Source organism: Pecten maximus, chromosome 4 (assembly GCF_902652985.1).
Source record: "Pecten maximus chromosome 4, xPecMax1.1, whole genome shotgun sequence".
NCBI classification, from domain to species: Eukaryota; Metazoa; Mollusca; class Bivalvia; order Pectinida; family Pectinidae; genus Pecten; species Pecten maximus.
In genome coordinates this window covers 15,058,848-15,203,026 of record NC_047018.1, presented here as the reverse complement: position 1 = coordinate 15,203,026, position 144,179 = coordinate 15,058,848, and the positions used below count along the sequence as shown (strand labels likewise).

Genomic DNA, 144,179 nt, shown 5'->3' with positions numbered 1-144,179 from the left:
GGATTTTTGGGGTGGAACGACTGGTTCGCCCGTTGTCGGTATGTTGTGACTGGATGGGGTGTCCTGCTGGGTGTCTGGGTGAGGTAGCACTATATATCAATCGACAAAAGTTCCAGACTCTCAGAAGGAGACTTTACACACGAACATACCGCAGCCTCTCTAAGAACACATACGCACTCACCACACGCATGTATGTCTCACGCACGGGAGGCCGTTTTTAAATGACCTTAGCTGTTGATGGGACGTTAAACAAATAAAATCAAACGATAACAAACCAAATTTCCCGCCCACTGTAAGTTTGTGGGTTACTCTCATTCGATTGCTCTTATTTGCAATCAAATCTTTATAATAAACATCATTGATCAGGTAGCAAAAAATTGATTTTGATATAAAGGATTTTGAGAAGTCACTTATACTACCATATAGTAAAATGTTTACTTATGCGAGTATTTTCATGGTAACGATGACGTGTTGAGATGACCCTCACCTTCATTGTCTACAGACGTGTTCATCAAAATGCTAACTTTTCAAACTTAATGAAAGATATAGATCTACAAGACAAAATTCAAATCGTTAATATGTCAATCTAATTAAAATCTAGATGGTTATTCTCACTATGTTACATGAACATCTAACACATCCAATAATCAAACAGAATTTTATAAAAAGGTTTTGTGATGTGGAAACAAATTAATTTCGCTAAATTGTACAATTAATAACATTTGATTTACAGAATCAAATATAAAATAATTCAGTTTTGATATACATTGGAAGAGGCTTTGGTTTGGTTTGGTTTATTTTGATTAACGTCCTATTAACAGCTAAGATCATTCAAGGACGGCCTCCCGTGCGTGCGACATGCATGCGTGTGGCGAGTGCGTATGTGTTTTGGGAGGCTGTGGTATGTTCGTGTTAAGTCTCCTTGTGATAGGCCGGAACTTTTGCCGATTTATAGTGCTACCTCACTGAAGCATACTGCCGAGGACACCCCACCCGGTCACATTATACTGACAACGGGTGAACCAGTCGTTCCAAAACATAATTTGGTATCATAAATAGGCTTCTGCTTTTTAGGGAGGTCTTGTATAGAACCTAATAAACAAAATTGTTTAGGTGTGAATAATGTATTAAATACTCCGTTTAAATATGCCGTTTGTCAGATGATTTGAAATTCTATGTTTTAGATGAATATTCTACATTTACTAGATATTTCAAACATGATTGTTCATGTAACATCCTGGAGGAGATTTGTGCAAAATATTTAACAATATCATTTAACAGAAATTACCATTATTATGATCCGTTTTTTATATCAAATTATGTGTACAAAATACAGAAAAAATCAAATCAAGTGGTTTGATTTGATTTTGTTTGTTTAACGTCCTTTTAATAGGACGTTAAACAAAATAAACCAAACCAAACCAATAACAACTGAAAACATCAGTGTTCATGATTAGAGTAGATATTTAGATCTTGGTGCATTAAACAAAATATTTTAAGACAAATATTAATACTTTATCTCCAATATTATGATACATATGACGTCAGTAGAAATCTTATTTGGAAGGAATTGTTCAATATCTTTATCTTGCATAAAAACAATCAATGAGACATCTATTACCCTATTGGGTCCCACTCCTACAGCCCAGGGGAGCCTCTATTCATACTATGTTAGGTCTTCTTTCCCCAGTTATGTTATAGACCGAGTTTCATCCAAATCTATTCAGGCTTTCAAGGACAAGTAGGTATTTCTAGAAATTACTTCAATTTCCCTATTAGGCCCCGCATCTACAGACCCAGGGGAGCCACACCCTCCGTTTATACAACGTTAGATTTCCTTTAGCCTATTTTGCTCGAGACCAAATTTCATCAAAAATCTATTCAAGCGTTCAGGATAAGTTGAGATTTAAAGGATTTATTTCAATTTTCCATATTGGGCTCGCCCCTCCGATCCCACACTCCGTTATTTAACGTAAGCTTTCCTTTGTCCAATAATGCTCCAGACCAAATTCCATCAAAAAATATTCTGGCGTTCAGGACAAGTAGGGGTTCAAAGGATTAACCTCAACTCCTCCTATTGGTCGCCGCCCCTCCGGCCCCAGCGGAGCCACACCCTCTTTTTATACAACATAAGATTTTATTTGCTAAATAATGCTCCAGAAAGTAATGTATGAATAATCATCACCAAAGATGCATATACGGATCATACCTTAACTAATACTAGTGTCACATAAACAGGTTATGTAAGTCAATAACATTATTACACTTAGTCAATATTCTATCTGGAGTGATCTCGCTACTACCTTTATACTGTAATCTACTGAATTATGTATACTATTTGTGTAACATGAGGGCTAAAGAAAAAAATTGTTACATATATACATATGTATATCAATCTTAAATAGGCGTTGCTTAATGTATCATTCATTTGTCGTATTCACTGATACTAAAAATTGTTGAAATTGATTGCTCCAGACCAAATTTCATCAACATCCATTCAGGCGTTCAGTATTAGCAGGGACTTAAAGCAAGTGTTGACGGACGCTGGACGCTGTGCTTTACAATGAGCTAATTATAACCGGCCCTCGGGCCGGTGAGCTAAAAATTAGGGTTTTAATTAATGTTCAGGGTATCATTTCACAAAGCTTCGTAACTTACGAACTTTGCGTAAGTCACATTTACGAATTACTAAGCGTTTCACAAAAACTTCGTAACTTACGAACGTTCGAAAGTTACGCAAAAACCTTGCGTAACTTTACGCCATATCAACACTGTCGTAACTTACGAAAACAATTTAAAATAGTGCGCAGGTATGCCCTTTCGAACAGAAAATGACGTCGTACTAATTTACAAATTAGCATAAGAGAACGACTATGCCTTGTGAGCGATTGTTTCGAGATTGAAACCGGGTTTTGAAAGTCGAGGAGGGTGCCGGAACTAATTTTACGCATATTCGCAGACTGTGCCAACATATGGTCTATTTTAAGAACATTATATATGTCTTTGGGCATTGAGCAAAATCTGTGAAAATTGCGTTGTTACTGTTTGTTTTAACGCATGATAAACAATAAGAATTGGAATTTTATAGAAAAAATGATCTATCAATAATACGGTTGTTTTGATAGAACACAATAAAGTTCATAGTCTGTGTACGTGACCCGGGAATAGGACCGGCGTACAATTTTCAGTATTTGGTTATACCAGTGTATCTAACAATCTGTCTGGATATATGACAAGCTGTCTTTTAACCTACAAATTCATCACTCACTACTTGTTCACTTATTTGACTAGGACTATATAAGACACCGCATGTTGTTACTTATTACTTAATTGTCGGTGTTCCTAGGATTATACTTTTTGTAACATGAAATGTAAATGAAGTAGTATTTGATCATGCATTTACGGAATAAATAATATGGTGACTGGTTTGAGTCTGAATGAAATAATACAGACCTTATAGAATCGCATAGGCTTCCTAGCTTCGTTCGTCGTAGATTGATACTCCCCGATGGTGTGTAGTATATACACAGTGATAGCCCTACCAAACTTGTATGTGTGTAATTCATAATTCGTATGCGTATGTATTTAAACAGAATTTCGGGGTAATAAAACTCCATTTCAGTTTGTAAAGATGATTGAATCTGTTCAGAGTGATCGTACACTACAGAACATGCGAGGAGCGTGACGCTATTTGTTTATAATGGAAGACAACTAAAAGTGAAAAGCTACACCTGGACTAACCATGACCCTTCACCCGGTCACATTATTTTAAATATCCCTCGGCTTCCTGACGGACAATCCTTATCTTATGTATTCTGACTTCCTCTCTTTTCTACAGAGCCTTAGCTATATATAGAAAGTTGACAATTAATGAGTTGGTATTTATTAATATCATGTATGTCACATTTGATAAATTTATCGGACTATTTGATTGCAACGGAACTAAATTACAATCAAGCGTACCGTTGGTGTCCTTGTTACGGGGAACGGCGGTGGTTCTTACATTCTTATTTGCTCAAGCCAAGCGTAATGATCAGCTTCAGTGCATGTTGTGCTACAAACCATTTACGATATAACGCGTTTTATTCGACTTCATTGATATACAACCACTGCCCTGCAGGTAGGAAGAATTGTACTTGCTGTTCCTAATTGCAATATTGTAAGACCAAGACCTGACTAAAGGGGAGGCCGTCCATAAGGCTGCCTTCAACCCAAAGCTCTCGTGTAAGGTTTGGGTTATTCAAAGTAACGCCAAACGCGACATACCAGAGTCTTTAAAAATGGTAGTTGCTACTCCTGCTTAGCGCTCAGCATATTTGGAGTGGGGCGACTGGTTCGCCCGTATGTCTCGGCTAGGGGACAGAACCCAAAGCCTTCCCCACAGCGGCGAACGCTCAACTAAAGGCCAAAAGTGAGACATTGTCAAGGGAGACATTAGGGAGAAGTTGTTAAGAAAGAAGAGAAAAGATAAGATCCCAAATTTAGTCGCCTCTTACGATCATGCAATGGGGGCAGCAGGTAAAATTCTTACGCCCTACCTGCAGGGATGTGACCGGGTGGGGTGTCCTGCTGGGTGTCTACGGCAGTATTCTTCAGTGAGAAAGCACTATAAATCGGCAAAAGTTCCGGCCTATCGCAAGGAGACTTAACACGAACATACCGCAGCCTCCCAAAACATACATACGCACTCACCACACGCATGCATGTCGCACGCACGTGAGACCGCCCTTAAATGACCTTAGCTGTTAATAGGACGTTAAACAAATAAAACACAAACCTAATTATAAAAATAGCGGACTGTACCACATCAAATAAATGTTCATGACATAGAAGTAAGTCTTATATTCATATCACTATGTATCAATTACATTTTATAAACTATTCAGGTAAAGAGATTTGTATCTGACGTAACATTGAACCGTCTCTAACATAATTTTGTTTGTGGTAAGATTGTGTGTTTAAGATCTGTGCAAGAAAATCTGGATAGCTAGCGGAATAGTGCTATCTAGTTCAGACGTTATAATTTCCCTTTCTTACTGGCATGTAGCAATTTGTAAACATCGTTAAAAAAAGCACATAAAGCGATATGTTCGTTTGAATGAACACTGCGATGTATTGCGTAATATTGTAACGCTCTGCTGGGTTCACTTCGCTAATATGAAGAAACATAGTCACATCCGATAATCAATACTTTAGACCGACAGACTAATTACCATGGTATTATAAATGACCGGAAAGAAACAACAAAGACAGCCTTTCAAAGTATAAATGTTATATTAAGATTCCAATTATCAACAATTTACATAATCATAATTCAACTATTCCATACTCTCTGTCATTCAACCATTAATCATTCGAAATATCTCGTAAAATACTTAAATACACAGTAACAAGTTATAACAAGATATTACATCAACCAAAATAACCTCTTGATAACAGAACAAGCTAATATATTAAATATAAAGTAAGTGTACAGCTCTGACAACTCCTCAGTTAGTTATTCTATTATGAAAATCCACCTGTAATCTGTAATAGATCTCTATATGTAAATATATAGCTAAACCACTACAAAAGCCATCTACTGAGGCCGGATTGGCGGGGCCCCATACGAAAAAAAGGACATAAATCCTTGAAAATGCTACTGGTCTTTAACGACAGAATGAATTTTGATGAAATTTAGTCTGGAGTATTATTGGGCAAAGAAGTTCTAAGGTATAAAAGGAGGATATGGTTCCCAGGGGGCCGGACGGGCGGGACCCAATAGGTGAAATCAAGGTAAATCATTTAAATCCCTACTTGTTCGGAATGGATTTTGATGAAATTTGGTCTCAAGAATTATTGAGCAAAGAAGATCTAATGCCATATAAATGGAGGATGTGACTTCCTTGAGGCCGAGAGGTAACTCGTTTAAATCGCTGCTTGTCATTAAAAACTGAATGGATTTTGGTGAATTTTGTATGGAGCATTATTGGCCAAATGAGATATCATTTTTTATAAACAAGTGATGTGACACTCTTCGGGCGGGAGAAAGGTGAATCGATAGTGGAAATATAAGATTTCTTTTTCTTATTTCAATAATGACAGGCAAGAAAATATTCGAATTAAAAGCTTTTTGCCAGAAATACTGAAATATCTTGTCGAGCGACGCTGTACAGTATTGTATTACTTCTCTCATTATCCGTCATCATGATACTCATTTTCATTTAACAAATAACTTTGGGGTCCGTCTTTGAATTCAAAATATATGGTAAAATATATCTAACAAGCAAAATAGGCAGTGTTCTAAATAATAATTTCATTTCAACAAATTTTATTGACATGATGTTAATATCAATTGGATCGAATAACAGGCAAGCCTATATAAATTCTTTCCATGGTGGATTGAGTGATCGAATATAATTATAATCTTTTAAATTAATTGGTCTAAATATTTTGAAATGAAATACATAATATAAACAAAGGAATTAAGGGAAGTAACTATTTTTCAACACAAGATAAACACAGAATATATTACATAAAGCACTTGCACACACACATACACACTTTAATATCAATATAAACAAATATAACAGTGATTCAGTTCCGAAGGAAATAAATAAACAATTGTAGACATCAAAGTTAATTAATATAGAGACAGTAACAGGTGGCTAGACCAAAAGTCCATGTGCCTATATTGCACAGGTCATCACCACCTGAGCTGTATAGGAATTTTCTATGCATATAATTTATGTAATTTTAATAATACTGTAGTTAATGACTTTATTCACACACTGATTTAATATATAGAAAACAGGAACTAAACTCAATGCAAGTATATTTTAATACATAAATAAATATCAGCTATGTTCAACTGGGTTCATATATATATATATATATATATGATATTTAACTTACATTAAAAATTATTAATTTCATTAAGAAGTAGTATTTTTTAAGATGAACAGTATGATGGCTTTCTAGATCTTATATAAGTTAAAACGATGAGATTTTCCTATAAAATTTTGGACATCATTAAGTATTACTCTGTTAATATTTCCATCACAACTAGGACATCCATTTAAAATAATGTTAATACAAATATGGTTATGGTCAATATTAAAATTATTGAGGGAAGTAAACAAATTTATCCGCAAGTCATTATGTAGAGGACAATCTAGAAAAAAATGAGAAACTGTTTCATGGTCATCTGAACAATTACATAAAGGATTGTCTGTTAAATGGTCCTGGTTTAAATCAAAATTTAGATCACTGCAATAATTTCTAAGCTGAGTTAAAATTATGTTCGCCCTTCTGTTTCCTTCAGTTTTAAAGATTTTAACAGATTCAATTTCCAATGTGTTATTATTATTTAGTTTATGTTTAAAGCTTGCAAGTGAGGGATAATCAGAGTAGTTAATATCTGTGTTGTTAGCTGTGCGGCACATAGACGGGAAGAAACTATCAAAGTAGCTATTAGTTCTGCATAAAGGTGGGTTAAAAAGTCTGATGTGTCGGAGAGGATAAATATTATCGTTAGGATTGTTAGTAAATGGAATCAATATATCTTGTAAATATTGCGGTGCGAGTCCATGCATAAGTTTATACATCATAATATGTTTATGTTTCATTCTTCTGGCAGCCAGAGTTTCCCAACCAAGTTCCGTATACAGTTTAATATGTGAAGTGCCAGAGCGAAGGCCAGTGATGATTCTTGCTGCTTCTAATTGTATTGATTCCAGAAGATCGGCAGATTGTTGTGTGCAGTTATCCCAAACAATGTCAGCGTATTCTAATATTGGCCTAATAAAAGCAGTGTAAATTTTAATTAATGTTTTTCGATTGACTTTTGTTTTTATGTATCGAAGAATGTTAAGTCTGCTGTATGCTTTTTCATATATGTTCTGAATATGTTGTCTCCATGATGCATCATCTTTAAGGGTAAGCCCTAGGTGTGTATGTGATGTAGTGTCAGTAATCTGGCTGTTTTGAAAAGTTAATGTTGGGTGATTTGTGTCTTGTTTCCTTGAAAATATGACTGATTTAGTTTTATTGGGGTTAAATTTGATGTCCCATATGTTTGCCCATTCACTAATATTAGTAAGGTCAGAGGTTAGTGCTTGTGCAGCTTGAGCGGGGTTTTCATCAATAATTATGTAAAGGGAAGTGTCATCTGCAAAAAGCTTAATATTAGTATTAACATTTTCTGTGATATCATTTATGTAAAGAAGAAAGAGAAGTGGGCCAAGAACAGATCCCTGAGGAACCCCTGCATTAATAACCTTGAATTGAGAGAAATAACCTTCAGTGCTAACTCTTTGTAATCTATCTGTAAGATAACTTTGAATCCAGTCAAGTAAATTACCATCAATTCCATAATTTTTTCAGTTTTTGAAGAAGACCTTGGTGCCAAACTCGGTCAAAGGCTTTACTGATGTCACAAAATACAAACCTTAACTCCTTTCCCTGATCCATATTACTAACAATTTCATTATATATGAATAATAACTGATTGACTGTAGAGTCGCCTGGTGTAAATCCAGACTGATGCTTAGTTATAATAGAGTTTTCAACAAGGTAATTATGAAGATATTTAAAAACAACTTTTTCCAACAATTTACTAAAACAAGAAGTTATTGATATAGGTCTGTAATTTAGGACATCATTAGTAGAACCATTTCCTTTGTAAATAGCATTAATATTTGCTTGTTTCCAACTGTTAGGTACAGTCCCTGATTCTAAAGATTTATTAAATAATAGTGTAAGTGGTAGTTTTAGAGAAGAGTTCAGTTTTTTAACAATTTTTGGAATAACGCCATCAGGGCCTGGTGGCTTATTAGCATTAAGAATGTTAATTTGATCAGAGACATCTTGTTCAGTGACTTGAATATGTGTTAGTAAAATTGGGATAAAGTTTTGTGCAGTTTGGGGGAGTTCAAGGTTAGGTGTTGAAGTAGAGATATTAGTGAAGTGATTGTTCAGGACTTCAGCTTTATCAATTGGGTGATGAATGACCTGGTTATTTAATTCAAGAGGGGGGATAGAGGAGGATTTATTAGAGAAGTTAGTGATAGATTTTGCTATCTTCCACCATTTGTCTGGGGAGACCAAGTTATCGTTCAGAGAGTTTTCAATTTTTTTTATGTAATTTGCCTTTGCTTCACGGATCAGGTCAATAGTTTCATTTCTAAGAGTGCGAAATCTTTGCCAATAGTGAGGATTATTATTTATTTTAGCCTTTTTGTGTATTCTGTTTCTCTGCCTCATCTTAAGCCTAATGTTGTTATTTATCCATGGTTTATCATTCGGTCGTACTGTTATCTCTTTGGTTGGGATAAAATTATTGACCTGTTCCGTTAAACAATTTATTATGGTGGCATTAAAAGACTCAGTATCCTGAATTAATGATAAATTTAACCAGTCATAATTAGAAATGGCATTATTCATACTATCAAAATCAGCTTCATCATATATCAGAATAGTTTTTTTATAGCTCATATGTTTAAATGTGTTAAAGGAAATTTGGGCATGGACGGATGAATGGTCACTACAGAATGGTGGAGATACATGGGTGCTTCTAATTATGTTACTGTTATTGGTAAATATAATATCAATGGATGTTGCACTGACAGGCGTTACTCGTGTAGGTTCAAGAATAAGACTAGATAGATTATGTTTAATAAGGAGTCTTGATAAATGATCATTTAGTGGCACATTTAGCATATTAACATTAATATCACCTGTAAGTACAACATCCATAGAAGTATCAGTGGCTCTAGTTAAAGTGTCATCAAGTTTGTTCCAGTATTCGATATTACTGTCAGGTCTATATAAACAACCAAGAAGAAATTTATGATTATTAATCAAAACCTCGGACCAAAGCAGTTCTACATCGTCCCTTTCAAGATCAGCTCTTCTTTTTACAATAACAGTGTTTTTATAATATATTATGACCCCACCCCCTGGGCCTGTAGTTCTATCTTTCCTGTGTGGAGAAGAAGTGAAGGAATGCATTTGAATGTCTCTGCTATTTATCAGTGGATTTAAATGTGTTTCTGTCAGGCATACAATATCGTTACTTTCAAATTCGGTTTCAAGTAAGGAAGTTTTGTTTCTAATAGATCTAACATTTAGATGAACCATGTTCAGATTATAAAACGGACCAGGATTACTTTCAACATCATTGCATAACAGCAGAATAATAGGTTGTGAAAATAGTATGAATGATAGATTATCAAAACATAGAGATGATAAATAATTAAGAATTACAGAGAAATATAAGCCATCATAAAGTATCTTGAAATCAATTGTAAGTATATTTAAAAATAACCACCGGCGATCTACCCAAATTAGGATACCCGCAGAAGAGTTACCCATTCTCATACTGGAAACGTTTGACGATATGGTAGGATCCGTCGATCGTCCGGCAGCTCATGATCAGGACAACATTCAATGATGCATATGAAAACCAGTTAAACATAGCTGTGAAATACAAGAAACGACACAAAGATACAACAATCAAACACATACACACACATATATACGTAAATAGAAAAGCGGAAGTGACTCTGACTCATCAGAGTGCTTGGAACGTTTGAAGACACAGGTCCTTGTATGACAAAACTATTTTTACTGCATATGGAATATTATATAACAGGGCAACAACTAAAGTGGAGTTTAATTAACGAACATTATAAAGAAAAGAAAAAAAAAAAAATGTTAACATTAAAAAAATAGGTACCAACGATTTGTGCATTAGTTAATAAAGTTAAAAAAAAAAATATATATATATATATATATGAAAAGACTTGTTTTAACTAACCCCTATGATTGGGGTCACGTATTGGATCGATTATGCAGAACTCCAAATAAAAAATGACCATGTGATAGTTTAGACAACGTGTTTATAATGTGCACATTCACGTGGAAGGCAATTTGTTACTGGCAAGACGATCTAAATAATAATAATAATATCAAAAGCAGAACACTAGTTAGAATTAAGTAAAAAGTCAGGGATTACTTAATTACTAGGTTGACTGATGAATTTACATTAAACGTGTATATGAAGGCCTATATTACCTCTGATCTGCAAATGATTAGGTATTTCCCTCCATTTACCATGATTTCAATTTTGTTTACGAACGAGTGTTTGCCACCGTAAGTCACTTGGACTCGCGTGCTAAAAAGATTCTCAAAGAAAAAAGTGATCTCTATTTATACTGCAGACTTTTTTTAATGGAAAAGATATATAGATAAAGGGTTTGTAGTAATTTTATGAGGCCATAATGCGTTCTTGATTGGCCGCTGGGTTTCTACTTCAGTAAATATAGGAACCACGGAACCAAATGATTTCCCATAGAAGATAATGTTAACGTTTACCACTGTCCTGCTTAAATGGAGTTTTCAACACTGGTCCACTATCCATAGTTTTGAAGAATGTCATCTCGGAAACCTGTAAATAGAATTATTAAAAATTCTACCAATTTGAACTTTTTTTATATTCGGGCCACCATCTTGTATTGAATTCAGCACCAAGAATTCATCTAAATTTACAACAAATTACACATGGAATTAACTCCCCCTGACAAAGACAGGCTAGGAAAAAAAATAACTTTTTTTCAATATATTTTACATCTACATGTATTGCCCAGCCCACACATAGAACTTTGGAAACTTCTCTCACCTAAATATCCAATCAGTAGGCCCCGATGCATTCACCTTCCTATTAAATCTTCTGCCCAAACGGGGAAAACCCACAATCTATTTTTGATTTGGTTCTGTGGTCGCTATATATAACATAATGTTAAGTTTTCCCGAAAAGAATTTTGATTCGACTATTTTTGTTAAGGTTCTACATTTTTAGCTCACCTGGTCCAAAGGGATGGTGGATAATTCATATGCTTATAATCCAAAACAAGATGCGTATCACACTGTCGATATCTTAAATGTTATTCTATCTCACATAATTCACTCTTTGTCTATGTTTTGCATCAGTTACAAGCCTGAGAAGCTGGTCATTCCGCGTCCATTTTAAACGTAACATTCTGTAGCTTTGGTTTGGTTTATTTTTAGGTTAACGTCCTATTAACATCTAAGGTCATTTAAGGACGGCCTCCCGTGCGTGCGACATGCATGTGTGTGGTGAGTGCGTATGTGTGTTTTGGGAGGCTGCGGTATATTCGTGTAAAGTCTCCTTGTGATAGGCCGGAACTTTTGCCGATTTAAAGTGCTACCTCACTGAAGCATACTGCCGAAGACACCCAGCAGCACACCCCACCCGGTCACATTATACTGACAACGGGCAAACCAGTCGTCCCACTCCAAATATGCTGGAGTAGCAACTACCATTTTTAAAGACTCTGGTATGTCTCGGCTATGGGACAGAACCCAAAGCCTTCCTCACAGGGGCGAACGCTCAACTAAAGGCCAAAAGTGAGGCAGTGTCGAGGGAGACTTTAGGATAAAGAAAGTTTTTAAGGACGAAGAGAAAAGATAAGATCCCAAATTTAGTCGCCTCTTACGATCATGCAATGGGGGCAGCAGGTACAATTCTTACGCCCTACCTGCAGTTTTACCTCTAATTGCTGCAAATTAGAATTTGCTATTTAGAAAATAATACTGTGGATTGTAAAACACATTATGTACAGCGTAAATGTACATACGTGATACAATACACTTGTACATACCTTTTGAACACCTTAGTTAAGCAGCACCTGTTAATAAGAATTTTAAAACATACACAGGTGATACCTGATAAAGAATTAACTGAATGTTGTTTCCACAGTTAAGATCTCGCCTGTGCTACTAGAAGCCCTTAAAGTTATGACTTAACATATATTAGAAAAAAGTACGTTATTTCCTCACTTCGTATATCATTTATTGAAACTTTTGGTTGGAACATGGACTATATATCTGTACCTGTCACTACAGTAGGAATGCTGTTTCGCTTTAAGACTGGTAGACTGATATAAGTTGCAAAAAATTACAAATATACATTTTTTGTTTGATCTTATTTGTAATGAGAAATAGCAGCGACATATTCTCCCGTGCGTGAGACATGCATGCATGTGGTGAGTGCGTATGCGTGTTTTTGGAGGCTGCGGTATGTTCGTGTTAAGTCTCCTTATGATAGGCCGGAACTTTTGCCGATTTATAGTGCTACCTCACTGAACTAGTGAAGCATACTGCCGAAGAGCCCCAGCAGCACACCCCACCTGTCAATCAAAGGGTACAACAGAATCACAGTGATTTGAGAGTGAACAGCACACAGTGATAATCTTGTCAATCGTTGGAACACAGTCACTTCTACAATGAAGATAGTCTACCGGGATTGTACTTTGTATTTCGGGAAATAATACAGGACATTGTGGACGAACATGGCGGTAAAGAGTTGAAATTTCATGTAAATGATGCTTCATTTAGGAGACAGTTAAATTTCAAAATAATTATTCCTGAATTATGCAGAGCAAGGGAGAATCATCAGCATCGACGATGTCAAAGAGACTATTCATGTATCAAGGTCTCATGTTGTTTTAAAAGACACTCCATACAAAAAGATATGTACATTGTATTTGGGTTGTAATTGCATTCTATTGGAATAGGGGGGAAATCTGCAAATCAGTTTTGAAACATTGTTCTCTTTGTGTACGGTTTCTTTATGCTATAAACATTTCTTATATAGCGACACTTACACCGACTGAGACAGTGGTCGTCTCAAAATACATGGATATTATTATGCGGTCACGCACGCCCGCACATGCATTATGTACGGTACCTGATTAAAAAAAAGTCAAAATAAAAACATCATAATAAATGTATGATAATCTCAGAAAAATCCTATTATTTATCACTTTCCAAATCATTGCAAATAACTTAAATGGAAAATAGACAATATGGCTATAACTGTTTGACAACCGAACTTAAGAAATATCACAATGACCTAATGTCCATTTTCTGTATGGGCCTACAGGCTTGACCTCCAAGCGAAGCGCTTTCCACATATTTTACAGTGGTCGCACATCAAGGGTCCTTAATTGTAGTCCTGTTTCTGTATTATGCTGTGCATCACCACTGGAGGACTTACATGGAGTGCTAGATCTAGGCCCTGAAGGACTCTCGTGTTTCCTCTTCATATGAGCGTTGAAGTTGTTCTTGTAGACAGTAGTAAAGTTGAATAAATCACACCTGTGTTTTGACTCAAATACTTCTACAGCAGAAATGTAAAGGGATAAATCAATTTGAAAGTGAAATATAAAAAGTTGCAAGTTTGGTAATAAGGATACAAAATACGAAACGCCAACCTTAAAGCAGTATATTGGTATTGTTTATCTCTAAATTCACACTTGGAAATTGCGTGTTTTTCATTTTCATGGCATTATATTATATGGTGTTGTGAGAGAAAAAGGTGGTTATATTTTTAGGTCACCTGAGACGAAGTCTCAGTTGACCTATTGCAATCGCCTTTTGTCCGGCGTCGTGCGTCGTCCGTCATGCATCGTCCGTCGTGCGTCGTAAAACAATTTACATTTTCAACTTCTTAAAAACTGCTGAACCAAATTCAATGAAATTTTACAGGAAGCTTCCATGGCTGAGAGTGAACCAAACTTGTGAATTATATGGTCCCCACCCCCCAGGGGCCCGAGGGGCGGGGCCAAAAAGGGTCAAATTGACTAAAACTTCAAAAACTTCTTCTCTACTCTCAGATAAGGTGGAATCAAACACTCTTCATAGATGAAAGGGTCTTAAGGTGCTTTACCAAAATTGTGAATTTCATGACCCTGGGGTCTCACGTTTGCCCCTGGGGAGGGGGTAAACTTTGCTATAGTTTATATAGGGAAATCACATTTTTGACTATTATTTGTTGGATTTGTATTGGAATTCATTCCAACTTGTATCAAATTATCAGCATGGGAAGACACTTTGATGGTATGTACATGTTGGCCCTAGTTGACCCCCAGGGGCTGGTGGGCGGGGCCAAAAAGGGTCAAATTGACAAAAATTTCAAAAATCTTCTTCTCTACTCTCAGATATGGTAGAATCAAATACTCTACATAGATGGAAGGGTCTTAAGGTGCTTTACCAAAATTGTGAATTTCATGACCCTGGGGTCTCACGTTTGCCCCTGGGGAGGGGGTAAACTTTACTATAGTTTATATAGGGAAATCACATTTTTGACTATTATTTGTTGGATTTGTATTGGAATTAATTCTAACTTGGTTCAAATTATCAGCATGAGATGACAGTTTGATGGTATGTACATGTTGGCCCTAGTTGACCTCCAGGGGCTGGTGGGCGGGGCCAAAAAGGGTCAAATTGACAAAAATTCCAAAAATCTTCTCTACTCTCAGATATGGTAGAATCAAATACTCTACATAGATGGAAGGGTCTTAAGGTGCTTTACCACAATTGTGAATTTCATGACCCTGGGGTCTCACGTTTGCCCCTGGGGAGGGGGTAAACTTTACTATAGTTTATACAGGGAAATCACATTTTTGACTATTATTTGTTGGATTTGTATTGGAATTCATTCTAACTTGTATCAAATTATCAGCATGGGATGACAGTTTGATGGTATGTACATGTTGGCCCTAGTTGACCCCCAGGGGCTGGTGGGCGGGGCCAAAAAGGGTCAAATTGACAAAAATTCCAAAAATCTTCTTCTCTACTCTCAGATATGGTAGAATCAAATAATCTACATAGATGGAAGGATCTTAGGGTGCTTTACCAAAATTGTGAATTTCATGACCCTGGGGTCTCACGTTTGCCCCTGGGGAGGGGGTAAACTTTACTATAGTTTATATAGGGAAATCACATTTTTGACTATTATTTGTTGGATTTGTATTGGAATTAATTCTAACTTGGTTCAAATTATCAGCATGAGATGACAGTTTGATGGTATGTACATGTTGGCCCTAGTTGACCCCCAGGGGCTGGTGGGCGGGGCCAAAAAGGGTAAAATTAACAGAAATTTTAAAAATCTTCTTCTTACAGCCCATTTAAGGTAGAATTAAATACTCTTCACAGATCGAAGGGTCTTAAGGTGCTTTACCATAATTGTGAATTTCCTAGCCCTGGGGTCTCGCGTTTGCCCCATGGGAGGGGGTAAACTTTACTATAGTTATAGGGAAATCACATTTTTGACTATCATTTGTTTTATTTGTTTTTAAATTCATTCTTTCATTCAAATTTACTGAAATATTTCAAAAATCAGGTGATCGTTAAGGCCCATGGGCCTCTTGTTGTTTTAAGGATTGAATCTTGATTTGGTGGATTTCATGGGGTCATGAATTGAGTTGCTCTTGAGACCAATTTAATGTCTCAAGAGCAACTCAATTCATGACCCCATGAAATCCACCAAATCAAGATTCAATCCTTATATTTCAATTGTTTTGGGTTTTTTTCGAATAAAAAAGTCGGTCTAGATATTAATGTCTCGAAGCTTGTGCAAGTCCAAATGGGGGAAAGCCCGAGGAGTTCCGGATTGTGCATGTCTAGTCGGTCGAGTAAAATAGTCCGCCATTTTAGGATTAAAAAACAGCATTATTTTGTCACAATAGAAGTATTTAGCATAACTGGTCTTTCATAAAATACAAGAATACATTATAAAATAATTTTAATAATTATTCCATGTTTGTAACAACATTGTAGAAAAAGTGAAATCGTTCTGCGGAAGGATTTTAACAATCTATTCATACGCACTGATCAAAGTGAAATCGTTCCGCGGAAGGATTTTAACCATCTATTCATACGCACTGATCAGTGTTAATCAGGTCAAAATCATAAGCAAATAAAACATATTAAGTTTTGTAGTTTTATTGAGTCCAACTTGAGTAGAAATTGAAATATTGATTAAAGAACCTAGCAATATGGCGTATACCCAAACTGCAGTAGGCCGTACACCAATTTACTGTCAGTGAGGCAATATGCCTTTGAGATAGTTGTATTTCACTCTCGGGGCGAATTGTCAATTTGTCGATGTCGTCGAAGCAAAACATTTCGTCACAGCATGCATCGGAAGAAAACTATTTCGGCACGTATAGAGCTTTATGCTTTATGGGACGAAATGACTTGAACCAAATTGACAGATTATGCAAGCTATGCATTCTAGTCTTGCTAATTCGGACATATAAAATTCACTTCCAAGATTCTGAAAGTAGTCCTTTAATTCACGGTAGGACATCACGTGACATAAGTGGTGAATCCACGATATTTCAAGATGGAGTCGCCGAACGCTTCAAGGCGGTAAAGCACAGAACACGCAAGTGAAACAAGAAAAGAAAACAGCCTTTCAAAACTAGACATAGCCCATGTCTTCCGGTCACTATTTGTTTCTTCTGATGCACAAATTATTATAAAACTCCCCGTAGTTATCCCCAACACTTCAACACAATCGACGGTTATTGTCGATATTTCCATGTGATTTGTTGTGGTATTTCCCCAGACAAAACTTGATTTAGCGTTAAGACCGATATTCCTGCCATCGTACAGCTTTAACGGATAGGTATGTATTTATTGCAATCATTTATCACTTGATGAATAAAAAAAATGGCAAAAGTGGAATAACAAAAACGATTTATGTTGATTTTTTCAACATGATTAGTTCCCACGCGTACTTTTGCGAAACACGAAAGTGATGACTGACCACGAAAGAATCATTGAGTACATGCGTTTAGAATAATGCAATACTTCAAAGTGACGTTTCTGTTTCAATGTTTTAGCGTTTGGCTGATTAAACAGTTGCTGATTACCTTTGATTTCAGATTTACGAATGTGTGCGATATGTGGGAAGCGTTTCAAAAGCCAATCTGTGATTTGTGTATTGCTGTATTATTGATTTAGCTGTTTGTAATTCAGTATCGTTTCTTTTGTGATTCCTGTATGCTACATGTATATCTTAACTAGATAATATTGCATTTCTTAGTACTATGTTTATACTTGTTATTTTATCTTATGTTTGTCGCAAGAATGCGACGTTAAATAAAAATTATTGTATCTTGGACTGTACAGCTATAACAGCTGCCCACAGAGATACGGCAGCTTACAATTGTTGCGGCAAGCTGTATTTTAGTAGGGCTAACCTTTAACGCCATTCGGTAATATGTATATAAACATTTGATACGTTTTGGGGTTTTTCATAATATTTCATAACTTCATATATAAATGACTTTTTTACTTGTATATCAGGCCAGGTAAATCTGGATTATCTGAGCGCTTTCTTTATAAGGGATGTTTCAAGCATTATAATGACTATGTTTAGTGACCAACCAGCTTAAAAAGCAGGTCTAGGGTGTCACCTTTGAAGACACATTATATTTTATTTTAAATGTTACAACACCATCACTGGAAAAGTGTGGTTATATCTTTTGGCAATAGTTTATTAAACATTTGATTCAATTCTATATGGTCATATTGGGCTTGATGAGAAATATAAGAGTGGTTGTGCGTAAGCTCTATAAATGTGGACTGGACGTACGTACAGGTCTATTCATATCACAACACATATGTATGTAGAGTATTCAAATGTTGTATACGTGCAGCTAGTATACTACAAAAACTCGTTAACGACATCTGAAATCAACGCAATTAATTCCTCCTTTTGAATGTCCCTGTTGGGCATTTCCCCAACTTCTGGTGCGTCTTCTGTGGATTTATCTCCATTGATATCATCATGTAAAAGTTTAATGTCTTCAAATTCTTCATCGTTTTCATCTTGTGATGCAAATAGGACACGCAGGGAAGTAGGACTTCTAACCAAAACCTCACCCTGATGTGACCTCCTATGGGATGTTGTTATATGTTCATGTAACGTAGTGAGAATGACCCTCTTGATTTTAATTAGATTGAATTATTGTTTTCATGAATTCTTCGATTTGATATGAAAGAGAAGGAAACCGAGATTAATTAAGGACTTATGCCAATAATGGAGAACTGAAAGGAAAGGGAGGATCAAAAGGCACATCAAATTATGTACATGGATGCCATCAATAAATTTTGAGGTCATAAACAATATTTTAGCGGTTTTCATTCTGATTAACCAATGATACCACTAATTACCATTTATTTGCATCAGTTGCCACTGCTATGCCAGTTGGTTTAAATATAATTTGATTGAGGAATCTTTGTTGTGATATGACATGTGTGGACGATTGTATATACACGTATGCATCATATTGTCAATTGTGCTTAACCTGTAACTGTCAATTGCAATTAATCGTCAAATGAAACGATGAATTGTTCGTGCCCTCATTGTTGAAGTGATTTCACGTTAAAATGTTCTTATTTTTACTGGGATTAAAACATCATATCATCGCTAATGTATATAATCCGAATAAGAAGGTATATTAATATTTAAAGACTACTTAATCGACAATCATATGTGATTACGATACGGTGTTTTGTTATTGAACGATTATGAGCAGACGATAGGTTTACCGCCATGTGTTGTCTTATATATTACGGTTGAAACATAGTTTTACTCATAAAATTGTTCAGCATCAAGGGATAATATCATACCTGACACGTGTATTCCATTTAATCTATCGTACATAGGTTTTATCCGCCGCTACAGGCTTTAGTTTATCTCAGTAAACACGGTTCGTCTCTACCGACAGCCATCATTGTTTATCTTTTCGGAACCTCTTTAGAGTTATCTGCTTGGTGTCTACTAGGCTCTCTCGGATCTTATCATTTAATGTATAGCGGCGCGGGAGATCTCTCGTGCTTAAATTCTTAAAGTTATTTCAATGGTTCGCACTCCCTATATATTGCGCGCCGGGAAATATGAAGTTCAGTGAAGGTTTGACCTCACTCACGTAAGCTGATCAGCTCTACTTTAGCAGCAGTATGGAGAAATCAGAGGTAGCAGAAGTTGCAGCTAAGGATAAGGTACGAGAAGCCACTAGCAGATATTAGGAGTAAATATGAATTATTTAAAAGAGTAGGAGTCACTATGAGAAATAAGGAGTTACTAGGATTATTTAGGAGTTACTAGGAGCATTTAGGAATTACAAGGAGAAATTAGGAGTCAAGTATGGAGAATCAGTTTTATGTAAGAAATTAATAGTTTAGTAGTGAATTAGAGTCACTAACATATACATGTATTAGGAGTTACTAGGAGTAAATAGGAATTATTTCAAGAGAGTAGAAGTTACTAGGGGAAATGATGAGTTACAAGGAGAAATTAGGAGCAACTAGGCGAAAGTTATTGATAATGTACTAGGAAACAACCAACCAATTGTTTTCCCATAGACTTTAGTGTTAACGTTTTGGAGTATTTCCTTCAAATTCTTGAATTCAATATGACAATTATGGTTTATAACAAAAGTGTAGGGTCTGATATATCACATAATCGAAAAAAAAAAGTTGGGTCCTTCAGCTCAAATTTTCTCCAGGGTAGCCATTTTGAAAATGGGTGAATTTCGCAGTAAAAAATCTCAAAAACCTTAAATGTTTACCTGTTAATTATTATTACCTGAACTTTTGGGAAAAAAATCAATCGGACTTACGAAATTTATATCAACATTTTTTATTGATAGTTACCTATCAGGCTACATATCTATTTTCTCAATTCATAACATACTGGCCAATCAGTGGCTGCCAGACATTTTATCCTTGGCTCAACTTTTTTATACATAGGTGCTGTTTCAAAAATATATTTTTTCAATTGGTTGGTTGTTCCCTACTAGTAATATTTTTCAATTATTTTTGACCACCCGATCATTTATTGTCTGTTCACATCAACATTTGTAAAGGGAGACAATTCATCGCATGGCTACATAACTGAATAAATTTCCACATTGTCTTTATAAATTTGTGGAGTTTTTCTTGAGAAGTTTGCCACAAGCCACCACCAGACGGATCTGTAAATTTCTATACAATGCATCGCCAGGAAAGATACTCGGTCACACGACAGACTGTTTAAAGTCTTTAGAGTACCTGACGGTCCGGGCATTGCATTGGCGTCGTCGGCAGGATTAAAAAGATATGAGGATTTAAGATTTATTCTTCATAGTCTAAACGTCAGATACAACACATCTGATTTGCTGAGATGCTGGTAGCAGTTGCAGAAATGTTGGTTGCTGAGATGCTGGTAGGTGATGCAGAATTGTTGCTTGCTGAGAAGCTGGCTTTGCTGTAGTCAGTTGTTGTGTCTGAAAAAGACAAGATAAGACCTCATATTAAAAGCTGGTGTTGGTGGTAAATTTTTCAAGAATTACTTAATACTAAATTACTAAGTATATAAACTAAAATGGATGATTCAAATATTGTGACATTAACACAAAATGAACATGTGATTAACAATGAAAGTGAGGCTGTAGCTGATGAAACTGGTTCACTTATAGTTGTGATAGAGAATATATGGAAGTAGCTGAGGAGCAGGCATATAATGATGAACATAGGGCAGAGAACAACATCCAAGACCATCTTGTTAGGGTCATGGAGAGAATAGAAAACAATATGGCTGGATTGAGGGGTGAAATGAAACATAACATAAGGGATTTGAGAGGTGAACTTAGAAAAAACGTTGGAGAATTGAGGAAAGACGTTGATAATATAAGGGAAAAATTTAGTCAACCTAATCAGAATCAAAATAGAAACTAGGGTCTGGGTGAGGACAGAATCTATTACAGAGACGAGGGGTGTAATATCCGACCCAGAGCTAGTTCTCCTTATATTAATTCCCCCAGAAGGATAAATGTTGAAAGACCAAGAAGCAATGGAGTAAAGATGAAACCTTTACCGTACAGTAGCAAAGATGATTGGGAAGATTACATATCTCAGTTTGAACAGCTGAACAACTGGACTTACTATGAGAAATCCCTATACCTAGCTGGAAGCTTGACCGGTGTTGCTGCAGCTGTGCTAAATGGGTTAAAAGAGTTCCACAAGAGATTTTGAGTGTAGTGGCAGCATTAAGTAGGAAGTTTGGATCAGCAAATAACGCATAAATATTTAGATCCCAAGTTCAGACCAGAATCAGAGGGAAAGATTAATATATTGCTGATTTGGCACAGTCCATTAAAAGAATGACCCGCAAAGCTTACCCAGAGATGGCAACAAAATCAACGGATGTCTTAGCATTGGATTTCTTTATCCAGGCCTTACCTGATTACGAAATGAGACAACATATAAGAAATACGAGTCCTAAAGATATCGATGAAGCTTAAAAATTTGGCTGTTCGCTTTGAGACTCATTGATTGGCAGACAAGCAGAGGGGCAGACAAGTCAGAAATATTGGTCTTGACAAAGACAACAAAAATGTCCAAGATGAGCAGACAGAAACAGTGAGGAAATTATAACAGAAAGTTAAGGAACTAACTGATTGGAAAGAAAAAGAGGAGACAAGAAAAAAAAAAAAAATAATTGCAATAATCAGGGATTTCAGAACAGGAATTCTCACCGAGGACATCAGAGTAACCAGTACCGAGGGCAATCTAACCCAGGGACAATAAATCTGGATATGGTAATAACTCGAATAATGAGTGTCCAAGGAATCAATACAACTGGCAGAGCAGGGGAGATAACCACAGACAGCAGAACCAGGGAAACGGAGTTGGTCCGAGTTCAGTGGCCACAACTAGACCATGTGAGGAAAGTGAATGTACTTACTATAGAATGACAGAAAAGACATGATAGGACATGGACCAGGGAGGGGGCGAGAGTTGTAGGAAAGTTTGAACTTTTGAAACTCAGACACCTATTAGTGGAGAATTCCCAAAAGATATTTACAATAAAAATATTGATTTAGTGCAATACCTTATGAGGATTGTACTTGCTGAGTTATTATGTGGTGGCGTCACAGGAAAACGTTCCTATGTTACCAGTAGTGTTAAAGCTGTGAAAGCAGACACTTGTATTATTGCTGAAGGAGTTGAAAATAAGGTTAAAAATTTACTGGTGCTGCAGTATTATGTAAGGATCCCCCTGAAATGTTGGAGATGATGTACCCCAAAACTCGGCAGGTTAAGCTTAAGCAGGTGCAGTCAAATATGGATTCCTCAAACAGGTCGAGTGATGAAATTCACAGTGGAGCCTCAAAGGTGAAGATGAAGCCGGACCAGCCAGAGTTAGCAGATTGGACAATGACCTTGGACATATCGAGTGATGAGACTTACAAGGGAGCACCGAAGGTGAAGATAAAGCAGGTCCAGTCAGTCTTGTCACAGACAGATCAATCAAAATCTAAAAATAAAGAGCATGAGTTGAACAAGTTACCTTCACTACTACATTTAGCAATGACAGATATAGTAATAGGAGATGTAGACAGAGAACAGTTCAAGAAACTACAAAGGGCAGAAGAAGTTCTAGATTTAATTATACATTGTGAAATATCAGGTACCAAGCCTGAATGGGCTGTCGTAGCAAAATATGGAGAAGTAGTTAAGTACTACTGGTACCGTTGGAGTTTGAGTTACATGATGGAATACTGTTCAGCAGAAGAATAAGTGATAACGGAAAGGATAGTCGTTTACTTACAGTTATACCTGCATCACTAAGGAAATTAGTCCTAGAGCAGTAACATGATAGTCCCACTGGTGGACATCTTGATGTTAAAAAGACCTTAGCCAAGGTCAAGGACAGATTATTTTGGCCACATGCATGTATGTCAAAGTACGTAGAAAACTGGTGTTCAACCTGTGACATTTGTGCTTTGAGAAAAATACCTACAAAACGGCCTCGGGCACCTATGAAGGAGTATAATGTGGGTGTGCCAATGGAACGTATTGCAGTTGACAGGGAGGGGAAATGTCGATCTAATGGTTGTAGGTGATTATTTTTCACAAGGGATTGAATCATATCCCATTCGGAATCAGGAGGCAGAAACAGTAGCTAGCAAACTTGTGAAACGTTTTATATCAGTATTTGGTGTTCCATTACTTATCCATACTGACTAGGGTTCTAACTAAGTTGTTTCAAGAGACTTGTAAACTTTTAGGAATGGAGGAAACTCGAACAACCGCTATGAGGCTCCAGTCCGATGGAATGGTGGAGAGTAGTGGTGTGCCGATTAATCGATTTCGTCGACGATTGATCGTTTGTTGTTTTCAATCAACTGATCTATCACAAATAGCATGATCGATTTTCAAGAGAAAAACTGCGGTTTTTGAGAACAAGATTAAAATCTAAAAACATATCACCTGACATACGAAACTGAGACAATCTAACCTTATTTTAATGAAATACTCCCTAGTTCAGATGCCGATTGAAACACAAAAAAGCTAACTTTCACTTCGCCATGGGCCGCTTCGCCATTACGCCGTCGCTTATAACTTTAAAAATAAGGTTTTTATGTGTAAAGGGGGATAACTCTAATACTTTAATTCTCAAATGACACAAGATGGCGAAAAATGTCGCTGTCCCACTGTATCCCCCGAAGCAAGCAAGGTCGTATGTTTGGAAACATTTTGGCTTTCCTAAGATAGATGTAAACCTACTCAATATTTGGCTTATTTGCCGTCCATTTTGTTTTGTTTGTTTCATTTTTTCTTCTGTTACTGTTGTTTCCAAGGAGGAAATAAAATATGTTATTTGTTAATCTTTTCTCATCTTTCTTGATAACTTTCTTTTCCTAATGTCTCCCTTGACAATGCCTCACTTTTGGCCTTTAGTTGAGCGTTCGCCGCTGTGAGGAAGGTTTTGGGTTCTGTCCCCTAGCCGAGACATACCAGAGTCTTTAAAAATGGTAGTTGCTACTCCTGCTTAGCGCTCAGCATATTTGGAGTGGGATGACTGGTTCGCCCGTTGTCAGTATAATGTGACCGGGTGAGGTGTGCTGCTGGGTGTCTTCGGCAGTATGCTTCAGTGAGATAGCACTTTAAATCGGCAAAAGTTCCGGCCTATCACAAGGAGACTTAACACGAAGATACCGCAGCCTCCCAAAACACACATACATGTACGCATTAACCACACTCGTACATGTCGCACGCACGGGGGGCCGTCCTTAAATGACCTTAGATGTTAATAGGACGTTAAACAAAATCAACCAAACCAAACCAAACCATTGTTATGAACTGACGGATTGCTGAGTTTTATTTCAAGAATCAAGACAGTACAATGTTAGATAAAAAAAACAAAAGATACACCATAAATTCGTGCAAAACTGTTACCAACATATGATCGATTATTAATCAATGATTGATCGCTTTACTGAAACCAATGATCGATTATGAAATATAAACCAATTCCCAACACTAGTGGAGAGAGCTAACAGAACCATTGCTACAATGATCTCATCTTTTGTCTCGAGTCATCAGAGGGATTGGGATGAATATGTACCTCTTGATGTCATACATCCACTGGAGTCTCACCATCTAGAATGATGTTTGGTCGAGAAGTCAAACTTCCAATAGACATCATGTTGGGAAGACCCGAAAAACATGAAAAACAGAAACTGAATATGTATATAACCTGGAGCAAACATTGCTTGATGGTTTGGTTTGGTTTATTTTGTTTAACGTCCTATTAACAGCTAAGGTCATTTAAGGACGGCCTCCCATGCGTGCGACATGCATGCGTGTGGTGAGTGCGTATGTGTGTTTTGGGAGGCTGCGGTATGTTCGTGTTAAGTCTCCTTGTGATAGGCCGGATTTTTTGCCGATTTATAGTGCTACCTCACTGAAGCATACTGCCGAAGACACCCAGCAGCACACCCCACCCGGTCACATACTGACAACGGGCGAACCAGTCGTCCCACTCCAAGTATGCTGAGCGCTAAGCAGGACTGCTTAATATCCATGATTTGGCGCAATATTTTGGTTTGGTTTATTTTGTTTAACGTCCCATTAACAGCTAAGGTCATTTAAGGACGGCCTCCCGTGCGTGCGACATGCATGCGTGTGGTTAGTGCGTATGTGTGTTTTGGGAGGCTGCGGTATGTTCGTGTTAAGTCTTCCTGTGATAGGCTGGAAATTTTGCCGATTTATAGTGCTACCTCACTGAAGCATACTGCCGAAGACACCCAGCAGGACACCCCACCCGGTCACATTATACTGACAACGGACTAACCAGTCGTCCAACTCCATGTATACCGAGCGCTAAGCAGCAGTAGCAACTACCATTTTTAAAGACTCTGGTATGTCTCGGCCAGGGGACAGAAACCAAAGCCTTCCTCACAGGGGCGGACGCTCAACTTAAGGCCAAAATGAGGCATTGTCAAGGGAGACATTAGGAAGAAGAAAGTTGTTCAGAAAGAAGAGAAAAGATAAGATCCCAAATTTAGTCGCCTCTTACGATCAATGGAATGGGGGCAGCAGGTACAATTCTTACGCCCTACCTGCAGGGCAGTTAAGTTAGTTAGTTAAAATGCTTAACGGCCCATCAACACTATAAAGGTCATGAGAGCTAAAACAAGTGATTAAAAATACGAGCAAAAAGGGCAAGAGACAAAATGACATAAAACAACGAAACATGTAAAAATATGTAGATATATATTGGTACACTTACGATAAGTTTAAAATCAAAATGTGGCTATGGTTAGTCAAATTTTGTGATAAAGACCAATAACTTTCAGATAGTTCAAAATTTTGTATATACTAACAGACTCGAACAGAGTCTTCAGACTTGCCATGCTGTTGTAAAAACTCGCTCTTGCAAGTTGTAGATAAATGCAATCCAATAGAAAGTGTTTGACGGTAAATGGTTCATTGCACACAATGCACTGGGGCTGGTCCTCAAGCTTCAATACAAGTTAAGTACAATTGACAGTATGATGAATGCGTGTATATACAATCGTCCACACATGTCATATTACATCAAAGATTCCTCAATCAAATTATATTTAAACGAACCGGCATAGCATTGCCCCCTCCTACAAAAATTGTTTGAACCCCAAACATCAGGATCACTGACAAGAAGGTTGGTATAAAAATATATTTAAATCAATTTACAATCATATTGTTTCAAAGTTTTCAAAAAGTAATTTTTAAATTCAAAAAATATTAACAGTGTAACTTCAGATGTCAAGCAGAATAAATAATTTCTAAATAATTCATTATGTGAAGATAAACTGTAACATAGATAACACAACACAAAGATATAATATTTCAAAAGTTATTTATAGGCCTAGCTTATATAAAAATATTGGCTAACAATAATTTCACTAAATGTACTTTTCCTCTACTTTAAGTTTAAAATACAACAGTCAACAGAACACATTAACATTGCACTAGATGTTGACAGTGATTAACTGATTAACACATTTTTATTTCAGTTAAAAACAAATCATCAGGACACTAGGTGTTCCTATCCATATGTACAAGTATTTCCTCAGTGATAATAAGGTGAGTATACTACAACCTCAAATTACAATTCCTCATGATATTCTGCCATAATTCACTTAGCAAATAAAAATTAGAATCTGTAGATTGTTAAAATGTATTATTATGATAAGTTCATAACTACAATGAAGTTTTCATTCTCCATTATAATAGTTAAAAGATATATAGATGGTGACTCTGAGTAAATTTAAAATTTCATTTAAAAAATATATATATTTATATACTACTCAATAGTTAGTCCATAATATAATTTGTACCAACATTTAACATTTTACTTTTTGTCCAGACAAATTGCATTACTTGATCAAACACTAGAGTACATATAATCTACATGTGTAATTGTCTTTTCATTTATGTAACAAGTTCAAAAAGATCTATGACAATTGACAAAGAACTTTTCCTGTACGACATATTCTGTAACCATGAATTACATGTTACATATAGTTAAAACACTACTTATATATATACACTGAAACACTACAGCACGGCACAGGAACACTGGAACAGTACAGCAGAGGAACAATAATTCACTCCAAAGAGGCCAGCACTTCCAGACGGGTCTTCACTGCCTTAATGAGGGCTTCAATCTGGAAATATCTTGCCTCCAGAAGAATTTCGTGGAGATACCTTGTGTCCTTGGGCAGGGTCCTTGTATTGATATCACTGCCATTTCTAAGGAAATTTAAAATGAATCGGAAGTGATGGCTGTCTCTATCTAAAAAATATTTTGTTATTTTTATCTGGAATAACTGGAGAGCCCTGTGACAGCATCCTTGCCAGCTTGCAGTTAGGGTCTTTTACTAATGTGGCTCTGCAGGTCCTGAAATCTATACCGCCAACATTCAGAATAATTTGGGTTTCCTGGGCAACCTGCATCTCGAACAAATCTATGTCAGGTGCCTTGACATCTTTCATCATCACAGACAAGATCGGTACAACCTCCTTCGACTGTGCCAAAACCTGCCCTTTGGAAGATGGTACATCAGTTGAATTTACGACAGTATGGTCACTGATGGTCTCAATGGTGACAGTCCGTACAGGTGAAGGGGACCTATTCGTGGATGAGTCAGAGTCTGATGATGATGATGATGATGATGATGATGAAGAGGAGGAAGAAGATATTACATTAGTCTTATATTTCCTGATGACAGTTCTCCTAGGTGTCACTGGAGACCTACTCCTAGATCTACTCCTGGAGGACCCATCCCTAAGTGTCAACTTAGAAGACGGAGGAAGAGGGGAGGGTGTTCCGACGTGGAGATTCCAGCTTGACCTTCTGGTGAGGGGGCGAATCTTTCCTTGAGGGACGCTGCTTCCTCTGAACCTTCGCCACTACTGGAACAGCTTTCCAAAAGCCTGGCAGGGCCATTTGCCACCAGTGATCCAACTGGATCCGTGCAGCGCTACCTCTGCTGCCAGCATCTGGTGACACGCACACAAAAAAAGAACTCTTACACACTTTTCCATCTGCGTCATTATGAGCCCCGCTGGCCTGGCGAGGAAATAGTTTTGTACACTGCTGGCACTCCCAGCGGAAGCCCGAGTGCTTTTCTTCCAGATGGCGCACCACTCCATACCTGTTGCTAAACTTTACATCACCGCACAGCAAGCATCGATACTCCATCTGGAGTGAAACATAAACAAAAGGTTAAGTATAAGAGACCACTCTCTGCTCAGCATCCAATTTCTTTAAGTTATGACTAGTATAATGACTGTTTCAAAGATTATTAAAGATAGTTAACAGCTAACCTGTACTGGAACAACATCCAAGTTATATTCAAATGTGTATCAAACTCAGCATTAACGCCTCCTATACTTCTTTAATCTATTATGATGAACAAGTATCATTCTTGCCCGAGTCCCAGGTTTAATTCGATACAAGATATCGCCAACGCCGTCTTAGATTGGAAATGGACCCACCCAGGATCGTTTAATTTTAGGTTTGCTGCCTGGTTGCTTTGGTTTGAAGTACCAAACTAGCTCTCCTATCTCAAAATGGTTATGTACTATATGATTATCATAGTTCTTTTTCATAACACCACTGGCCAGTGTAAGCTTCTTTCTTGCCCTGCAGGTAGGGCGTAAGAATTGTACCTGCTGCCCCCATTGCATGATCGTAAGAGGCGACTAAATTTGGGATCTTATGTTTTCTCTTCTTTCTGAACAACTTTCTTCTTCCTGTCTCCCTTAACAATGACTCACTTTTGGCCTTTAGTTGAGCGTTCGCCGCTGTGAAGAAGGCTTTGGGTTCTGTTCCCTAGTCGAGACATACCAGTCATTAAAAATGGTAGTTGCTGCTCCTGCTTAGCGCTCAGCATAGGAGTGGGACGACTGGTTCGCCCGTTGTCAGTATAATGTGACCGGGTGGGGTGTGCTGCTGGGTATCTTCGGCAGTATGCTTCAGTGAGGTAACACTATAAATCGGCAAAAGTTCCGGCCTATCACAAGGAGACTTAACACGAACATACCGCAGCCTCCCAAAACACACATACCCACTCACCACACGCATGCATGTCGCACGCACGGGAGGCCGTCCTTAAATGACCTTAGCTGTTAATAGGACGTTAAACAAGATAAACCAAACCAAACCAAATCCAACACAGAAAGTTACAACAAGCCTTTCGATCTCCCGGAGTTGCTTGAATCACTAAAAAGATCAAACGATTCAGCAGCTGGGCCAGATGAAATTCCGTACCAATTCCTGAAACATTTACCAGAATCATCATTACGATGTCTATTTTTAATCAAGTAAACGCTTCAGGTAAGATCCCCGAGTCTTGGAAGGAATCTACAATTATTCCAGTTCCAAAACCTGGTAAGGACGCCAATGAACCAAATAAGTATCGCTCTATCTCTCTAAAAAGCTGCATCTGTAAAACACTTGAACGGATGATAAACACTAGACTAGTTTGGTTCCTTGAATCGAATAATATTTTGAATCCACTCCAAAGCGGATTCAGAAACCGCAGAGGAACGGTAGACCATCTGGTCAGATTAGAAACCTTCATTCGAGAAGCTTTCGCAAAGAAGGAACATCTTGTTGCTGTGTTCTTTGATGTGGAGAAAGCATACGATACTACATGGCAATATGGTATTATGAAAGACCTGCATGAAATTGGTGTACGTGGGAATCTCCCAAAATTCATTTCAAATTACATATCTGACAGACATTTTAAAGTTCGCGTTGGTTCAACTTATTCCGAAACAGCCAAACAGGAAATAGGAGTCCCTCAGGGTGGGATCCTTTCCGTAACTCTTTTCGGTCTGTAAATCAACAGTATAACTAAATGTCTCGGTAAGTCAACTGAAGGGTCTCTATTCGTTGATGACTTCTTGATCTGCTATAGGTCGAAGAACATGCACACGATAGAACGACAGCTACAACAATGTTTAGGCAAACTACAAACATGGGCAGATGAAAACGGCTTCAAATTTTCCAGATCAAAAACTGTCTGCATGCACTTCTGCCAAAAACGAAAACCACATAATGATCCAGATCTAACATTAAATGGTAGCAAAATTCCAGTTGTCGAGCAGACCAAATTCCTCGGACTAATTTTCGATTCGAAACTCTCCTTTTTCCACATATTAAACACCTAAATGATAAGTGCTCAAAGGCAATGAACATTTTACGTGAACTATCGATACTGACTGGGGTGCGGACCGTGAAATGCTCTTGCGCCTTTACAGGGCACATATTCGATCAAAACTCGACTATGGGTCCATCGTGTATGGATCGGCACGGAATTCTTATCTGCAAATGTTGGATCCTATCCATAACCAAGGATTACGTCTAGCACTTGGTGCTTTCCGAACAACACCAGTGCAGAGCCTTTATGTATAGGCAAATGAACCACCTTTAAATGACCGAAGGAAAAAACTTGCTCTTCAATATGCCGCCCAATTGAAATCCAACCCGAAAAACCCGGCTTTGGATCTTGTTGTCAATCCGCAATACCGAAACATATTCACCCAAAACCAAAAACTCTTACCAACATTTGGCATTAGAATTTCGAATTTTCTTCATGAACTTAACATAAGCTTAGACAACATAGGCGAGTTCACCGTATCGGATGTACCGCCATGGCTTGTCGAAACACCAGATATTAACCTTACTCTACACGAGAGGGCAAAATCGAGTGCATTACCCGAAGAACACAAATCCTCCTTTCGGGAGTTCATTACAGATTTTCCCGATCACGTTCAGATCTACACTGATGGCTCAAAAGATGGAGAAAAGGTCTCCGCAGCATGCTACACCGATCACCATTGCTCTTCAATCCGCTTACCAGACGGTGCCTCTATTTTCTCTGCGGAAGCATGTGCCATCGATTTGGCCCTCGACCATATCGATGAACAACGCATTAGAAAGGCAATCATTTGTTCCGACTCTCTATCTGTCCTTCAAAGTTTACAATTACGAGATCCAAAAAATATACTCATACAAAATCTTGTTTTTCGAATATCTCGTATCTTAAAAAATGCAAAATAACATTACACTGGATTCCGAGCCATGTCGGAATTAAATCATCGAACTCGTTGACCGACAAGCAAAACATGCTCTAAATCTGCAACAAATAAATATCAAAATACCACATACAGATTTCAAACCTGTAATTAGTTGTGCCATCCAGGGTAAATGGCAGCAACGCTGGTCTCGAGACGAGAAACAAACTTTTTAAAGTACAACCGAAACTTAAAACATCAACACCAAGTGGGAAGGATCGTAGAGAGGAAATAGTCCTCTCTCGGCTCCGTACCGGGCACACATATCCTACTCATTCGTTCCTTTTAAAACGAGAAGATCCACCAACATGTTATGCATGTGATGCTCAATTCACAGTGGAGCATTTTTTAATAGAATGTTCCGATTTCAAGCACATTCGTGATAAGTACTTTCGAGTCCCGGATATGAAAACCCTTTTCAGTTCCGTGGATTCGAAAACAATATTTAGCTATTTGAAAGAAATCGATCTATTCTTTATACTTTGATGTATTTTACGTTACTCTCTTTGACGTTCTATATATTTACATTCTGTGTTGCATTTGCCTATATGTCGTTAGTAAACCAAATTGTATTCATGAGACTATACTACAATTTACAGTGATTCAGTCAGAGTAGGTATATAGCCCCAGGTGTTGCTGGTCAAAACAATGACCGCCAGTTACTTTCGGCCTGGAGAGATTTCGAATGCTATCATTTATAATCCACAACACAAAAAATAAAGCAACTTCACAAGTTATGAAAGTAATATTTTATAATTAAAACAAAATGTAGTCAACACAAAATAACTATTAGCGCCGTTCTTGATCTAGGAATTATCAAATTGTCAATGTCTTCACACTCACAGGGGCTCGTTTCCGAATTTTCAGAACTGTAAGACACGACAACATTAAAAGTCCAGTATTAATAAAAAAAAAATCTTGTGAAAAATCGGGAGCATCGACATGGTTTCCGGTTGTGTATGTATATTAACGGGCGACATTCTATTTATCTGTCACCCAAATTGTATTCATATCGACTGTATACTACCATTTGGTAACAGTTCAATGCTTAAATATATCACAACGTTCACATAATCTATTCGTACATATACATATTTTACCATTTTTAACCAATTGTTGTTATCATAATGATCTAAATATACAATACGAATGCTTTTAAAAAGGACTAATTTTATCTGATTTTAACGTTAAAAATTAAAACGATAGTATATTGTTTGGCCCTAAATGACCCTAGTTGTCGATGGGCCGTAAAACATAAACAAACAAACAATTATGCAGTGCTGTATTCTGAGTTCAACCCCTGCTGGATCCATCATCTTCAGTGCATGCATGACAGTATTTCTGTAATTTAGTAAAATTAATCATTGGTTTTCAAAGAAACCGTAAACGTTTCAACATAAAATGGTTCCAATTTTGATTATTAAAATGTCCTTTTTCATGTTAATACAGATATTATCATCACTGAAATCACAGTAATCAACTTAATTTAAGGGGTACGAATGCTTATTTTTAGGTATACGTAGTTTCGAAAAGTGTCCGTTCTTTACCATTCCCTGATTTATGTTCAGAGGCTTCAGAAATTAGAAAAATGTCATTAGTACATTATATATTGATATACGACATTATTTTAACCTTTAGTTCATGAATTAAGTTGCACAAAATTGACCTACAAGGACTACCATGTATATTTGAATGTACACAACTTTAAGGTTCAAAATTAATTTTGTGCTCGACTCTTTTATTCTGAATGAGAATAATACTGTTTAGAACAGGAACAAAATGTAATCGTTCACCACAATGAAATACATATAGCTTTCAAACATTCAGAAATGTTACTTTTCTATCTATGATATGATCCTTAATTAAAAATATTAATTTACTTGCATGTATAGTAATAACGATCATATATTATATCTAAAACACTGACTTAGTCGCGTGACGCCACCAGAAAGTTGGAAAACAATCATTTCAGAATAACACCACCTATATAAGTATATATATCCCCTGCAACTATAACGAATTATCGATTATGTAGTGTAAGGTACCTTCCAGCAGCTATGCCATGTTTTGACAATAGTCTTCTTGCTAAGCTCCGGCATCCCAAAACCTGTCCACTCCCTTCGATTTCCTCCTTTTTACGGAAGCCAGTTAGGGTCACAGCGAAAAAATATATTATGTCGTAATAACGACTTAGTATCTCGTAATAACGACTTAGCTATGTCTAGTATCTCGTAATAACGACTTAGCTATGTCTTAACTTGGAGCAAGTCATCTGTGTAGTAGTATTGCGTGCACAAATATACAACAGATCAACAACGACGGGGGTTAATTTCGCTTAACGATTTCAAAATGTGCATTTTTACTTTGTTCACTTTGGTTAATCCATTATGTATTCGTAATTTGCTTCAATTAACCGATTTTTATCACTAATTTCTTTATATGATACGTCACTCATTTTTTGTAGCACGAATTCAAACTTAACTAGATTTGATCGAGATCAAAACGCGGGATTCCCATCTAGGAAAAGATCGCAGACATGTTTTCATTCTGACGGACGATTTTGTACGTTTTACCTACGTTTTCTCTTCGTTTTCTCTTCGCTTCCATTCTTTAACCGATCATTTGACTTTTAACCGTGTCTGTGACCTTAAACTTCGAAGGTCAAGGACACAGATTTGTATACCTTTTGTAGCCAGTCAGTCATGAAATATATATGCCAATTATCAAGTCTACATGTAGGTTTCGGAAGTATTCAGAAGGTCAAGGTCAATGAAAAGTAATCTGCTTTGTAGGCGCTCATTCATGCTATCGACGTGCCAAATATCAAATTTGTATGTGTAAAGATAAACGAGTAGAATGGAATAAAGCGCTTTTGGGGGATTTTTGAATTTTGGCAGGAAAATGAACATTTTTCGAAGCGTGATTTCTGCGATATTTTTCATCGCACGACCATACAACTTGCATGTTTCGTTTCGGTGAATCATGCTCTTTGATATGCAATGAAAAAAATATCTCATTTCGAATTTTTAATTTTTGACCTTGATTTGACCTCGTGCTTAGACCTTGACCTTGACATATTTTCTGATAGCATGTAACAGCGAAAAGACCTACAAGATACACTGAACGTGCAAGGAATGAAACGAACGGACAAAGAACCTGATTCAAAAAGAATGTTTTTATTTTTTTTTATTGTTTGACCTTGAATGAAGGTCAAGATCAATGAAAAGTAATAAGCTATGTAGCCACTCGTTTATATTGTTGTTGTACTAAAATTCAAGTCTGTAGGTGTATAGATGACGGAGAAGAAGGTTTTGCCTGGTTTTTTTAAATGTTGGCGGGAAAAACTTTGAAATTTTCAAAGTGCCATATCTCCGTCAATTTTATCCAATTATCACAAAATTGGCACACTCCGTCTAAGTGGTTTATGTTCTTCCATACGCGATGAAAAAAATATTTAGTTTCAGAAATTGTTTCCGACATTTTGTTTACCCCATAGCGAGGTCGTGAATTTGACATTCTCTAATAACATGGCAAGGAGAAAAGTTAGCCCTGACCATGATTTACAAGACGCGCTGGGTTCGAACGGAATCGAACAAACTTTCATGAAGTTATGGTCGTTCTTAAATTGTTTTTTTTTTAATCTATTTCTAGGCCTGTGACCTTGACCTTTGAACTTATGATCACCAAAACGCTAGTGTAATGATCGGCTTGAAGAAGAAGGAGGAGGAGGAGGAGGAGGAGGAGAAGAAGAAGAACAATGGCCACGAAATCCTAATGCAATGGTAATTAAACATAAGACGAGTTTAAAAACAAAAACGTAGCTTACTCGGGCGACTGTGTTGAATAAGTAACATACTTAACCGAAATTCATGCACGTTATATATCATTTTGACCTTTTCTGACTTCGCCTCTCAGACTCCCGGGTGGTGGGGACCACATAGTTCACAATTTTGGTTGAACATTCATCGCATTTCGTCGCAGGTAAATTGTTTACAAACACACGAAGGAAAACGACGGACAAAAGACACGTAGAACACGTTACTTTAGACTTTGACCAAGGTGACCTAAAATCATGTCTGAAAGTGGCACTGTGACAAAGAGCTTCACCTTTACCTCTCACCAATTATGATCGTCTAAGTTTTTCCTTGCCAAAATGCCAACAACTTATATAATATTTAGATACTAAATGACTGACTAAGCCATATTTTACACTGCGTTCCACTATTCCAAGATGAACCTTTAATGTATGCATATAATGTACCAAACTTATAGAGTCCAGTTGAACATTACCAGTTTTTGTGTACACTCAAAATCTGAGATGGCCACTTGGAGGCGATATTGTGATTCTGGTTAGTCCCAAACAGTAAAATGCAAAAGGACTACTAAATTGGAATATACAACTAAATTAAAATGGGATTTGAAAAAAAAGTATGTACAATATTTTCTGATAATAAGCAATCAAAAACTGAAACTAATTAATCCAATGAAGTCACATGACATCCCAACAGATGACTTGCTCCAAGTTAAGACATAGCTAAGTTGTTATTACGAGATACTAAGTCGTTATTACGACATAGCTAAGTCGTTATTACGAGATATTAAGTCGTTATTACGACATAGCTAAGTCGTTATTACGACATAATATATTTTTTCACTGTGACCCTAACAGGCTTCCGTAGAAACGCATAACCATTATAACAAAAACAAATCGGAGATCTTCTGATTGATATTTTCCCCACGTGTTGCCGTTTTTTAGACTGAGCGTGCGTAAAATAGATATCTCCATCAAACTTCCGAACTCGAAGGAGTGTTTTCGCCCCTTCGCCATCTTATGTTCGCTCCTTCGCCATCGTGTTTTCGCTCCTTCACTCCTTAGCGTTTAGATCGAAGGAGTGAAGGAGCGATATTTGAAATTTGGCCCTAACGGAACACCATACATTCCGCTACAAAATAGACTGTGAAATGAGAAATATTGGATTTATCAATACATATAGGGATGATATCTATCAATAAATATAGAGATGTTATTTATCAATATTAGCATCTCTCCTTTCTTCAGCTAAGTGAACTCTGACTGCGAATAAATGAGCGTATACGCAGTGAAAAAAAAGGCTCAGCGGGAATTGGTAACATTATCATGACGTCGTCTCTTTGTGACGTTACTGGAACGTAAACAAGACGGCGCCATTTTGAAAGGACTGATCAACACAATTTTAGCATTTTCTTCTGTTACCCATTGATCTCTACACAAAAAGCTAACGTCAAGTGGGTATTTTGTCAAAACCTAAACTGAATATTGCGGAAATGGGTGCATATTTAACTTCTCCACGAGGTAAGCTTACAACAAATGGCTGAAGCGTACAGTTCCTAGAGAACATTTGACCAAGTCACTACTAAATCTGTGTCAATACACGCTGTTCTTGACAACCATAGTTAATCTGAGACGGAACTTGTGGATCGTGAATATATCAATTAATTGCAAACGTAAAAGGTATTAAACAGAAATGTTGAGTAGTTTTTTTTATTGTTGTTGGTTTTTTTTCTGTTTTGTTTGTTAACAATACTGGTGTCTTTACGTAGATTCACTTGAACTATACTATCTTAGCAACCACGGCTGCCGTAATTACCAACGTCGCAACACACCTTTATTTATTTGTTCTTCGTACTGTATTTAAACGATTTGTTTGATGTAAATATAAATATTGTACCAATGTAGGGATGTTATCTATCCATAAATGTAGGATGTTTGTAATCAATAAATGTATTGATGTTGTTTATCAATATATGTACGGATGTTATCTATCAATAAATGTACGTGTGGTTTTTATATCAATAAATGTACGGAGTTATCTATCAATAAATGTACGGACGTTATCTATCAATAAATGTACGGATGTTATCTTATCAATAAATATACGGACGTTATCTTATCAATAAATGTACGGACGTTATCTTATCAATAAATATACGGATGTTATCTATCAATAAATGTACGGACGTTATCTTATCAATAAATATACGGATGTTATCTTATCAATAAATGTACGGACGTTATCTTATCAATAAATATACGGACGTTATCTATCAATATATGTACGGATGTTATCTATCAATAAATGTACGGATGTTATCTTATCAATAAATGTACGGACGTTATCTTATCAATAAATGTACGGATGTTATATTATCAATAAATATACGGATGTTATCTTATCAATAAATGTACGGACGTTATCTATCAATAAATATACGGATGTTATCTATCAATAAATATACGGACGTTATCTATCAATAAATGTACGGACGTTATCTTATCAATAAATGTACGGACGTTATCTTATCAATAAATGTACGGACGTTATCTTATCAATAAATGTACGGACGTTATCTTACAATAAATGTACGTGTGGTTTTTATATCAATAAATGTACGGATGTTATCTATCAATAAATGTACGTGTGGTTTTTATATCAATAGATGTACGGATGTTATCTTATCAATAAATGTACGGACGTTATCTTATCAATAAATGTACGGATGTTATCTTATCAATAAATGTACGGATGTTGTCATATCAATAACTATACGGATGTTATCTTACAATTAATGTACGGACGTTATCTTATCAATAAATGTACGGATGTTATCTTATCAATAAATGTACGGACGTTATCTTATCAATAAATGTACGGATGTTATTTATCAATAAATGTACGGATGTTATCTTATCAATAAATGTACGGATGTTATCTTATCAATAAATATACGGATGTTATCTTACAATTAATGTACGTATGTTATCTATCAATAAATGCAGTTATTCCATTATTGTCATACCGATAATCGGATAGGTATATCTTTGTATAACTTATTGTACCTATAGCTGTAGTTATTGCTTCGTTTTATACTATTCATAATACGCCTCAGTATCATTCAAAATAACATGTACATGGTTAGGTACTACCTTTCGTCTACAGTAGATATAATAACGATCTTTAAAAAACATTAATAATTCGTGCAACATGCATTCACATGTATCATTCATATGGCGAACATATTAATGCAGCACGTACTACTATAATGAATTCGGTTAAGTTGTACACCGGCATGTGCACGTGGAGATGTTATATATGTGTGTATGGGGAGAAGGAGGGGGGGGGGGGGGGGGGGGGGGAGGCGGAGAGAGCATGCGAAGTTAACAATAAAAGGTTCACTCCCGCCACTCTCGCCGTCTACATAATGGTTTACGATTCAGAGATAGCGACTGTATTCCATCTCGGACGGGATCGGATTGCAACAAGCGAGTCAAGCCGGTGCCTTTCCATACATAAAAGGCGAAAGCATTCGAACAGAAGCTCATGCCGGGTCCCTCTTGTCTGTCTGCGTTTTACGTGTACATTTAATGTGAAGGAGGAAGTCGATGATAGGGCGAATTTTATCTTAAAATATGGATTTCTCGAAAAAAAATCATGGTATTTAAATGATGGTGTTTCCTGCGGATCGTTAGCTGTTCACTAAAGGTGAGTGTTTTCACTTGTTTTTTAATAATAAATTAAACAAAATAAAATATAGTACTGATCTGTACGTCTTAACTAACTGTAACTTTTGCTTCCATAAAGTCAGTTTCAATTAGAGTACGTAGTTCTTTTCTCCGTCCTGACACACTATAACGGTTTAACTGTATATTAATTAAAACTACTGTATATAAATTATATGAAATTGTTATTCTTTAAATTTTTGAATCACATAGTTTATCGGTGAATTTAGAATTTGTTTTCAGTATTTAGAAACAATGTAGACATACATATTACAAACACCATTATATAACACCAGAATAACATAGTCGGAAATTAAAACGAGGATTTGATGTAACCGGCATGCGATAACGGTGTTTGAGGAGGAGAGGTCGCTGGTAAAGTAGCGGTTAATATCCCTTACTCTACACAACCCACTACTTAACCTGGCACGTTATCAATAACTTGGAGTATCTCGTATAAATAACTAACGACGGCTGGTACCACACGTCGTGTATTATCTTATAAATTCTTATGTCATGTAATTAAGCCTTTATATTAAGTATGCATTACAGTATTTGCGACGCTGTTCTTAGGGCTGAGAGGTATTGACACTCTATACGCGCTGTGAAGTATTGACACTCTATACGCGCTGTGAAGAATTGACACTATACGCGCTGTGGAGTATTGACACTCTATACGCGCTGTGGAGTATTGACACTCTATACGCGCTGTGAAGTATTGACACTCTATACGCGCTGTGGAGTATTGACACTCTATACGCGCTGTGGAGTATTGACACTCTATACGCGCTGTGAAGTATTGACACTCTATACGCGCTGAGAGGTATTGACACTCTATACGCGCTGTAGAGTATTGACACTATACGCGGTGTGGAGTATTGACACTCTATACGCGGTGTGAAGTATTGACACTCTATACGCGCTGTGAAGAATTGACACTATACGCGCTGTGGAGTATTGACACTCTATACGCGCTGTGGAGTATTGACACTCTATACGCGCTGTGAAGTATTGACACTCTATACGCGCCGTGGAGTATTGACACTCTATACGCGCTGTGGAGTATTGACACTCTATACGCGCTGTGAAGTATTGACACTCTATACGCGCTGAGAGGTATTGACACTCTATACGCGCTGTAGAGTATTGACACTATACGCGGTGTGGAGTATTGACACTCTATACGCGGTGTGAAGTATTGACACTCTATACGCGGTGTGAAGTATTGACACTCTATACGCGCTGTGAAGTATTGACACTCTAAACGCGCTGTGAAGTATTGACACTCTATACGCGCTGTGAAGTATTGACACTCTATACGCGCTGTGGAATTTCATTGACACTGTGGTCGCTGTGGAGTATTGACACTACGCGCTGTGGAGTATTGACACTGCGCGCTGTGGAGTATTGACACTACGCGCTGTGGAGTATTGACACTACGCGCTGTGGAGTATTGACACTACGCGCTGTGGAGTATTGACACTCTATACGCGCTGTGGAGTATTGACACTTTTTACGCGCTGTGAAGTATTGACACTCTATACGCGCTGTGGAGTATTGACACTCTATACGCGCTGTGGAGTATTGACACTCTATACGCGCTGTGGAATATTGACACTGTACGCGCTGTGAAGTATTGACACTCTATATTCGCTGTGGAGTATTGACACTCTATACGCGCTGTGGAATAGTGACACTGCTCGCTGTTAAGTATTGACACTATACGCGCGGTGGATTATTGACACTTCGCTCGTTGTGGAGTATTGACACCCTAAACGCGCTGTGGAATATTAACACTTCACTCGTTGTGGAATATTGACACTTCACTCGTTGTGGAGTATTGACACTTCACTCGTTGTGGAGTATTGACGCTTCACCCGTTGTGGACTATTGGCAGTGTACTCATTGTGGACTATAGACACTCGGTGGACTACTGACATTTCACTTTGGTGTGATTTCCCCTATATCCTTATTTTTGAACGAAGAGGTTGTATGTCATTTCATTTTAGAAGTTTTTGCCAAACACGTTATTAGAATTTAAAAGCAGTGTATTATCACACAATATATATATATTATCATAGAATGTATGCACAATATGAAATAGGCAGATAGGTGCCAATATGTAGTAGACAAGTAAGCGTCAATATGTAATAGACAGGCAGGTGTCAATAAGAAGTAGACAGGTGGCAATACAAAGTTGACAGGTAGGTTTCAATACGAAGTAGACATATATTAGTATGAAATAGATAGGTGTTAATATGAAATAGACAGGTAGGTGTCGATATGATGTAAACAGGTGTCAATACAAAGTTGACAGGTAGGTGTCAATTTGTAATAGACAGGTAGGTGTCAATTTGTAATAGACAGGTAGGTGTCGATATGATGTAAACAGGTAGGTGTCAATTTGAAGAAGCAGTATTACAGCCCCTCCTGTGTAGGCATAGGATGTTTTGTCTATGTGTACATTTCTCATCGCCTGTATTAAATATTTCTTTTTGATCAATTGAAACATTACTACATATTATGTAGACCTGTTTCATAATTGAACTATTGCCTTAATCCCTAAACAAGTGTTTGCATACTTTCTTCCAAAACGATTTTACTATTCGTCACCACTATTTGATAGACATCAGAATTAATGCACACACATACAGATGGTTATATATCAACTTATAAAATGACAAACTGTCTATTTCTATTCGTAAATTATTTGTTTAAACATATAAACTGTATATATCAATGTATAATTACATAACCGACTCAAAGTACAAATATTAACATGCAAGCAGACAAAGCATGATCGATGGAGTTGACATACAAACAGGAAGGATTTCTAACCCACGGTCCAGACATCTCTAATACATACGTGTATATATGGCCAGTACGTTGGAATATTGTGTCAGGTCCGTGTGATCCGACTTGTGTGTACATTCGATCGACATCTGCTTGGGGCCGCCTCGCCACTCCGCATGATATTAAAATTACCGTCCCTCATGTTTACCTACACATAACAGTAAATGCTCGTCTATCCCCATCTCTGTGTCTTCATCAGCGGGATACGCGCTATATAAGTGGAAGGTCACGTGCACGTACCGCCCACATTACTATGTCAAACGCTGTAATACCCCTACCACGCTTTGGGAACATAAATGAAATATTGAGAGAGTCACTGGTAATTTTCTACAGATATGTATGCGTATAATCAGAGACACGGACCCTTTGAGAACTCAGTTATTCCACGGATATTTATGTGTATATAATAACAGTACCAATATACATGTGCTAACGTAACCATCGCCGAGAATAATTAAAATAAAAAAAACATATAAGCATTTATCTCAAAATTATTCATCACAGCCAAGTGTGTTTCTAAATGTCACCAAATGTAAATAAATGAGTCTCGGTGTGAAATGTCCATTAACTGACATACTTGTCGGAGTAATGGTGATGTAGATATGTATCACTACAATGTTTTTGTTATTGTTTAATATCTTCAGTAAGGTTATTACAAATGTCTCTGTAACCCGAATTCCACCCTTCCCTTTCCCATTCCCTCACTCCTTTGTTTTATACTATTACAGTAAATGTAACACTTTAATTAGAATTGCCTGCCATCTGATAGTTACTGTATTATGGCATCATGAGATCATTAAATAAATATTAGTAAACCTATTTCGTTAATATGATTTGATTTCAACTTACATTTCATTTTAAAACAATAAAAACAAGAGGCCCAGAGGGCCTGTATCGCTCACCTGGTTTATTTGAGCAAACATCAAAATAATTATGTTCCATTTGTTGATTGTTTTATTTCTTGATGTCTAACAATGCTATAGTACAATCTATATATGATTATGGAATTGGGATCTCAACTGCTTCAGAGATAACCCAGAAACGAATATTTAACATGGTTGTGTTTAAAGAAACTATCAGTCCCTAGGGTGGGGAAAGACCCCTGGGTCTATTTTACATCAGAAATGTGTTCATCTCTTGATGCCCAGCAATGCTTTATATAGTTTTAGGGTTGGGATCTGAATGGTTTCAAAGATTTTGCCATTGAAATATCAATGTCATACATTTACGTTCCTTAGCTCATGGGGGGTCAGTCCCACCATTTGTACAATTTTGAATCTTATGAATGCTACCAGTCAAATATGAGCGATATATATTGCTTAGTTTCAGAAAAGAGGTTGTTTATATCAATTAGCCAAATTGACTCCTTTGAGCCCGCTCCTTAGGCCCCCAGGGGGTCACCCCACCATTTGTACAATTTTAAATCCCCACTCATTGTGATGCTACCAGGCAAATATGAGCGATATCCATTGCTCGGTTTCAGAGAAGTCGTTTACATCAATATAGCCAAAATTGACCCCCTTTGGCCCCGCTTCCTAGGCCCCTGGGGTGTCAGCCCCACCATTTGTACAATTTTGAGTCCACACCCCATAAGCATGCTTTTGACCAAATTTGTTGACGGATTGACGACGGACGCCATGGTATGGCATAAGCTCACATTGGTCCTTCGGTGAGCTAAAATGAAATAGTAATATGATTACAGAAGAATAGGAAATAACGACAGGCACATATCGATAAAACCCTGATAGAAAACCTCCGACCAGGAACTATTTATTAAGTTTGATTTTACCGGTTTTAAATCCATTTTTATTTTTGTTTCAGTAAGCCCGATTTGAGTATGCCTGGGAGTATAGTTCTTTGTGTGTGTGGAGGGGGCAGTGGAGCCCATGCCTTGGCCGGACTGGCCACACAGAAAGGGGTAGAAGTTCGCATTCTCACGCTCTTCGAGGACGAGGCAAAGAAATGGAACCGAGTACTTCAGAAGGAGGAGTTAACAGTCGTTATAAATGAAAATAATCGACCTCCTCGAGAGGTCACATCTAAACCCAAAATGGTCACTAAAGATCCAGAGGAAGCTATTCCGGAGAGTGACGTCATTATATTTACTGTGCCAGCGTCTGTTCATGAAATCTACTTCAAAGCAATTGCCGAACACGTTGGTAAACGGACTCTGATCGTTGGACTTCCAGGTCAAGCGGGTTTCGAATTCCAGTGTCGGGATCTTCTTGGTGAGAAGGCTTCATTGATTTCTATGATGTCTTTTGAATCCTTACCCTGGGAATGTCGAGTTAAGGAATTCGGAAAACGAGTGGAAATATTTGGAACAAAAATGTACCTGAGCGGTTCATTAATACGAGGGAAATCCGTGACGAAACCACCGCTGATGACCTTGCAAAAGTTTCTTGGTTTTCAACCTATCCTGAGACAGTCCAAACATTTCCTCGAGACAATCATCATGAGCTACTCATTTGTTCATCCCGTGATATTTTATGGTAAGTGGAAAGACTGGGACGGAAAAGCAGTAGCAGAAGCCCCTCTATTTTACCACGGAATTGACGAGGCCACGGCGGAGCTGTTACAGAAATGTAGCGACGAATGTACGGCAGTAGCTAGTGCTATACTCGAGGCCGCGCCAACCAAAGCCAACATGAGTGACGTCAAGGATATCCATCACTGGTACATGGAGAACTACAAAAACGAAATAGCAGAAACTGGTGACCTCTTCCATTCCATCACCACGAACAAGGCGTATGAAGGTCTGACACATCCCATGACGGAATCAAGCGGTGGGATGAAGCCAGATTTCAATACACGATATCTAACCGAAGACATTCCCATGGGAATGGTCGTGTTCCGAGGTCTGGCCGATGTCTTAGGAGTTCCAGTTCCCATCACTGACATGATAATTGAGTGGGGCCAGGAAAAAATGGGGAAAGAGTATCTCGTCGGCGGAAAACTCAACGGAAAAGACATTGAGTTCACTCGCTGTCCACAAAAATATGGATTCTCAACACTAGACGCAATTCTAACAGGAGAGAAATCAACTTAAAAATCTAACTACTGCAAACCTTGTTTAATCTTAGCAATCTCCAGAATCTATTTAAATGGCAAATACCTATAGATAATTCGAAAGGTAGCGCTATTTGAAAGATCGCAGAAGGAACGTAATATTGTTTAGCGTATTTTGACGCCCTACGTGCTGTGTTATTTACATGACGTGTTATTTATATGGCGTGTTGTGTTAGTTACATGACGTGTTGTGTATTTACATGACGTGTTGTTTATTTACATGACGTGTTGTGTATTTACATGACGTGTTGTTTATTTACATGACGTGTTGTGTATTTATATGACGTGTTGTGTTCTTTACATGACGTGTTGTGTTATTTAAATGACGTGTTTTGTATTTACATGACGTGTTGTTATTTACATGACGTGTTATTTATGACGTGTTGTGTATTTACATGACGTGTTGTGTTATTTACATGACGTGTTATTTACATGAGTGTTGTGTTATTTACATGTCGTGTTGTTATTTATATGACGTATTGTTTATTTACATGACGTGTTATTTATGACGTGTTGTGTATTTACATGACGTGTTGTGTTATTTACATGACGTGTTATTTACATGATGTGTTGTGTTATTTACATGTCGTGTTGTTATTTATATGACGTATTGTTTATTTACATGCCGTGTTGTGTTTGTTACATGACGTGTTGTGTTAGTTACATGACGTGTTGTGTTAGTTACATGACGTGTTGTGTTAGTTACATGACGTGTTGTGTTACTTACGTGACGTGTTGTGTTAGTTACATGACGTGTTGTGTTAGTTACATGACGTGTTGTTACTGACGTGACGTGTTGTTAGTTACATTACCTGTTGTGTTATTTACTGTTGTGTATTTACATGACGTGTTATGTTATTTACATGACGTGTTGTGTATTTACATGAGGTGTTATGTATTTACATGACGTTGTTTATTTGCATGACGTGTGGTGTATTTATATGACGTGTTGTGTATTTACATGACGTGTTATTTACATGAAGTGTTGTGTTATTTACATGACGTGTTGTGTATTTACATGACGTGTTATGTATTTTCATGACGTGTTGTGTTACTTACGTGACATGTTGTGTTAGTTACATGACGTGTTATTTACATGACGTGTTGTGTATTTACATGACGTGTTGTGTTACTTACGTGACGTTTTGTGTTATTTACATGACGTGTTGTGTATTTACATGACGTGTTGTGTTACTTACATGACGTGTTATTTACATGACGTGTTATGTATTTACATGACGTTTTGTGTTATTTACATGACGTGTTGTGTACTTACATGATGTATTGTGTTATTTACATGACGTGTTGTGTTATTTACATGACTTGTTATTTACATGAGGTATTGTGTTACTTACGTGAGGTATTGTGTATTTACATGTTTTACATGACGTATTGTGTATTTACAAGTTATGCGCTGTTATTCATGTGACGTTTTGTGTTACTTACGTAACGTGTGTGTTACTTACATGACGTGTTGCGTTATTTACATGTTGTGTTGTGTATCCATATGGCGGATTGTGTATCCACATGACGTATTGTGTTACTTACATGGCGTGTTTAGTTATTTTTATGACGCGTTAATGTTAGTTACATGACGTGTTGTGTTAGTTACATGACGTCTTGTGTTAGTTACATGACGTGATGTGTTACTTACATGACGTGTTGTGTTACTTACATGACTTGTTTGACGCCATACATATTGTGAAATATCCATACCATGTTGTGTTATTATATGACGTGTTGTGTTATTATATGACGTGTTGTGTTATTATATGACGTGTTGTTATTTACATGACGTGTTGTGTTATTAAGATGACAGGCATGCGCGGGTCCAGGATTTTCGAAAGGGGGAGGGGTCCAGTAATTTAGTGATAATGCGAGCGCCGTAGGCGCGTGCCGAATTCGTTTTGGCGAGGGGTCTGGGGAGGTTTTTTTCCATTTTTAAGGCTATGCAAAATGTGTTCTTCCTCCGAAAAGAAAGGGGGGAGGGGCTGACCCCCGCGGACTCCCCCCCCCCCCCCTTGGATCCGCTAGTACATGACGTGCTTTGTTACTTATGTGACGTGTTTGACGCGATACATATTGTGTTTTATACCCGACATGTTGCGTTATTTAATACCAGTGAATCAAACAATGTTGAGAGAAAAGACGACGACAATCGATACATTTTTCTAATGGACCGAAAAGGCATAAACAAATGAGGTGAAGAAACAGACTGTGGAGCCGATTAAACAAAGGAGTACAATTCTGAACAGGATTTCATAGGAGATTTTACATTTTCGTTACACTCGTAAACAAACATTATTGCACAGTGTGTCCTTTTTTCGCCTCGTGTCAATTCTTTTAGTTTTTTACCTTTTAGTATTTGACGACCAAGTTTCGATTTTAACCATGAATGTAATTAGTTTTACTTAGGACTTGAAATGCTTCTGAGTGTGACCTCAGCATGTGACCAAGTTTGTATCATTAATCGATATCACTCACAATCAATCACCAATCAATACTTTCTTTAAAGTGTTTGTAAATATTCTGAATTATGAAATGTACCAAATAATTGGTTCTTTTGTACCAAATTTTGACATTTCTTTCGGCCCATTGCGAGTTTTAATCGCCCCCTATAGTCATAAGCATCACTGCCTAGTCCTAGAGAGTAGTTTGGGCTTATCTAACTCTCAGTCAGTATTGTGAGGTGCCAACAGTTTGTGTATGTTGTACAATCCTATATACATACCAGCGTCCGCCACTAATTAAGTTTAAAATGACTTGTTTTCCAAATCATTGTCTTTCTGTCACGTGACTAGTTCCTGTAGCTTAACACGGGTTAATAAGTGGTGTAAATAAGCCACAATTATCCATGGTCAATTACACACAATCAACCGATCTACAAATCACGCTTCCTACATAAAGTTAGAAATATTTTTATAAATGTTTCGAGATTTACATATGTCCACTTTGCCACGACATAGGATATGCTTTTTCTCCCGACTTGCAGGCCAATGCTTTAATATGTATCCTTTTAGAGGACAGTGATAACCAGTCTCGGTAATTATAAAAAGTATACCCGTCAAAAGTTTTCAATAAAGACTTGACAATGTTTTGTTGGTCATTTTAGTCACGACTCTTTCTGGATTATTGAAAAGAAAACGTAGGTGACTATTTGATAGTTTTTATAATTGTAGTGAGTTTTGCCGGACTTTCGGGGCATTTAAGTTATAATTTTGGACATTTAAATGTGTTTTTTTACACCGGTACGCGCGTAAAATCGAGTTATTTATATATGAAGTGCAATATTGAATTTCGAAATATATTCACATTTAAAATTGCCTCTCATTCAGTTATGGGGTAGATTGTCGACCAATAAATCAAATACGAGAATCGACCATCTGATTTAAAACTTAATATTTAGAAACCACATTCATGCATATTTAGTGCAGACAGTATTACAATGTATATATATGATGTGGTACTGTCGATGTTATATATACTGTGGTGTTAGACTTCAGCATTCCCTAACGCTTAACTGTATTGTAACAAGTATACGTGTATTTTGGAGATAATTTTAATGTTTTATTAAAGAAAACAGTGTGATATTTTATTATGTGTATGAGTTGTGTTTTAAATCTACATATTGGACAGGTATTTACATCCAATCAGGTGAGAACAGTTTATTTTTGATTTGGATCATGCATAGAAACCAATATAAAGGATTATACTAATACCAATACCATTTAGGAAATGATAGATCGGTTTAGAATGGGTATGATGCTGATTTTTTACTCATTTGAAAACAAGAGGAACCTACACAATAAATCTGAGAAAGATCCACCGAGAAATCTCTGAGAAATAGGAATAACAAACTTCAACTACAAATGTAATACAAGAAGAATTTAAACGATACTCATTTTAATACAAGAGGAACCTACATAATACATCTCAGAAAGATCCATCTAGAAAATCTCTGAGAAATGGGATAACAAACTTAACTAACAAGAGGCCCAAGGGCCTTAACGGTCATCTGATTCTAAATTAAACACCCTTATACTATTGTAATATGCATTCTCTGTAGCAAGTATAGTGGTGCTGTTTGCCATGGTGGCCATGGTGGCCATCTTTGATTTTGGATCGGTCCGAGAAATAACAACACTTGGTCAAGATCATCTAAGGATCATTTCAGGCAAGTTTCAGCTCAATAGCACTAATGGAACTTGAGAAGAAGTTTAAAATATGTTTTCAAGATGGCGGCTATGGCGGCCATCTTGGATTTCGGACGGACCCGAAAAATAACAACACTTGGTCAGGATCATCTCAGGATCATTTCTGGCAAGTTTCAGCTCAATCCCACTGGTTGAACACTGGTTAAAGAAGAAGTTTAAAATCTGAAAAGTTTACAAACGGCGCACGGCGCACGACGACGGACGAAGCACGATGGATATAGGGTCATCCTGACCTAATAAAAAGAAATTTAAACGAAATTCAAGAAATATCCATGAATAGCTCGAAATGGAACAAGTACAATTAGATACTAAGGGAAACTTACAGGTAAAATTTGAAAAAGATCCATGAAGAACTTTCTTGGGAGTAGCGATCACAAACTTCAACCGTCAAAATTCAAAATGGCCTCCTGTCGCCCATATTGTTTTCGCATTAGTGTCAAAACGGTAAATGTACAACTACGGTCCACGAGGAACATACAAGTGAAATTTGAGAAAGATACACACAGAACGTTCAGGGAAATAGGATAAGTTATAAACTTTAGCTGTCAAAATTCAAAATGGCTGCCAGTCGGCCATCTTATTTTCTATCAGTGTCAAAATTTAAAATGCACAAAAAGAGATCAAGTAAAACCTACAAATAAAATTTATAAAAAAAATCCTAGAACTGTTTATAGATTGAAGGAGGTGCGACAGGTGCCAGACGAAGAGCGATTTACACTGCCCTCAAAAGTTCTGTTACAATTATTACAGTGAAGTTAATCACAAAGTCTTTATTATAATTTGTTAGGATGTTTTTGTTCATTATTTCAAATGTTCACCAGTGCATATGTTTTGTTACAATGGAAATCCTCAAAATGAAACATTATGGTAATTTCCCTCCTTGTTTAATATAAATTTCATAAATGCATTTCTTACATTTTGTTTACTGTTAATCAGTTAAACACTTACTTTTACTTGTGTCAGTAAAAAAAAACCATGCTTTTATTCATTTTTGAACATTATGGAAAATAGGACCCTCCATTCCCTCTCCCTACAACTTCAAAGAAGTGAGGTATTTTTCAAATAATTTGCAATCGTCACTTAAAAATGGACTATCTTACGGATATTACAACACTTTTTCTCAAATTTTGTTGTCTAGCTAGTTGATTCAAATCTTCCAAGTGTAACAGAACTTTTGGAGGGCAGTGTAATTGATAGTGGCTAATAAATAACAACAACAGAAGCTTCTTTAATTGAGCTTTGAGTTTATTTTTCATTTTTGTTTTTTAATTTGTTGATAAAGCCTTTACCACTTTGATCACATAACCCAGAAGTTATAAAAACAAAATTAACATCTTGTTGCTTGTCATATCTTCAAGTCAGACATGGGAGCCTATCTCAGCCGTTTATTTACCCAACACAATAACGAGAGGCCCAGAGGGCCTGTATTGCTCACCTGGTTTCATGAGATATGAAACAACAATGATGCTTAAATATATTTGTCGCTGGTATTGCTGTCGCTGGTATTGCTATGTCAATATATCATAGCATTTTATATGGGTACAGGTACATTGGTTTTATTGTAATTTTTAAAATTCGAGATTTTCATGCCAAAAAGTGCATTAATCCATGAAATGGAATTGACTTTTGGCGCAACCCCATAGGAATGCTACCACACAAATGTGAGTGATATCCATTGCTTAGTTTCAGAAAAGAGGTTGTTTAAACCAATTGACCCCTTTTGCCCTGCCCTCTGCCCCACCGAGAGGTCAGCTCCTTCCTTTATACAATTTTGAATCCTTACCCTAAAAGGATGCTACCAGTCAAATATGGGCTATAGCCATTGCTAAGTTTCAGAGAAATGTATTTGTTTTTTTTTTTTTAACGTCTTATTAACAGCCAGGGTCATTTAAGGTCGTGCCAGGTTTTGGAGGTGGAGGAAAGCCGGAGTACCTGGAGAAAAACCACTAGCCTAGGGTCAGTACCTGGCAACTGCCCCACTTATGTTTTGAACTCGCAACCCAGAGGTGGAGGGCTAGTGATAAAGTGTCGGGACACCTTAACCACTCGGCCACCGCGGCCCCCTTTCAGAGAAGAAGTTGTTTATATCAATTTAGCCAAATTTACCCCATTTGGCCACACCCCTCAGCCCTCTGGGGGGCCAACCCCAACTTTGTGCAATTTTGAATCCCCACCCCATAACCATGCTACCATACAAATAAATGTGAGTGATATCCATTGCTTAGTTTCAGAGAAGTTGTTTAAACAAATTGGCCACTTTTGGCCCTGCCCCTCATGACCCTGGGGAGGTCAATTCCACCATTTGTTCAATTTTGAATCCTGACCCCAAAGTGATGTTCACAGTTAAATATGAGCAATATCCATTGCTTGGTTTCAGAGAAGTTGTTTATATCAATTAAGCCAAAATTACCCCTTTTGACCCCGCCCTTAAGACCCCCACCATTTGTACAATTTTGAGTCCTCACCCCATAAGGATGCTTCTGACCAAATTTGGTCAAATTCTGATCTGTGGTTATGAAGAAGAAGTCAATTGTTGCAGACAGACAACAGACCAGGTGAGCTACATTGTAAAAACAACACAGTGTCTTGAATGAAGTATTGTGACAAAACAAAAAGAATGTATTACTGATAAATAACATTCCGAGGCTTACCAGGAATTGTCTGATGTTAGCTACATGTGTAGATTGTAACAGCCTTGTTAATATTTACACAATAGTATATTCCCATCATCATTAAACTGTGAAATAATAGCAAATGCTATCACCTTGGAACTCCATTGTGATTTATTACATTATAATATAAAGATGTATTTAAACTTCTGACTTGCTATCATTCTACCCATTTTCAACCTCTTTTCCATCTTATAAAAGAAATTAAAACTTAGTACATCAACAATATTTTGATCGTGGTTGTTCTGGATTTTCTACATCACTCTAATAATAAACAATTCGCTAGTAAAACAATTCAATAACCAATTACTGTACCAACAAATATACACTGTACATGATTTATATAAACGATAAGACTTGCCCCATAAAATAGAATAAAGACTCTAATTAATTAATTATGTTTAAAATCACAATCTGGCATATCAAACAAAAACAGTATTATACAGAAATTAAATCTATCAGACATACACAAAGATTTACCAGTTGAGCACCAATATATCAACAATCCCTACAATACCCCTCATTAAGTGCGACAAACACGGGACAAAGTCATAATTAGTCATAACAATCAAATTTTCGAAATAAAGTAATTGATTAATAATGCACAGTGATAAAGAACACATACCAGTAAATGTTTGATATCTAAATTCTGTAAAGAACATAAAAATAAATCTTTAACGGAATGTAAAAAACTTTACTTACGGATTTAATATGGAAAAATGTCATTTCTATCAACATGTATGTTTTTGTTAATGAGGATTTTGCCAGTAAGTCAAACAGTAGCTCTATAAATCAGACCATAACCATATCTGATAAAAATAGCCCTGAGCAAATAAAATGATCTAGACTAAATAAGTTAATGTGTCTACATTAAAACGTTAACATCCAGTATATTAATATTCAGTACTATTATAATATCTCGATGACCAATATTTACCTAAATACCTAGTACATAGTATATATATATACTGAAGGGGAAGATTTTCCACCGCCAAAATGTGCTATCATTGAGATTTTATACAGATTAACATTTGATATCCACCTGATGATGCAATAAGAAGTTTGTAAACTTAAACATTTCACCACACACTTTAGAATTGAAATTTTCCAATCCGTGAGCCATTGACCTGGTCAGATAAAATCACTAATGTTTTCATCACATCTAATCTCTTCTCCATCGCTTTTAATGCATTTGATTGAAGGTTTAAGGCAAACTCATTGACATAATTGTTCAAATCCGAAAGCATTCAAGCATATACGCCATGCTTATGCCAGTTTTATCAGGGCAAACATTTCACAATGACTTGACTGCAGAGATATACCCCAGTTGAAACATAAACAAACATCAGGAGATTGAGAGGTAAACATCTCAATTGTGCAATGTTTTACAGCAACTTACAGTAATGTAAATGTAAATGAATTCATCTTATTAGACAAAATACAAGAGACCCAATTTACCTGTATCGCTCACCTGCTTATAATGCAACTTTGAAGTTGATCTTGGTCATATCTGTGAATGCATTGTGGGCTATGTGACGTGTGTTTGTCAGAAAAGTCATTGTACAAGTTGTAAATAAGTCTTGTATATAAAGTGAAGCCTGACTTCTTTAGTTATCAATTATTACTCAGTTTAAATTACACCCAAGTTATTGGAAGATTTTAGCATATTTGACCCTTGTGACCTTGAATGCAGGTGAAGGTCATTAATTTGGACAAAATAGGTAGTTTTTCACTCCAGCAAAATGACAAATATCAGGTCTCTGGGCTACTTGGTTACTGAGAAGAAGTTATTTAAATTGAAAAGTTGATGCTGGACAGACAGAAGGACGACAGGACACTGCCCTATGGCGTAAATTCTCTTTGGTCAGATAAGCTAATAACATAGTTGTAATAATTGTTTTTTATGTGTCTCTTTCCCCTTACAGTATATACCACAGTAAACCATAGATTGGTCATGCAATATTTTTCAACATTTTGTTGGCACAATTTAGATTTGGATACACCAATATTTTAAATCTAATACTGCCGCATTATTTGTCAAGAAATATGAAAATATTTTGGCCATATATGTACAATCCACAATAAATAGTGTAACCAAAAGGTGCCGAGTATCAGCTCTATCAAAACAGGGTTTGTCAGCTCTGCCAGGTACGAGGTTTGTGAGGTATAAACCTATCTAATAAAGCCATGAAGATATTGCCAGGCAGTCTCTGATTCTGGCGTATCATCAAATAAATGGCATTCTCCACCTGAAGTGAAAATATTTTATAATCACACCAAAGTCTTCTCAAATGAAGTTTTGTTTAAAGTGATATATCCAACCCAAGGTTGCATACAGACAGAATTCATTAGATTTAAGATAATTTATATTTTACAGAATATTAGCCCTTGATATAGATAAATGATCAGGAACATGTGATGGATTCTTCTAGTATTCTTGTAGTATTATGTACTAGTACACATTTAGATTTTGAGAGTTTTTTTTTTCTCTATGAAAAATCTAACCTTAGCATAAAGCATGATTTTCTTACCCTTCGTTTGAATTGGTCCACACTTTGACCTTGGTCTGGATATATAGGGTCTCCAACAAAGGTTCTGGAGAGGAGACAACAAAGTTTTACATTATAATGTGTACTTGTATCGTGCAACCAATAGCAACACTGAGCATGTAATCATTTTTATTTGAGGCAGAATGCTTTAAATACATGTAGTATATAAACACAAATCTGTACCTCACAAAATCACAATTTCTGTTACTTTTTTAAATAACATGTTTATCTGAAAACTTTCTAGTAGTATTTTAACACGAAGACAGCCGATCTGTGATAGTTAGATTCCTACCTCATTTTTACAGGAAAAAATCCATATATAAGTGAAATAGGTAATCTCGTTTTTTCATACAACTTGAGTAACAAATCTGCAAAACATAAACAAAGAATGTAAGGAGAGAAACAGTATATCTGTGGTAATTATCGAGAAATAAGAATGATTTAAATAAGATACAAGCAGTGTATGTTACTGGAAAGTTCCTAAATAATGAACACCTACAAATTTATAAAATTAAGTCTTGTGATCGCCATGACAACTTGCACATTACTGGTTATAAAGGCTCAATAAGATTCTATCAGTTATAGGATAGCATAAAAGAAATATGAACAAATGTCTTTACATACTTGATAATGAAGCTATCAATTAAAGCAGGTCAAGTTTTATAATTGATATAATTCTAAAGCAAATCATAGGTGTAATGCAAAGCATGTAATCTTTTAAAATCAAAATGTCACTTTCTACATTCAGACTATAATCAGTTTTGAGAAATGCTGTATAATTACCATGTACTATTGTTAATTTCACAGAAAAAAAAACTCGTTAAAATTGAAAAAACTCAACTCACTTTTCCCTAACATTGGTGTCCGAAATGCTTCCCTCACATTCTGTGTAAATAATGGAATCACAGGCTGAAAGTTAGACAGAACATAATGAATGTACTTGGTTCGGTAAAATTGAAAAGAACTTGACAAAAAGAAGCTATACAGGTCTATTTATTACATATTACATTATAATTAAAGCCAACAACTAGAGATGACCTCCAACGGATTCAGACTGATTTAAACACCTGAGTGGATATCACTTAAGGATTGAATCTTGATTTGGTCGATTTCATGGGGTCATGAATTGAGTTGCTCTTGAGACAAATTTAATGAACTGCGAAGCAGTTCATGTTGAATTTGTCTCAAGAGCAACTCAATTCATGATCCCATGAAATCGACCAAATCAAGATTCAATCCTTATATTTCAATTGGTTTTTTTTTTCGAATAAAAAAGTCGGTCTAGATATTAATGTCTGGAAGCTTGTGCAAGTCCAATTGCGGAAAAGCCCGAGGAGTTCCGGATTGTGCATGTCTAGTCGGTCGAGTAAAATAGTCCGCAATATCAGGATTAAAAACAGCATTAATTTGTCAAAATAGAAGTATTTAGCATATCTGGTCTTTAATAAAACACAAGAATGCATTATAAATTTGATAATTTTAATAATTATTCCATGTTTATAACAACAATGTAGAAAAAGTGAAATCGTTTCGCGGAAGGATTTTAACCATGTATTCATACGCACTGATCAGTGTTAATCTGGTCAAATTCATGAGCAAATGAAACAGATTAAGTTTGGTAGTTTCATTGAGTCCAACTTAAGTAGAAATTGAAATATTTAGTTATAATATAGCCTTTTATAATGATAAATAAATTTCTTTAACTGAATTTGTAGATTATTTTATTTTCTTATCATATTTTATCAAAAGAGTGAGAGAGGTCACTGCAAGCAATGATAAACTACCTGTACTACATATATCTTCCATTATGTACCTTTTGAATTTTAATGAAAAAACTATTTACCGGAACTGAAAACAATCGAGAAGAAAAAATTAATGATAATGTTTATGATTCCCCTCCAATGAATATACAATCCATTATATGAAAAGACTTCGTACAGGATAGGTTTTAATGCAGAAGGATAGCTTTCTATTGGTTGAAATGATTAACCAGGCTGTCACAATAGCCAAGCACCATCTAGGTGTAGCTAAAGTGTAAGGCCATTCAAACAGAAATCATCACCATGGTACAATAATTTTAATTAGTATGGATTCAATTTTCTGTGATTAAAAGTTTTAAACCTGAAGTCCATTATCATTATACTTTACCACATTGGCCTGCAGGGCAACTTTAGCAAATCCGTCACGTCTTCCCCACATTAACTGGTAATGTTCATCACCAAACAGGGCTTCTCGCACACCTCCTAATTCAGGGATATACATTACAGTTTCAAATAAAAGTTGATTCAGATTACAAATTAAACAAGATCAATTACCCTTTAAACATCAATGGTATAAAAAGTCATGAAATATTATGGACATAAAAAATATACGACTGTCTCCATGCCTCCTCTGTATACTGTACCTGGAGCTATACCTAAAGGTGTCCCTCCCTCAATACACTGACACATCTCTGTATACTGTACATGGAGCTATACCTAAAGGTGTCCCTCCCTCAATACACTGACACAGACTAAGACACAACTCTGTATACTGTACCTGGAGCTATACCTAAAGGAGTCCCTCCCTCAATATACTGACACACCTCTGTATACTGTACCTGGAGCTATACCTAAAGGTGTCCCTCCCTAAGTACACCAACACACCTCTGTATACTGTACCTGGAGCTAAACCTAAGGTGTCCCTCCCTCAATACACCGACACACCTCTGTATACTAACCAAGAGCTATCCCTAACAGGTGTCCCTCCCTTTGTATATTTACACATCTCTGTATACTGTACCTGGAGCTAAACCTAAAGGTGTCCCTCCCTCAATACACTGACACATCTCTGTATACTGTACCTGGAGCTAACCTAAGGTGTCCCTCCCTCAATACACTGACACATCTCTGTATACTGTACCTGGAGCTAACCTAAAGGTGTCCCTCCCTCAATACACTGACACACCTCTGTATACTGTACCTGGAGCTAAACCTAAAGGTGTCCCTCCCTAAGTATACTGACACATCTCTGTATACTGTACCTGGAGCTAAACCTAAAGGTGTCCCTCCCTCAATACACTGACACATCTCTGTATACTGTACCTGGAACTAAACCTAAAGGTGTCCCTCCCTCAATACACTGACACATCTCTGGTATACTGTACCTGGAGCTAAACCTAAAGGTGTCCCTCCCTCAATACACTGACACATCTCTGTATACTGTACCTGGAGCTAAACCTAAAGGTGTCCCTCCCTCAATACACTGACACATCTCTGTATACTGTACCTGGAGCTAAACCTAAAGGTGTCCCTCCCTCAATACACTGACACATCTCTGTATACTGTACCTGGAACTAAACCTAAAGGTGTCCCTCCCTCAATACACTGACACACCTCTGTATACTGTACCTGGAGCTAAACCTAAAGGTGTCCCTCCCTAAGTATACTGACACATCTCTGTATACTGTACCTGGAGCTAAACCTAAAGGTGTCCCTCCCTCAATACACTGACACACCTCTGTATACTGTACCTCGAGCTAAACCTAAAGGTGTCCCTCCCTCAATACACTGACACATCTCTGTATACTGTACCTGGAGCTAAACCTAAGGTGTCCCTCCCTCAATACACCGACACACCTCTGTATACTAACCAAGAGCTATCCCTAACAGGTGTCCCTCCCTTTGTATATTTACACATCTCTGTATACTGTACCTGGAGCTAAACCTAAAGGTGTCCCTCCCTCAATACACTGACACATCTCTGTATACTGTACCTGGAGCTAAACCTAAAGGTGTCCCTCCCTCAATACACTGACACATCTCTGTATACTGTACCTGGAGCTAAACCTAAAGGTGTCCCTCCCTCAATACACTGACACATCTCTGTATACTGTACCTGGAACTAAACCTAAAGGTGTCCCTCCCTCAATACACTGACACACCTCTGTATACTGTACCTGGAGCTAAACCTAAAGGTGTCCCTCCCTAAGTATACTGACACATCTCTGTATACTGTACCTGGAGCTAAACCTAAAGGTGTCCCTCCCTCAATACACTGACACACCTCTGTATACTGTACCTTGAGCTAAACCTAAAGGTGTCCCTCCCTCAATACACTGACACATCTCTGTATACTGTACCTGGAACTAAACCTAAAGGTGTCCCTCCCTCAATACACTGACACATCTCTGTATACTGTACCTGGAGCTAAACCTAAAGGTGTCCCTCCCTCAATACACTGACACATCTCTGTATACTGTACCTGGAGCTAAACCTAAAGGTGTCCCTCCCTCAATACACTGACACATCTCTGTATACTGTACCTGGAACTAAACCTAAAGGTGTCCCTCCCTCAATACACTGACACACCTCTGTATACTGTACCTGGAGCTAAACCTAAAGGTGTCCCTCCCTAAGTATACTGACACATCTCTGTATACTGTACCTGGAGCTAAACCTAAAGGTGTCCCTCCCTCAATACACTGACACACCTCTGTATACTGTACCTCGAGCTAAACCTAAAGGTGTCCCTCCCTCAATACACTGACACATCTCTGTATACTGTACCTGGAACTAAACCTAAAGGTGTCCCTCCCTCAATACACTGACACACCTCTGTATACTGTACCTGGAGCTAAACCTAAAGGTGTCCCTCCCTCAATACACCGACACACCTCTGTATACTAATCAAGAGCTATCCCTAACAGGTGTCCCTCCCTTTGTATATTTACACATCTCTGTATACTGTACCTGGAGCTATCCCTAACAGGTGTCCCTCCCTCAGTACATTAACACATCTCTGTATACTGTACCTGGAACTAAACCTAAAGGTGTCCCTCCCTCAATACACTGACACACCTCTGTATACTGTACCTGGAGCTAAACCTAAAGGTGTCCCTCCCTCAATACACCGACACATCTCTGTATACTGTACCTGGAGCTAAACCTAAATGTGTCCCTCCCTCAATACACTGACACATCTCTGTATACTGTACCTGGAGATATCCCTAACAGGTGTCCCTCCCTCAGTAAATTAACACAGCTCTGTATACTGTACCTGGAGATATCCCTAACAGGTGTCCCTCCCTCAGTACATTAACACAGCTCTGTATACTGTACCTGGAGCTAAACCTGAAGGTGTCCCTCCCTCAATACACTGACACATCTCTGTATACTGTACCTGGAACTAAACCTAAAGGTGTCCCTCCCTCAATACACTGACACACCTCTGTATACTGTACCTGGAGCTAAACCTAAAGGTGTCCCTCCCTAAGTATACTGACACATCTCTGTATACTGTACCTGGAGCTAAACCTAAAGGTGTCCCTCCCTCAATACACTGACACACCTCTGTATACTGTACCTCGAGCTAAACCTAAAGGTGTCCCTCCCTCAATACACTGACACATCTCTGTATACTGTACCTGGAACTAAACCTAAAGGTGTCCCTCCCTCAATACACTGACACATCTCTGTATACTGTACCTGGAGCTAAACCTAAAGGTGTCCCTCCCTCAATACACTGACACATCTCTGTATACTGTACCTGGAGCTAAACCTAAAGGTGTCCCTCCCTCAATACACTGACACATCTCTGTATACTGTACCTGGAACTAAACCTAAAGGTGTCCCTCCCTCAATACACTGACACACCTCTGTATACTGTACCTGGAGCTAAACCTAAAGGTGTCCCTCCCTAAGTATACTGACACATCTCTGTATACTGTACCTGGAGCTAAACCTAAAGGTGTCCCTCCCTCAATACACTGACACATCTCTGTATACTGTACCTGGAACTAAACCTAAAGGTGTCCCTCCCTCAATACACTGACACATCTCTGTATACTGTACCTGGAACTAAACCCAAAGGTGTCCCTCCCTCAATACACTGACACACCTCTGTATACTGTACCTGGAGCTAAACCTAAAGGTGTCCCTCCCTAAGTATACTGACACATCTCTGTATACTGTACCTGGAGCTAAACCTAAAGGTGTCCCTCCCTCAATACACTGACACACCTCTGTATACTGTACCTCGAGCTAAACCTAAAGGTGTCCCTCCCTCAATACACTGACACATCTCTGTATACTGTACCTGGAACTAAACCTAAAGGTGTCCTTCCCTCAATACACTGACACACCTCTGTATACTGTACCTGGAGCTAAACCTAAAGGTGTCCCTCCCTCAATACACCGACACACCTCTGTATACTAATCAAGAGCTATCCCTAACAGGTGTCCCTCCCTTTGTATATTTACACATCTCTGTATACTGTACCTGGAGCTATCCCTAACAGGTGTCCCTCCCTCAGTACATTAACACAGCTCTGTATACTGTACCTGGAGCTAAACCTAAAGGTGTCCCTCCCTCAATACACCGACACATCTCTGTATACTGTACCTGGAGCTAAACCTAAATGTGTCCCTCCCTCAATACACTGACACATCTCTGTATACTGTACCTGGAGATATCCCTAACAGGTGTCCCTCCCTCAGTACATTAACACAGCTCTGTATACTGTACCTGGAGCTAAACCTGAAGGTGTCCCTCCCTCAATACACTGACACATCTCTGTATACTGTACCTGGAACTAAACCTAAAGGTGTCCCTCCCTCAATACACTGACACACCTCTGTATACTGTACCTGGAGCTATCCCTAACAGGTGTCCCTCCCTCAGTACATTAACACAGCTCTGTATACTGTACCTGAAGATGTCCCTAACAGGTGTCCCTCCCTCAATACACCGACACATCTCTGTATACTGTACCTGGAGCTATCCCTAACAGGTGTCCCTCCCTCAGTACATTAACACAGCTCTGTATACTGTACCTGAAGCTATCCCTAACAGGTGTCCCTCCCTCAATACACCGACACATCTCTGTATACTGTACCTGGAGATATCCCTAACAGGTGTCCCTCCCTCAGTACATTAACACAGCTCTGCACAGTGCCTGGTGTGACCCTCATCACTTCCATCATGAGACGCCAGCCTGTTACACATAGAAAATTCAAGCAAAAGACAGGAAGATCGTTAAACAAAGCCATATTAAGAATTTCAATTTCATGTACAACATCTACAAATTACAATGTATAGGACATGAAGCCACAGAGCCATACCATTCATACATAATGAAGGAGACATTTGAATGGCCAGATAAATTGAGTTTTATTGACATCTTAGGGAACTCTTAAGACTTGGATTAGATCTAGAGAGATATCTTATTATTAATTATAAAACATGTGTTTAGGTTTTCTGCTAATTACAAAACGAATAACTTTCAAGCTCAAACAACTGTAAATTATGCTTGTGCAACTGAACAGTGATGATAATGTGTTAATTCCTCTTCTACAGAGTAAATACCACTTACCAGGAATGTGGAATAAAAACCGGTCTCCCACAGCCCTGATATGTCTATTCTTGTCCAGCAATGTTTTAGCTATGACATAATAGAAGTCTATAGGAATGGTTCCATGATAGTAGATAAGCAAAGCTGGCCCCTCTCGAGGAATGTTGTCAAATCCAACAATCTCATACCCTGTGTCATAAAAAAATATCATAAAGTTCATTAAAATTAAGTTTTAAGATGTGAAAATATTGTCAGTCAGTCCTAAATGGTCTTAACAAACTAGTTTTCTGCAAGATTTCAGCTGTTTTCTGGAATTGTGATAATGTACTAGAATCATTATACATTTACAATGTATATGATAATTTACATGTACCACATTTATAAATACTATTTCATATACAGTATTCTGTAATGTGACTATTACTAGTAACATATCTTGTGTAACTGAACACAGAACATTAGACATTCCCTCGACTACCAGAGAGTTTAAAATTCCATAATCAATCTTTCTCGTTAAATTTGAATATTCATTTATGAGCCTGTATGATTTTATCTACTTTCTGAACTGATAACCAAAATCCAATATATATATCTATAGAACTTTATTTTCAATGTAACCTAAAGCTGACGTTTTTGTTGAAAAACTATATATGTTAAACATGTTTTAATTCCCTTATATCATGTTAATTGCAATTAACTGTCAATAAGGATCCAGAAAAAGACCCAAGTTTATTATTGGACTCACAGAAGACAAACTCCTTTTTGATTTGTGTACTTTTGGTATATACATAATAAATATCCTTTCAGTGTTTTAACCATGAAATCCTCACCATGCCATATCCTTGCTTGTCCATCCCATAAAGCTGCCAAAGTTTTTCTGGCTCCGTCCCAGAAATCTCTGCCATAAGCTTCCCGGAGGCGATGTCTATAGTTGTATACATTGAGAAACAGTGCTGATCCATAAAGAAACAAGAGAATGAATAGAGGAAGCAGGAAGGATATAATTATGGGGTATACCACCCACAAAACCCATTTCCAATAGTTAATATCCAGGGTATCAACAAGTTCCCAGGCATACTGTAATGTGTCACTTATCTGGTAAGTAATGTTGTAAAATAACATCCCAAACGGTTTTTAAGCAGGAATCACACCACAAAATCAACTGCTGTTGGCTAGTTATCAACATCCTTTTACTTGATGTCCAAGACAATTAGATGTCCCATGTTGGTTCATCAATCTGTGTTCATTAGTAGATGACATGCCGGACAGTCTATACAGAAGATAAAGATTAATACATGTACACATAAAACTAGATAATTTAGATTTAAAGTAAGAAAAAAAGGTGAAGTCAGGTTGGAAAAAACCACCAACTTGTGTAGTATACACAATTTTTTCTATTATATGGGTATATAGATTTGTTACTAAAAAGAGCCAGAATCACTTAGTCATGAAACATTATGCAAAAGAAAAAATATGATATATTTACAAATGGGAAAGTATCAAATATTGATGCAATACTTCTACTGTAGTAGAGTAATATCAAGTTTTCCAACACAAGTGATCAGGTACAATTCCAGTTATAATCTAGTGTAGCGTTGCTATTCAACACCATGATTTAATTAACACCATCATGACAATGTTTTATCGCATTGCCACGACACGTCAATATAGCCGAACAGTCAAGATCATAATTATAACATGCAAAAATGGTTGACGATGTCAGAGACCTATATACTATATAGCCTATAGGTCTCTGACGATGTATTGTATACAATACAGTATACCAGTACATGTACATTCGTCTTCCTGGAGATAAACAGTTGTACATTTTCTTGGATCTATATAAATAGTATGTAATGTACTAGACATATCTGCGACTTACGTAACATGTTGCAATGCCAGCAGCGGGACACAAATCACACGAGTAGTGCAATGTGCAGCAAAAGCTTACAAGTGGCACACCGTCGCTGGTTACATCCCACAACAGCTGAACCGGAAGTTTTTCTCTGTTGACATAGCCTTTGCTTCCGGTTAACTGTAAAATTAAAACCGGATATCATATTATCCGGACAAGTAAGGGAATTTTATTTAGTGACAGTCCAGTATGGATCACGCGGAAATATAGAGCAGCAACAATCTCATACACATTTAAATGATATCAACAGAGCAAGAGTAAAATTGACATAATAAAACACTAACATAGTACAAACTAAAAAACGTACTGATCGTACGGAGCATGACAGGGGAACAATAAAAAGACTTGCTATAAAAATGAGGAAAGAAGAAATGAATTAATTGGTTGAATTGATTCACATTCTCTACCTGTGTATATGTAACCTTCATGCTTAAGAAGAAACAGATTTATCGATTAAATTGTTCGGTCCAGAATCCGTAATTACAAGCCGTGAGTGTTTGACAGAGACTCAATGAACGTCGTGAACAGGGACCAAAAGAAGAAATCGTATTATTTATTCGATTTACTTATTGAAGTTGCGTGTCTTATGGCATCACATGACACATATCCGTTGGAGTCCACGAACAGTATAAGATGTGTGAAATACAAGCTGGAGCACGAGGCAATATTTCCTCCCTTCGCATTCTTTGTCGAGTTCATTCGCAAAGAGAGAGCCATGTTTAATGGCCCCAGTTTCATATGTGGTTCAAATGGATGGAAAGGCATGACAACGAAGGGAGATTCAGTAGTTAAACCTGTACGCCACATTTCAAAACCATGGTGCTTCAACAACGTATATACATCATGTATATCACTCAGAGTCGTGTAGTTCTCAACGGCGGTTAGCCCGAGTTTCCTCTGGCCCTGACACCATGTCTGGTGTACGACTACACCATGATGTCAGGGCCAGAATATACGGTGACCAGTCCTTCGATGAGCAACTCAGTTGTATGCGCTCATACATGACCGATCGAAGTAACCGTTCGTTGGCGGCGCTTGAGTGTATTTGACAATTTCAGAGAATTCTGTACCTTTGAAATTGTACATTAACTTAACGCCATGTGCCGGTGTGGTGAAAAAACACCCGAGTTGGATGCATGTGCATCGCGAGTTGTGTGTATTTTGGAAGGCTGCAGTATATTAATGTTTGTCTCCTTGTCAAAGCTCAGAGCTGATGCCGATATTATAGTGCAACCTCACTGAAGTGTACTGCTGAAGAGTGGTATATATGACTCGACCAGGGGACAGAACATAAGACCTTCCTCACAGGGGCGAACGCTCATGGTCAACTAAAGGCCAAACGTGAGGAAGTGTCAGTCTGAGACGTCAGGAAGAACAAAGTTGTTCAGAAAAAAAAGAGAGAAAATAACAGGGTCCAGAATTTAGTCGCCTATTATAACGCATCGTGCAATGGGAGCAAAATGTTCCTTAACTTTCACGTCCTACATAGAGTGGAAAAATCAAATGTTTTCATACGAACATCGACTACATATCATATACTTTAAAAGAAAAGAAGCATCATTTGTTTTATTACATATGACATATATACAAAAAAAACTGTACATGTACATGTATATGAATTGTTTTAGTATTCGATATACAGTCGATGTTGAGGTGATACTCTCATTGTTTATGAGTTATTTTTAAAATGATGAAATACTTTCTCGTATAAACCATAAGATCGCATTGTCCCCTTAATAAATATATAATTAACTTGTTCGCCTATTGGGACATCCATACTTTGAGGACATAGTATTGTAGCATGTGACACGGTGGTTTCTTCCCACGGGCTGTATCATGTCTTACAGTTAAGAATTTACGTATTTACCTGAGTTAAACTTGTGGTGATACAATGTACCCGGTGCATTCCCCCTTTTTATTTATTTTTCAGTATGTCGACCTATAGACCAGCGACGTCTACCAATTAATATTAATCTGATTCACATTTACCATAATTTAACCGCATGGGTACACAAGGAGTACCTCTACTGTTTATGAAAAAGCTAGTAATGTATAGGGTGGAGTAGTATTGGATGCCTGATCTTCACTGGTGACTGGCTTACATTTATCGAACTTATAGTGAATGAATTCATTATATATATCGTGCTTCACAAATTATCAGTGCCCTCCGCCGAGTCGTGTATGAATTGATAACCGATAAAAGGAAGCTATTACCATACACAGTATAGATCCCGACTAATTCTTATTGCAAAAGTGATACTAGTGATAATATACATAGATGATCTGCTCAACGAAATCAAGTATTGACACGACAAACAAACGGGAAAAAAGCATATACGTGTAGATAAATATATATTGTTACTGTACAAACACCTAGCTATTCCCCAATGTTTTCTTTCCTTTTGTCATTTCTCAAAAGACATCCGTACTGCAATTACTTGATTTATCCCGGTGAAATGTTTGTCATGATTTCGTTGAAATCGTCACTATCTTCTAAAATAGAGGTACATGTACTGCATACACAATTAGAACAAATATCCCCAATCAGTGTGTGAAATCAGTTATACCACGGAACTACGGGTATTAAAACAGTAATTAAATCATGAACATTTATATTTTTGATATACATGTATTTTCATGTTTTATAGTGAAGTTCCCCTGAACAGTAAATTGGTACACCATGGGTATTCATGGTTTTATGTGAGAAATTAAATCATCACTCGTTATGGCAAACACCCTGTCTTTCTACATCCGTTTGTACTATACAAAAAGTCGGCCTTTCTTTATCCGCCAGGTTGGCAATGTGTTACTGCCCCAAAACCTAGTAACTTAGTACATTCTGAACGCAGAATTCAGATCGTTTAGGTCCATATAATATTTTAACGAAGATGTATTAATGTGTATGTTGTGACGTTACTCCAAAATTTGCCCAGGCGGTTTTCGAAACTGATTAAATTTGGGGCGTGAACTACATTTTCCAGTAAAAAGTTCCATTATTATGTTCATTCTTCAGTTACAAAATGGACCAATCCATGAGAAGGTAATGGAGAATGTGGCCGATTTTGTCAACGATGGTTATGAGGATCGTAAAGCGGTCAAGATGGCACTTACAAAGAATAGTCATGTTTTAGAAGAGCTGTGGGACGATGAATCTGAATCTGAAGAATCAGAAGATGACTCTAAAGATGATGAATCGGACGATGACTCCGAAGCAGATGCAAACTGATATATAAAGAGTATCTCGTTCAGAGCTTCATTGCAACGTGTGGCACTCGACGAGGAAAGATGCCTTCCTGGGAGGATTATCTAAGAGATATTTATTATGACCCTGCAAATGCGGGGAGTTTCTCGGAACCCGACAAATTGTATAGATATGTACGGAAAGATGGAAAATACGTCATCAGCAAATATGAAATAAGAAAATGGTTACAGCGTCAAGAGCCATACAGCTTTCAGAGATCCCTCCGACGTCCATTCAAGCGAAACAAATCATAGTGACGGGTATCGAGGACCAATTGTCGGCTGATCTAATGGACATGGTTAAATTAAAGAGTGAAAACAATGGTTATTCCTACGTACTCGTTGTCATAGATGTCTTCTCCAAGTATTTGTAGATGAGACCTCTAAAAGACAAGAAAGGTGCGTCTGTAGCAAAAGCACTACAGGACATTTTATACGAGGGGAGACAGCCGGGCCGAATACGTATCGATAAGGGCCAAGAATTTAAATCGAAAGAGGTGAATGCACTACTGGATGGATATGACATACAGCATTTATATGCCCAAAACGAAACAAAAGCCGCCGTAGCCGAGCGTGTAATCAAGACCATAAAATCCATACTCTACAGATATTTCACGCACAGAAGAAACTACGAATACGTTAAGAAATTACAAAAAGTTTCCCAACAGCTATAATCAAACGTATCATCGGACGATCGGTATGCCCCCCACAAATGTGTCTAAAGATAATGAGACGTCTATCTGGTTGAAAATGTATTGGCCGAAAAAAACAACCAGTCTTACCAAAAACGAAGAAGGTTCGTAAACCTTTCAAGTTCAAAGTTGGAGATAAAGTAAGGCTGTCTCATTTGAGAAACCTTTTCTCCCGAGAATATGACCAAAAATGGACTGGAGATATTCATCATTGCTCAAAAGATACTTCGTGGAGGCTTACCAGTGTATAGAGTCAAAGACTATAACGGAGACGAGATCAAAGTAACCTTCTACCAGTCTGAGCTACAGAAAATAGATGTTAGGGACAATGATATGAGGAAGGTGGAGACCATTTTGAAAACCATAGGAAAAGGTCAAAACAAACAATACTACGTGAAATGGCTTCACTGGCCGAAGAAATTCAAGTCCTGGAACCACGCGTCTGATGTAACCGATTCGTAGGAGAGTGAACTATCCTAGAAAGGTCTAATGCCAAGACCCCTTGTTATGGGGAAGAGCGTACATATACACAGATCGCTCAAGTACTATAGCATGGGTGGTAGAGGGCTCTCATTTAGTTGTAAATATTAATTTGTCCATGATACTAAAGTCTTATACAAACGACTTAGCTTCTCATCTAGTTATTGGAGCGGTGGATCATGGTAAAGGCAAAACGTGCACGTTTTATTTGTTTTCAAACAAGTGAAATTCGAATTCTTCATTTGTCCATTGTATTGACCTCCTGTTCAGACTTCATCCATATTCCATTTTCAATGATTGTTTTCCTATGTATATAGCACTACGAAGTCGGCATCAGTTTGGGACACAAACCACAGGTGCCCGACTCGTTTTATAAAATAATAACACATTAGAGTACATACATTTATATGTACTCTAACGACTTATATGTTATTATTTTATAAAACGAGTCGGGCACATGTGCACAAACACATGTATATGCGCGTTCGTATCATTCTACACACATGCATCACGCACACCAGAAAGGCCGTCCTAAAATGACCATAGCTAATTCAAGATTATTGATAGGATGTTGAACAAACCAAACCAAATTCAGATGTAAAAACCGAAAACATAACTTATATAATTTTGTCCATTATTGGTTCTAAGATCGAAAATGACAACATACCTGCATGTCTGAAGTGATCCGAAACAGGCCCATAATGTCAAGCCTAATATTTTTGTGTGCATGCTGATATGAAGGAGGTCAAGAATAATAGAAATAATTCTGGAACGGACAGCGAAATATGTTGATTTTCCCAATGCGTTAGGATGTCAACAATTCTTCAAAGGACAAATGGCTGTACAATACATTTTAAAATAATTATTCTGCATACACTTTTTAATTTAATGTAGTATCTACTAATGTAGTAATTCTTCATCAATGGATATTCCGGAACATTCTTCATACTTTGTCTTTTGTAGCTTTTTGTGTTTAAGGAGATAAACTGATAAAGTTTAATTTCTTTACTCCCTCCTCTCTGACAACATAACAACACTGAAATATGCATTTTTTCATCCTGATTTATTAAAGTAACAGTAACCAACACATTAAAAATAATATACACCAGTAAAAAGGTCCAAGACCTGTGTAGATGGTTTAATGATAACATCGACTGTAGATAAACTCCAATGGAAATATTAAAATCACATGTAAGAACAATTGTACAAGAGGAAGTCAATAAACAAGTTTTAATGCATTTAAGTGTTGGTGATAATGTGTTTACCGTGCTTAAATTAAGATTTTACTCTTGTGTACCAACAATATCAAATTATGTTATAATTATATAAGAACATGTGTGTTATTTGGATCAACATGTATGTCTCTGATGGGAACCAAGTGGGGGATATTTCTGATGTACAGTGTAGCATATGTATAGAATACAGACAAGCACTGAGGCTAATGACTGACAGATATCTTGATTTAATTCCATTCCTTACTTTGAAAAATACCGTTTCATTTGTGAAAGAAACATCCCCAGCATTGTAACTTTATTGCTATCAAAGTTAATCATAAATTAAAATGGGCACAAAATAATGACAAAATTGTGGTTCTGGTATAGTCACCAGACATATATTTGGAGATGACACTGGACCATTTTGTATTACGAAGACAACCAAATCATCTGGATATACCACGTACAAGCCCCTACCCCGCACCAGGGTAAAGTAATGAACAGACTAAATAACCCCTCCAAAACACTACATGAAATGTACATGTACTGGTAATGGACCTTTGACTTTGTCAAACTGAGGATAACAGTGTATATATGATTTGTAGAATTCGAGTTTTCGGTAATAGACAGGATACACTATTGTTTACAACCTCTGCTATAACCAGACAAACCAAATAAACTAATTCAATACATTGTGTCTAACACAGATTGGAAGATATTTCATATTTCCATGTAACAAAGTAAACAAGAGGCCCAGAGAGCCTGTATCACCCACCTGGGTATTGCGGCAATTATTGCAGATTATCTACTGAAACGGAAGGGCTTCAAAGAAAATTCTATATTGCCACTCAGGCCCATGGGGGACCCTAGCTACCCTTGAGATCCCTATGGGGTCAGATGCACTGTTTATACAAAATTGGTTCCCTGATTCAGACCAAATCCTTTAATTTCATCAGAGGTTTTAATTGCTATATCACCCATATTTGGTGCTGCCCCTCAGGCCCCGGAGGGTCAACTGTACATTTCCACTTCACCCAAGGATGCTTCACGCCAAAATTGGTCAAAATCCATGGACTTGTCCAGGACTATCAGAGATTTTTAGGAGAAGTTAACAGACAAGCGACAGACGTAGCGCCATACCATAAGTAATTATAACAGCCCTTCAGGTGAGCTAAAAATGAACTGGTGCATTAAAACTAGAATAAAAACAACGTATGCTAATGCTATCAAAGTTCAATTTACGTAAAATGTTGCATAATGAAATTGATAAGAAAATTTACTAAAGAAAAGTAAACAATAAAACAATACAATTGGTCGAAGTTTGGTTTTTAAACAGTTAAATGAAATCATAATCACCCTCTCACACAAACAGTAACAAGTCAGCATGCATTTAATAACATACTAATTTTTTTATCACAAAGAAAAGTGAAACAATAATTTAAAGCAGGTTTGAAACTCAACATTGACTACAATGCCACACTGATTAAAAAAAATCCAAACACTTTCATATTTACATAAGATATACACAGGAATTATGTTATAATCAACTTAACTTGACATGTTTCTAACAACCAAACGAATGTTTTCATTACTAAATGAAGCCATATGTTAATATTACTTTACAACTCTCTCAATCCAGTCAGGAAGTTAAATGTGGTTATATATTAAATGTAAATCTGACAAAAAAGTCTTCTTCAAACAAAACAAATTGAGGTGTAAAACATCCAACAAATTACAATGTAACACAATCTTCAAACATAAATAACACAAAGTAGATATCAACACGCCTTCCTTCAAAGACAATCTGGGGCCATTTAAAATCACTATCAGCCCCATCTGACTTATGGCTATAATTCTCCACATTAAGTGATATAGTTATTTCCCAGAACCAAAGGCATTTTGCTGTTCTCATAAATATCAGCAATGCATTAGTAAATATGTTGGAATACAAAATTTGCAAAACTATAAATATTAATATTATATGCTAGCTAGTTAACAATTAAAAACTTAGCATTTGAAAACACTTTGTCCTATTATACTAAACTTGACGCGTCTGCCACAAGATGGAGTTTTTTTTAATGCATATCACCACAAAAAGCGACATGTTCAAAACTTTAAATCTGTTTGCTTTTGAGACAAAATGAAACATAATCATGTCAATAATACTTTTAAAAAAAATGTGAATATCTAATCAATTCACCTAACAGTGTATATCAAAACAAACAACACTGAATCTACCATCAATTAAAATGCATCTTTTGATGCAGTGGAATCTTGAACGATAAAATATGAAATAAGGTGCAAGCATAAACTATACAAGAAAATATCTGTAGTGTGTGCTACATAACGTTAACACTATGGTAAAAGGGTCATATTGTTGAGTCTGTAAAAGCAAAAAAGAGCTGATATGTTCCTTACATTTATCTATTTAATATTTATTTATGATATGTACATTGTACCTTATATTTATTTGTATGTCTGATATGACAACCTAATGGTGTTCAACTGACAAGGCTGCGTCACAGATGTGGATCTGATACATAAGCATGTTCGGTGGTTATACAAGACTAGCCAGGTTAGGATAATCACAAGTCTTATTTCTGTAGGGATTTAATTAAATGAATTGCCTGACATTAATTTTTACATCTGAACATAAATACCTATGCCTTTTTGAAAGGCTACCAAAAAAAATGGGGAATGATTGTCACAAATAGATTACATGTAATAATGCCATCACTAAATTCAATCAAACATCAATTTTTGGCGGGGTCATACATATACACACAGCAGTATTAACAGGTGTACTTTTTTCTTGGAGACAAATAAGGTATACACTGGATATGTAAACTCCTGTCAATCATAAAATTGATAACTGCTATAAATAGCATGGACATTAGACACAAGACAACAACTAACATGTAGAAAAACAATGCTGATTTTACTGAGGAACCTTCATTGTCATCTGGATGTGACGGGTGACTAGAATCAAACAAATATCCTAATAAAGCAAACACCAGCTCTCAGTATGAGGATGTTGAGGTGGGGAAGAGTTAATGATCACATGTAATACCAAACTCATATCTACAGTTAATACCAAAATAATCCAAACAAGAACAGTCCAAGTATAACTAATGTCTGTCATGTGATTCATACCAAGGGTAATTAACAATAACTTGTAATTTTAAGAATGTTTTTAAAATGATCTAGGTGTGATGAAAAACGGAGCCGCTACTCATTTGAGTAAAATTAGGATGGGGCATTTGGACACTAATGTAGAGGTATATTCATAAATCAAGCAATCATTTCTTTCAAGCGAGTTAATTATCTTAATCTAGATAAATAACAATAAATGCAAATGTATAAATAGTCCTTAAAATTCATATCATATTAGATATTATTGTTTAAAATCAGTATTGATGTGAAAAATTCAATGTCAGATAAAACTTAAAGGGGAATAACTCTCTGAGAGAGAAACTCGCTTTTAGTAGAAATACATGATTTTAGCAGGATTCAATTTTGATTATGGATACATTTTAGTTAAACTATGACTAGTATGAATGTATGTATACATGTTTATGCCATTATTGATATAACACTAGCAAAGTACATGTACATTCATTTCTGATTGCCACCAATATAACAAAAAATATCACTTAAACATTGAGAACTTATTAATAAACATTCAATTGATTATTCAAGTTCATCTAGATATTAAGCAGTAGGCCCTGTACTTAAGAATATATAAAAAAAAAATATATATATTATTTCTGAGAATTTACAGTTGAATGGCCAGAACTGTGGTTGAATAATGTTGAGTATCCTATCATGAAAGAAGTAAATATCCTGAAATCATAAATAAAACAATACACCATCTTAAAACTGTTAACATGTTAATTATCAAGCCCTATTTAAGTTATTAGAATGATGTTTCTTTATCTTCAAAACATTAACTATAAGTAACGAGAGGCCCTTAATGGTCACCTGAGTTTTGAAATATTTCTGTCAAATGGACCTCGCCCATCAGCCCCTGGGGATCAGTTGGGCCAACATTTGCAAACTGCCTTCAAAAATTAATAAAAAAAACCAAAACAAGTTAGAATAAATTCCAAAAGAAACCCAGCAAACGATACTCAAAAATGTGATTTCCCTTTATAAAGTATAGTAAAGTTTACCTCCTCCCCAGAGGCAAACATGAGACTCAAGGGTCATGAAATTCACATTTTTGGTAAAGCACCTTAAGACCCTTCCATCTATGAAGAGTATTTGATTCTACCTTATTTGTGTTTTCAGACGAAGACTATAATTGAAATTTCAGTTAATCTGACCCTTTTTGACCCTGCAAATCAGCCCTTGGAGGCAGTTGGGCCAACAGGTGCATACCATCAAAATGTCATCTCGTCTAGCTAATTTGAATCAAGTTTGGAAGTATTGCAACCGAAATTCAATAATGATAGTCAAATTAAACTGTGATTTCCCTAATATGTAAATTATAGTAAACTTTACCCCTCCCAGGGGCAAATGTTGAGACCCCAGGGTCATGAAATTCAAATTTTGTGCGAAGCACATGAATAACCTTCTATCTATGAAAAGTATTTGATTCTACCTTACTTGGGTCTTGATTTTTTTTTTTTTTTTTTTTTTAATTTCAATTGATTTGACCCTTCTGGCCCCACACATGTACCATCAAACTGTTATCCCATGCTGATAATGGAAACCAAGTTAGAATGATCATGAATTCCAATAGAAATAAAACAAATGATGTGATTTCCCTATGTAGACTATGGTAAAGTTGCCGCCTCTCCAGCGGGGAAAAATAGACCCAAAGATAATGAAATTCACTATTTTGTTAAAGCACCTCAAGACTCTTCTTCCTATGAAGAGTACTTGTTTTTCTTCCTTATTTGGGTCTTGTAATGAAGATTTTTGAAATTTGTGACCATGTTTGGCCCCGCCCCTTAAGCCCAGGGGGTCAGTCAGTACCAATATGCGCATGCTATTCAACTGACATCCAATACTGATAACTTCCTTTGGTAATAGGAACAAATACTCAAAAATGTGTTTCCCCAATATAGACCATAGTAAACTTTACCCCATCCCAAGGGCGAAATGTGAGACCTCGGGGCCATGAAATTCACAATATTGATAAAGGACCTTCAGAATTTCCAATCTGTGAAGAGTATGTACAATGTACTTGATTCTATCATATCTTGGAGTGGAGAGGAAGATTTTTGAAATTTGTAGTCAATTTGACCCTTTTGTCCCCTTCTCTCAGGACCCTGGGGCTGAGGACCATATAATTCACAAGTTGAGGTTTCCTGCCAAATTTGAATTTGGTTCAGTGGTAACGGAGAAGTTGAAAATGTCAATTGTTTATGTACGGAAGAAAAGAGACAAAAGGTGATAAGAATATGTCACTTGAGACTTCATCTCAGGTGGCCTAAAATTGCTTAACGTCCTCTTTAACATCAGGTTTAACTGGATACAGGTCCATAATGTAAGGTTGATCAGTGATCAGTCTTACACATATTGTCTATGGAATAATTACTGCCAAAATAAAGCAAATTACAGGCTGTATTCGCATGAACAGTTGGCCGATACACCAAAAATAATCTAATAAATTTCAGTTTATATTCTCACAAACAGCTGGCAAATACACCTAAAATAACCTGGTAAATTACAGGTTTTAATCTCATGAACAGCTGGCCAACGCACCAAAAATAATCCGGTAAATAACAGCTTATTTTGGTGTGAACAGCTTGCAAATACGTTTTACACAAAAAATAATCTGGTATATTACAGCTTATTTTCTTGTGAACAGCTGGACAATACACCAAAAATAATCTAGTAAATTACAGGTTTTACTCTCATGAACAGCTGTCAAACATATTAACAAAATATTATCACAGTCATACATTAAAGTTTTTCTGTTGAAAAGCAGTCAGAATATTATAAGATTAATTAAAATCTGCTATTCATTCTGATGGTATTTATATAATCGGTGGATGGAGAAATGAGGATATTTTAAGTTTTACATTGATAAGCCCACAACGTTTAAACACTGATAAAAGTCAACAGAATCCATTAAAAGGGTAAGGATTTCCTAATACACTGGAATCAGCTGAGTAAAGAATCTACAGCTACAAATCATAAGGACTGTATATAGCTAGCCAACAATAAAGACGATAGATATGCTTAATTGACAACACTTCACAGCAATCATGATGCAAATCAGAGAGAAATAAAGTGAAGTACTACACCACTAGGATTTCATCACTACCATTAAATCACAGACACATAAAGAGAAGTACTACACCACTAGGATTTCATCACCACCATTAAATCACAGACACATAAAGAGAAGTACTACACCACTAGGATTTCATTACCACCATTAAATCACAGAGCGTGAAGAGAAGTACTACACCACTAGGATTTCATCACCACCATATGAAATTACAGAGACAAAAAGGGAAATACAAATGTACACCACTAGGATTTCATTACTACCACTAGAACAAGGAGAGAAGTAACAGACTAGATCTACATCACCGGGACATGAAGAGAATCAACAGACTAAGATCTCATCAGCACAATTTAGTCACAGGGACTTGAAGAGAATCAACAGACTAAGATATCATAACTACAATTTAATCACAGGGACATGAAGAGAATCAACAGATTAAGATAGCACCACTACAATTTAGTCACAGGGACATGAAGAGAATCAACAGACTAAGATACCATCAGTACAATTTAATCATAGGGACATGAAGAGAATTAACAGATTAAGATACCACCACTACAATTTAGTCACAGGGACATGAAGAGAATCAACAGACTAAGATACCATCAGTACAATTTAATCACAGGGACATGAAGAGAATGAACAGACTAAGATACCATCACTACAATTTAGTCACAGGGACATGAAGAGAATCAACAGACTAAGGATATCATAACTACAATTTAATCACAGGGACATGAAGAGAATCAACAGACTAATATAGCATCACTACAATTTAATCACAGGGACATGAAGAGAATGAACAGACTAAGATACCATCACTACAATTTAATCACAGGGACATGAAGAGAATCAACAGACTAAGGATATCATAACTACAATTTAATCACAGGGACATGAAGAGAATCAACAGACTAATATAGCATCACTACAATTTAATCACAGGGACGTGAAGAGAAGAATGTAAACTACTGACTGGAATGTTAATCATGTCATATGTACAATGAAACTAATGAGCTATTTCAGGGGGAGTAACTCTAGTGATAGCATTTCTTGTTTCATATCCCATTAAGCAGGTATTGGGGTACTGCTGTGGTAGGTAAGCTGGCCAAATAGACATGTAGGCTGTATTGCAAGGTGGAATTATATATATATATATATATATATAAAAGGGTAAATAAAATACATACACAGGAACACTGCAATATTAAAGTGGTCATTTACATCCTTATCTTGTAAAAGAATTATTAAGTTTATACTGGGTGAATATATCAAATGTATCCTACTTCAAAATCATTTACCATAAAAGCAAAGTGTTTATCAAAACTCCAGAAAAAATGGCTGTGTATCAGATAAGTGTGTATTTTCATAACATTATTAAAATATAAATTATTAAAGGTTGATGAATTCATCTAAAATAACACAGTTCCAGGAAAAATGTTTCCAAAATGTTTGATAAAAACCTTTTAAGTGATACGTTGAATTTTCATCAACAGGTTTAACTTGCAAAGTGGGGATTAGACTGATGTATGCAGTTATATCCAGCAAAGTGTACTGAGTCCTCACTGTCACCAACAGGTGTAATCCCATTGTGACAGATTACATCATTCACTTTTCAGGGGTTAATTACCACATCACAGACAAAACAATCTGCAGCCAACATATTAATTTCATCACAAGACAAATAGGACCCATGACATCATACACAGAGTCATTATTGTACACTTTAATTAAGTTTTCTAAATTCAAATAAAAGGGACTTATATTAGGTTTCATTGATACATGATTTCAGTTGAATTAAAGTGATAAAAAGTTTTGAGGCATACTGTCACTTACAATGTAAATATAAACAAAAAATACTTTGCTGTGTACTGATGTTATACACTCAAAACAATTAATAAATAACAAGATATCCAAGAGGGATCTTGGTACCCATCATCAAATGACATATTGGATCTCTGTAAGACTGATCTTTTCTCTGATTTTCTCTTCTTCCTCTTATTCATTTCAAAACAAGAGGAAACTACATATCAAATATACATCAAGATCGGTCTAATAGATAGAACATGCACAATGACAGACCGAGAGGAACTTACAGGTGAAATTTGAAAAAGAATTTTCTGAGCAATAGCAATAACAAACTTCAACGGTCATATATTTCAAAATGGCAGCCTGTTAGTCATACTGGAATTGTCATATTTCGAAATGGCAGCCTGTTAGTCATACTGGAATTCTGATAAGTTTTATAATTAATCATGCACAACTAGGGACCAGTGGGAAACTACATACTATGAAATTTGATAATGATTGAGCGCTTCTACAGAAATAGTGATACCAATAATTGGTAAGGGACAGTTGGATGGCCAGATGCCAGACGAAGAGCGATTTAATAAACACACCATCTGATGATAGTATGTAGACTAAAATTCCTATTCCATAATTGTTATATCCGAAATTGAGGTTTTAAACTAGATTTTCACACAACCAATCCATAGAGAACAAAATATTGGGTACTTCTCCATACAGTGTACCAAATATTGAATATAATCTTTACCGTGTAAACAGTACAGAATATTGGCTACCCAACACATGACAAACATAACTTGTCAACCAATTTTTAGAGTGCATTTGCATTGACATATTGATGATAACAATTAAAAGCACCTTTGCTGAAAACAAAATATCATCCCATGAAGGAGAATGTAACAAAATCAACTAATCAAAAGTTAGGAAAGACCAACGTTGTATCTTCTTCATTGCTGTTTCTCGCTCTTTTGCGCTTTGCTGACTTCATTTTTATTTTTGTCAAACTTAGCCAGTACTACTTTGTGTGCACCTTTCAGCATGCGTATACTCCACTTAATATTTAGAATGTCTAGCACTAGACAGCTGATTATCATCACTTTTGCTATTATTCCTAAAATTGCAAAATCTTCCGACCCAATATAAATATAGATAGTATACCAAAACTTGGGCATGGACAACACCCGAGCAGAGACAAAGATGAAGGTCATCACACAGCCATTCACGATGAATAATGTACTGGTTTTGTCTACATTAACTTTATCGAAAAACCATCTGAAACAAAACCAAATTCATATTTAATAATTTATCAAATATTCAACTTATCAACATCTGTTACATATATTGTATTTTCTTATCTAAAAAAATTCATGATTTTTCACTGGTCATTGTAATAATCGGTCATGGCCATTAAGTAAATGCTGCCACATCATGATTCCATAAATAGTCATTAAAACACCACGAACATGGAAAACCCAGTCATGTATAACAAGAGGCCCATCGGCCTTAACGGTCACCTGAGTTTTGATATCTTTCAGCACATTTGGCCCATGATCTTGAATAATGGTCAAGGTCATCCATTTATACAAACTTGGTAGCCCTTCATCCCAGCATGCTACAGACCTAATATTGGGTTTCTTGGCCTATTGATTATCAGGAAGTTGTTTAAAGATTTTAGCATATTTGACCCCTGTGACCTTGAATAAAGGTCAAGGTCATCCATTTGAACAAACTTGGCAGCCCTTCTTCTCAGCATGCTATAGACCCAATATCAAGTCTCTGGGCCTTGAGAAGAAGTTGAAAATGTAAATTGTTTACAACGCACGACGGCGGACAAAAGGCGATCGCAATAGGTCAACTGAGACTAAAACTGGAAAATCATGGCCATACTTTTTAAACATCAAAATTCAATGGTCACTCTATCCACATCTTCACTAGCCAAGGCTTCTGATTACGTTACACTCCACGAACCCTTGGCGGATATAGTCGTGTTCAAACCACCGCGCCCTGGAATCCCAGGGCACCCAATCAAATCCCGTTTTACATTCTGGCTTGGTTTCGCAGTAAACAAAAAATGCGGCACCCAGTACAGAGCTACATTGCCGACTATGTCATGGCATTTTACCTAAATACAAAAATCACAATCTTTGGGGGAACATTCGCAGTGTTTGATCAATTCATATAAGTCATTGATCACATAGCTCATCGAAATGACACCAAACCTCGATGTGTGTTTGTAAACATCACCGATGAAGTAAATCGGTAACGCTTGTTTTGATTGGTCGAAAATTTCATGCGTGAAGGGTGGAAATTTTGAATCACCGCTAGAGGGCCAGAACTGACGCCTATATCCGCCAAGGGTTCGTGGAGTGTTACGTAATCAGAAGCCTTGGCTAGCGAAGATGCTCTATCCAGTACATCAATGACACATTTCCCCACTATATTTGGATATTAACAGATTCAAATGACAACTTAATCAAAATTTAGTGATTTATTTGTTTTTAACAATTTTCATTGTTCAAAAAAGAAAGAATAATCAATTTCTTTTTATAGACACTTTGCAGCTTGTTACATTACCTGAGATTAACAAATACAGTTGAAAATTCTGCCATAATTCTGTAGTTGGCAAAGTAGGACAGAACACCATAACTCTGTAATGATAAAAAAATGGCATCATAGCTCAATGTCTCAAACAACATCCTCAAATGTCTTGATCACATCTCAAACATCCTCACAGCTCAATGTCTCAAACATCCTTAAATGCCCTCAAAACTAAATGTCCCAAACAAAATCCTCAAATGTCCTGATCACATCTCAAACATCCTCACAGCTCAATGTCTCAAACAACATCCTCAAATGTCCTCACCGCTCAATGTCTCAATCAACATTCTCAAATGTCCTCACAGCTGAATGTCTCAATCAACATCCTCAAAGTTCAGTTAAGCAATTACAGATAAGCACATACAATTTTAGAAACAAGAGATCCAAGAGGGATATTGATGCCAAACATAACAATGTATGAGTAAAAGATCTGTATCAGATCTATCAAAAGTCTGATCTATTCTCTTTTTCCTTCTTTCTCTTCTTCCTCTAAATCTTTAAATCATTTCATAACATGTGGAACCTACATATGTAGTCTAAGAAAGAACTAAGAACGTTGAAAGGGATCAATAACAAATAATAACTGTCATATCCATGATGGCTTCTTGTCCCAAATTTTGTTTTCACGATCAGAATAAAAATTAAATAGGCACAAAAAGGGACTAATGGGAACCTAAATGTAAAGTTTGAGGAAGATCCCTCCAATTATTTTCAAGAAATAGTGAAAACAAACATCAGCTGTCAAAATCCAAAGATGGCTGCCTGTTGGTCATTTTCTTTTCATTATCAGACTAAAAAAAAATTTAATTGGCACAATAAGGAACAAAGGAGGACCCTACAAGTTAAGTTTGGGGAGGATCCCTCCTATTCTTTTCAAGAAATAGTGATAATAACTTCAACTGTCAAAATCCAAGATGGTCGCATATCGGCCATTTCATTTTCACAATCAGACTCAAAATTCAATGGGCACAGTGAACTAGCTAGGGACCAAGGGTAACCTACATGTAATGAGGCATATCCCTCCAGCACTTTTCAAGAAATAGTGATAACTAGAATTGTTTATGGATGGACAACGGATGTTACGGGCAACTTGAATAGCCCATCATCTACCGTGGTAGGCTAAAAATAGATGTCAGAAGTCAACATCATGATTTCCTTCATCAGGCCTAAGGCTATTCTGTAAAATATCCACCAAACAGGAGGACTAGTGTTTGTCAAACAGAAACCATCAACAGAAGTGATTTAATTCAAACCGTACCATATAATAAGACACAAATATCGATAACAAAACTTCCAATTCTCAAAATCAGTGATGGCATCCTATTGGCCATTTTGTTTTTCTTATCAAAAATCTAAATTGAATAGGTGCAACTAGGGACCAAGGGGATATTTACACAAGAACTGTTTATGGACAGACAGACATCATTGGATTGTGAGCTAAAATAAGACATTATGGACAGACATCATCAGATTGTGGGCTAAAATAAGAATTATGGACAGACAGACATCATTAGATTGTGAGCTAAAATAAGGAAATATATACTTACAAAGACATAATAGTAGGCATAAGCTGCAGACCCATGATGACAATAGTACATGATGGTTTCCATATTCTGTGGTGAATCTATCATCATTTGAATGGAGTCTGTAGAAAAGGATCAAATTATAAATACATATATGGTAAGACTTTGATGTCAGTGTAAAACATTGTTAAAGATCGACTGTTTCATCACTAGCTTATATGAAAAATGACTAATTTTTGTCCTTTGTTTTAGAAAATCAATCTTTTTGCATCTAAACATTTAAACTGCTTACTTTAAAAATCAGAAAAACTGTTATATTTATTATGTATCAATAAGCACTTGCATGAGTTACTTTATGTATAGATATGTTAGATATACTATGTATAGATAGGCACTCCCATCAGAGTTACTATATATAGACAGGCACCCCTGTCTGAGTTACTATATATAGAAAGCAAGGCACCCCCTCGTCAGAGTTACTACATATAAAAAGGCACCCCTGTCGGAGTTAATATATAAAGATAGGCACCCCTATCTGAGTTACTATATATAGAAATGCACCCCTTGTCAGAAATACTACATATAAACATATAGACACACCTGTCTGAGTTACTATATATAGAAAGGCACCCCCTGTCAGAGTTACTATATATATAGAAATGCACTCCCTGTCAGAGTAATTTTTAAAAGTACATCAATGCTCACTTGTTCCTTGTACTACAAGATTTTTACCTTTGTTAAAGCCACATACTCCTGAAGAAACATATATCAACGTTTACATTTTGAGCTTTTTACATTTTTCGGACTTGATACATACCTAACAGATTATCGTGAATCAGAAACTGAAAGAAAATGTGTATTCATGAAAGTATATGGGGAATTCCAAATATAATAACTGTGACTGCTAGACCAAGTTTCTCTGAAAATTAGTCCCACAATGCAACGGCAGGTTTTACAGTCCATACAAGATGGTGGAACGCAGAAAGCTTGGACCTGTGAAAATGCAGACAGATTTTGCCAAAAAAAGACGCAGAAGTGAGTGGAATCGGCAAAATTCAAGTATTTCCTAAGGAAAAGAAATGATTCGTTGGAACTTAGTGAGAAAGAAGAGGGAAAATAGATTCGAATTACGATTTTGCCGGACGTCTATTGGATTGCTGGTTAGCTTTTGAACATTGTCAACTTCACGGATCTAAAATTTTATCGATGTTTTGTTGTATGCATATTGTTTGTTTATTTTGTTCAGTTATTACGCAAATATTCTGTTAATATGTTTAAATGAAAGCATTATTAGGCAAAGTTCATATATGCTCGATATGTAAACAACGGTCAAGCGTCCAGGGCAGTGGTCATTTTAATGTTAGGAGTGCGTGAATGAGCATCTTGGATTGCCATTTATACATGTGTGCAACTAGAATTTTAGGTTGTTTGGGAGTATGTGGCTTTAATATGTGTCGCTCCAGATTTCCCCCAAGAATCTAAGACTAAAACAACACCCCTCAAGCCTGGACCCCTCCTATCCTCTCCAAGCTAAAACAGCACCCCTCAAGCCCGGACCCTTCCTATCCTCTCCAAGCTAAAACAGCACCCCTCAAGCCCGGACCCCTCCTATCCTCTCCAAGCTAAAACAGCACCCCTCAAGCCCGGACCCCTCCTATCCTCTCCAAGCTAAAACAGCACCCCTCAAGCCTGGACCCTTCCTATCCTCTCCAAACTAAAACAGAGCACCCGTCCAGCCAGAAATTCTCCTTTCCTCTTCAATTAAGTCATTTTACATTACAATCATGAATTTCTTGATCAGAAGACTTTTCACTTAAAGATACTTGTGATAGTTTAAATCTCCATCTTCCCTTTAGTTCTTCGATGATACATGTTTGTATTACATTAAACTTACCTGCTATCACAAATCCTGTTAGAATGGCACAATTTATTCTTATCAATGGGCGATCACACCTTCAAAATATAATTAATATTTATTTCAGATAAAGCACACTAACAGTGCCATGATGTGTATATAAATATATTATAACTGTTCAATATAAACAATGTAAAACTATTTAAAAAGAAGAAATTTGAAACAAAATTATAGGTATTTTTCTAGTCAGTGATATGATTTGATGCCATAAATCACAGTTTTAGTCCAAGACACATCAATATCTCCTCCTTAGGTTACAACTATAAAACATAAGCATATCAGTATACAAATATATCATGGGCGTCTATGCAGTACTCCAGAATATTTGACACAAGGTACTGGTAATCGACTATTGCACGATGCAGGTGATATTCAAGGTTGGCAATATCGCAGGTGTCTGCTTCTGGTTAGTATTTATAGAAAAAAAAAATTAGCCCCTACTCCTACTATATCAACAAGGTGTAATATAACACTTCAAGATCAGACCATGCATCCACGGTGGAAAGGAATCTTTAAATCATTGTCATAACAAAAGAATATAATACATGCATTGATATTTAAGGATTCTAAACCAATTAAGGTAAGTAATTGAAGCCTGTGTGCATTGATATTTTAGTCGGATTGAACTTAAATTTAAAGTGAATAAAAGTTCATCCCCCACTTCCGACTTTTTGAGTGTCATAACTTGTTGATATACAGTAATAAGAGTAGCTACAGGGGCTGATTTTTTTCCTATAAATACTAAGCAGAAGCAGACGCCTGTGGCAATATCAGTGTATATAGAGGATATCTAACAGTGTTTTCAGTAATACCAAATATATTTCACGAGTGGGGCTAATATTTTGATATTTTTTACGAGTGCGCAGCACGAGTGAAAAATATCAAAATATTAGCCACACGAGTGAAATATATTTGGTATTACTGAAGACACTGTTAGATATTCTGTTTATTACATTTTTTTATCAACGAAAAACCTATCCCGTATGCTAACTAGGCCTACAGCGATAATTTGTAAACAAAAAAGGTAGTTCCCCCTGTCCAGGTGCTGACAAATATGTCGAGCTTTCTGATTGGTCAATTATTGTGGTATTTTCTAATCATTAATTTGATTGGTCAAATCAGCAAAAGTGATATTTTCACTAGTGAAAAATATGATATTCTTCACTAGTGAAAAATATCACTTTTATAGAATGAATAATTTTTGATATTTCACTGGTAAAAATGTAATAAATTGCTATATTTCCATATGCTCTGCACTGTCACTATATAATCTTGCCAAAATAAATAGAAAGCTATCAGATTATCATATAACTCCCATTGGTGTAGTGATATGAAGAACAATGTTTGTGATGTCACTACTTTGAGTGTGGTTTTGACGTCCCAAAAATGTTTTCTACCGGATTAACTTGCAACAATTTAACATGTAGTAATGCTTCACTGATAGTGAAACAAGAAACCCAGAGGGCATGTATCGATCACCTGGATATTTCAGAAAGTATGGCAAAATCCTCTAAATTTCAAATATTTTTCCACTTTTGAACTGACTTCCCAAACGATGGTTCAAAATACAGGTTGACTAAATACTGTCATTCTTGAAAATAAAAATAAAAAGTATTTTAAAGTTTTTGTTTTGTTTTGCTTTATTTCCCTTATGTGGCTCCCTTTCTTCCGCCCCAAGGGTGTCAAATCATTGATTTATGCAACATACAACGTTAACATTGCCAAATAATTCTCCAGAACAAATTTCATCAAAATCCATTTAGTTTTTCAGGACTAGTAGTGTTTTTAAAAGATTTCCCCTTTTGGTCAGGTGAGCTGAAATATTGTAATAATAATATTATTGCAAAGGGCAATATTGAACTGACAGTTACAGTTATTCCCATTTCGCATTCAAGATCTCAATACATGTATATGGCTACATGCAAAGTTTCATCAAACTTTGTTGATATTTACTCCAGTCATTATGATCACAAGATCCAATAACAATATTATTACAAAGGGCAATAACTCTGTAAGTTTCTATATCAAATAATTTCCATTTTCGAACTTGTCTGATCATGAGCTTGTCAATATATATGGCTACATACAAAGTTTTATCAAATTTGGTTGATATTTACTTGAGTTATCGTGTTCACAAATTAAAGTCCAATAACAATATTATTACAAAGGGCAATTACTCTGTAAGTTACTGTTGAATAATTTCCATTTTTGAACTCGTTCCAGATCTTGTCGATATATGGCCATGGCCACATACAAAATTTCATCAAATTTGGTTGATATGTTATCGTGTTCACAAGGTACCGGTAATTGTTGACAGATGGACGCCGGGGTATGGCATAAAAGGGATAGCCATATTTGTACTAATCATCACTCGCTGATTCCTGCAGCAGCTGTACTATTATTACCATATAGGATCGTTGTAGACCTCCTCATCATACAGTAGAGTATATATACATATTACACTGACAACAGTAGCGTGGAAGGATGACATCATTCTGAAAGTAATAACAAAAACATTATTGAATATTTATTTAAATAATACTGTCAAGGTTTTAAAGAAAAAACTTAACTACCAGTCTATCATTTAAAATATCTGTTTATACTATAATTAGTTAACTTAATCCTGTCACATATATATGTCCCCTGTGACAATAACTTACCTAGCATTCCATTCATTCTGATCTTCTATAGAAAGAGTTGTGTAGGACTTGGACAGCTTTGGAGATATCAATGGAAAGACCTTTTTGTACAGGTATACAACCACACAAAAGGTCAGGATGACCACAGGGTAATAGGTCAACTCAAAGACCAATTCAGTGTTCATTCTACCCATGGCTGTACTCCACACACTTTATATAGAAAAGGTGGTTATTCCTTCACAACCTGAAAAAATAATCAATCGTTCAATTTGATAAAAACAGCAGAATTTCAAATTACTAATTTGTGAGCTGGTTACCTATAAAATTTCATATAGTACCTATAAACTACATGTGAAGAGTTTGAATTGAATAACATCAACAGATCGATACACATCCCAGTTCTGACCTTACACTTAACCTTGACCTAGCGGTAAAAAGCACACTTAATTAATTATAATTCATTTGAACACATTCTGCAGGTGATTTACTGATGTTTTTATTTATTTATTTCAGTTTCTAAAACTAGAACGTCTCGGAGAGATTCTCAAAGAACCAATTCCAATGAAATGCTAAATTCATTTGTGTTGTGGTTCACCTACCAGGCTTCAGACATACCAAGTTTGCCTATTACAGACATATATGCAATTGCCAGTCAGCTAATCATCAGACTCTGCCCAATAAATTGTATGTACAGTACTTTTAACCAGACGTGCCCAATGACTTAAGAAACTATCTCCTACATATTCATCTTTATACATTCTTGAAATTTCGTATAAATTATTTTCTCATATTTTAGACCAAGCACAATTGATCCTCTATAACTCCTTAGATTACATGCAACACCATATAATATAAGCTGTAGGTCGGGTACATGGCACAGTGGTAACACACTTGAATTTCACCTAGGCAGATTTCCTCCCACAGAAAGACGAGGGGTCTTGCTGTGGTGCCATGTACCCGTGCTTCCATCCAGGCCAACAAGTGTGCTTAATATATATATAAGTTGATATAACTTGTTCTGCAATTGTTGTAAAATAAAATAAATGATGGAAATTGACAAATAAAACACAGTTTAAACTAAATGAAGTTTACATTTTTAACATAAGCAGTACCCTGATGGCAGTCTGCCTAAGGCTAACAGGTCAGTAAATAACCAGCTGGTTTTAGAAGAAGAAATTAGAATACCTGGCTTCAGAAGTTCCTCCTTTCTTTTTCATTAGTTTTCGGATATATATAACACGCTGTCCACATTGTACCAACAATATGAATTGATTTGATTGGTTCAATATTGAATGCATATGCATGCATATATATGGAGATCATACGAAATTTAAGACCACAAATGATTTAAGATTACAATCATTTGACAGCGTGGAACAATAATAATGCCCATCAAATGTCATGTTATATAATCTTGCATTGAAATGTTAGATTTGTATGACAAGTTATCAGAGATTATAGTCGCCATCTCACTAAATACAAATTAGGATAGGATTACAAAGCCTACCATGAATTTTCATAGAAATCAGTAGAAAAATTTAGATCTCTGGACAAAAAATCTAAAACTGAATGAAGGCTAGCTGAATATAAATTCCTTTCAGTAAAACTATTTTTTTTAAATTGATTCCCTATGCATCAGCATATAGGATTATATACACATCATGCATACCAAGTTTCAAAGAGTGTAGCTATAGGAAGAGGTCTTAGGACAAACAATAGTTTTTGTGGGACAGCTGGATGAGGGAAGATGTTGACACCATATCATGCTCACTGTCATAGTGATGGGTATAAAAAGCAACTGACGTATCCTGGCATTAATTATCATATAATATAACCCCCCACTGAAAAATTTTGTGGGATCCTGCTGACATTTTCAGTGTGGCCTGTGTAATAAACCTGGTGCTGACACAACTTTGACATAAAACCTGGAATGGTCCAATTCAAAGCTGGACGACGAAATTACATTTTAAGCATTTTTACCTTATAACTGCAATAATATTGGTACTTGGCTTATTACCAGACATTGGTTTTTATAAATATGGCAAGTACTGCACTGACAAACACATGAGTGAGTGATGTGCTTGTCAAAATCTCCATACAATGTACATGTGTGACAGATGTTCACTGCTAGCTATAGGGCCTCCAATAATAAAAGAAAAAACATTTAAAAAAACCATTTATACAATATTTCCATCTGAAAAGATAGCAAATGAGAAAAATCTAGTAAAAAAGAAACAAATTAATATTCCTTACTGACTGTATGATTATGATTTCATGGGATATATTGTCAGACAGAAGACTTAAGGGAGCTGATCTACTGTAATGCTATATAGCTACAGACCTAAAACAATGTGGAGCTCTACTTCCCAAACTTGCCTGTGTGGGCAGAATGAAATCAATAGACTATGTTATCATATAGCTTAGCTGTAACAGCATCACAGTATCAACTGGTCTAGCTGTAGGAGATTGGCTAAGGAATGCCAGGTAGGGACAAAATGAAATATTAAAGGGAATATAAAGCAGATACAAGTATTGACTTTACCCTATCTCATGTTAGTATTGTATGGTATATCGGGCCATGTGGTAATGTTCTACCGATATATATAACATGTATCTAAAGGTCAATACACCAATACAGCTGTGTGTAGATTCCATGGTAAACGTAATGTCAAAGTTTTTGTCAAGAACCATAAAAAATATGTACATGTATTAGGTTTGTTAGAATGCATTATAACAGATCTTAAAACATACATTTATGATTGTCTATATTGTTGATCAGAAGCATCCAATTAACAAATTTCAATTATATAAATATTGTAACTTCTTAATCTAAACAAAAAACATAAAGTTTGTCTACTGAATTATAGCTAATATGCTACAGATTGATTCAATTAAAATGTCTACAGTGAGAAATATCTAACAAAACAATATCTCACTGACTGCTTACAAATACAGGTGAGACAATGGCTGAAGTGGACCGTGACTGATGAGGACTGCCATCATCTATATGATCCAGTGTAATGTATTAACAGTATATTTACCTCAAAGTGACAATGTGCAGCATGTACTTTCAATCGTTGACTTGTGACTGAATGAGCGATAAATTATTACACCAGTACACATATGTACATATAAATATTGACCTACAGAGATTGACCTTCCAAGTCTGGTCAGTTGATCAGATACACCCACAACTTTACAGATATGTGATTAGAATGCACTATCTATCTCACTATCCACATAATATATAATTTTACACATAATACAATCATGATTATACAACTATATGTGGTACACATATACATTTATCATTTATTGCCTTGAAGGATTACCTGTCAGACAGTAATGTATAGTCCTCTAGCTATATATATAGTGATTATATGTAAATACAGGCATCACCTTGTTGAAAGAATTCATAGAAATTGCCTCAAAAAATCAAAACTTTGTAAAAATAATCGTAATCATTACGTATACCCCAATACACAGTGCTACAGAGTGTAAATTAAATACAACAATGACTGGCCATGGTGTATGTTTAATAATCATAATGGCTTATAAAGGTTTGAAAAATAAATTCATTTCCTACTATGCGTGCATGTGTGGTACATAAAGATAATAACAACTTCAATTACAAGTTAAATCACTCTATACTTTCACATTTAATTCTATCAATATCAGCCGGCAAAATGATTACATCTCCTTGCAGAGCAAAGTTTTTTCATTTCTCTTTGTACCACATATACAGCCCGTAAAGATAGAATGCAGTTGCAGAAAAACAACCAAAAAAACCCACTTGATAACATGGAAGCACTTTCGTATATATACATTAAAGACATGTGTAAATATATTGATACCTTATATAATTACAAATTGAAAATCAAATTTTGCAAAATCACCTATTCTCAAAATTCACTAATTATTGATGTGGACAATGATGAGCTATTTAGCGCTAGTACATCATTTTTACCCTAAAAACCACTCTTTCTGAAAGTTACAGAAGAAAATACATCAAGTTTTTTTTATAGAATTCATTCCAATTTGGCTATAAACTACTGGTAATATGTGAATCAATTGTAGAAGCAAAAAGATAATTCATCAATTTCTCAAAATCTACCAAACTAAACCCCCATTTCATTTCTACTTCAGCTTGCATACACATGAAATCAGGTACCTATTAATTGATCAGTTAATTATCCTTATTGGCTTTTCATTTTGAACATCAGTTAATTTAGTTTCAATGCAATTTTTTAGATTAAAATTGATAACTAGCCCCATTCCTATATAATAATGCTTATTATAACAAAGACATTATTCTGTTTTTAAAAGTTACCTGCTCTACAGGTTTATCAATCCACTACCTCAAATGATTTTATCATCCTCTGATAGACTTTGACATGTAATGCATACATGAGTGAATCTTTAAATGATCAGAAACCATCTAGACTATTTAAAACATTATCCAGCTGATTAGGTAGAAATAGTACCAGACATGTTGATAACCTGAGATTGATTTTAATGCTGTTATCTACGTACATTGACACATAATATATAACATATAGTTTATCACTATGACAAAGTTAGTGTACATCAATGATTAATATCTAATGGTCAATATATACAACAATAGTGCCAAAATTGAAAACTTAATACAAAGGCAACCCATCACATGCATGTCAGTTGTAAAATTCACATAACACAACGATAATCAGAAACTAATACAATGTATAGGCCGCCAAAAAAGGGGAAAAGCTGACACATAAATGAGATCCAAGAGAAATCTTTGTGCCATCCATTGAATGATCTTTACATGTATTAATTGGTTCTGTCAGACTGATGTAAGACTGATCTTTTCTCTCTTATTTAATGATCTGATAACAATTAAGGAGAAACTATAGATGAAAGTTAAGGGAGATCAAGGAAAACTTTCTGTGAATCTATAATAGAGATAGCAATTCTAAACTTCAACTGTGCCAGCCATTTTGTTTTCTGAAACGGAATCGGACTCAAATCCAAATGGGTACACCTGTATATATACCGGTATATATAAACCCCTGAGAACCTATATAGCTACATAATTATGAATCTCGAGAATAATGCTTTCATTACATCTCAAGAATGGCAACAACAAACTTCAACATTCAAACTTGGCACCCACATCTTTATTAGACTAAAGAGATTGATATTTTGACTCTACATAATTCTATTCTTTTTCCCTCGTCCTCTTACAATCATTTGATAGCATGGGGAACTTTCAAAATAGTTGTAATTGATAAAGATTATATTTACAATCTAGTAGTATAAGATTACATTCAAATATGAAATGATTCACTGCTAAAAAAAACAAGAGGTCCCTGGGCCTTAATGGTGGCCATTTATGATCAACCAAAAAAAGTAGAACTGTTATCCTGGAGCAACTCATACCCTCCTGCCACCAATGAGGTTATTTGTAGAATAATGAAATAATGATAAAATAAAATTTTTAGTCTTGTAACACATGCAGGGTCACGGTCAATTAAGCTTTCCTAGACAGGGAGGTAAATTAAATTCTACCGCTACAATGTATAATGATTATTTGGTTTGTTCTTGGTTTGTTTTTGTTTAACGTCCTATTAACAGCCAGGGTCATTTAGGGATGTGCCAGGTTTTGGAGGTGGAGGAAAGCTGGAGTACCCAAGAAAAAAAGCCGGCCTACAGTCAGTACCTGGCAACTGCCCCATGTAGGTTTCGAACTCACAACCCAGAGGTGGAGGGCTGGTGTTAAAGTGTCGGGACACCTTAACCACTCGGCCACCGCGGCCCCTGTATAATAATTATTGCTGGTAATATAAATATAGTTGGAATCTAATTGCATTTATATGAAAGTACTAATTGTAATGGAAAACCATTTCAAAAGTGTCCCAAACGTCTCCCATATTCTGGAGATGCAAATGTGCATGATGGTCTCTATGGCAACGGAACAAGTAACAACCCCTATAAACCAATTTTTAAATTTAGGTTGCAAAATTGAACAGTGTTCCATGTTGAAGAGATATACCAAATTTCACCAAAAATAAACACTGCCTTTGTTTGTGCAGTACCATACTACACCAACATATATAAATTTCATCGAAATCAGAAGTCATCTCTTTGGCAGCCAATTTGTTTTTAATTTCAATTCTTATTTTTATATACAAAATTAATGTTCATCTTGTAATCATCAAGGTGAAGGCCATATTGGATTTCGGACCCACACACAAAAAAATTTTACTTGGTCAGGACCATCAAGATCATTTTAGGTAACATTAGAGTGGCGTTGTTCAGGAAATCCACGATAGTGTAATCATGTTACAAAATGGCTGCCATGACTGCCATGTCAAAGTTTTCACCAGGCTGAACAATAACGACACTTTGTCAACTTCCTTTCCTTAACATCCTCATGCACCAAGTTTTAGCGCAATGGCACCATGCCCAGTAGTAGTTGAGAAGTTTAAAATGTGTTTTTCAAGAAAGTCGCCAGCTTGGATTTCAGACCGGACCGAACCGAAAAATAAGAATAAGTCATGATCAGGACCATCTCAGGATCATTTCAAGCAAGCTTTTGTTGAATCCCACTTGGTGAAACTTGACAAGTTTGAAATATGAAAAGATTATGCATGGCGCATGACAGAGAGGAAAAAAACATAATTGCTATTGGTTATACTGACCCAGTCTGATGACTTGGTATACATTATTTGTATATGAGATCCCAGAGGGATCTTTGCACCCACCATTGGTTCTATGTCAGACTGATCGCTCTACTTTTCCCTTCTTTTTTTACACCTTTTATTCATACATATAAAGTTTGAGAAACATTCCTCAGTACTTTTCAAGAAATTAAAATTAACAAATTTCAGTTCTCAAAATCAAAGATGGCCTTCTGTCAGCCATTTTGTTTTTCTGATAAAAAAAATCAAGGGGAACCTACAAATTAAGGTTGAGGAATATCCCTCCAGTACATTTCAAGAAATAACAATAAAAAAACATCATCACTCAAAATTCAAAATGGCTGCCTGTCGGCCATTTTGTTTTTCTGATCGAAAATTTGAATTCAAATGGCACAACTAGAGACCAAAGGGAAACTAAAGATGAAGTTTAATGAATATCTGTTCAACATTTTTCAAGAAATAGCGATAACACTTTTCAATTCTCAAAATTCAAGATGGCTGTTTATACGCCATTTTTTTCTGATCAAAACTCTAAATTCAAATGGCACAACTAGGGACCAAGGGGAACCTAAACATGAAGTTTGAGGTAAATCCCTCTACTACTCTCAAGAAATGATGATAACAAGGATTGTTTGCAGGTGGACAGATGACTAACGGACAATGGACAATAGAAGCAGGGTGATTTGAATAGCCAATTGCAACCATCTAATGATTGTGGGCTAAAAATCAGATTATAGCAAATACAATGATGGCTCCTACCTTGGGTGTTTAGAATTATGTCCTTATAAACAAGAATGTGTAAACATGCAAATAATTGTTTTTATGACTGTCATACTTACCAGTTTACCAGTGTAAGTTCTAGCTTTACATGCATGATGGCACACACCAAATCTGACCCTTGACTGTCCTTTTTTCTTATCTATTGTGTGTTATATTTGCCACTAACTGTCCGTATGTGTGTTCAGGAAGTTTTAATCTATGAACACAATTGGGAATTTTAATTTCTTTTTGGGAAAAATAAGGCTAAAATGCATTAGTAATGGGGTCGTTTTGTGCACCCAGTTACATGTACATTCCTGTATATAGGCAGAAAAGACACGGAAATATCAGGAAATTGCTGATACTATAGAGCCAGGACTTAAACACTGTGCAGATCATATAACAAACACTAGTATATATATACTGCAGGGGCTATAGCTATATGATTAATGAACAAGAGCACATGTGCTCTTACATATTTTGTATTGTTATAATTCTTATCCCATATATATCATGAGAAAACATATATACAACTCGAGCAAATACAAAAATATGTCATATATGATAGTGACATACGCAGACCCCTGTGGTTATACTACATTTTCAAGCACTTCGTTCACTGAAAGCATGTAGCCACGATATGCACATATGTAGAAAAATGCATGATCTTTTTTTTGATCTTTACATTATTTGCCCTTTATCATGGGTGCAAATTTTATTTTGAGAGGAATTGGAGGTTAGATGAGAGGTATGTATACTGACCATCTTCACTACTCTATCACGACCTCAGGTAATTTACAGTGCGTTGATTTGTTATTCACGATCAATCAGGCCAGGCTGTGTAGAATACTTATTGCAAGTGTTTGTGTGGATGGTCATGATCAGTGATGGAGTGTAAAACAAGTGTGACAATTTCATGGGCTTTTATTCATCTCCAAGCAGAGCAAATATACCAGCACTTCCTCAGCCATGACTGAAGAAACATACTGCTATAGAGGATATCTCAGAAACAATTTCTGAATATGCTGAAACTGTAGTTTTTTTTATCATCTCAATTGGAAGCTTTTTAATTTTATATTGATGTATTTTAAAGCTTAATTAATGGGTTGATAATTAATCATACAGACAAACATTGCAGGCCTGAACTGGAAATGGGATGGAGGGGCCTGACAGGACAGGAAATGAAATATTACAAAAAATCATATTAGCTGTAAGATAATAACACAGCTAAATTCCTGTTCAGGTCCTGTTCAGGTCTGCCATGCATATACCGTATTTGACCTAATAAGGGCGCCTGCCCTAATAAGGGCGCCCCTACCTTTTTTCAAGGAAATAAATCTTTGACCGAGTGTCAAAATGGTGTCAAAATGGTGTTCAAAAGTAATAATTCATGTGAAATATTTTGCTACTTTATGTGTTCAATTTTCTTCAGCAAATTAAGTAACTGGAACACATGTTTTCGCCACATTTTGCGTATTCCTACAGGCTACAGATGACATGTCAGTGCAAAGAGCACCCAAAACTAAACACACATACAAATAATAACTTACCATCTTTATTTGAAGATAAAGTAAAGACTTCATTATTGTTGATAAATAACTTTTGTTCAAAACAGAAAGCTAGTAAAAGACATTGTAAATCAATTATTAGGTCAAAGAAAACGATGTCTGATATGATCTGGGAAATCACCTGTTTCTATAAATAGAACACAAAAGAGTTCCATTTGAACATAAATGGTGGAACACGCGTTCTCTGGTCTAAAGATCAGCTGGCATGGTTTACAAGTTTACAGGAGTATTCAAGTGATGTTTAAGCTTAATATATGATAATGAATAGATATCTTCATCTGGAATATTTTTATGACTGAATATTTTACCGTTTCCACAACCTTGGGTAGTCTGCTATAAGGTATAGTCTGTTTCATAAAACTTCAGAATAACTAATCTTAATAAGGGCGCCCCCACTGTCAATTACCCGCGCCCTGCGCCCTTATTAGGTCAAATACGGTATATATTTGTCGATATGATTAGCCATCCATTTATGAAGCTTTAAAATACATAATTGTATTTTTTTTTATATTAAAAATGATATTTAAATAAGTAATAACATCCATGAAACACTGATAAATTACACATTTATAAGCGATAAACACTTTTAAAACATGTTTTGGTCCAGATTCAGGTCCTTTCAGGTGCATTCATGTCTTTAGGAGAACCCCTTAAACAGTAAATTTTGCAATATATTATCAAAAGGTGCATTAATTTACGCAAGATGTTCACTGAAAACTCGGGGTGCGGCCCTTGATTAAGTGATCCTCGCTTATGTAAGCTAGTAGTATCTTTCAGATGAACGAGAATCGGCCAAGAGTTGCTTCCCCTTACCCGAAGCAGATATTCTCTTTGCTTTGACGTATGTAAAAAATGAAAGGCCCTTGTTCATTTGAATGATAATCTTCCACTTCTAGTTGCATATATATATATATATATATATAGCAGGGTGAGGTCTAGCCCGAGTTTCCTCTGGCCGGCCCTGACACCATAATTATGTCTGGTGTAGGGCCAGAGCGAACTTATATATGAAAAGTGAAATTCTCCAACACCATTTGGTGTTGCAAAGATTTTGGTGCAGATACAATAAAATCGGGTGTGACATAACATGTACCTTACATATATGGATAAATGAAATATTCATTTACCCAAAAACACCCTTTTAGTTCCATATAGGTATTCTAATCCGTTTGTACAGACCCTCGCTTAAATGGTAGTGCTGTGTATCGGCAGCAATCTCATGATACGATAGGTATTGCGATACAGAGGTCTCGATACGATACGTATTGAGTATACTTGAATAATTGAAACAAAGCGGGCAATTCTTAACATTTTATTGACACACATTGAACAAATTTATTACAAAAACTATCAAATCAAAAAGATCTAAATAGTAGATATTTAACATATAAAAAGGGTTTGTGACAAAAAAAAGATACTATATAATATAAAATATAAGATAATAATTAATAGACTGTATGACTAGACATTAGACAAAGTATATATTTAGTACTACCTGTGCCTGGTGAGTTTTTGGGGTAAAACTGGCGAGAAACATCATAAAACCATGTTCATTTCCATGTCCACAATATATCCAAAACAGTTGCTGAGGTGACTAGGCTTTGTATACACTGAGTCATTACTACCTGTCAATAGGTGGCTTCTGAGCTATATGAAGGTGCGCTCATGCATGCATGCACATGCTGTCGGTATTTCATTCATACACAGAAAGCCTAATGTTACCTCAGGTACATTTTGAATATTGTGGTCATGAAAACGTATTGTATTTACCACTTTGATATGGTCAGGTTACAAACGTTGTACTGGCCTGTTTGGGCATGTCCGATTTGCTGTACCAAACGTGTCGCAGAGCCACAGTCGCACCGGCAGTGTTTCGATACAGAGATTAGTGTAACGATGTATCGTATTGCAGCACAAAACGAACGTGTATCAATACATATAGATGTATCGTTACAGCACTACTAAATGCCCCGGTGCTTTGGAGTGAATAAATATTTCATTTATTTATATATGTAAGGAAGGTGTTATGTCACATCCGGTTTTATTGCATTTGCACCAAAATGGTGTCGAAAATTATACGTTTTCATATGGTAGTGCGCTACACCAGACATGGTGTCATGATCATGCAGGGCCAGAGGAAACTTGGGCTAGGTGAGGTCGTACTTTAAAATGACGGTAACATTTGATGCTGGATCAAGGATATACCTCCACACAGTATATGCACGGAGAAATTTTTGTGACTGTGCCATGCTGTCTGATTTTCTGATTTATTCTAATTGTGGGTATTGTGTGTGTTTACAAAAAAAAAAAACACCGCCGGGCATGGCAGGTTCACAAGAGAAATTAGACCCTGATATTTAAAGTGGTTTTTTTTTTCAAATGCCTACATAAAATCCAAAATTCCTGCATTCAAACATTTGATACACATCTTCTTTATACATTAAACATGTAATAGGAGTGGAATAATGCATGGCCAGACCGGGGTTCGAACCCGGGACCTCCGAACACTAGCCGGATGCTCTACCGATTGAGCTACCTGGTCGCCGATGATCGACCCGGTCCAGTTCCGCTACAAACAAATAAAATTTTGCAGACAGCAAGTTTTACTTTCCTCAAAATGGCAAGTTTGCATATTTTACAAAAGTTGATGGTTCCCCAGACCATAGGTTCCTTAATTATGCATAAGATAGGAAAATAACATGTAATACATCTCTTAAGACTCTATGTATAACTGTATTGACATAGTTCTATTATATATATAAATTATTTTCCTATCTCATATACTGGCTACGTATACTGAAATATCAGGGGGTTCCCACTGATTATTGAAACTTCAGGGTGCAAAACTATATTGTCCCTGATGATGTATATGTTATGGCCTATACTTCTCCGCGTTGGTCCTTAATTATCAAAAATAGTGTATCTTGCACAGTACGTACTGCATCTCCGCTACTGACAGTACTGTCACTCACTGATCAGTTGTCGTTGAGTATTCGATATTAAATATAAGCTATCTTAAAAGTGCCGTTCCTGTATAGTTCATAATAAAATAAGCTGGCCGAGAAACCTACAAATAACTCACATTTTGCGTTAGCATCATATCCGTGATGTTTCCCTTGTATGACGGCCGATCATGAGTGCAGATGGAGTAACAACAATCGACGTCACATCATGGCGCCAAACATTAAGCAGTTCACTAAAACGTTTGTAATGCACGCGAAAATTCTAACCGGAAGTTGCACAAACTTCTGACAGGGAGATGGGATGGGATTCGGAATATTACACATGTGTAAAAGTAGAGGCTTGTGAAACTGACATTGCCTGGCAGTACATTTTGTTCTAGAGGTACAGCATAATCCGATAAACTACACTGAAGATGTTTCAGAAACCATTTAGAGTAAAAACACAAACAGCAATCAAAGGTTCCGACAGGTAAATAATACAGTGGTGGCGTTACCAGTTTTGACGGATGAAACTTGATTAGATATTACTTGTTTAGGTTTTATAGATTGGATTTTATATCACATCGTTCAAATGCCAATCTTAAGGAATTTAAATGTCTACTCACTACTCAGTCTCCAGTTTTGACTTATATATATATGTCAAATGAATAGATCTATCCTTTTTACAGCATACTTTTAAGATATAAACTACAATTATCACGATAACTATATATATGATACAGTAAATTAATTAAAGTAAATACTTGTTTAATACAAACTAACACTAGCTATAGGCCTATAGAATTTTGTTTTTAATTTAAAAATATGTGTTCAAACTGACAGTATATATTTAATTATATATTTATCACAATACGCTGTGTTATTCCATTCTCAAGCCATTGTATAAATGTGCCGACTGTTATATATGATACCCACTAGTGGAACATATAACCTTCCGGTCTTTTGATTGGTCAAGAATTCAAACTTTGACCCGAGCTGCAATTCCTATTGACGTCATCAATAATCAAATGATGGCACATCACCAGGTCCCTTGCATACAGGAAATAAGACTATGCCTTGTTTCCTTTGATTCAGTCCGACATTATTGTGGTAAAAACAGGTCACATAACTCGTTATTGTTAGATATGGAATTTATTTTGGAATAACTTAATAGAGTGAAATAAATTCCATATCCAACAACCACTCGTTGTGTAACCTCTATATATTGACTGTACTAAAGTTGGTACATGTTTGACAGCTGCTTGTCATACACTTAACAGATTAGTGTATGTACATCTTCATACATAGTAATGACCATCTTCATCTATTTGAAGATCATGTCATGTGATAGTGGGTGCTAGGCCAAGAGAAAAGAAGGTAAATTCAAGCAATAGGAAGAGGTAATGGAGGTTATATCTTCAAAGGTAGGTAATTCTAGTCTACTATAGTATGAGGGAAAGGTTGTTGGTATACTAGGCTAGGAAGAGGAGTTGGCACAGCTTTCAGTAGATGAATGTAAGCTTGCTTTCATAGGTAAATTTTCCACCTGGCTATTTTTTGATGGATGATGAGCTTTGTCCCGTCAATTATGACAATGCCATGGTCACCGTTGTAGTGTCTTATACCTATCCAAGATGGCTGTTTGGGGAGTTGTAAATATGCATACATATAAATACAAGGTCTTATGAATATTCTCTTCATGTCAATTTGTTTACAATTTGCTACTATTAGATGTGCAGGCCTGCTGTTAATTGTAGGTATTGGCTACTGGTTGGCAAGGGTACCTGGCTGCTTCTGATAGCGTTGTTGTTGTAGTCAACATTGGTTAGGTTAATGCCACCCCAGCTACATGCATGAACACAGTTCTTGTGGGTTAAATTGCTCTTAGCTCAGTTATAGTTCTAATCTATTTAAGCCGGAGACAGCATCAGTATACTTTTGGCCATCATCTGTTGGATGTTCTATGGAGGCTTCAGATGATGACTGACCTCTTCAGTCTAAGTTGATACTACCTTTCAGCAGCTCAACATCCTTGCTGGTATGAATGTGTATGAGACCAAGATGGGACATACCATTCAGTATTCTTCCATGAAAGTCAACTAGCTTATCTGGTCCTGCTGAAGAACATCAAAATGTGACTCAGAAGAGAAAATTTCACTCATGCCAATCTCATCATTTATCAAATTTTTGTTCTAACTATTATGTCAGGCAATGAGGAATCTGTGAGAACCTGCAACTCTAACCTCTTGTTCAGAGCACTCTTAAAGGTAATGATGAGGATTGGGACTGTTCCCTTAGGGGTGTTTGTTGTTTGGGGATGGCCAAGCCTTACATGGATGATGCTGCTAAAGGGGTTACAGCCACAATGGAGTCGCAAATGCCTATGTTTGAATGAGTTGAGGCATTGTTATGAAACAGTCCCTGTCAGTGTGTTACAATCATTATATGCTTACACTGTCTGGCCCCTATACAGGCCAGGTATACCCCCCCCCCCCCCCCCCCCCCCCCCCCCCTTTGGTATTTTTGGAGACAGGGTCCAGGATTTGTTTTCATCCCTCCTATTACTAAAAGAATGGCTAGGTATAGATTTGGATGAATCTGTTCATTAGGATGGACTCTGTCATCTTGCACCTTGACAGTGATCTCTCCTGTAAATGCAGGGCAGGGGGCATTTTTCATGTTCACAGATGAAATGGTGTCATTGTGTTTTAATTCCACAAACAGCAAATGTATCAGGGGAACATTGTTTATGTTGAATCGGAAGCTTGTATTACTGGAAGTGATGTTGATTACTAGTACTCCTCATAGCAAAAGACAATGTTGAAAGAAAACTAAAAATGTCAGTATTTTCACAATTAGATATCAAACTAATTATTGTTGTTGGTGTCCTAAGAATATTCCTATTTGTGAAGAAGACTTGCCTGTTGTAGCTAGATTTTACAGTAAGCTTAATTGACTGAACTGATGGAGAAGTGATCTGTCAACATTGGCATGCACACTTTCCCTCGATCTTTATACCTATTTCGTTAGTAATGCACTACATTTAGACTATATATATGTATAGACCTGTACTCAATAAAATAAAACAAAGAAAAAAGATCAAAGTGTGTTGGAGTTGAATTAACTCAATGACTGAATTAAGATATTGTTGTTATCAATGGACAGATCAGGCTAGTGCCTTATAAAGTGTGTGACTTTTAATTGACTTTGATTAGTAATTGTCCACATTTATTTAATCTTCACATTTTCAAGGTAATTGATATTTATCAACATCTCATTTCTAATCTTCACATTTTCAAAAAATTGATAAATGTGTGCTTAGATTTGAGTAAGACACAATGCGGAAAGTGAGAATTTTCCAATAATTCTTATAATTCCTTATTTTTGTTCTTGAACTGATGATACGATGAATGTATTGGTGATATAATTATAGATTACTACAATTTAATTTTTTTGTCAGTTTGTATAAATACTGCATTGTTGTTTACAGGAAAAAGTTGCGAGCTTCTGTAGGATCAAGCTTTCCTAACTTAACAGCAGATGACTTGACACAAGTTGTTCCAGCTAAAGAAGAGATGACAGTTACAAAGATCTACACCCATTCTGGTGACACTGGTGTAATCTACAGCATCACTAAGAATCCTGTATTTTTGGAACTTGATCGACAACTTTACCCCACAGTGTATACGCTATGGAAATTTCCTCACATGATATTTAGTTTAACAACATGGCCGCAGCTACATAAAAAATTTCTTGGGGGAGCAGGTAAAAATGTTATCAAATGTGTTTTAGCAGATTTTACTTTAATTTTAAAATCATAAAGTTAAATGAATTTACAACATAATCATCATTGGTGTTTAGTTATCATGATTAAAATCTTTCACCTAAACAAGCCAAAAAAATATCATACCAAACCTAAAAGTAACACATTACTGCTGTCTTTTTCAGATCTCATGTTGCCAGGAGTAATTATTCAAGGGGAGATTACTCCATCAACTTTCAAGCATATCAAAAAGGGGGACACCTGTGCAGTAAGGCTGAATGGAAACCTGTAAATATTTCATTTTATAGAAATCATTATTAAAAACCAAGTAAAGTCATGTTTATTCCAAAGGAAACTCATTTGATGTACACATTTGACAATAAAAGACCGTCCTGGACAAGATACATGTACAGTTACCTTACCATATAGAGTACTAAACGTCTGCAGGTCTTTTGATTTGTATATGAAATGGTATTTCATTTTGTTCTCATATTGCATGAGTTTATGCCATTGTGCAATGTCCACTTTCTACGACCATTCTGTCTGCTGTTATATATACCAGGGCTGATTGATAAGTTATGAGCCTCATATTGAAGGAGATACTCAAGGATGTTCTCTTTAAGTCCTACTATGCTGTGAATATATAGGGCCGTGTACTCAAGGACTGGTCTCATTTAGTTAGTTTATATCAACGAGGTACATGTAGCACTCTAAACTAAACAAGACAAGCGGCTTTTGCAAAATGGACCAAATCGGTTAGGGTGAAAGAGTCTGTCATTGCCATAGCTGCCATTCACGATCATTGTGGCTTTAAATTGATTGAGCATCCGCCTTATTCACCTGATCTTGCTCCATCAGACTTTCATCTATTTCCAAAACTGAAAACAGCTATATCAGGCTCGCTAATCCTAACCCTAACATGCAGTGGATGACTTTATTGGCATTGGCATTGAGGCCCTTAAACACTGCTGGCAAAAGTGTATAGATACTGAAGGGGATTATGTTGAAAAAGTAACTCAATATGTCTGGCAAAATTTAAATCCTTCAATATAAGGCACACAACTTATCAATCAGCCCTCGTAAAACAGTCTGGTAAATACACGGTGGACCAGAACAGCAGATAAGACTTGGTGCAGAACATCAGAATCTAATTAAATGAAAATGATGTGTGTAAATTCTGGCCCATGTCAGTCTAAGGTATATTGTCATATTCCCACAGTTGAAATTGGACTATGCTATGCTATAGTTATCATCTGTGGATCAACTCAGTGTAAAATCCTTGTTTTGATGGAGGCTGTTTGATTGGCTCCATCACATTTTCCTATCAGAATTCTAACCAATCAGATTGCAGGTAACATATGCTTTATAGAAGTAGCATTTCAACAACAGCGGTGATGAGTGATCTTGAAAATGTGTTTTAGAAATTTTTATATCCACAGGTTTAAAACATTTCAGCAGAATACCATTGATGCCCTTTTGTCTGACAATAAATCAAAACCAGCCTATCTGAAGGAAAAGCCTGTTATCAGGCATTCCAGCTTTAGTGAATACCACCAAGTCGTTCAATTTTGATACTCTGCATGTATCTAGCTGTTGAAATAAAATAACATGCTATATATGCAAACCTGTGCTGTTCCTTACATCCCTTTAAAAATGTTGGACTATGTTTATACTTATTTTAAACACTTAAAGACTTGTAGGACTATTTGTCCACTATATGTTTTTCACAGAATCTGCACAGCCTTCATGGGTGCAGCCATATTGTTACATGTACTTTTTGATATGTTCCCCTCTAAACTAAAAAGTTCTGCTAGCTAGATCTTATTCTGAAAGAGTTATGTTGATGGATTTCTATTTATGGAAATGAAGATTCACTGTGAGTTGACCCATGGGTGAAAGGTGTAGGGTTGTAAAATGCAATCAGCCATGGGTATCTGACGATGCCTTGGGTAGTGACAATAGATATTATGTAACTATATATTTATAGATCTTGTCATTTCTTTCAGAGCACCAGTGGCTGTAGGAAAGATGGCCTTGTCTGGGCCGGACATGTTTGACTCAGGGATGCGAGGAAAGGGAGTTCAGTTCATACACATCCTTGGGGATGAACTCTGGTAAGAATTCTTCAGTTCTTCATTCAATTATATCCAAAGATTAGTGTTAATAAATTTTGGAACATGCAAGATAATGATGATCTATCAATTTTCTTAAAACATTTCAAATCAAGACACTGTAGACTGTAGATGTTTACCTTGAAGTCAACAATTATAATGATAAGAATTAAGCATTATGGTGTTTGCATATTTTTGAAACATTGAAATTCAAATTTCAATAGGATTTAAATCAATCTTGTTGAAATCAAATTATCTTTTACAAGTGGAAAAATGTTAATTAACATTTGTTAAAACAATATCCATATGACAGGGCTTATGGAGACCAATCTCAGCCTCCACTCATCCCAGATGCAGATGCTGTAGATGATGAAGACTTGAATGCTGAAGCAGTTGGTGGAGAAGGGAAGGATTGTATCTTAGGGGCATCAGATGACTCTACAAGGGTCGGGGAGATGAGTGAGAATATGAGATCTATGTGTGTAGAGGATAATGTGAGTACGAGTATGTTACCTAACAACCAAAAAGAGGCAGCTGAAGCACAGCCTTCTGTCAACCATGGTGATGGCACTGAGGCTGCAACAGGGTATAATCATGGCGATGATCCTGAAGATTCAACAGCTCTGTCTGCTGGTAAGTCATCGCCCTGCCAATATATTGATTGTCTCTTAATTGGTACGTCACTGTGCTGTCCAGATGTTTATCTGTCTGTTAATAAGTAATTAGTCATGGTGCTACCCAGATGTTTCTCTGTTTGTTGGTAAGTCACAGTGCATCTCTGGATGTAAGATTGACTAGCACAGCTGGTAATAATCATGCTATATTTACATTTGGCACTACAGTCTCCAATTACCTCATTGTTAATCTGAGCTGCATCTAAGAGCACAAGATTAGGACCGATATAGGTGTATCAGTTACACCACAGTCTGAAGGTTAGGACAGACAGGTGTATCAGCTACACCACAGTCTGAAGGTTAGGACAGACAGGTGTATCAGTTACACCACAGTCTGAAGGTTAGGACAGACAGGTGTATCAGCTACACCACAGTCTGAAGGTTAGGACAGACAGGTGTATCAGCTACACCACAGTCTGAAGGTTAGGACAGATATAGGTGTATCAGTTACACTACAGTCTGAAGGTTAGGACAGACAGGTGTATCAGCTACATCACAGTCTAAAGGCTAGGACAGGTGTATCAGTTACACCACAGTCTGAAGGTTAGGACAGATATAGGTGTATCAGCTACACCACAGTCTGAAGGTTAGGACAGACAGGTGTATCAGCTACACCACAGTCTGAAGGTTAGGACAGACAGGTGTATCAGCTACACCACAGTCTGAAGGTTAGGACAGATACAGGTGTATCAGCTACACCACAGTCTGAAGGTTAGGACAGATATAGGTGTATCAGCTACACCACAATCTGAAGGTTACGACAGACAGGTGTATCAGCTACACCACAGTCTGAAGGTTAGGACAGATATAGGTGTATCAGCTTCACCACAGTCGGAAGGTTAGGACAGACAGGTGTATCAGTTACAACACAGTCTGAAGGTTAGGACAGATAAAGGTGTATCCGCTACACCACAGTCTGAAGGTTAGGACAGATATAGGTGTATCAGCTTCACCACAGTCGGAAGGTTAGGACAGACAGGTGTATCAGTTACAACACAGTCGGAAGGTTAGGACAGACAGGTGTATCAGCTACACCACAGTCTGAAGGTTAGGACAGACATAGGTGTATCAGCTACACCACAGTCTGAAGGTTAGGACAGATATAGGTGTATCAGCTACACCACAGTCTGAAGGTTAGGACAGACAGGTGTATCAGTTACACCACAGTCTGAAGGTTAGGACAGACAGGTGTATCAGTTACACCACAGTCTGAAGGTTAGGACAGATAAAGGTGTATCCGCTACACCACAGTCTGAAGGTTAGGACAGATATAGGTGTATCAGCTACACCACAGTCTGAAGGTTAGGACAGACAGGTGTATCAGCTACACCACAGTCTGAAGGTTAGGACAGACAGGTGTATCAGCTACACCACAGTCTGAAGGTTAGGACATACAGGTGTATCAGCTACACCACAGTCTGAAGGTTAGGACAGACAGGTGTATCAGCTACACCGCAGTCTGAAGGTTAGGACAGACATAGGTGTATCAGCTACACCACAGTCGGAAGGTAAGGACAGACAGGTGTATCAGTTACACCACAGTCTGAAGGTTAGGACAGACAGGTGTATCAGCTACACCACAGTCTGAAGGTTAGGACAGACAGGTGTATCAGCTACACCACAGTCTGAAGGTTAGGACAGACATAGGTGTATCAGCTACACCACAGTCTGAAGGTTAGGACAGACAGGTGTATCAGTTACACCACAGTCTGAAGGTTAGGACAGACAGGTGTATCAGCTACACCACAGTCTGAAGGTTAGGACAGACATAGGTGTATCAGCTACACCACAGTCTGAAGGTTAGGACAGATAAAGGTGTATCAGCTACACCACAGTCTGAAGGTTAGGACAGACAGGTGTATCAGCTACACCACAGTCTGAAGGTTAGGACAGATAAAGGTGTATCAGCTACACCGCAGTCTGAAGGTTAGGACAGACATAGGTGTATCAGCTACACCACAGTCGGAAGGTTAGGACAGACAGGTGTATCAGTTACACCACAGTCTGAAGGTTAGGACAGACAGGTGTATCAGCTACACCACAGTCTGAAGGTTAGGACAGACAGGTGTATCAGCTACACCACAGTCTGAAGGTTAGGACAGATACAGGTGTATCAGCTACACCACAGTCTGAAGGTTAGGACAGATATAGGTGTATCAGCTACACCACAATCTGAAGGTTACGACAGACAGGTGTATCAGCTACACCACAGTCTGAAGGTTAGGACAGATATAGGTGTATCAGCTTCACCACAGTCGGAAGGTTAGGACAGACAGGTGTATCAGTTACAACACAGTCTGAAGGTTAGGACAGATAAAGGTGTATCCGCTACACCACAGTCTGAAGGTTAGGACAGATATAGGTGTATCAGCTTCACCACAGTCGGAAGGTTAGGACAGACAGGTGTATCAGTTACAACACAGTCGGAAGGTTAGGACAGACAGGTGTATCAGCTACACCACAGTCTGAAGGTTAGGACAGACATAGGTGTATCAGCTACACCACAGTCTGAAGGTTAGGACAGATATAGGTGTATCAGCTACACCACAGTCTGAAGGTTAGGACAGACAGGAGTATCAGTTACACCACAGTCTGAAGGTTAGGACAGACAGGTGTATCAGTTACAACACAGTCTGAAGGTTAGGACAGATAAAGGTGTATCCGCTACACCACAGTCTGAAGGTTAGGACAGATATAGGTGTATCAGCTACACCACAGTCTGAAGGTTAGGACAGACAGGTGTATCAGCTACACCACAGTCTGAAGGTTAGGACAGATATAGGTGTATCAGCTTCACCACAGTCGGAAGGTTAGGACAGACAGGTGTATCAGTTACAACACAGTCGGAAGGTTAGGACAGACAGGTGTATCAGCTACACCACAGTCTGAAGGTTAGGACAGACATAGGTGTATCAGCTACACCACAGTCTGAAGGTTAGGACAGATATAGGTGTATCAGCTACACCACAGTCTGAAGGTTAGGACAGACAGGTGTATCAGTTACACCACAGTCTGAAGGTTAGGACAGACAGGTGTATCAGTTACAACACAGTCTGAAGGTTAGGACAGATAAAGGTGTATCCGCTACACCACAGTCTGAAGGTTAGGACAGATATAGGTGTATCAGCTACACCACAGTCTGAAGGTTAGGACAGACAGGTGTATCAGCTACACCACAGTCTGAAGGTTAGGACAGACAGGTGTATCAGCTACACCACAGTCTGAAGGTTAGGACAGACAGGTGTATCAGCTACACCACAGTCTGAAGGTTAGGACAGACAGGTGTATCAGCTACACCGCAGTCTGAAGGTTAGGACAGACATAGGTGTATCAGCTACACCACAGTCGGAAGGTAAGGACAGACAGGTGTATCAGTTACACCACAGTCTGAAGGTTAGGACAGACAGGTGTATCAGCTACACCACAGTCTGAAGGTTAGGACAGACAGGTGTATCAGCTACACCACAGTCTGAAGGTTAGGACAGACATAGGTGTATCAGCTACACTACAGTCGGAAGGTTAGGACAGACAGGTGTATCAGTTACACCACAGTCTGAAGGTTAGGACAGACAGGTGTATCAGCTACACCACAGTCTGAAGGTTAGGACAGACATAGGTGTATCAGCTACACCACAGTCTGAAGGTTAGGACAGATAAAGGTGTATCAGCTACACCACAGTCTGAAGGTTAGGACAGACAGGTGTATCAGCTACACCACAGTCTGAAGGTTAGGACAGATAAAGGTGTATCAGCTACACCGCAGTCTGAAGGTTAGGACAGACATAGGTGTATCAGCTACACCACAGTCGGAAGGTTAGGACAGACAGGTGTATCAGTTACACCACAGTCTGAAGGTTAGGACAGACAGGTGTATCAGCTACACCACAGTCTGAAGGTTAGGACAGACAGGTGTATCAGCTACACCACAGTCTGAAGGTTAGGACAGACATAGGTGTATCAGCTACACTACAGTCGGAAGGTTAGGACAGACAGGTGTATCAGTTACACCACAGTCTGAAGGTTAGGACAGACAGGTGTATCAGCTACACCACAGTCTGAAGGTTAGGACAGATAAAGGTGTATCGGCTACACCACAGTCTGAAGGTTTGGACAGACAGGTGTATCAGCTACACCACAGTCTGAAGGTTAGGACAGATAAAGGTGTATCAGCTACACCACAGTCTGAAGGTTAGGACAGACACAGGTGTATCAGCTACACCACAGTCGGAAGGTTAGGACAGACAGGTGTATCAGCTACACCACAGTCTAAAGGTTAGGACAGACAGGTGTATCAGCTACACCACAGTCTGAAGGTTAGGACAGATATAGGTGTATCAGCTACACCACAGTCTGAAGGTTAGGACAGACAGGTGTATCAGCTACACCACAGTCTAAAGGTTAGGACAGACAGGTGTATCAGTTACAACACAGTCTGAAGGTTAGGACAGACAGGTGTATCAGCTACACCCGTGTAAATATTATGACAGAACTAGATGTATAAGCCACACCCTTGTAAAGGTTATATGTATATTAAAGATAGACATGTTTGGGATTGTTATGCATGGTAACTGAATGCTACATTTTTTGTGTTTTTGGACAGATGAGGTGGACAGTTTGCTGGACAGGTGTTTTAAGTGTGCTGTGAAGTTCTCTCTCAAGAAGTCTCACATGCCTATCCTCACTAGTGCCTTCTACCGTCTACACATGATCCCTTTCTGGTAACTACTCAAACTTGTTGTATATATGAAACAGATCAAACTGTTTTACAATATAGACAGGTTCCATATTGTTATGCTATTAGTAGTTTTTGATAGCAATGAACCAATACATTAGTCATAATTATAGTTCTCACAATTTAACATTCAAATTGCTCTTCATCTGTGGTCTAGCTGTTGTTCATGGTCTGCTGAAAAGTGAATAATCCTTGTTATGCTATTTCTTATAAAGTACTGGAAGGATTTTTCTCAAATGTCATATGTATGTTCCCCTTGGTCCCTATATATAGCAATGCCCATTCAATTTAGGCCACCAGGAGGCAATCTTTGATTTTGTTATGACTATTTCTTGAAAAGAACTGTAAGAATTTTTTTCAATCTTCACATGTAGGTTCTCCACAGTCCCTAGTTGTGCCTTTCCAATTTTGAGCCTGGTTTAGAAAACAAAATGACTTACTGACAGTCATCTTGGATTTCAGCAATTGAAATTTGTTAATGCTAATTCTTGAAAAGTACCAGAATAATATTTCTCAGATTTTCATTTGGGTCCATCGATACCGAGTTGCACCCATTCAATTGTAGCCTGATCATGAAAACAAAATGGCTGACAATTGGCCATCTTGGACTTTGACAGTAGAAGTTTGTTATGGCTATTATAAAAGTATTGGGAGGATATGTTAACATGTTGGTTTCCCAGAGCCCCTTGTTGTGCTCATTCAATTTGAGCCTTACCAGAAATGGCTGACAGTTGGCCATCTTGGATTTTGACAGTTAAAATTATTGCTATTTCTCAGAAAGTTCTTCTTACATGTACATCTTTCTTAAGATTTCATAATTATGAAAATTTTCTTTATCAAATGATTAAGAGGGAAAGAAAGGAAAAGCTCAGTCTTACATAGAACCAATGCAGATCATTTAATGGATGGCATCAAGATCCCTTGTGGATCTCTTGTTGATTTTCATATCGGTTGTTTGACCTGTCATTTCACAGGAATATTTATCAGTGTACATTGAAATTAAAAAAATTTGCATAATTGCAATTTTAAAATGTATAACTATGTACTCATTCTTGAGGTGAATTTTTTACAGACTGTATTAAGAACTCTGTTGTTAATGAAATTAAGCTTGTTTGTTCTCTTGTACATGTATGACTAAATTATTGTTTACATGAATAACGATCAGGTACATGCATTGTTTATGATTTATGAATTTTTTACAGCCCTGCAGGAAAAAGTTTAGATATAAAAAAGTCCAGTTTCAAGAAGGTAGGTGAAACACACTTTCAATTTGTTTTGCATTCAATTTGTTGATTTATTTGATGATCAAACCCATCATATCAAAATGTTATTAATAAAATATATGATTGTACTTATTAATAAATACAATTTAAATCATGTAAGTGATACGTTTTATATTGAGTGAAATCTTGTATTATAATAATTAATACCAAATATACACACTGTCTACACCATGTTACTATTTCAGTTATCAAAGTTTCTAAAACAAAAACAGAAGGAGGGCTTCATCACTATCCGGCAATATTCATCGGGAGTAGACAGCATCGAAAATTTTTACAAAGATTGTCTAAGGTAAGTGTTGACACAAAGATTGTCCTGGGTAAGTGTCGACACAAAGATTGTCTAAGGTAAGTGTCGACACAAAGATTGTCTAAGGTAAGTGTCGACACAAAGATTGTCCAGGGTAAGTGTCGACACAAAGATTATCTGGGTAAATGTCAACATAAAGATTGTCTAAGGTAAGTGTCAACATAAAGATTGTCTAAGGTAAGTGTCGACTCAAAGATTGTCCTGGGTAAGTGTTGACACAAAGATTATCTGGGTAAGTGTCGACACAAAGATTATCTTGGTAAGTGTCGACACAAAGGTTATCTGGGTAGGTGTCGACACAAAGATTGTCCTAGGTAAGTGTCGATACAAAGATTGTCCTAGGTAAGTGTCGACACAAAGATTGTCCTGGGTAAGTGTCGACACAAAGATTATCTGGTTAAGTGTCGACACAAAGGTTATCTGGGTAAGTGTCGACACAAAGGTTATCTGGGTAAGTGTCGACACAAAGGTTATCTGGGTAAGTGTCGACACAAAGGTTATCTGGGTAAGTGTCGACACAAAGGTTATCTGGGTAAGTGTCAACACAAATATTATCTGGGTAAGTGTCGACACAAAGGTTATCTGGGTAAGTGTCGACACAAAGGTTATCTAAGGTAAGTGTCGACACAAAGATTATCTAAGGTAAGTGTCGACACAAAGGTTATCTAAGGTAAGTGTCGACACAAAAGTTATCTGGGTAAGTGTCGACACAAAGATTATCTGGGTAAGTGTCGACACAAAGGTTATCTGGGTAAGTGTCGACACAAAGGTTATCTGGGTTCAATCTTAACACAAAGATTATCCGGGGTAATTATCAACACAGATAAAATAATGATAAATAATGCAGAAGTGTTTTATTGACATGTACTTGATTCTTACAATGTCATCATGTATTAAAGTATGTAATGTAAATCTTCATGTCTATCAAACAATCTGAGGATGAATCTAAAAAACTGCAGTAGATAGAATGTTACATGCAGTAAACAAGAGATTGAATTTTGATTTTTTTTTTTTTAAATATATCAGTATTTGAAGAAACTATACGTTTGTCCTCAGCTTGAAAGACATAACTCTGTCAGACGAGGAACGCTCCCAAATGGAGAGTGCAGCTACTGTTGAAGGTGGTACTGCTGGTGCAGAATCCTTCCAGACTCCGACTATCACAGAGATGTTTTCTATCCCCTCAGCATTAGTGCATCTAGTCAAACCCTATGGCTACAGGTAACATCAAATACAGCTTCCACACATTTTTTTTCTTTCTCTAATATTTTGCCATGTTTGCCTATACAGCTTAATAAGTTAAAAAAACTCTTACCTGAACTACATGTGATATCTACAGTTTTACAGTGAGATTTTCTTATCTAAGGGAATAGGGTTGAGACAAATCACACATGCTCATTACACATTCTCAACAGTTGTATGACATCATGACAATTATTATATCAGACACATAACAGGGTATTAAAGCAGGATACGAGAGAGAAAAACAATCATTGCCTTGTAAGTGAGGCAGGGTATCATTACCCGCGAGGTAAGATTCAGCAAGAGAGTGGGGATTAATACAACACTCCATTTTGTACCTCATTATAGTGTATTACAGTTGTACATTCAACATTGTGTATATTAAACATTCTAATGACGTCACAATGTTTACAGGCTTCGTGTTGTGTCTGCATTGGCTAACGCGAAGTCTACATTATTTGTTGTTAGGTCACCTGAGACATAATGTCAGTTGACCTATTGCAATGGCATTTTGTCCGGTGTCATGCGTCTTCCGTCGTGTCTGACGTAAACAATTTACATTTTCAACCCCTTCTCCAAAAGTGCTGAACTGAATTCAATCGAATTTGGCAGGAAGCTTCCATGGTTGAAGGTCAAACAAACTTGTGAATTATTTTGTCCCCACCCCTAAGGGGCCTGAGGGTTGGGGCCAAAAAGGGTCAAATTGACTAAAACTTCAAAAATCTTTTCCACTCTCAGATATGGTGGAATCAAACTCTCTTCATAGATGGAAGGGTCTTAAGGTGCTTACCGAAATTGTGAATTTCATGACCCTGGAGTCTCACGTTTTCCCTGGGGAAGGGGAAATTTTACTATAGTTTATATAGGGAAATCACATTTTGTGACTATCATTTGTTGGATTTGTATTGGAATTCCTTCTAATTTGGTTAACATAATCAGCATGGGATGACAGTTTGATGGTTTGCACATGTTGACTTTGACTGACCCCCAGTTCACACATGAAATGACCAAATTACTGTAGAAACATCATCATGATTGACAGCAATTAACAGTTACTGAATTTCCTTGGCCTTGAATTATGAATGGAATTCTATTGGTAGTCATGATGTGATGCAGTGATGTAGCTACAATGTAGTACATAATATATATTTTTGAAAAAATTGACTGAACAGTAAAAAAAAACTCCAAATAGTATTTCAATGATCAGATATGTGGAAATGAAAATCAAATTATATGCGTATTCAAAAATCTCTCTTTCAAGTTGATTTGAAGTAAATTAAATGATGATGGAATTAATTTTTTTGGTTGACTATATGGACAATTAAAAAGTTGATGGTAATTTTTATTGGAAAATTAAACAAACAATTTTGATATTCACATTTTTTCATAAATTTGAGACATAACACTGCAATTGTAATCCTTTTTATATATACCTAACTGCATATTTTTCAGTTCAATTACGTACAATTTATAACTTATTAGCAATACAATGTAAGGTTATCAATTGAAAGTTTTTTTGACATTAATGAATATGAAAGGACTTTTACACTTATATACCTGGCTGTATTGGTTGGTAAGGGACAACAAAACTTTGTTGTGTTACAGTAAGGGACTACAAAACGTTGTTGTGTTACAGTAAGGGACTACAAAACGTTGTTGTGTTACAGTAAGGGACTACAATACTTTATTGTGTTACAGTAAGGGACTACAATACTTTGTTGTGTTACAGTAAGGGACTACAAAACGTTGTTGTGTTACAGTAAGGGACTAAAAAACTTTGTTGTGTTACAGTAAGGGACTACAATACTTTGTTGTGTTACAGTAAGGGACTACAAAACTTTATTGTGTTACAGTAAGGGACTAAAAAACTTTGTTGTGTTACAGTAAGGGACTACAAAACGTTGTTGTGTTACAGTAAGGGACTACAATACTTTATTGTGTTACAGTAAGGGACTACAAAACGTTGTTGTGTTACAGAAAGGGACTACAATACTTTATTGTGTTACAGTAAGGGACTACAATACTTTGTTGTGTTACAGTAAGGGACTACAAAACGTTGTTGTGTTACAGTAAGGGACTACAAAACGTTGTTGTGTTACAGTAAGGGACTACAATACTTTGTTGTGTTACAGTAAGGGACTACAAAAAGTTGTTGTGTTACAGTAAGGGACTACAAAACTTTGTTGTGTTACAGTAAGGGACTACAATACTTTGTTGTGTTACAGTAAGGGACTACAAAACGTTGTTGTGTTACCGTAAGGGACTACAAAACGTTGTTGTGTTACAATAAGGGACTACAAAACTTTGTTGTGTTACAGTAAGGGACTACAAAACTTTGTTGTGTTACAGTAAAGGACTACAAAACTTTGTTGTGTTACAGTAAGGGCAGTACACTTACAGGACAGGAGATGAGAAACGTAATCACAGACTACGTCAGGGATAACAACCTACAGGATCAAAATGACAAAAGGTACATATGATTTGTAGCTTATAAAACTTCTGATTAATTAGAAGGTGGAATATATTGAGCAAACTGAGTTCAATGCAATAAACGTTTGAATACTATCTTATTAACATTATATTGAGCAAATCTTGTTCAATGCACTAAAAGGTTGAATATATCTTATTGATATGATATTGAGCAAACTGAGTTAAACACAAACCTGTTTCATTGATCAGCCAGAGAGTCAGATCATGTGGTACAACATAAAATTACTGATTTACTCTAAAATATCAAATTAACATCAGCACAAACCAGTCTTGTGATCACATTACCCAAATCTGTTACAGACAAATCCAACTGGATCCTCATCTAGCAGACATTGTCTTGAGCAAAGGAGAGGGCAACACAATCTACATGTCATGGGAGGATGTTAAGTCCAGGTAAGTTAAGGTGAAGGACATTATCCAGGGAAGATGTCATCTTTATGCAAATTAAGGTCAAGGGACATTGCCATTGGAGGATGTCATGTCCAAGTATTATACTTAAGGTGAAGAATATTTTCCTAGTAAAATGTTATCTCCAAGTTAGCTAGAGCAAAGAACATTGTCCTGAAATAAGGTCTTGGAGGATGCTCTATCATGTCACGCATATTGTGCGAACAGTTTACACCTTTCTGATGTTTTCATAAAAATTAACACTTTCTTCAGTCTTTGAATCAACAATTGAATCACCTCATTTAGAGTCGCCACTATGGTGTACAAATATGAAAATAGTAAATACATGTATATAGTAAATTAAGGGAAGTAATCATTGATAAGAATTTTTCGAAAAGAAATTCTGATATAGAATAGATTGTATAAAACTAATAAGAAGTCTAAGAGTAAGTTGTTATTTGAGGTAGAAATAGAACAAACTCAGGATCATAACAATCTATTTAGATTCAAATGTTTACACTGAACTGTTATTTACCAGGGTGTTAAGTAAAACTCAGCCAGCCTTTAGTGTGACATACCCAGGAAAACCAGCCGTCGTATCCAAGGGAAAGATAGAACCGATAAAAATTACAGTCGAACAACGGGCCAGCAATAAAAAGGTAACTTTATAAGCTGGTAATAGATCAGACTGGAAGTTTACTAAATGTATCATCAGTCTGTAATAGAACTCTGAGAGGTTGTTTGTGGAATGTGTTTTGTGTGGTACATGAATTTGTATGTAATACATGTTCATGCATTGGGTAAGTATTACCATATTTTCTCTTGATCTAGGTCATTTATGTGGATGCTATAAGCTGATTACCACTTCATTCCAATATAAGTCAAATATCAAATTTATTCATTTAGATTTAAATTTTCAAGTCCTTCATTCAAGCCTACTACTGACGTAATATTATATGGCCCTAGCTCTTTGCTTATTCAGAAAAAATATAAACACATTTTATCTTGATGAACTTGAAATTAGGTCAAGGTCATTTATTTGGAAAAAAACTTGGTATCCTTACATCCCAGTATACTCTTGACTCTTGCCTTATATAATGACCCCGGGTCTCTTGGTAAATGAACAAAAATTGTTTAAAGATTTTAACACATTTCATCCATGTGACCCTGAAAGTAGGTCAAGGTCAGTTGTTTGAACAACCTGTATGACCTTCATCCCAGCATACTACTGGCCCAACACCACGACCTTAGGCCTTTTGATTAATGAAAAGAATTTGTTTATAGCATTTTACACATTTGTCCCCCGAGACATTATTAGGGCCCCGCATCAAGAGATGCGGGTGCCCTATAGTAATCAGGTTGTCCGTCTGTCCGTCCGTCCGTCCGTCCGTCTGTCCGTCCGTCTGTCCGTTTTTTTTCTTCTGCACAAAAATGATTGAAGGAGATGAAGGATTTGTATCAAATTGGAACTGATGATTCCTCATGCATCCTAGATCAGATGTGTAGTATTTCATGCAAATCGGATTCAAAATGGCTGTTAGGCGGCCATATTGGATTTTAACATTTAACATGAAAATACTGGATCTTTGTTGTTTTTAACTCTTCACTATTCGATTATGCAAAGTTGTCAAGAAATAAACCAAGAGTTAACTGACAGAATGATCAAACTCATAGTTCAAGGTCATCCTGGGTCGGCTTCAAAATGCCAGGTAATCGACCCTTTTGGATTTTAGCAGTCAAAACAATTTTGACATTTTCTTATCAATGAATGATCTTGTTTTTGATATGCTTTTATATAAATTTGAAACATTAGTTATAGCAGATTGCAGAATTGTTAATTAGGGCCCCGCATCAAAGATGCAGTGCCCTATAGTAATCAGGTTGTCCGTCTGTCTGTCCGTCTGTCCGTTTTTTTCTTTTGCACCAAATTATTGACAAGAGTTGGAGGATTTCGGTGAAAATTGGTACATAGTGGTATTTAGGGAAGCCAAACACAATGGTACCACTTACAAAATCGTCTGTTGCCATGGTAACAAATGGAGGTTTCTGATTGGTTGAAATTTCGATATTGTTCGATTTCGGTGAAAATTGGTACATAGTGGTATTTAGGGAAGCCAAACACAATGGTACCACTTATGAAACCGTCTGTTACCATGGTAACAAATTGAGGTTTCTGATTGGTTGAAATTTCGATATTGTTCGATTTCGGTGAAAATTGGTACATAGTGGTATTTAGGGAAGCCAAACACAATGGTACCACTTACGAAACCGTCTGTTGCCATGGTAACAAATGGAGGTTTCTGATTGGTCAAAATTTAGTTATTGTTCGATTTTGGTGAGAGAATTGGTATATAGGGGTTTTGAGGGAACAATGGTTCACCTTTCCAAAACCTGTGTTGTCATGGGAATGAAACAGAGGCTTCTGATTGGTAGAAATTTTGATATTATTTGATTGCGGCGAAAATTGGTACATACAGGTATTGAGGGAAGCCGATTTTCGATGATGTAACATTTTACATATTGACATAAAACCACAATACACACATACATATACAATACTATTACAGTCTTCCATTAGCATAATTTATGACTTATGCAGTGTTGGTCACAATCAAACAAGATATCAACTGACCAAAGTTCAAAGTCAATGGGTCATATGTTAAGGTCGGATTGACATTTTTTAAATGGTAAATCTTAAGTTGGTCACAATCAAACAAGGTATCAACTGACCAAAGTTCAAAGTCAATGGGTCATATGTTAAGGTCGGATTGACATTTTTTAAATGGTATTAAAAATTTTGTTATGACATTATGAAGGTAAGTTTGTGTCAAGCGACCAAATTTTGAAGTTGATTGGGTCTAAATATAAAAAGTTTTAAAACAAAACAAGAGGCCCATGGGGCCTGTATCGCTCACCTGGTTGGATTTGACCAAATGTCAAAATAATGTTCATATTCAATTCCTTTTGTTTGTTAACCTCATCCCCACTGCTTTAAAGAAATAATGAAGTCCAGACTCTCTGAGTTTACAACATGCATTTATAACTTTATGACTAGTAGTGATTTAAAGGAATTACCTCTATTTCCCATATGGGGCCCCACCCCTTTTGCCCCTCGGGGGGGGGGGCAGAGTCACTATTTATGCAAAATCTGTTCCCCTTCCCCAAAGATTGTTTCTTACTAAATTGGGTTCAAATCCATTCATAAATGTATGACTAGTAGCGATTTTGAGGAATTACCTCTTTTTCCCATATGGGGTGTCGCCCCTTTGGCCCCTCGGGGGTCAGAGTCATCATTTATGCAAAATCTGTTCCCCTTCCCCAAAGGATGTTTCTTATTAAATTGGGTTCAAATCCATTCATAAATTTATGACTAGTAGTGATTTAAAGGAATTACCTCTATTTCCGATATGGGGCCCCTTCCCTTTGGCCCCTCGGGGGTCAGAGTCACCATTTATGCAAAATCTGTTCCCCTTCCCCAAAGAATGTTTCTTATTAAATTGGGTTCAAATCCATTCTTAAATTTATGACTAGTAGCGATTTAAAGGAATTACCTCTATTTCCCATATGGGGCCCCTTCCCTTTGGCCCCTCGGGGGTCAGTCACCATTTATGCAAAATCTGTTCCCCTTCCCCAAAGGATGTTTCTTATTAAATTGGGTTCAAATCCATTCATAACTTTATGACTAGTAGCGATTTAAAGATATTACCTCTGTTTCCCCATTAGGCCCCGCCCCTTCGGTCCTTTGGGAGTCAGAGTCATCATTTATGCAAAATCTGTTCCCCTTCCCCAAAGATTGTTTCTTACTAAATTGGGTTCAAATCCATTCATAAATGTATGACTAGTAGCGATTTTGAGGAATTACCTCTTTTTCCCATATGGGGTGTCGCCCCTTTGGCCCCTCGGGGGTCAGAGTCATCATTTATGCAAAATCTGTTCCCCTTCCCCAAAGGATGTTTCTTATTAAATTGGGTTGAAATCCATTCATAAATTTATGACTAGTAGTGATTTAAAGGAATTACCTCTATTTCCGATATGGGGCCCCTTCCCTTTGGCCCCTCGGGGGTCAGAGTCACCATTTATGCAAAATCTGTTCCCCTTCCCCAAAGAATGTTTCTTATTAAATTGGGTTCAAATCCATTCTTAAATTTATGACTAGTAGCGATTTAAAGGAATTACCTCTATTTCCCATATGGGGCCCCTTCCCTTTGGCCCCTCGGGGGTCAGTCACCATTTATGCAAAATCTGTTCCCCTTCCCCAAAGGATGTTTCTTATTAAATTGGGTTCAAATCCATTCATAACTTTATGACTAGTAGCGATTTAAAGATATTACCTCTGTTTCCCCATTAGGCCCCGCCCCTTCGGTCCTTTGGGAGTCAGAGTCATCATTTATGCAAAATCTGTTCCCCTTCCCCCAATGATGTTTCTGACCAAATTGGGTTCAAATCCTTTCATAACTTTATGACTAGTAGCGATTTAAAGGAATTACCTCTATTTTCTATGTGGGGACCCGCCCCTTTGGCCCCTCGGGGGTCAGAGTCATCATTTATGCAAAATCTGTTCCCCTTCCCCAAAGGATGTTTCTTATAAAATTGGGTTGAAATCCATTCATAACTTTATGACAAGTAGCGATTTTAAAGAATTGCCTCAATTTCCCCTATTGGGCCCTGCCCCTCAGGCCCCTTGGGGGTCAGAGTCACCATTTATGCAAAATCTGTTCCCCTTCCCCAAAGAATGTTTCTTACAAAATTGGGTTCAAATCCATTCATAAATGTATGACTAGTAGCGATTTAGAGGAATTACTTCTTTTTCCCATATGGGGCGCCGCCCCTTTGGCCCCTCGGGGTCAGAGTCACCATTTATGCAAAATCTGTTCCCCTTCCCCAAAGGACGTTTCTTATTCAATTGGGTTCAAATCCATTCATAACTTTATGACTATTAGCGATACAAAGGAATTACCTCTATTTTCTATGTAGGGCCCCGCACCTTTGGCCCCTCTGGGGTCAGAGTCATCATTTATGCAAAATCTGTTCCCCTTCCCCAAAGAATGTTTCTTATTAAATTGGGTTCAAATCCATTCATAACTTTATGACTAGTAGCGATTTAAAGATATTACCTCTGTTTCCCCATTAGGCCCCGCCCCTTCGGTCCTTTGGGAGTCAGAGTCATCATTTATGCAAAATCTGTTCCCCTTCCCCCAATGATGTTTCTGACCAAATTGGGTTCAAATCCTTTCATAACTTTATGACTAGTAGCGATTTAAAGGAATTACCTCTATTTTCTATGTGGGGACCCGCCCCTTTGGCCCCTTGGGGGTCAGAGTCACCATTTATGCAAAATCTGTTCCCCTTCCCCAAAGATTGTTTCTTACTAAATTGGGTTCAAATCCATTCATAAATGTATGAGTAGTAGCGATTTAGAGGAATTACCTCTTTTTCCCATATGGGGCGCCGCCCCTTTGGCCCCTCGGGGTCAGAGTCACCATTTATGCAAAATCTGTTCCCCTTCCCCAAAGGACGTTTCTTATTCAATTGGGTTCAAATCCATTCATAACTTTATGGCTAGTAGCGATATAAAGGAATTACCTCTATTTTCTATGTAGGGCCCCGCACCTTTGGCCCCTCGGGGGTCAGAGTCATCATTTATGCAAAATCTCTTCCCCTTCCCCAAAGGATGTTTCTTATTAAATTGGGTTCAAATCCATTCATAAATTTATGACTAGTAGTGATTTAAAGGAATTACCTCTATTTCCGATATGGGGCCCCTTCCCTTTGGCCCCTCAGGGGTCAGAGTCATCATTTATGCAAAATCTGTTCCCCTTCCCCAAAGGATGTTTCTTATTAAATTGGGTTCAAATCCATTCATAAATTTATGACTAGTAGCGATTTAAAGGAATTATCTCTATTTCCCATATGGGGCCCCTTCCCTTTGGCCCCTCGGGGGTCAGTCACCATTTATGCAAAATCTGTTCCCCTTCCCCAAAGGATGTTTCTTATTAAATTGGGTTCAAATCCATTCATAACTTTATGACTAGTAGCGATTTAAAGATATTACCTCTGTTTCCCCATTAGGCCCCGCCCCTTCGGTCCTTTGGGAGTCAGAGTCATCATTTATGCAAAATCTGTTCCCCTTCCCCCAATGATGTTTCTGACCAAATTGGGTTCAAATCCTTTCATAACTTTATGACTAGTAGCGATTTAAAGGAATTACCTCTATTTTCTATGTGGGGACCCGCCCCTTTGGCCCCTCGGGGGTCAGAGTCATCATTTATGCAAAATCTGTTCCCCTTCCCCAAAGGATGTTTCTTATAAAATTGGGTTGAAATCCATTCATAACTTTATGACAAGTAGCGATTTTAAAGAATTGCCTCAATTTCCCCTATTGGGCCCTGCCTCTCAGGCCCCTTGGGGGTCAGAGTCACCATTTATGCAAAATCTGTTCTCCTTCCCCAAAGAATGTTTCTTATTAAATTGGGTTCAAATCCATTCATAAATTTATGACTAGTAGCGATTTTAAGGAATTACCTCTATTTCCCATATGGGGCCCCTTCCCTTTGGCCCCTCGGGGGTCAGTCACCATTTATGCAAAATCTGTTCCCCTTCCCCAAAGGATGTTTCTTATTAAATTGGGTTCAAATCCATTCATAACTTTATGACTAGTAGCGATTTAAAGATATTACCTCTGTTTCCCCATTAGGCCCCGGCCCTTCGGTCCTTTGGGAGTCAGAGTCACCATTTATGCAAAATCTGTTCCCCTTCTCCCAAGAATGTTTCTGACCAAATTAGGTTCAAATCCATTCATAACTTTATGACTAGTAGCCATTTAAAGGAATTACTTCTATTTCCCCTATTGGGACCCGCCCCTTTGGCTCCTCGAGGGTCAGTCACTATTGATGCAAAATCTGTTCCCCTTCACATAAGAATGTTTCTGACTAAATTGGGTTCAAATCCATTCATAAATGTATGACTAGTAGCGATTTAGAGGAATTACCTCTTTTTCCCATATGGGGCGCCGCCCCTTTGGCCCCTCGGGGTCAGAGTCACCATTTATGCAAAATCTGTTCCCCTTCCCCAAAGGACGTTTCTTATTCAATTGGGTTCAAATCCATTCATAACTTTATGACTAGTAGCGATATAAAGGAATTACCTCTATTTTCTATGTAGGGCCCCGCACCTTTGGCCCCTCGGGGGTCAGAGTCATCATTTATGCAAAATCTCTTCCCCTTCCCCAAAGGATGTTTCTTATTAAATTGGGTTCAAATCCATTCATAAATTTATGACTAGTAGTGATTTAAAGGAATTACCTCTATTTCCGATATGGGGCCCCTTCCCTTTGGCCCCTCAGGGGTCAGAGTCATCATTTATGCAAAATCTGTTCCCCTTCCCCAAAGGATGTTTCTTATTAAATTGGGTTCAAATCCATTCATAAATTTATGACTAGTAGCGATTTAAAGGAATTACCTCTATTTCCCATATGGGGCCCCTTCCCTTTGGCCCCTCGGGGGTCAGTCACCATTTATGCAAAATCTGTTCCCCTTCCCCAAAGGATGTTTCTTATTAAATTGGGTTCAAATCCATTCATAACTTTATGACTAGTAGCGATTTAAAGATATTACCTCTGTTTCCCCATTAGGCCCCGCCCCTTCGGTCCTTTGGGAGTCAGAGTCATCATTTATGCAAAATCTGTTCCCCTTCCCCCAATGATGTTTCTGACCAAATTGGGTTCAAATCCTTTCATAACTTTATGACTAGTAGCGATTTAAAGGAATTACCTCTATTTTCTATGTGGGGACCCGCCCCTTTGGCCCCTCGGGGGTCAGAGTCATCATTTATGCAAAATCTGTTCCCCTTCCCCAAAGGATGTTTCTTATAAAATTGGGTTGAAATCCATTCATAACTTTATGACAAGTAGCGATTTTAAAGAATTGCCTCAATTTCCCCTATTGGGCCCTGCCTCTCAGGCCCCTTGGGGGTCAGAGTCACCATTTATGCAAAATCTGTTCCCCTTCCCCAAAGAATGTTTCTTATTAAATTGGGTTCAAATCCATTCATAAATTTATGACTAGTAGCGATTTTAAGGAATTACCTCTATTTCCCATATGGGGCCCCTTCCCTTTGGCCCCTCGGGGGTCAGTCACCATTTATGCAAAATCTGTTCCCCTTCCCCAAAGGATGTTTCTTATTAAATTGGGTTCAAATCCATTCATAACTTGATGACTAGTAGCGATTTAAAGATATTACCTCTGTTTCCCCATTAGGCCCCGGCCCTTCGGTCCTTTGGGAGTCAGAGTCATCATTTATGCAAAATCTGTTCCTCTTCCCCCAATGATGTTTCTGACCAAATTGGGTTCAAATCCTTTCATAACTTTATGACTAGTAGCGATTTAAAGGAATTACCTCTATTTTCTATGTGGGGACCCGCCCCATTGGCCCCTTGGGGGTCAGAGTAACCATTTATGCAAAATCTGTTCCCCTTCCCCAAAGGATGTTTCTGACCAAATTGGGTTCAAATCCATTCATAAATTGATGACTAGTTGCCATTTAAAGGAATTACCTCTATTTCCCATATGGGGCCCCTTCCCTTTGGCCCCTCAGGGGTCAGTCACCATTGATGCAAAATCTGTTCCCCTTCCCCAAAGGATGTTTCTGACCAAATTGGGTTCAAATCCGTTCATAACTTTATGACTAGTAGCGATTTAAAGGAATTACCTCTATTTTCTATGTGGGGACCCGCCCCTTTGGCCCCTTGGGGGTCAGAGTCACCATTTATGCAAAATCTGTTCCCCTTCCCCAAAGATTGTTTCTTACTAAATTGGGTTCAAATCCATTCATAAATGTATGAGTAGTAGCGATTTAGAGGAATTACCTCTTTTTCCCATATGGGGCGCCGCCCCTTTGGCCCCTCGGGGTCAGAGTCACCATTTAGGTAGCACACCACAGTAAGACAGCCTGGCCATGGGCAATTTTTTTGTTAAGCAAATAACTCCTGTATTATGATATGCATAAAAAATGAAAAAATAAATGTACACTATAATTGGTATATTCAGTATGAAGTAGTACATACAGGCTTCACATTTATTAAAACAAAAATCAATAAATTGGTTCCGGATTTTAAATATCCGGATTTTCCGAACGTGTGTTTACACAGGAAATTTAGTTTTGCCTACAGCGCAAAATGGCAGCCCACAGAAAAGGTAAGATAGCGGAAAAACTTAATTTACAACATATGTCCAAACAAGATTAATTCTGTCTTTGGGATAGAGATATTTAATTTTAAATAGGTTTCAGGAAAAAAATTGTGTAGAGAATTGTGCCATTTTGGGTCAAATATCATAATATTTTGCAATTTTTGAGAATTTTTTAAGCTGTTACCATGGTATTCACAGCTCTAAAAATCACAGAAAATATCAGTTTACTTATCCTTCAGAGCTCTATTAAAATTGCAAATGTTGTACAGATTTCAAATATATATACTTTATTAGAGGTTATATGTAAGGTTAACTGGCAATGTTTACATATCTAAAACATGTGCCATATTTTTCAGAATTTGGCATTTTTACTGTACACTGCTACCTTATAAGGGCTGAAAAATGTTATTTTTTGGAAATTGTGCTTAATTATGCTTGATTAAGCTTCATTTTAATTCATTATTGCTCAAAAATGCATAAAAACAATCTAAAACTTGTTTATTATCTGGCTTGTCATATTAGAGGAATCAAGGGAGGTAACTCGCATATCTACCCATTTTAAGGGTGGGTTAATTAAGCATAATGTTAATGAGTCAGTGTAAATTGAAAAGATATTCTATGTTTTATAACAAACCCAATATAACTTATTGGGTATCTAACAAACCATATAGACTGAATTCTGGTTAGTTTTACCTGATTTATTACCCCGTATCCATGGAAACTATTACAGTAAGTGTTATTTTTTGAAATATTTGGTGAAACCATTATTTTCAGTTTATTTATACAATGGTAAGCATGTAATTTCAATGGCTTGAGTGTACGGTTGATGCAATATTGTCAATTATGGTCATTCACTTAGGTAAAGCAGAAAAAATAGCATTTTCCGCATAAAATGGGATCAGCGGACACTTTCATATGATCATTGGTACATATCTGAATAACCGGGGTGGAAACAGATGATTGTGATGTCATAGGCATGACATTTTGAAATCTTGGATGTCATGCCATGATTTATCAGTTAGAATATTGCATGTGTTGCTAAGCTGAGGTTTGGAAAGGAATTTGGTTATTTATTATGACACCATTGAGTATTTATGACGTCATAGATACCATCTGATGACGTCATAGTTACTGATGACGTCATGGTAACTATGACGTCATATTACAAGGCTAAATTTGATAGTTGTATAGTATTTTTTGCTTGATTACATGCACAGAGACTCAAAGTACCACATTCAACTCAAAACACAACTTTATTCAAGAGATATACAGAATTATGGGAGTTTTCATCTTTAAAATTACCTCCCCTTATTACTGGATTGGGAGAAAAAGTTGCCAAAATACACCTCTCAGGGAAATCAGCAATACTCGGTGACTATTAAAGATACACGGTAACCGGATATGTCATTTTGTTCGTCGGAACATGTTCTAGACATTCATGGGGTTTTTAGTAAAATTAGAATTTAAAAAAGTGATGTATAAGGTAGCACACCACAGTAAGACAGCCTGGCCATGGGCAATTTTTTTGTTAAGCAAATAACTCCTGTATTATGATATGCATAAAAAATGAAAAAATAAATGTACACTATAATTGGTATATTCAGTATGAAGTAGTACATACAGGCTTCACATTTATTAAAACAAAAATCAATAAATTGGTTCCGGATTTTAAATATCCGGATTTTCCGAACGTGTGTTTACACAGGAAATTTAGTTTTGCCTACAGCGCAAAATGGCAGCCCACAGAAAAGGTAAGATAGCGGAAAAACTTAATTTACAACATATGTCCAAACAAGATTAATTCTGTCTTTGGGATAGAGATATTTAATTTTAAATAGGTTTCAGGAAAAAAATTGTGTAGAGAATTGTGCCATTTTGGGTCAAATATCATAATATTTTGCAATTTTTGAGAATTTTTTAAGCTGTTACCATGGTATTCACAGCTCTAAAAATCACAGAAAATATCAGTTTACTTATCCTTCAGAGCTCTATTAAAATTGCAAATGTTGTACAGATTTCAAATATATATACTTTATTAGAGGTTATATGTAAGGTTAACTGGCAATGTTTACATATCTAAAACATGTGCCATATTTTTCAGAATTTGGCATTTTTACTGTACACTGCTACCTTATGCAAAATCTGTTCCCCTTCCCCAAAGGACGTTTCTTATTCAATTGGGTTCAAATCCATTCATAACTTTATGGCTAGTAGCGATATAAAGGAATTACCTCTATTTTCTATGTAGGGCCCCGCACCTTTGGCCCCTCGGGGGTCAGAGTCATCATTTATGCAAAATCTCTTCCCCTTCCCCAAAGGATGTTTCTTATTAAATTGGGTTCAAATCCATTCATAAATTTATGACTAGTAGTGATTTAAAGGAATTACCTCTATTTCCGATATGGGGCCCCTTCCCTTTGGCCCCTCAGGGGTCAGAGTCATCATTTATGCAAAATCTGTTCCCCTTCCCCAAAGGATGTTTCTTATTAAATTGGGTTCAAATCCATTCATAAATTTATGACTAGTAGCGATTTAAAGGAATTACCTCTATTTCCCATATGGGGCCCCTTCCCTTTGGCCCCTCGGGGGTCAGTCACCATTTATGCAAAATCTGTTCCCCTTCCCCAAAGGATGTTTCTTATTAAATTGGGTTCAAATCCATTCATAACTTTATGACTAGTAGCGATTTAAAGATATTACCTCTGTTTCCCCATTAGGCCCCGCCCCTTCGGTCCTTTGGGAGTCAGAGTCATCATTTATGCAAAATCTGTTCCCCTTCCCCCAATGATGTTTCTGACCAAATTGGGTTCAAATCCTTTCATAACTTTATGACTAGTAGCGATTTAAAGGAATTACCTCTATTTTCTATGTGGGGACCCGCCCCTTTGGCCCCTCGGGGGTCAGAGTCATCATTTATGCAAAATCTGTTCCCCTTCCCCAAAGGATGTTTCTTATAAAATTGGGTTGAAATCCATTCATAACTTTATGACAAGTAGCGATTTTAAAGAATTGCCTCAATTTCCCCTATTGGGCCCTGCCTCTCAGGCCCCTTGGGGGTCAGAGTCACCATTTATGCAAAATCTGTTCTCCTTCCCCAAAGAATGTTTCTTATTAAATTGGGTTCAAATCCATTCATAAATTTATGACTAGTAGCGATTTTAAGGAATTACCTCTATTTCCCATATGGGGCCCCTTCCCTTTGGCCCCTCGGGGGTCAGTCACCATTTATGCAAAATCTGTTCCCCTTCCCCAAAGGATGTTTCTTATTAAATTGGGTTCAAATCCATTCATAACTTTATGACTAGTAGCGATTTAAAGATATTACCTCTGTTTCCCCATTAGGCCCCGGCCCTTCGGTCCTTTGGGAGTCAGAGTCACCATTTATGCAAAATCTGTTCCCCTTCTCCCAAGAATGTTTCTGACCAAATTAGGTTCAAATCCATTCATAACTTTATGACTAGTAGCCATTTAAAGGAATTACTTCTATTTCCCCTATTGGGACCCGCCCCTTTGGCTCCTCGAGGGTCAGTCACTATTGATGCAAAATCTGTTCCCCTTCACATAAGAATGTTTCTGACTAAATTGGGTTCAAATCCATTCATAAATGTATGACTAGTAGCGATTTAGAGGAATTACCTCTTTTTCCCATATGGGGCGCCGCCCCTTTGGCCCCTCGGGGTCAGAGTCACCATTTATGCAAAATCTGTTCCCCTTCCCCAAAGGACGTTTCTTATTCAATTGGGTTCAAATCCATTCATAACTTTATGACTAGTAGCGATATAAAGGAATTACCTCTATTTTCTATGTAGGGCCCCGCACCTTTGGCCCCTCGGGGGTCAGAGTCATCATTTATGCAAAATCTCTTCCCCTTCCCCAAAGGATGTTTCTTATTAAATTGGGTTCAAATCCATTCATAAATTTATGACTAGTAGTGATTTAAAGGAATTACCTCTATTTCCGATATGGGGCCCCTTCCCTTTGGCCCCTCAAGGGTCAGAGTCATCATTTATGCAAAATCTGTTCCCCTTCCCCAAAGGATGTTTCTTATTAAATTGGGTTCAAATCCATTCATAAATTTATGACTAGTAGCGATTTAAAGGAATTACCTCTATTTCCCATATGGGGCCCCTTCCCTTTGGCCCCTCGGGGGTCAGTCACCATTTATGCAAAATCTGTTCCCCTTCCCCAAAGGATGTTTCTTATTAAATTGGGTTCAAATCCATTCATAACTTTATGACTAGTAGCGATTTAAAGATATTACCTCTGTTTCCCCATTAGGCCCCGCCCCTTCGGTCCTTTGGGAGTCAGAGTCATCATTTATGCAAAATCTGTTTCCCTTCCCCCAATGATGTTTCTGACCAAATTGGGTTCAAATCCTTTCATAACTTTATGACTAGTAGCGATTTAAAGGAATTACCTCTATTTTCTATGTGGGGACCCGCCCCTTTGGCCCCTCGGGGGTCAGAGTCATCATTTATGCAAAATCTGTTCCCCTTCCCCAAAGGATGTTTCTTATAAAATTGGGTTGAAATCCATTCATAACTTTATGACAAGTAGCGATTTTAAAGAATTGCCTCAATTTCCCCTATTGGGCCCTACCTCTCAGGCCCCTTGGGGGTCAGAGTCACCATTTATGCAAAATCTGTTCCCCTTACCCAAAGAATGTTTCTTATTAAATTGGGTTCAAATCCATTCATAAATTTATGACTAGTAGCGATTTTAAGGAATTACCTCTATTTCCCATATGGGGCCCCTTCCCTTTGGCCCCTCGGGGGTCAGTCACCATTTATGCAAAATCTGTTCCCCTTCCCCAAAGGATGTTTCTTATTAAATTGGGTTCAAATCCATTCATAACTTGATGACTAGTAGCGATTTAAAGATATTACCTCTGTTTCCCCATTAGGCCCCGGCCCTTCGGTCCTTTGGGAGTCAGAGTCATCATTTATGCAAAATCTGTTCCTCTTCCCCCAATGATGTTTCTGACCAAATTGGGTTCAAATCCTTTCATAACTTTATGACTAGTAGCGATTTAAAGGAATTACCTCTATTTTCTATGTGGGGACCCGCCCCATTGGCCCCTTGGGGGTCAGAGTAACCATTTATGCAAAATCTGTTCCCCTTCCCCAAAGGATGTTTCTGACCAAATTGGGTTCAAATCCATTCATAAATTGATGACTAGTAGCCATTTAAAGGAATTACCTCTATTTCCCATATGGGGCCCCTTCCCTTTGGCCCCTCAGGGGTCAGTCACCATTTATGCAAAATCTGTTCCCCTTCCCCAAAGGATGTTTCTTATTAAATTGGGTTCAAATCCATTCATAACTTTATGACTAGTAGCGATTTAAAGATATTACCTCTGTTTCCCCATTAGGCCCCGCCCCTTCGGTCCTTTGGGAGTCAGAGTCACCATTTATGCAAAATCTGTTCCCCTTCTCCCAAGAATGTTTCTGACCAAATTAGGTTCAAATCCATTCATAACTTTATGACTAGTAGCCATTTAAAGGAATTACTTCTATTTCCCCTATTGGGACCCGCCCCTTTGGCTCCTCGAGGGTCAGTCACTATTGATGCAAAATCTGTTCCCCTTCACATAAGAATGTTTCTGACTAAATTTGGGTTCAAATCCATTCATAACTTTATGACTAGTAGTGATTTGAAGAAATTACCTCTATTTCCCCATTAGGCCCCGCCCCTTTGGCCCCTTGGGGGTCAGAGTAACCATTTATGCAAAATCTGTTCCCCTTCCCCAAAGGATGTTTCTGACCAAATTGGATTAAAATCCATTCATAACTTTATGACTAGTAGCGATTTAAAGGAATTACCTCTATTTCCCCATTAGGCCCCGCCCCTTTGGCCCCTTGGGGGTCAGAGTCACCATTTATGCAAAATCTGTTCCCCTTCCCCCCAAGAATGTTTCTGACCAAATTGGGTTCAAATCCATTCATAACTTTATGACAAGTAGCGATTTTAAAGAATTGCCTCAATTTCCCCTATTGGGCCCCGCCCCTCAGGCCCCTTGGGGGTCAGAGTCACCATTTATACAAAATCTGTTCCCCTTCTCCCAAGAATGTTTCTGACCAAATTAGGTTCAAATCTATTCATAACTTTATGACTAGTAGCCATTTAAAGGAATAACTTCTATTTCCCCTATTGGGACCCGCCCCTTTGGCTCCTCGAGGGTCAGTCACCATTGATGCAAAATCTGTTCCTCTTCACATAAGAATGTTTCTGACCAATTTGGGTTCAAATCCATTCATAACTTTATGACTAGTAGCGATTTAAAGGAATTGCCTCAATTTCCCCTATTGGGCCCCGCCCCTCAGGCCCCTCGGGGGTCAGAGTCACCATTTATGCAAAATCTGTTCCCCTTCCCCCAAGAATGTTTCTGACCAAATTGGGTTCAAATCCATTCATAACTTTATGACTAGTAGCGATTTGAAGAAATTACCTCTATTTCCCCATTAGGCCCCGCCCCTTTGGCCCCTTGGGGGTCAGAGTAACCATTTATGCAAAATCTGTTCCCCTTCCTCAAAGGATGTTTCTGACCAAATTGGATTAAAATCCATTCATAACTTTATGACTAGTAGCGATTTAAAGGAATTACCTCTATTTCCCCATTAGGCCCCGCCCCTTTGGCCCCTTGGGGGACAGAGTCACCATTGATGCAAAATCTGTTCCCCTTCCCCCAAGAATGTTTCTGACCAAATTGGGTTCAAATCCATTCATAACTTTATGACTAGTAGCGATTTAAAGGAATTGCCTCAATTTCCCCTATTAGGCCCCGCCCCTCAGGCCCCTTGGGGGTCAGAGTCACCATTTATGCAAAATCTGATCCCCTTCTGCCAAGGATGTTTCTGACTAAATTTGGTCAAAATCCAATCATAACTTTTTGACTAGTAGCGATTTGAAGAAATTACCTCTATTTCCCCTTTGGCCCCTTGGGGGTCAGAGTAACCATTTATGCAAAATCTGTTCCCCTTCCCCAAAGGATGTTTCTGACCAAATTGGATTAAAATCTATTCATAACTTTATGACTAGTAGCGATTTAAAGGAATTACCTCTATTTCCCCATTAGGCCCCGCCCCTTTGGCCCCTTGGGGGTCAGAGTCACCATTTATGCAAAATCTGTTCCCCTTCCCCCAAGAATGTTTCTGACCAAATTGGGTTCAAATCCATTCATAACTTTATGACTAGTAGCGATTTAAAGAAATTGCCTCAATTTCCCCTATTAGGCCCCGCCCCTCAGGCCCCTTGGGGGTCAGAGTCACCATTTATGCAAAATCTGATCCCTTCTGCCAAGGATGTTTCTGACTCAATTTGGTCAAAATCCAATAAGAACTTTTTGACTAGTAGCGATTTGAGCAAATGTTGACGGACGACGGACGACGGACGACAGACGACGGACGCCGCGCCATGACATAAGCTCACCGGACCTTCGGTCCAGGTGAGCTAAAAAGGTGAAAAAAGTACTGGTTTGGATTTCTTATACCTCAAAAGACAAAAAAAGGACATTATTAAAATATTTTAAAAAATCCTTTTTTTCTCCCCTTTTCTTCACATTTGGTATGTTTTGTTTTTCAGAAAACCCTCTCAAGTTTACCTTATTAGAATAACTACATTGAGTTTATATCAGTTTGTGTGCTCCTTGATATTAGATTTGAAACAAATTTGAAAAGTGTAATGCTTGTAGAATTCTTTTAGCTAGCTTTTCCATACAATAATAATAAACAGTATTGTCAGTGGCCCTATTAATGCTAACATTAATGAAACAATAGCAAAGGTTTATCAAAAACATATATCTAATAGTTTCATGTCAATATATTACAATCTGTGTTTTTCCTGGGTATTTTGGGAAAACTTCAATATGCCAAATTGGGAAAATTTGAGCGCAAACTGTAAATTACACCCAAACACACATTGAATTTTCTATGCTAACCAATTTTACAGTGCACAGTGTATTCCTAAAAACGAAACTGGGAATTTTTTCATTGATTGTGAAAAGTCGTCATGCAAATGTTATTTGGAATTTTCGAGTTGATTTTGGGGGAAAATCAGGCTAAAACGCATTGAGAAAGGGGTCGTTTGGCGCACCCAGTTATATAGGCAGGAAAAACACTGACAATAATTATTACATTTACCCTGAAGGGTCAGACACATAGCGGGGCCCTTTCTGACGTGTCGGTGTTCTAGTTCAATACTAGCTAGGTCAAGGACAGCCATTCGAACAAAGGTATTGGCCCTTCATCCTAGCATGCTAATGGTAAGATTTTATGACCTTGACCTTGGTTAATGATAAGAAGTCTTGTATATTTTAACACTGACATTACCTTGACAGTCGGTTACTGTGATTCAATCCAGCATGTAATTACTGGCCCCATATAATGACCATTCAAGGACTCTTGGTTATGAGAAGTTTGTTTAAAAGGGAAAAGTTGGTGCCTGACTGACAACTGACAGACAATTAACCATGGCATAAACATTAATAAAAATGGTATCATTTGATTATACATGTATAATGTATATGTTCTGCTTTAAATAAGAATATTCTGTCATAATTTCTTATTTTAAATTGTAGGCGACGTTGATTGACAATTTAGAAACGTTTGGGATAGATGCAGCCGATTTAGCCCACCGTATTCAGGTGGGCGTGGCATGCAGTGCCAGTGTAAATCCAAACCCACAGAAAGGGAAGGGCATGCAGGTCCTCATACAGGGCAATCAAGTGAGATTTGTTGCAGACCTTCTGTTAGGTAAGTATTATGTTAGGGAAATGATATATTATAATCATGTACACAAAAATTACTGTTTAATGATTGGCATGAAGTTTGTTTGATGAAGTGTATCTGATTGACGAGATTTATAATCTTTTTGTCAGTTCTCGCAATTTGTCCTAGAGAATTCCATATTATTTGCTTTATAAGGGTTATTTTGAACAAAATTTAACAAAATTTAACATGTTAGTTTCATTTGATTTTTGAATTTTTAATAAAAATCAGGAAAGCCTAGTACCTAGTAAATCAAATTTATTTCGAGCCATGAAAATAACTGGCCAATGGCCATACAAAAATGGATGAAATGAAAAGTAAATATTGTAAGTAACCTAAAAGTATACACTTTGTATCATATTATATAATCTCATGAATCTAAATTTCTTCTTTTTCAGAAAAATTTAAGGTACCCAGAAAATATATTACTGGACTTGAAAAAATGACAAAAAGTAAGAAGAGATAAATTGATTGTACACAGTTGTGATGGTTAATACCATTTTCCCCAACAACATTACACAGCTCAAAGTATTCATCAAGATAATTAATTAATGATGGAGTACTTCTCAACTCAACCGATATGAGTTATACTCGCATCTGATATTTATGACGGTGATAAGAACTAATGTTACGAGAATTGACTCTTGTGAAAAGCTAATAATATTTTCAGAAACAAAAATTAAATAGAATAAATGAACAAACAAACTTCTGTGGCTCAATATTTTAATGTTTTCTCTCCAGAAGTGAAATATCTTCTACATATCCATGATTATCATTTACTACTTAATATTTACAGTACAACATACATATCGGACTAGATCTACAATTCACACTGACATCAGAACTATCACCTAAAGGGTATACATTTCACACCTTGTCTATGCTATAGAGTGTAATTGTTTACTATACAGAGAGCATGTCAGAAAACAGGGCAATATTATACTGTTTTTATTACTTTTGTAATATTATAATTACATTATTTGTTAATTTTTAACATATTCACTGTGATTTTGAATTAACACCTTATATTGAAGGTAAGTCATTATCAATAGAAAGCAAGAACTGTTGAAATAATTTTTCATTGTGTACATACCTGAATGAATTTAATGAAACAAAGCAACAGTGTTACTTGTCAGAAGCATGTCATTATAATGATAATGTAATTTCTCCAAACAAATACCTTTCCTTATTTTTAATATTTTGTATGGAGCAAATTAACATATAACCCACCATAATAATCTGTGTGTGTCTCTCTCTCTCTTCATTCCCTCCTGTATCTCTTTGTCTCATTGATAAGACTTGATATGTAGTATTGGTGAATTGCTTCATGAAAAGACTTTAATGCGAAAATAAATCTTAGAAAAGTAAAAAGTTGAATAAGGACAATCCATTCAGGTGTTCAGGACTTGTAGGGATTACTAAAGGATTTACCTCAGTTTCCTCTATTGGGCCACACCCTCAAGCCCTCAAAGAAATCACACCCTCATTTAATACAACATTAGTTTTCCTTTGCCAATGATGCTTCTGACCAAATTACATCAAAATCCATGTGGTACGTTGTTCAGGACTTTTAGCAATTTAAAGGATTTACATCTATTTCACCTATTGGGCCTCATCCCTCTGGCCCCTAAGAAGACACACCCTCACGATAATAAGTCTCATATACCACACAGAGACCAGCAACCTACACTATTATACAACTCACATACCACACAGAGACCAGCAACTTACACTATTATACACCTCACATACCACACAGAGACCAGCAACCTACACTATTATACACCTCACATACCACACAGAGACCAGCAACCTACACTATTATACACCTCACATACCACACAGAGACCAGCAACCTACACTATTATACACCTCACATATCACACAGAGACCAGCAACCTACACTATTATACAACTCACATACCACACAGAGACCAGCAACCTACACTATTATACAACTCACATACCACACAGAGACCAGCAACCTACACTATTATACACCTCACATACTACACAGAGACCAGCTACACTATTATACACCTCACATACCACACAGAGACCAGCAACCTACACTATTATACACCTCACATATCACACAGAGACCAGCAACCTACACTATTATACAACTCACATACCACACAGAGACGAGCAACCTACACTATTATACACCTCGCATACTACACAGAGACCAGCAACCTACACTATTATACACCTCACATACCACACAGAGACGAGCAACCTTTACTATAATACACCTCGCATACTACACAGAGACGAGCAACCTACACTATTATACACCTCGCATACTACACAGAGACAAGCAACTTCACTATAATACACCTCACATACCACACAGAGACGAGCAACCTTTACTATAATACACCTCACATACCACACAGAGACGAGCAACCTACACTATTATACACCTCACATACCACACAGAGACGAGCTACATATACTATAATACACCACACATACCACACAGAGACCAGCAACCTTCACTATTATACAACTCACATAGCACACAGAGACGAGCAACCTACACTATTATACAACTCACATACCACATAGAGACGTGCAACCTACACTATTATACAACTCACATACCACACAGAGACCAGCAACCTACACTATTATTACAACTCACATACCACATAGAGACGAGCAACCTTCACTATTATACACCTCACATACACCACACAGAGACGAGCAACCTACACTATTATACACCTCATACTACAGGAGACGATCGACCTACACTATTATACACCTCACATACCACACGGAGACAAGCGACCTACACTATTATACACCTCATACTACAGGAGACAAGCGACCTACACTATTATACACCTCACATACCTCACAGAGACGAGCAACCTTCACTATTATACACCTCGCATATCACACAGAGACGAGCAACCTACACTATTATACAACTCACATACCACACGGAGATGAGCGACATACACTATAATACACCTTGCATATCACACAGAGACGAGCAACCTACACTATTATACAACTCACATACCACACAGAGATAAGCAGCCTACACTATTATACACCTCACATACCACACAGAGACGAGTGACCTACACTATTATACACCTCGCATATCACACAGAGACGAGCAACCTACACTATTATACAACTCACATACAACACGGAGATGAGCGACATACACTATAATACACCTTGCATATCACACAGAGACGAGCGACATACACTATTATACAACTCACATACCACACGGAGATGAGCGACATACACTATAATACACCTTGCATATCACACAGAGACGAGCGACATACACTATTATACAACTCACATACCACACGGAGATGAGCGACATACACTATAATACACCTTGCATATCACACAGAGACGAGCAACCTACACTATTATACAACTCACATACCACACAGAGACGAGCAACCTACCCTATAATACACCTCGCATACCACACAGAGAAGAGCGACATACACTATAATACACCTTGCATATCACAGAGACGAGCGACCTACACTATTATACACCTCGCATATCACACAGAGATGAGCAACCTACACTATTATACACCTCACATATCACACAGAGACCAGCAACCTACCCTATAATACACCTCACATACCACACAGAGACGAGCAACCTACACTATTATACACCTCACATACCACACAGAGACGAGCGACATATACTATAATACTCCTCACATACCACACAGAGACGAGCGACATATACTATAATACACCTCACATACCACACAGAGACCAGCAATCTTCACTATTATACAACTCACATACCACACAGAGACCAGCAACCTACACTATTATACACCTCGCATACCACACAGAGACGAGCAACCTTCACTATTATACAACTCACATACCACACAGAGACGAGCAACCTACACTATTATACAACTCACATACCACACAGAGACGAGCAACCTACACTATTATACACCTCACATACCACACAGAGACCAGCTACACTATTATACACCTCACATATCACACAGAGACCAGCAACCTACACTATTATACACCTCACATACCACACAGAGATGAGCAACCTACACTATAATACACCTCACATACCACACAGAGACGAGCAACCTTCACTATTATACACCTCACATACCACACAGAGACGAGCAACCTACATATTATACACCTCACATACCACACAGAGATGAGCAACCTACACTATAATACACCTCACATACTACAGGAGACAAGTGACCTACACTATTATACACCTCACATACCACACAGAGACCAACAACCTACACTATTATACAACTCACATACCACACAGAGACGAGCAACCTACACTATAATACACCTCACATACTACACAGAGACAAGCAACCTACCCTATAATATACCTCACATACTACAGGAGACAAGTGACCTACGCCTTTACACATCACATATATACACACCTCACAGAGACAAGTGACCCACACCATTAAACATCACACATATACACACCACAGAGGGAAGTCACCTACACCATTACACATATACACACCTCACAGAGGGAAGTCACCTACACCATTACACATCACACATATACACACCTCACAGAGGGAAGTCACCTTCACCATTACACATCCCACATATACACACCTCACAGAGGGAAGTCACCTACACCATTACACATATACACACCTCACAGAGGGAAGTCACCTACACCATTACACATCCCACATATACACACCTCACAGAGGGAAATGACCTACACCATTATACATATACACACCTCACAGAGGGAAGTGACCTACACCATTATACATCACACATATACACACCTCACAGAGGGAAGTCACCTACACCATTACACATATACACACTTCACAGAGGGAAGTCACCTACACCATTACACATATACACACCCCACAGAGGGAAGTCACCTACACCATTACACATCCCACATATACACACCTCACAGAGGGAAGTCACCTACACCATTACACATCCCACATATACACACCTCACAGAGGGAAGTCACCTACACCATTAAACATATACACACCTCACAGAGGGAAGTCACCTACACCATTACACATCCCACATATACACACCTCACAGAGGGAAGTCACCTACAACATTACACATATACACACCCCACAGAGGGAAGTCACCTACACCATTACACATATACACACCTCACAGAGGGAAGTCACCTACACCATTACACATATACACACCTCACAGAGGGAAGTCACCTACACCATTACACATATACACACTTCACAGAGGGAAGTCACCTACACCATTACACATATACACACTTCACAGAGGGAAGTCACCTACACCATTACACATATACACACCCCACAGAGGGAAGTCACCTACACCATTACACATCCCACATATACACACCTCACAGAGGGAAGTCACCTACACCATTACACATCCCACATATACACACCTCACAGAGGGAAGTCACCTACACCATTACACATATACACACCTCACAGAGGGAAGTCACCTACACCATTACACATATACACACCCCACAGAGGGAAGTGACCTACACCATTACACATCCCACATATACACACCTCACAGAGGGAAGTCACCTACACCATTACACATCCCACATATACACACCTCACAGAGGGAAGTCACCTACACCATTAAACATATACACACCTCACAGAGGGAAGTCACCTACACCATTACACATCACACATATACACACCTCACAGAGGGAAGTCACCTACACCATTACACATATACACACCTCACAGAGGGAAGTCACTACACCATTACACATCCCACATATACACACCTCACAGAGGGAAGTCACCTACACCATTACACATATACACACCTCACAGAGGGAAGTCACCTACACCATTAAACATATACACACCTCACAGAGGGAAGTGACTACACCATTACACATCACACATATACACACCTCACAGAGGGAAGTCACCTACACCATTACACATATACACACTTCACAGAGGGAAGTGACCTACACCATTACACATATACACACCTCACAGAGGGAAGTGACCTACACCATTACACATATACACACCTCACAGAGGGAAGTCACCTACACCATTACACATCCCACATATACACACCTCACAGAGGGAAGTCACCTACACCATTACACATATACACACCTCACAGAGGGAAGTCACCTACACCATTACACATCCCACATATACACACCTCACAGAGGGAAGTCACCTACAACATTACACATATACACACCCCACAGAGGGAAGTCACCTACACCATTACACATATACACACTTCACAGAGGGAAGTGACCTACACCATTACACATCACACATATACACACCTCACAGAGGGAAGTCACCTACACCATTACACATCCCACATATACACACCTCACAGAGGGAAGTCACCTACACCATTACACATATGCACACTTCACAGAGGGAAGTCACCTACACCATTAAACATCACACATATACACACCTCACAGAGGGAAGTCACCTACACCATTACACATCCCACATATACACACCTCACAGAGGGAAGTCACCTACACCATTAAATATCACACATATACACACCTCACAGAGGGAAGTCACCTACACCATTACACACCTCACAGAGGGAAGTGACCTACACCATTACACATCACACATATACACACCTCACAGAGGGAAGTGACCTACACCATTACACATCACACATATACACACCTCACAGAGGGAAGTCACCTACACCATTACACATATACACACCTCACAGAGGGAAGTCACCTACACCATTACACATATACACACTTCACAGAGGGAAGTGACCTACACCATTACACATCACACATATACACACCTCACAGAGGGAAGTGACCTACACCATTAAACATCACACATATACACACCTCACAGAGGGAAGTCACCTACACCATCACACATCACACATATACACACCTCACAGAGGGAAATGACCTACAACATTACACATATACACACCTCACAGAGGGAAGTCACCTACACCATCACACCTCACACATATACACACCTCACAGAGGGAAATGACCTACACCATTACACATATACACACCTCACAGAGGGAAGTCACCTACACCATTACACATCACACATATACACACCTCACAGAGGGAAGTCACCTTCACCATTACACATCCCACATATACACACCTCACAGAGGGAAGTCACCTACACCATTAAACATATACACACCCCACAGAGGGAAGTCACCTACACCATTACACATCCCACATATACACACCTCACAGAGGGAAGTCACCTACACCATTACACATATACACACCTCACAGAGGGAAGTGACCTACAACATCACACATATACACACCTCACAGAGGGAAGTCACCTACACCATTACACATATGCACACTTCACAGAGGGAAGTCACCTACACCATTAAACATCACACATATACACACCTCACAGAGGGAAGTCACCTACACCATTACACATCCCACATATACACACCTCACAGAGGGAAGTCACCTACACCATTAAATATCACACATATACACACCTCACAGAGAGAAGTCACCTACACCATTACACATATGCACACTTCACAGAGGGAAGTCACCTACACCATTATACATCACACATATACACACCTCACAGAGGGAAGTCACCTACACCATTACACATATGCACACTTCACAGAGGGAAGTCACCTACACCATTATACATCACACATATACACACCTCACAGAGGGAAGTCACCTACACCATTACACATATACACACCTCACAGAGGGAAGTCACCTACACCATTACACATCACACATATACACACCTCACAGAGGGAAGTGACCTACACCATTACACATATACACACCTCACAGAGGGAAGTCACCTACACCATTACACATCACACATATACACACCTCACAGAGGGAAGTCACCTACACCATTACACATATACACACCTCACAGAGGGAAGTCACCTACACCATTACACATATACACACTTCACAGAGGGAAGTGACCTACACCATTACACATCACACATATACACACCTCACAGAGGGAAGTGACCTACACCATTAAACATCACACATATACACACCTCACAGAGGGAAGTCACCTACACCATCACACATCACACATATACACACCTCACAGAGGGAAATGACCTACAACATTACACATATACACACCTCACAGAGGGAAGTCACCTACACCATCACACCTCACACATATACACACCTCACAGAGGGAAATGACCTACACCATTACACATATACACACCTCACAGAGGGAAGTCACCTACACCATTACACATCACACATATACACACCTCACAGAGGGAAGTCACCTTCACCATTACACATCCCACATATACACACCTCACAGAGGGAAGTCACCTACACCATTAAACATATACACACCCCACAGAGGGAAGTCACCTACACCATTACACATCCCACATATACACACCTCACAGAGGGAAGTCACCTACACCATTACACATATACACACTTCACAGAGGGAAGTGACCTACAACATCACACATATACACACCTCACAGAGGGAAGTCACCTACACCATTACACATATGCACACTTCACAGAGGGAAGTCACCTACACCATTAAACATCACACATATACACACCTCACAGAGGGAAGTCACCTACACCATTACACATCCCACATATACACACCTCACAGAGGGAAGTCACCTACACCATTAAATATCACACATATACACACCTCACAGAGAGAAGTCACCTACACCATTACACATATGCACACTTCACAGAGGGAAGTCACCTACACCATTATACATCACACATATACACACCTCACAGAGGGAAGTCACCTACACCATTACACATATGCACACTTCACAGAGGGAAGTCACCTACACCATTATACATCACACATATACACACCTCACAGAGGGAAGTCACCTACACCATTACACACCTCACAGAGGGAAGTCACCTACACCATTACACATCACACATATACACACCTCACAGAGGGAAGTCACCTACACCATTACACATATACACACCTCACAGAGGGAAGTCACCTACACCATTATACATCACACATATACACACCTCACAGAGGGAAGTCACCTACACCATTACACATATACACACCTCACAGAGGGAAGTCACCTACACCATTACACATATACACACCTCACAGAGGGAAGTCACCTACACCATTACACATATACACACCTCACAGAGGGAAGTCACCTACACCATTACACATATACACACCTCACAGAGGGAAGTCACCTACACCATTACACATATACACACCTCACAGAGGGAAGTCACCTACACCATTATACATCACACATATACACACCTCACAGAGGGAAGTCACCTACACCATTACACATATACACACCTCACAGAGGGAAGTGACCTACACCATTACACATATACACACTTCACAGAGGGAAGTGACCTACACCATTACACATCACACATATACACACCTCACAGAGGGAAGTGACCTACACCATTAAACATCACACATATACACACCTCACAGAGGGAAGTCACCTACACCATCACACATCACACATATACACACCTCACAGAGGGAAATGACCTACAACATTACACATATACACACCTCACAGAGGGAAGTCACCTACACCATCACACCTCACACATATACACACCTCACAGAGGGAAATGACCTACACCATTACACATATACACACCTCACAGAGGGAAGTCACCTACACCATTACACATATGCACACTTCACAGAGGGAAGTCACCTACACCATTACACATCACACATATACACACCTCACAGAGGGAAGTGACCTACACCATTAAATATCACACATATACACACCTCACAGAGAGAAGTCACCTACACCATTATACATCACACATATACACACCTCACAGAGGGAAGTCACCTACACCATTACACACCTCACAGAGGGAAGTGACCTACACCATTACACATCACACATATACACACCTCACAGAGGGAAGTCACCTACACCATTACACATCACACATATACACACCTCACAGAGGGAAGTCACCTACACCATCACACATATACACACTTCACAGAGGGAAGTCACCTACACCATTACACATCACACATATACACACTTCACAGAGGGAAGTGACCTACACCATTACACATCACACATATACACACCTCACAGAGGGAAGTCACCTACACCATTACACATATACACACTTCACAGAGGGAAGTGACCTACACCATTACACATCACACATATACACACCTCACAGAGGGAAGTGACCTACACCATTAAACATCACACATATACACACCTCACAGAGGGAAGTCACCTACACCATCACACATCACACATATACACACCTCACAGAGGGAAATGACCTACAACATTACACATATACACACCCCACAGAGGGAAGTCACCTACACCATTAAACATCACACATATACACACCTCAGAGGGAAATGACCCACAACATTACACATATACACACCTCACAGAAGGAAGCGACCTACACTGTTCAAATGTTAGTCAGAAACGTACACTTAATGTACCTACATCAGCTCTACAATTATTGGCTAAATCTGAACCAGTGAAACACATGAATTTTGACGTAAATCTGATGTCTCAGTGATGTTTCTGAAAAGGTAAACATGACAAAAGGGTGTTGTGGCACATAGATAGTTGTTTGTTTGGCAGGTCAAAGGAATACTAAGATATATTGATTTAAATATAGGTTACTACTGTCAGATAGGAAGCACACATGTATATAGAATGTACAAATACCAGACAATTATTATATGATATAAAGTACATTTTGATACAACAAACAGTACAAGAACATAATAATTGTATACTGCATATTTTGCAATTTCACACTTCAAAATGATAATTATAACGTTTCTAGTATATATACCCTTGTAAATACAGATAAGACAATGAGATACATGTATTGATATCAATAACATTAAAACAATTTACATGTATTGGACCAGACATCTGTTGCTACGATGATGATTATTACATACATACATACATGTACAGTATGTCACAC

General features: G+C 37.4%; 6 protein-coding genes and 2 long non-coding RNA genes across 14 annotated transcripts in view; 2 read left to right on the top strand and 6 right to left on the bottom strand.

The window, feature by feature from the left end:
• LOC117325341 (excitatory amino acid transporter 1-like) overlaps positions 1-3,541 on the bottom strand; it is a 27,965-nt gene extending 24,424 nt beyond the window's left edge. The window contains exon 1 of the mRNA XM_033881487.1: positions 3,454-3,541. Coding sequence (XP_033737378.1) covers positions 3,454-3,468 — 15 coding nt within the window. The 5' untranslated portion in view covers positions 3,469-3,541. The remainder of the gene's footprint in view (positions 1-3,453) is intronic.
• A 23,778-nt stretch (positions 3,542-27,319) lies between these two features.
• Positions 27,320-42,309, bottom strand: LOC117325340. The gene is made up of 2 exons (XM_033881486.1): positions 42,162-42,309; positions 27,320-28,876 (listed from the first exon to the last, which is right to left on the bottom strand). Exon 2 carries the CDS (start codon positions 28,874-28,876, stop codon positions 28,472-28,474), a length of 405 nt encoding a protein of 134 aa, XP_033737377.1. The 5' UTR covers positions 42,162-42,309; the 3' UTR covers positions 27,320-28,471.
• Positions 39,089-45,700, top strand: LOC117325339 (octopine dehydrogenase-like). The gene is made up of 2 exons (XM_033881485.1): positions 39,089-39,278; positions 43,970-45,700. Exon 2 carries the CDS (start codon positions 43,986-43,988, stop codon positions 45,195-45,197), a length of 1,212 nt encoding a protein of 403 aa, XP_033737376.1. The 5' UTR covers positions 39,089-39,278; positions 43,970-43,985; the 3' UTR covers positions 45,198-45,700.
• Positions 45,701-52,034: 6,334 nt separating this feature from the next.
• On the bottom strand, positions 52,035-63,972 carry LOC117325338 (transmembrane protein 68-like). Of its 2 annotated transcripts, none has more exons than XM_033881482.1 (9): positions 63,862-63,972; positions 62,810-63,249; positions 62,001-62,168; positions 61,524-61,622; positions 56,798-56,892; positions 55,495-55,558; positions 54,942-55,017; positions 54,632-54,695; positions 52,035-54,349 (listed from the first exon to the last, which is right to left on the bottom strand). In XM_033881482.1, the coding sequence occupies exons 2-9, from the start codon at positions 63,099-63,101 to the stop codon at positions 54,236-54,238; spliced, it is 972 nt and encodes a 323-aa protein (XP_033737373.1). In that variant the 5' UTR covers positions 63,102-63,249; positions 63,862-63,972; the 3' UTR covers positions 52,035-54,235. The 2 variants fall into 2 exon arrangements, with proteins under 2 accessions (XP_033737373.1, XP_033737375.1); XM_033881484.1 differs by having other exon boundaries at positions 62,810-62,932; positions 63,862-63,971.
• Positions 63,973-69,350: 5,378 nt separating this feature from the next.
• On the bottom strand, positions 69,351-98,449 carry LOC117325336 (TLC domain-containing protein 4-B-like). Its single transcript, XM_033881481.1, has 7 exons — positions 98,338-98,449; positions 86,267-86,489; positions 86,012-86,101; positions 83,586-83,644; positions 81,716-81,813; positions 80,145-80,218; positions 69,351-78,842 (listed from the first exon to the last, which is right to left on the bottom strand). Exons 2-7 carry the CDS (start codon positions 86,437-86,439, stop codon positions 78,518-78,520), a joined length of 819 nt encoding a protein of 272 aa, XP_033737372.1. The 5' UTR covers positions 86,440-86,489; positions 98,338-98,449; the 3' UTR covers positions 69,351-78,517.
• A 49-nt stretch (positions 98,450-98,498) lies between these two features.
• Positions 98,499-133,844, top strand: LOC117325335 (eukaryotic translation initiation factor 2D-like). 3 transcript variants are annotated; one of them, XM_033881478.1, is made up of 14 exons: positions 98,499-98,687; positions 101,688-101,962; positions 102,146-102,248; positions 103,967-104,074; positions 104,385-104,704; positions 109,346-109,463; positions 110,680-110,725; positions 110,946-111,049; positions 112,124-112,288; positions 114,690-114,779; positions 115,100-115,192; positions 115,725-115,845; positions 132,947-133,121; positions 133,535-133,844. In XM_033881478.1, the coding sequence occupies exons 1-14, from the start codon at positions 98,632-98,634 to the stop codon at positions 133,600-133,602; spliced, it is 1,842 nt and encodes a 613-aa protein (XP_033737369.1). In that variant the 5' UTR covers positions 98,499-98,631; the 3' UTR covers positions 133,603-133,844. The 3 variants fall into 3 exon arrangements, with proteins under 3 accessions (XP_033737369.1, XP_033737371.1, XP_033737370.1); XM_033881480.1 differs by having other exon boundaries at positions 98,503-98,600; XM_033881479.1 differs by lacking the exon at positions 98,499-98,687 and adding an exon at positions 99,451-99,621.
• Position 133,845: 1 nt separating this feature from the next.
• Positions 133,846-138,033, bottom strand: LOC117325337. Of its 4 annotated transcripts, none has more exons than XR_004532243.1 (3): positions 137,428-138,033; positions 135,477-137,300; positions 133,846-135,434 (listed from the first exon to the last, which is right to left on the bottom strand). It is a non-coding gene; the product is annotated as an uncharacterized LOC117325337 (long non-coding RNA). The 4 variants fall into 4 exon arrangements; XR_004532242.1 differs by having other exon boundaries at positions 135,477-137,358; positions 137,487-138,033; XR_004532240.1 differs by having other exon boundaries at positions 135,477-138,033.
• A 1,423-nt stretch (positions 138,034-139,456) lies between these two features.
• Positions 139,457-143,197, bottom strand: LOC117325334. Its single transcript, XR_004532239.1, has 5 exons — positions 143,177-143,197; positions 142,814-142,946; positions 141,415-142,058; positions 140,414-140,959; positions 139,457-139,630 (listed from the first exon to the last, which is right to left on the bottom strand). It is a non-coding gene; the product is annotated as an uncharacterized LOC117325334 (long non-coding RNA).
• Positions 143,198-144,179: the final 982 nt, after the last annotated feature.

Bases quoted from the DNA above. Each gene is read 5' to 3' on its own strand.
- LOC117325340 (XM_033881486.1), bottom strand. From the start codon at position 28,876: ATGGAGTATCGATGCTTGCTGTGCGGTGATGTAAAGTTTAGCAACAGG.
- LOC117325338 (XM_033881482.1), bottom strand. From the start codon at position 63,101: ATGTTATTTTACAACATTACTTACCAGATAAGTGACACATTACAGTAT. The intron at 55,559-56,797 runs GTAAAGTATAAT...TCTAACTTTCAG, and splicing joins TTGCCCTGCAGGCCAATGTG to CCTGTGATTCCATTATTTAC. The intron at 54,350-54,631 runs GTAAGAAAATCA...TTTTCACTTCAG, and splicing joins TGGACCAATTCAAACGAAGG to GTGGAGAATGCCATTTATTT.
- LOC117325339 (XM_033881485.1), top strand. From the start codon at position 43,986: ATGCCTGGGAGTATAGTTCTTTGTGTGTGTGGAGGGGGCAGTGGAGCC.
- LOC117325336 (XM_033881481.1), bottom strand. From the start codon at position 86,439: ATGGGTAGAATGAACACTGAATTGGTCTTTGAGTTGACCTATTACCCT. The intron at 86,102-86,266 runs GTAAGTTATTGT...TATTACTTTCAG, and splicing joins CAGAATGAATGGAATGCTAG to AATGATGTCATCCTTCCACG. The intron at 78,843-80,144 runs GTAATGTAACAA...GTTTTGTTTCAG, and splicing joins ACTGTATTTGTTAATCTCAG to ATGGTTTTTCGATAAAGTTA.
- LOC117325335 (XM_033881478.1), top strand. From the start codon at position 98,632: ATGTTTCAGAAACCATTTAGAGTAAAAACACAAACAGCAATCAAAGGT. The intron at 98,688-101,687 runs GTAAATAATACA...TGTTGTTTACAG, and splicing joins GCAATCAAAGGTTCCGACAG to GAAAAAGTTGCGAGCTTCTG. The intron at 101,963-102,145 runs GTAAAAATGTTA...TGTCTTTTTCAG, and splicing joins AAAATTTCTTGGGGGAGCAG to ATCTCATGTTGCCAGGAGTA.